This window comes from Anolis sagrei, chromosome 11 (genome assembly GCF_037176765.1).
Source record: "Anolis sagrei isolate rAnoSag1 chromosome 11, rAnoSag1.mat, whole genome shotgun sequence".
Lineage (NCBI taxonomy): Eukaryota > Metazoa > Chordata > Lepidosauria > Squamata > Dactyloidae > Anolis > Anolis sagrei.
The window spans coordinates 32,639,216-32,771,715 of record NC_090031.1 but is presented as its reverse complement, the minus strand read 5'-3'; the positions used below and the strand labels follow the sequence as shown (position 1 = coordinate 32,771,715).

General features: G+C 42.7%; 5 protein-coding genes across 10 annotated transcripts in view; 2 read left to right on the top strand and 3 right to left on the bottom strand.

Annotated features, from left to right (window-relative positions):
* The window catches only part of RFC2 (replication factor C subunit 2), a 16,321-nt gene extending 14,669 nt beyond the window's left edge, over positions 1-1,652 (top strand). Inside the window, exons 10-11 of the mRNA XM_067472160.1 lie at positions 987-1,100; positions 1,365-1,652. Coding sequence (XP_067328261.1) covers positions 987-1,100; positions 1,365-1,475 — 225 coding nt within the window. The 3' untranslated portion in view covers positions 1,476-1,652. The remainder of the gene's footprint in view (positions 1-986; positions 1,101-1,364) is intronic.
* A 2,306-nt stretch (positions 1,653-3,958) lies between these two features.
* On the bottom strand, positions 3,959-12,577 carry LAT2 (linker for activation of T cells family member 2). Its single transcript, XM_067472158.1, has 9 exons — positions 12,209-12,577; positions 12,027-12,066; positions 11,710-11,834; positions 9,721-9,751; positions 9,538-9,596; positions 8,141-8,197; positions 7,724-7,792; positions 6,080-6,135; positions 3,959-4,425 (listed from the first exon to the last, which is right to left on the bottom strand). The coding sequence occupies exons 1-9, from the start codon at positions 12,294-12,296 to the stop codon at positions 4,396-4,398; spliced, it is 555 nt and encodes a 184-aa protein (XP_067328259.1). The 5' UTR covers positions 12,297-12,577; the 3' UTR covers positions 3,959-4,395.
* An 11,146-nt stretch (positions 12,578-23,723) lies between these two features.
* On the bottom strand, positions 23,724-47,792 carry EIF4H (eukaryotic translation initiation factor 4H). 4 transcript variants are annotated; one of them, XM_067472157.1, is made up of 7 exons: positions 47,665-47,792; positions 37,575-37,759; positions 34,752-34,816; positions 34,557-34,656; positions 32,408-32,476; positions 29,291-29,440; positions 23,724-26,262 (listed from the first exon to the last, which is right to left on the bottom strand). In XM_067472157.1, exons 1-7 carry the CDS (start codon positions 47,721-47,723, stop codon positions 26,123-26,125), a joined length of 768 nt encoding a protein of 255 aa, XP_067328258.1. In that variant the 5' UTR covers positions 47,724-47,792; the 3' UTR covers positions 23,724-26,122. The 4 variants fall into 4 exon arrangements, with proteins under 4 accessions (XP_067328258.1, XP_060612729.1, XP_060612730.1 ...); XM_060756746.2 differs by having other exon boundaries at positions 29,291-29,443; positions 32,411-32,476; XM_060756747.2 differs by having other exon boundaries at positions 32,411-32,476.
* Positions 47,793-52,817: 5,025 nt separating this feature from the next.
* On the top strand, positions 52,818-102,106 carry MYBBP1A (MYB binding protein 1a). Of its 2 annotated transcripts, none has more exons than XM_060756750.2 (27): positions 52,818-53,021; positions 54,648-54,746; positions 57,811-57,894; positions 58,156-58,230; positions 62,138-62,245; positions 62,427-62,617; positions 64,158-64,325; positions 65,946-66,063; positions 68,638-68,927; positions 71,752-71,868; positions 73,885-74,010; positions 75,013-75,219; positions 75,643-75,751; positions 79,639-79,735; positions 81,736-81,893; positions 82,000-82,092; positions 83,593-83,742; positions 86,154-86,318; positions 90,155-90,312; positions 91,549-91,683; positions 92,654-92,762; positions 92,892-93,020; positions 94,358-94,426; positions 96,301-96,414; positions 99,220-99,321; positions 99,700-99,824; positions 101,542-102,106. In XM_060756750.2, the coding sequence occupies exons 1-27, from the start codon at positions 52,857-52,859 to the stop codon at positions 101,927-101,929; spliced, it is 3,849 nt and encodes a 1,282-aa protein (XP_060612733.2). In that variant the 5' UTR covers positions 52,818-52,856; the 3' UTR covers positions 101,930-102,106. The 2 variants fall into 2 exon arrangements, with proteins under 2 accessions (XP_060612733.2, XP_060612732.2); XM_060756749.2 differs by having other exon boundaries at positions 83,590-83,742.
* A 6,679-nt stretch (positions 102,107-108,785) lies between these two features.
* SPNS2 (SPNS lysolipid transporter 2, sphingosine-1-phosphate) overlaps positions 108,786-132,500 on the bottom strand; it is a 73,350-nt gene continuing 49,635 nt past the window's right edge. Inside the window, exons 7-14 of one of the 2 annotated variants that reach the window (XR_009630249.2) lie at positions 130,610-130,762; positions 130,295-130,484; positions 128,291-128,356; positions 124,335-124,433; positions 124,039-124,202; positions 121,789-121,870; positions 110,741-110,789; positions 108,786-108,998 (exon numbers count right to left, since the gene is read on the bottom strand). Coding sequence is in view for 1 of the 2 variants with exons in the window: in XM_060756752.2 (XP_060612735.2) it covers positions 110,747-110,789; positions 124,039-124,202; positions 124,335-124,433; positions 128,291-128,356; positions 130,295-130,484; positions 130,610-130,762 (715 nt within the window). In the remaining variant the exon portion in view is untranslated. The remainder of the gene's footprint in view (positions 108,999-110,740; positions 110,790-121,788; positions 121,871-124,038; positions 124,203-124,334; positions 124,434-128,290; positions 128,357-130,294; positions 130,485-130,609; positions 130,763-132,500) is intronic. The other variant, XM_060756752.2, reaches the window with a different exon arrangement.

The following is a 132,500-nucleotide window of genomic DNA, read 5'->3' as shown; positions in this document are numbered from 1 at the left end:
GGACCCCAAAGGCCATCTAGTCCAACCTCATTTCCGTGAAGCAGGAATACCCAAAGCCCTCCCGACAGATAGTCGTCCAGCCTCTGAATCCTAGAGTTGGAAGAGACCCCAAAGGCCATCCAGTCCAACCCCATTTCTGCGAGGCAGGAATACCCAAAGTCCTCCCGACAGATACTCATCCAGTCACTGAATCCTAGAGTTAGAAGAGACTCCAAAGGCCATCCCGTCCAACCCCATTTATGCAAGGCAGGAATATTTATTTATTTACAGCATTTATATGCCGCCCTTCTCACCCCAAAGGGGACTCAGAGCGGCTCACGATATACATATACATATACATATACATACATACATATATATATATATATATATGCATACATATATATATACATATATATATACACACTCACACAAAATATATTATATTAGCATAGTACAATATCAGTATTAAATATTACTATATTGTACCCATATCAGGAAGTCATGGGAGGAGGCATGATTTCATGTCTATATTAGAAGGCCAAGGGGATTTTCCAACAATTCTGGTCAACGTCAGTAATTGAGGCAAGTCCTAGGTAAGCTTTCTGAAGGAATTCCAGTTCCATGTCTTTGGTTCATGGCCTCACCATTACTACACCGTTACAACGAGAGTGACTGGTCTTGCAAAACCTTCCTATAGTGCTGAGGCTTATTAAATATGTTGTTTTGTGGGTGAGCAGATGGCCACTACTGGGCGGCATATGTTCTGTAGCAGAAACTAGAGCTGATGGGGTCTGTCCAATGCCACTTTCTGAATCAGCACCCCAGATCACCAAACCAAATCTAAAGGTGACCAAAAATTGATTCGTAACCCTTTTGGTACTAATGTTGGAGAATGGTCCCTGGTCAAAAAAAAGGTTGGGAACCACTGGTCTAATGGGACCACTGATAATCATAACATCCCAAACTACAGCTGAACGATGGGTTTGTATCCTTACGTTATCCAGATCCTGGCCCATTTATGGAAGCTGGGCTACTCCCCCGAAGACATCATCGGCAACATTTTCAGGGTGTGCAAAACCTTCCAAATGGCTGAGTATCTGAAGCTGGAATTCATTAAGGTGGGTGTTCATAAGGGGAAAGGGGGTCAGAAATAACATTGGGTTTGGCCCCGTAAATGAGAGAATTTACTTGATGCACAGAAGTCTTTATTTATTATACTTAAGATCAGCGTGAACCTCTTTTTTGCAACAAAAACACACAAGGAAACCAGATCTGGAGGATTTTGTGGCATGTCAGGATGGACGCGGCCGACAGGTCTTGACACCCGAGTCCCGCAGTTCCGCATCTCCTGATGTCTTCTTTCTCTTCTTCTGTTTGGCTAGGAGATTGGCTACACGCACATGAAGATCGCGGAAGGGGTGAATTCGCTCTTGCAAATGGCGGGACTCCTGGCCCGGCTCTGTCAAAAGACCGCTGCCCCGAGCGCAAGCTGAGAGGCCAAAGCCCGTCCCAAATGTGGGAGGGAAGGGATCCTACAGGGATCTGACTCCTGGGACATGTTTTGGGTGGGCGAGACAGCTGCCAGAACCTGTCTCATATTCTCCCGCATTGATAGATTCCATAAAATGCCCCTCCCCCCCAAAAAAATAAAGTGCGATACAAATACAGTAGAGTCTCGCTTATCCGACCTTTGCTTATCCGACCTTTGCTTATCCGACTTTCCGTCTTATCCGTCGCTCCCCCTTTTCTCCAGCATTTCCCCTTTAATTAAAGGAGCACTCCCCTATTCTCTCTCCATTCCCAATGAGTGAAGAAGGCAAGACAATAGGAGCCTAGTGTCTAGATCTAGGGAAGTCATGCTCCCCATGCTCTATTCCGCTTTGGTTAGACCACTTTACCTGGAATATTGTGTCCAATTCTGGGCACCACAATTCAAGAGAGATATTGACAAGCTGGAATGTGTCCAGAGACTAAAATGATCAAGGGTCTGGAGAACAAGCCCTATGAGGAGCGGCTTAAGGAGCTGGGCATGTTTAGCCTGAAGAAGAGACGGATGAGAGGAGATATGATAGCCATGTAGAAATATGTGAGAGGAAGCCACAGGGAGGAGGAGGGAGCAAGCTCGTTTTCTGCTTCCTTGGAGACTAGGACGCGGAACAATGGCTTCAAACTACAAGAGAGGAGATTCCATCTGAACATTAGGAAGAACTTCCTGACTGTGAGAGCCGTTCAGCAGTGGAACTCTCTGCCCCGGAGTGTGGTGGAGGCTCCTTCTTTGGAAGCTTTTAAACAGATGCTAGATGGCCATCTGTCAGGGGTGATTTGAATGCAATATTCCTGCTTCTTGGCAGAATGGGGTTGGACTGGATGACCCACGAGGTGTCTTCCAACTCTTTGATTCTATGATTCTACAAGGAGGAGGAGGAGGAAAGAAAGGAGGAAAAGAGGCAGGACCGGAAGCGGAAGCATCCTTCCTCCTTTCCTCTGTGATTTCCACGCTCCTCTTCCACATCTGGGCACTTCCTGCTGGGCCCATCAGGTCCTGGGGCATTGCCTTGCCTTAACTCTTTAACACTTTGAATCTAGGTGTCGGACGAGACTCCGTATTATCCGACATTTTTGTTTATCTTCTTTCTGTCCACATCATAAAAGTGAAAATATGTATGTGTGTGTGTGGCTGGGGTGTCCACTTACACAGACAAGCTTCCTCCACAAACAGCTACTCTGGAGATTCCAAAGTCCCTCCCTCCAATGACTTTGCTGGTGATAATGAGCCGTGCCAATGTCCTCCACCAACACCATCTTGCCCACCACCCAAGTGAAGGCTTTCATCCTAGATTTTATGTGTTTCCTCCACCACAGGCACCCCAGTGCTTCTTACGCTCTCCATTGGTGGATTTTGCATTACCCTGCCCATAACCCTGGCAGTGCTGGGGCCTCAACCCAGCAGCTTTTAAACTGCCTTGCCTTCAGGGAAGGAAGGGAGGAGAATCGGCTCCAAAACAGCTCTGCGACTATTATGTGAGGAACACAAATAATACCAGTTTTGCCACCCAAGAAATGAGGCGTGTGACTATTTTGCAGTAGCGAATGAAATATGGGATATATAGAACTGCTTAAGAGACGCATAATTTATCAGCTTCCTGCGGCTCTGCGACTATTACGCAGGGAACACAAATAATACCAATTTTGCCACCCAAGAAATGAGGGGCATGACTATTTTGCAGCAGTGGGTGAAATACGGGATATATAACATTGCTTAAGATACATGTCGTGATGTATCAGCTTGCTGTGGATCTGCAACTATTACGTGAGGAACACAAATAATACCAATTTTCCCACCCAATAAATGAGGCGTGTGACTATTTCGCAGCAGCGGATGAAATACGGGATACATAGAATTGCTTAAATTACACGTTGTGATGTATCAGCTTGCTGCGGCTCTGTGACTATTACACGAGGAACACAAATAATACCAATTTTGCCACCCAAGAAATGATTTTCTTGGGTGGCAAAATTGGTATTATTTGTGTTCCTCGCGTAATAGTCGCAGAGCCGCAGCAAGGAGCGTGACTATTTTGCAGCAGCAGATGAAATATGGGCTATATAGAATTGCTTAAGATACACGTCGTGATGTATCAGCTTGCTGCGGCTCTGCGACTATTACGCGAGGAACACAAATAATACCAATTTTCCTATCCAAGAAATGAGGGGCATGACTATTTTGCAGCAGCGGATGAAATACAGGATACATAGAATTGTTTAAGATACACTTTGTGATGTATCAGCTCGCTGCGGCTCTGCAACTATTATGCGAGGAACACAAATAATACCAATTTTGCCACCCAATAAATGAGGGGCATGACTATTTTGCAGCAGCGGATGAAATACGGGATACATAGAATTGCTTAAATTACACGTCGTGATGTATCAGCTTGCTGCGGCTCTGCGACTATTACACGAGGAACACAATACCAATTTTCCCACCCAAGAAGTGAGGGGCATGACTATTTTGCAGCAGTGGATGAAATACTGGATATATAGAACTGCTTAAATTACACGTGATGTATCAGCTTGCTGCGGCTCTGCGACTATTACGCGAGGAACACAAATAATACCAATTTTCCCACCCAAGAAATTAGGGGCATGACTATTTTGCAGCAGCGGTTGAAAGAAGGGATATATAGAACTGCTTAAGATACACGTCGTGATTTATCAGCTTTGCTGTGATGCGTAGCCTGACCCAAAAAGAAATAAGCTTAACATGCTGAGGTGCGGAATTTGGAGAGAGAGAAATGCAGGGCCTAAAACATTTCCTGCTCATGCTTTGGCAGGTATTTTACTCCGTTTTGTTGCTGGTTGTGATTGTCTTTTTGCTTGGAGCCTGACGTCAGTCATAGAAGGTCTGGGATCCTATGAAGGAGGGTCCTTCAGGCAGGAAACCTAAAGGGGAAGATTGGAGAGAGGAGAGTGTCACACACCGACGAGAGACTCTAACAGAGTCTGCCTCACTACTTTACGGTGTTCCCTCACTACTTCGCGGTTCGCTTTTCACGAACTCGCTGTTTCGCGGGGTTTTTTTTAACCTAGTATGATGGGAGTTGTAGTTCACCCACAATATTATGCACTTAGTACCATTAAAAATTGACTTTTTCAAATAACTCAGGCAACACTTGGTGCCCACGCTAATACAGTGTTCCCTCACTTATCGCGGGTGTTACGTTTCAGGACCACTCACAAAAAGTGAAAATCCGCGAATCTGCAAAAAGCGAATCGCGAAGTAGCGAGGGAACACTGCAATACGTAATATAATAATAATATTGTTGTTGTTGTTCATTCGTTCAGTCGTCTCCGACTCTTCGTGACCTCATGGACCAGCCCACGCCAGAGCTCCCTGTCGGCCGTCACCACCCCCAGCTCCTTCAAGGTCATTATTATTATTATTATTATTATTATTATTATCTATATAAATAAAAATGTAATGTTTGTTTGTGGGATTAACATAACTCAAAAACCACTGGGGGAATTGACACGAAATTTGGACGCAAGACACCTAACAGTCCAACGAGTGTCCATCACCCTAAACACACACACACATACACAAAACCCCAGTGGAACAGACTTAAAACCCCCCAAAAATACACCATATATACATATACACATACACTCATATACATATACACATGCACACATTCATATATGTATATTCACAAACACACACAAATATACACACATATATACACATGAACACACAAATATACATATATACGCACATATACATATACACATATGCATGCACACATGCATATGTGTATTGATGTGTATATACATATACACATCAATACACATATACGCACAAATATACATATAAAGCACACAGATATACACAATTGCACGTACACATACAAATATATGCACACATATATACACCCATATATATGTGCGTATATATGTATGTGTGTGTGTGTATGTGTATATATATATATATATATATACACATACATACATACATACATACATACATACACACAGTGTATGTGTGTAGTGTATGTGTGTGTGTATATATATATGTATATGTGTTTGCATATATATATATATATACACACACACACACACCCCGTGTGTGTGTGTGTATATATATATATACAGTATATGCGCAAACACATATACACACACACACAAACTACATACACAGACTGGGCCACAGCAACGCGTGGTAAGGGACAGCTAGTAGTAGTAGTAGTAGTAATAATAATAATAATAATAATAATAATAATAATAGTCCTAGACGCTTGGGAAATGTTCGACTTGTGATTTTATGATACGGAATCCAGCATATAGATCTCGTTGGCTGTGACATACTGTGCTTTTGTGTCAATAATAATAATAATAATAGAAGGTCTGTAGCCTTTCCTGCCAAAGTGTGCTGGGTCCTCATCAAACCGCAAATCCCAAAACTCCACAATATGGAGCCATGGTGTCACACTGCATTAGTTCTACACTGTCGATGCGCCATTAGCCTCGAGGGGAAAGCCATCCGAATCCAAACGAACACTACCCCAATGGGAAGAAGAGGAAGAGGCATCTGGGTACAAACCTTGGGTTTTGGGGCCGCATTTATGTAATCTGGCTCATCGTCAGAGGAACAGCTTTCTGGGCAGAGGGAGAAGAAAAAAAACATTCACAAACATAGGAAATCAAGGATTCATCCTCTATTGTATGGCTAGCTGTGCCTGCCACGCGTTGCTGTGGCCAACCTTCCCTCCCTCTTTCTCTCCTTTCCCTCCTTCCTTCGCTCCCTCTTTTCTTCCTCCCTCCCTTTTTTTGTTCTTTCCTTCTCCCTTTTTCTTTTCCTTCCCTTTCTCTCCTTTCTTCCTTCTCTACCTCTTTCCTTCCTTCGCTTTTTGCTTCCATCCATTCTTGTCTTTCCTTCTTTCTTTCCCTCCCTCTCTCTCCTTTCTTCCTTCTCTACCTCTTTCCTTCCTTTCTTTTTTTCTTACCTTCTCTTCCTTCTCTACCTCTCTTTCTTTCCCCCTTTTCCTTCCCTTTCTCTCCTTTCTTCCTTCTCTATCTCTTTCCCTCCTTTGCTTTTTGCTTCCATCCATACTTCTGTCTTTCCTTCTTTCCTTCTCTCCCACTTCCTCTCCTTTCTTTCTTCTCTACCACTTTCCTTCCTTTCTTTTCTTACCTTCTCTTCCTTCCTTCTCTACCTCTTTCTTTCCTTCCCCCTTTTCTTTTCATCCCTCTATTTCTCCTTTCTTCCTTCTCTAGCTCTTCCCTTCCTTCCTTTGCTCTTTGCTTCCATGCTTCCTCCCCTTTTTTTTCTTTCCTTCTCGCCTTCCTTCCTTCTCTACCTTTTTCCTTCCCCCTTTTTCTTTTCCTCCCCTTTCTTCCTTCATTCGCTTTTTGCTTCCATCCATACTTCCATCTTTCCTTCCTTCCCACTTTCTCTCCTTTCTTTCTTCTCTACCTCTTTCCTTCCTTTCCTTTTTTCGTACCTCCTCTTCCTTCTCTACCTCTTTCTTTCCTTCCCCCTTTTCTTTTCATCCCTCTTTCTCCTTTCTTCCTTCTTTACCTCTTTCCTTCCCCCTTTTTCTTCCTTCTCTACCTCTTTCCTTCCTTCGCTTTTTGCTTCCATCCATAATTCTGTCTTTCCTTCCTTCCCTCTTTCTCCCTTCTCTACCTCTTTCCTTTTTTCTTACGTTCTCTTCGTTCCTTCTCTACTTCTTTCTTTCCTTCCCCCCTTTTTCTTTTCATCCCTTTTTTCTCCCTTCTTCCTTCTCTACCTCTTTCCTTCCTTCCTTTGCTTTTTGCTTCCATCCATACTTCTGTCTTTCCTTCTTTCCTTCCCTCCCTCTTTCTTTCCTTCCCTCCCTTCTCTACCTCTTTCTTTCCTTCTCCCCTTTTTCTTTTCATTCCTCTTTTTCTTCCTTCTCTACCTCTTTCCTTCCTTTGCTCTTTGCTTCCATGCTTCCTTCTCTCTTTCCTTCTTTCTTTTACTCCCTCTTTCTGTCCTTCCTTCCTCTCGTTGGTTTTTGAGTTCTGTAAATCCCACAAACGAACATTACATTTTTATTTATATAGATTCTGTGAAATCTTCCCAGCGTGACCGTAACAGAATCCCACACCACGGAGCATTGGTGGCGACAGTGGTGTCAAACTGCATTACTTCCACAGTGTAGATGCACGCTTAAAGCCTCACAACGGTGTTTTGCACCAGACTTTGCAAAGTGACACTTACCCGCGGCCTGAGCGTATTTCCATAACTGGACGACAGTGCTGTTCTCGTAGACGTCTGCGTTGACCAAGACTGCAGAGAAGAAAAACAAATCCCTTTGTGTGTGTGTTGGATAGTATCACAAAGGACGACCACCTCACCCGCTTCATAGGAAATCTGCTACCAAACAGGAGCTTTTTTGTTGAGTTTCAGGGCCAGAAAAACATGTCGAAAACAAGAATGGTCTACCTCAGGGGAGCTTGCTCTCTCCATCAATATTTAACATTTACACAAATGACTAGCCACTGCCAGAAGGGACAGAGAGTTTCATCTATGCTGATGATTGTGCCATCACTGCTCAAGCAGGGAATTTTGAGATGTTTGAACAGAAGCTCCCCGAAGCTTTAGGTGCTCTACTGCATTCCCCTATAGAGGACTCACCGGATGCGTTGCTTCCGAACGGCCCGACCACGTTTTGATAGGAGTGGTTATCATCGTCTGAGAGGGGAGAGGAGAGCCTGAGATTTCAACATAACAGACCACAAAGGCAGGAGTCTTCCCTGTTTGGGTATCTGCGTTTCGTTGCATAACACTTCCTGCCTTGCAATAATAGCACCTCCATTACTTTGGGTGGCAAAATTGATATTTTTGTGTTCTTCACATAATAGTCGCAGAGCTATTTGAAGCTGATTTCCCCCCTCCCTTCCTTCCTTCTCTGAAGGCAAGGCAGTGTAGAAAAACAATAATGATATGGAGATCTCTGGAGCTTTGCTCTTCCTTCTGTCCCTCCTTTCCTTCTATCTCTCTCCCTTCTATCGTTTGTTCTTTCTCCTTTCTTCCTTCTCTCCTTCCTCCTTTCTTTCTCTTCTTCCTTCTTTATCTCTCTCCTTCCTTCTTTCTCCTTCCTTCCTTTATTGTCTTCCTTTCTTCTTTCTCTCCTTCCTTCCTTCTTTATCTCTCTCTTTCCTTTGTCTCCTTCTTTCTTTTTTCTCTCCTCTTTATCCCTCTCTTCCATTCTCTCCTTCCTTCCTTATCTCTCTCCTCCCTTCTTTCTCCTTCCTCCCTTCTTTCTCTTTCCTTCCTTTCTTCCTTGTCTCCTTCCTTTCTTCTTTCTCTCCTTCCTTCTCTCCTTCCGTCCTTCTCTCCATTATTTCTCCCTTCCTTCTTCCTTCCTTCCTTCCTTCCTTCCTTCCTTCCTTCCTTCTCTCCTTCCTTTTCTCCTTCCTTCCTTCCTTCTTTGTCTCCTTCTTTTCTTCTTTCTCTCCTTCCTTCCTTTTCTCTCCTTCCTTTTTTCTTCTTCCTTCCTTCTTTGTCTCCTTCCTTTCTTCTTTCTCTCCTTCCTTCCTTCCTTCCTTCTCTCCTTCATTATTTCTCCCTTCCTTCCTTCCTTTTCTCTCGTTCCTTCTTTCTCTCTCTCCTTCCTTCCTTCTTTCTCCTTTCTTCTTTCTCTCCTTCCTTCTCTCCTTCCTTATTTCTCCCTCCCTCCCTTCTTTCTTTCCCTCTTTCTCTCCTTCCTTCCTTCCTTTTCCCCTTCCTTGCCATTGCCGTTCCATGAGACCGAGAGAATGTGACCTGCCTTATTATGGCTGAATGCCCAGTCGTATGTATATTTGCATTGTGGGATAAGACCACTTGGGCAGAGAGAGGCCAAAGACCTTGTGAAAGCTTTGCTCCCAGGATTCCATTGTGGTTAAAGGGGCATCAAACTGCATTAATTCTACAATGTAGATGCACTGGGAATCTCTCTTCCTGCCAATCAAAGCCTGATCTCCTCTGTCCAATCTATCCTCAGTTCCGGATTGAATATTCAAAACAGAGCATATTTCTGGTCATCTTACCACTTGAAGCACTTAAAAATTTTCTGCAGTTGTAATAATGAGCGGCAGGAAGTGGCTCGCTAGAAGAAGGAAATGGGAAAGACAAGGAAAGTGTCACGGCGAGGGGGTTAGTCGGGACAACAACTCCCAGAATCCCCTACCGAGGAAGGGAAGGACCAAACACTACAACTCCCCAGGACTTACATGTAAGCAGGGTCCTGCTCCATTTGCATCCCTGAAAGAGAAACGAAGTTATTAGATTATAGATCATGCATTTGATTTGCTTAGAAAGGATCAGCTCCAGGTCTCTAGGGACGGATACGGGCAATGTATAGATAGAAATGTATAGATAGAAAGGATTAGCTCCAGGCCTCTATGTACACAGCACTCAGATGCAGCCACAAGAGGGCAGTATAAAGATAGAAAGGATTAGCTCCCTGTACCCAGTGCTCAGATGCAGCCACAAGATGGCAGTGTAAAGATAGACAGGATTAGTTCCAGGACTCAATGTATGCAGTGCTCAGATGCAGCCACAAGAGGGCAGTGTATTGATAGAAAGGATTAGCTCCAGGTCTCTATGTATGCAGTGCTCAGATGCAGCCACAAGAAGGCAGTGTATAGATAGAAAGGATTAGTTCCAGGACTCAATGTACGCAGTGCTCAAATGCAGCCGCAAGAGGGCAGTGTATAAATAGAAGGGATTAGCTCCGGGCATCTATGTATGCAGTGCTCAGATGCAGCCGCAAGAGGGCAGTGTATAAATAGAAGGGATTAGCTCCAGGCCTCTATGTATGCAGTGCTCAGATGCAGCCGCAAGAGGGCAGTGTATAAATAGAAGGGATTAGCTCCGGGCATCTATGTATGCAGTGCTCAGATGCAGCCGCAAGAGGGCAGTGTATAAATAGAAGGGATTAGCTCCAGGCCTCTATGTATGCAGTGCTCAGATGCAGCCGCAAGAGGGCAGTGTATAAATAGAAGGGATTAGCTCCGGGCATCTATGTATGCAGTGCTCAGATGCAGCCGCAAGAGGGCAGTGTATAAATAGAAGGGATTAGCTCCAGGCCTCTATGTATGCAGTGCTCAGATGCAGCCGCAAGAGGGCAGTGTATAAATAGAAGGGATTAGCTCCGGGCATCTATGTATGCAGTGCTCAGATGCAGCCGCAAGAGGGCAGTGTATAAATAGAAGGGATTAGCTCCGGGCATCTATGTATGCAGTGCTCAGATGCAGCCGCAAGAGGGCAGTGTAGAGATAGAAAGGATTAGCTCCAGGCCTCTATGTATGCAGTGCTCAAATGCAGCCGCAAGAGGGCAGTGTATAAATAGAAGGGATTAACTCCGGGCATCTATGTATGCAGTGCTCAGATGCAGCCGCAAGAGGGCAGTGTAGAGATAGAAAGAATTAGCTCCAGGCCTCTATGTATGCAGTGCTCAGATTCAGCCACAAGAAGGCAGTGTATAAATAGAGAGGATTAGCTCCAGGCCTCTATGTATGCAGTGCTCAGATGCAGCCGCAAGAGGGCAGTGTATAAATAGAAGGGATTAGCTCCAGACATCTATGTATGCAATGCTCAGATGCAGCCACAAGAGGGCAGTGTATAGATAGAAAGGATTAGCTCCAGGCCTCTATGTACGCAGTGCTCAGATGCAGCCACAAGAGGGCAGTGTATAGATAGAAAGGATTAGCTCCAGGCCTCTATGTATGCAGTGCTCAGATGCAGCCACAAGAGGGCAGTGTATAGATAGAAAGGATTAGCTCCAGGCCTCTATGTATGCAGTGCTCAGATGCAGCCACAAGAGGGCAGTGTATAGATAGAAAGGATTAGCTCCAGGCCTCTATGTATGCAGTGCTCAGATGCAGCCACAAGAGGGCAGTGTATAGATAGAAAGGATTAGCTCCAGGCCTCTATGTATGCAGTGCTCAGATGCAGCCACAAGAGGGCAGTGGATAAATAGAAAGGATTAGCTCCAGGACTCTATGTATGCAGTGCTCAGATGCAGCCACAAGAGGACAGTGTATAGATAGAAAGGATTAGCTATAGGCCTCTATGTATGCAGTGCTCAAATGCATCTACAAGAGGGCAGTGGATAAATAGAAAGGATTAGCTACTGGATTCTAGGGATGTGTGCTGTGTTCGTGTGCAGCCACAAGAGGGCAATATATATATAGAGAGAGAGAAAAGAGTATACTTACTGGAGCAGCAGTGTTCCACCTCGAATCCTGACTGGTCTTTGGGTCTCAGAGAGCAAGATTGCCTCTGAGAATGTGAAGAGAGCCTCTCCCTCACATCTGGGGTTGTGTAGTCTGCTGCAGCACATCTGGGAGGAAATGGGGAGGGCTTCTTTAAGCGACAGGAGTGGGTTCGCCTACACACTGTCGAGTGGAGTTTTATGCTCCTCGAGCTGCTATGGCTCAAGGCTATGGGCTCTTGGGAGTTGTAGTTTGGCAGAGGAAGGCAAAAGCCTTGTAAAACTCCCATCGCACCCCAAATATTCAGGTCAACTACTTACGGATTCCTCTGAACATCCAAGCTTGCCTTCCGCTTGTTCTCTGATGGCAGAGATGAGAAAACCAAACTCAAGATGGTATATAGAAGATGTGGCAAAACAATAACAAAGCATGGAGTATTTCAGGTGTAGAAATACTAGTCAAGAAGATGATGGGAGACCGTGTCGAAGGTGCAAAGCCTTACCTGCCCGTTGGCACTTCATGCACATGCTCAGAAGGGCCCCCAAAAGCATCAAGGAGAAGGCGCCCCAAATCAGCTCCACTTGGCTCATTGCTGGGCCTTGCTTCTGTTAGGGAAAATTATCCTAAAGTATTGCAGAGCACCCAAAAACATAAACAGGATATTCAATGGTATATTCAATGGTGTGACCATTGTGTGATGAAATGCGGGACTTACATTTCAAAATAGTCTCAAGAAAAGCCCACATAGGACTTTTATTTCATTACTGATAGGAGAAAACAACTGACACGTGGTATCTGTTGTCAGAACAAAAACCATAGTGTTACATAGTGTAATAAGTGCAACCATTATGTGATGAAATGCAAGACTTACATTTCGAAATAGTCTCTAGAAAAGCCCTCATAGGACTTTTATTTGATTACAGACAGGAGAAAACAACTGACACATGGTATCTGTTGTCAGAACAAAAACCATAGTGTTACATAGTGTAATAAGTGCGACCATTATGTGATGAAATGCGGGACATTTCAAAATAGTCTCAAGAAAAGCCCACATAGGACTTTTATTTGATTACAGATAGGAGAAAACAACTGATACATGGCATCTGTTGTCAGAACAGAAATCATAGTGTTACATAGTGTAATAAGTGCGACCATTATGTGATGAAATGTGGGACTTACATTTCAAAACAGGCTCAAGAAAAACCCGCATATTACTTTTATTTGATTACAGATAGGAGAAAACAACTGACACATGGTATCTGTTGTCAGAACAAAAATAATAGTGTTACATAGTGTAATAAGTGCGACTGTTATGTGATGAAATGCAGGACTTACATTTCAAAATAGTCTCAAGAAAAACCCACATAGGACTTTTATTTGATTACAGATAGGAGAAAACAACTGATACGTGGTATCTGTTGTCAGAACAAAAACCATAGTGTTACATAGTGTAATAAGTGCGACCATTATGTGATGAAATGCGGGACTTACATTTCAAAATAGTCTCAAAAAAAGCCCACATAGGACTTTTATTTGATTACAGATAGGAGAAAACAACTGACACATGGTATCTGTTGTCAGAACAAAAACCATAGTGTTACATAGTGTACTAAGTGCGACCATTATGTGATGAAATGTGGGACTTACATTTCAAAATAGTCTCTAGAAAACCCGCATAGGACTTTTATTTGATTACAGATAGGAGAAAACAACTGACACATGGTATCTGTTGTCAGAACAAAAACCATAGTGTTACATAGTGTACTAAGTGCGACCATTATGTGATGAAATGCGGGACTTACATTTCAAAATAGTCTCTAGAAAAGCCCGCATAGGACTTTTATTTGATTACAGATAGGAGAAAACAACTGACACATGGTATCTGTTGTCAGAACAAAAACCATAGTGTTACATAGTGTACTAAGTGCGACCATTATGTGATGAAATGCGGGACTTACATTTCAAAATAGTCTCTAGAAAACCCGCATAGGACTTTTATTTGATTACAGATAGGAGAAAACAACTGACACATGGTATCTGTTGTCAGAACAAAAACCATAGTGTTACATAGTGTACTAAGTGCGACCATTATGTGATGAAATGCGGGACTTACATTTCAAAATAGTCTCTAGAAAAGCCCGCATAGGACTTTTATTTGATTACAGATAGGAGAAAACAACTGACACATGGTATCTGTTGTCAGAACAAAAACCATAGTGTTACATAGTGTACTAAGTGCGACCATTATGTGATGAAATGTGGGACTTACATTTCAAAATAGTCTCTAGAAAACCCGCATAGGACTTTTATTTGATTACAGATAGGAGAAAACAACTGATACATGGCATCTGTTGTCAGAACAGAAATCATAGTGTTACATAGTGTAATAAGTGCGACCATTATGTGATGAAATGTGGGACTTACATTTCAAAACAGGCTCAAGAAAAACCCGCATATTACTTTTATTTGATTACAGATAGGAGAAAACAACTGACACATGGTATCTGTTGTCAGAACAAAAATAATAGTGTTACATAGTGTAATAAGTGCGACTGTTATGTGATGAAATGCAGGACTTACATTTCAAAATAGTCTCAAGAAAAACCCACATAGGACTTTTATTTGATTACAGATAGGAGAAAACAACTGATACGTGGTATCTGTTGTCAGAACAAAAACCATAGTGTTACATAGTGTAATAAGTGCGACCATTATGTGATGAAATGCGGGACTTACATTTCAAAATAGTCTCAAAAAAAGCCCACATAGGACTTTTATTTGATTACAGATAGGAGAAAACAACTGACACATGGTATCTGTTGTCAGAACAAAAACCATAGTGTTACATGCGACCATTATGTGATGAAATGCGGGACTTACATTTCAAAATCGTCTCAAGAAAAGCCTCCACAGGACTCTTTGTTTACAAATAGGAGCAAACAACTGACACATGGTATCTGTTGTCAGAACAGAAATCATAGTGTTACATAGTGTAATAAGTGCGACCATTATGTGATGAAATGCGGGACATTTCAAAATAGTCTCAAGAAAAGCCGACATAGGACTTTTATTTGATTACAGATAGGAGAAAACAACTGACGCATGGTATCTGTTGTCAGAACAAAAATAATAGTGTTACATAGTGTAATAAGTGCGACCATTATGTGATGAAATGCAAAATTGTCTCAAGAAAAGCCCCCATAGCACACTAATTTTTTATAGATAGGAGAAAACAACTGACATATGGCATCCGTTGTCAGAACGGTGCACCGGTATTGTCAAAGGTCCTACATGCAAACTCTCATGAAGGAAAGGAGCTGTATGTGGGTTCCAAAAACCATTCCTCTAATGTCTATGTATTGTCAAAACGCTTCTTAGAATCTTGTGGACATGTTTTCTCTCACTTCCTGTGGCCTCAGCCCTGTTCTTAGCTCAGAGTCATTTGCACAAAAGACAGGCTCTCCCTGCCTTTAATTCTGCCTTCTTTTTCAGCTATCCTCAAGCTTCGTAAACTGTGCACTGTAATTGCAATGGGATCCTGGGAGTTGTAGTTTGCCCTTACTGACAGGGAAGGCCAAAGACTTTGTGAAATAACAACTCGGAGGATTTCATAGAGTGGGAGGCAAGGCCGTTCAAGTGGTGCCAAACTGCATTAAACCTGCAGTGGAGATGCGACCATTATGTGATGAAATGCAGAGCGTTGATCTCAAATGCAGCTCTTTGACCACATCTTTTCCATGTCTTTTGCTGTGGCAATTTGAAGGAAAAGGAGTCACGAGACAATGGTGCATCAAGCGAGGGATGGAAAGCATGGCTCAGAGACCAGTTCTCCTCCACTCTGGATAGTAGTCACCCTGGCGTCTTATGACCAGAGGAACACTCAGGAAAGGAAGGCCGAGGAGGGAGAGGAATCCAGCCCTTGGACGGAAGGGAAATCCACTCTTGGAAGAGTGATCACGGGGGAAAAGGGTCTCCACTGAAGATTCATCCCCAGAGGGGGGAGGGTCCTTGGGGTCTCTTCCAACCTCAGGATTCTATGATAGATAGATAGATAGATAGATAGATAGATAGATAGATAGATAGATAAGAGGGGTTGGACTAGATGGCCCTTGGGGTCCCTTCTCATGTCAGGATTATATGATTGGTTGATAAAGAGGAGCTGAACTAGATTGCTCTTGGAGTCCTTTCTAACGTCAGGATTATATGATAGATAGATAGATAGATAGATAGATAGATATAGGGGTTGGACTAGATGGCCCTTGGGGTCACTTACGTCAGGATTACACAATTGATTGATTGATTGATTGATTGATTAAGAGGGGCTAGACTAGATTGCCTTGGGGTCCTTTCTAACGTCAGGATTATATGATAGATAGATAGACAGATAAACAGATAGATAGATACAAAGAAGGAAAGACAGATAGATAAGGGGTTGGACTAGATGGCCCTTGGGGTCCCTTCTCACGTCAGGATTACATGATTGATTGAAAGAAAGAAAGAAAGATAAGGGATTGGAAGATAGACAGATAGATAAGGGATTGGACTAGATGGCCCTTGGGGTCCTTTCCCACATCAGGATTACATGATTGATTGATTGATTGATTGATTGATTGATTGATAAGAGGGGTTGGACTAGATTGCCCTTGGGGTCCCTTCTAACATCAGGATTATTAGATAGATAGATAGATAGATAGATAGATAGATAGGGATTGGACTAGATGGCCCTTGGGGTCCCTTCTCACGTCAGGATCACGATTGATTGATTGATTGATTGATTGATTGATTGATAAGAGGGGCTGGACTAGATTGCCCTTGGGGTCCTTTCTAACATCAGGATTATATGATTGATAGAAAGAAAGAAACAAAGAAGGAAAGACAGATAGATAAGGGGCTGGACTAGATTGCCCTTGGGGTCCCTTCTAACGCCAGGATTATATGATTGAAAGAAAGATAGACAGATAAGGGGTTAAACTAGATGGCCCTTGGGGTCCCTTCTCATGTCAGGATTATATGATTGATTGATTGATTGATTGATTGATTGATTGATAAGAGGGACTAGACTAGATTGTCCTTGGGGTCCTTTCTAATGTCAGGATTATATGACTGAAAGAAAGAAAGAAAGAAAGAAAGAAAGAAAGAAAAGGCCCTTGGAGTCCCTTCTCATGTCAGGATTACATGATTGATTGATTGATTGATTGGTTGATAAGAGGGGCTGGACTAGATTGCCCTTGGGGTCCTTCCTAACATCAGGATTAAGAAAGAAAGAGAGAGAAACGAGGGGCTGGACTAGATGGCCTTTGGGGTCCCTTCTAACATCAGGATTATTTGATTGATTGATTGATTGATAAGAGGGGCTGGACTAGATTGCCCTTGGGGTCCCTTTAAACTTCAGGATTATATGATTGATTGATTGGATTGATAAGAGGGGTTGGACTAGATGGCCCATGGGGTCCCTTCTAACTTCAAGATTATATGATTGATTGATATACATAGATAGATAGATAGATAGATAGATAGATAGATAGACAGACAGATAGAGGCTGCCACAGAGAGATAGACAAATAGAGAAATAGATAAGATAAGAGGGGTTGGACTAGATGGCTGTTGGGATCCCTTCTAACTTCAGGATTATTTGATTGATTGATTGATTGACAGGCTGACAGAGAGATAGAGAAATAGAGAAGATAGACAGGAGGGGTTGGACTAGATGGCTGTTGGGGTCCCTTCTTAACTTCAGGACTGCTTGATTGATTGATAGACAGGCTGACAGAGAGATAGAGAAATAGAGAAGATAGATAGGAAGGGTTGGACTAGATGGCTGTTGGGGTCCCTTGTAACTTCAGGATTATTTGATTGATTGGTTGATTGATTGATTGATTGATTGATAAGAGGGGTTGGACTAGATGGCCCTTGTGATCCCTTCTAACATCAGGATTATATGATAGAAAGATAGATAGATAGATAGATGGATAGTGTGGATGGATGGATGGATGAATAGATGGATAGATAGATATACATAGATAGGGATAGATATTTGGATGGATGGATGGATGGATGGAGACTGTAGATGGATGAATGGATGGACAAACAGACAGGATGGATGGACAGCTAGGCAGATAAGATGGATAGACGGACAGATGGAGTTACACTCGATGTCCCTGTTCTGACATCCAAACCAATTAACTCAGTGCTTCTCAACCTGGGGTCCCCAAATGTTTTGGGACTACAACTCCCAGAAATCCCAGCCAGTTTACCAGCTGTTAGGATTTCTGGGAGTTGAAGGCCAAAAACATCTGGGGACCCCAAGTGAGAACCACTGAATTAACTGAAGAGTCAACCGACAGTCTCTCTCTGGTCCTGCTTTGGGTGCAAATGAGAGGGCTGGAGAAGGTGAATTGGGGCAAGGTCTCCATACCTTTGGGTTCAGGTGTGCCTCTGGGCCCCACGCCGCCTGCAGCTCTGGGTCTGGCTCTGCCTCCAAGCGCCGTCCATTCGCTCTCGTTGCGCAGAGGCAGCCAGACCACAAGTGCGGCCGCTTGCGCAGAGACGGAGAGCAGGTCCCCGCTGGTTTCCTGTCTCCCAATGAGTCACGGAACCTGACATCCGCTCCTCAGGCCAAGAGTCACAGAGCTGCAAAAGAGCCCCCCAAGGGCCACCCAGTCAAATCCTTCCCGACAGATGGCCAGCCAGCTTCTAACATCTAGAGAAGTCGTTCTCAACCACTTGTTGGTACTGGGATGTATAGTTCACCTGCAATCGAAGAGCACTCTGAACTCCACCAATGATGGAACTAACTTGGGACACAACAAAGAATACTGGACGTCTTAGGAGGGATGTATAGAAATTGTAGTTCACCTACACCCAGAGCACACTATAAAGCCAAATAATAATAGATCTGGGTCAAACTTGGCATGCATACCCAATCTGCCCAATTTTGAATACTGGTGGGTTTGGAGTGGAATTGGCCTATACATTTTGGAGTTGTGGGTACTGGGATTTGTAGTTCACCTGCAATCAATAAGCACTCAGAACTCCACCAAAGATGGAATTGGGCCAAACTTGGCATACAGAACCCCCACAACCAACCAAAAATACTCTGGGGGGAAATTCACCTTGATTTGGGGAGAGTTGTAGTTCACCTGCATCCAGAGAGCACTGTAAACCCAAACACCAATGAATCTGGACCAAACTTGGCACACAGACCTGATATGATGAAATTTGATTGCTGGAGGGGTTTGTAGGGAACAGACCTTCCTTCCTGGGAGTTGTAGTTCTCCCACAACCAGAGAAACGGTGACATCCACTGATGATGGACCTGGACCAAACTTGGCACACAGAAGCCCCATGACTAACTCAACCTACTGGAGGAGTTTGAGGGGACTGACTCAATATAGTGGGAGTTGTAGTTTACCTGCTGCCAGACAGCACACTGAACCTCACCAATGACGCATCTACAGCAAACTTGCCCAACATAACAAACTTTGAGTAGTGATGAGAGTTTCAAGAGGAGTTGTAGTTCACCCAACCTACTAGAGGGAGTTGTAGTTCACTCAACCTACTAGAGGGGTTTGAGGAGACTGACTCACCATAGTGGGAGTTGTAGTTCACCCAACAGCCAAAGAGCACACTGAACCCCACTAAGGATGCATCTAGAGCAAATTTGCCTAACATCACAAATAATAAGTACTGATGGAGATTTTCAGGATTAACCTGACATGATGGGAGTTGTAGTTCACCCACAACCTTATGCATTTTGTACAATTAAACAATTTACTTTTTCAAATAAGCCGGGCAACACCGGGCACCCAAGATAGTAGCTTTTAAACTGCCTTGCCTTCAGGGAAAGAAGGAAGGAGAATCAGCCACAAAAAGGCTCTGCGACTATTATGTGAGGAACACAAAAAATACCAATTTTGCCACTCAAGAAATGTGGGGCATGACTATTTCGCAGCAGCGGACGAAATACAACATATATAGAACTCCTTAATACACCCAAGCTAGTTAATAATAATTGTAGTAGTAGTAGTAGCAGCAATAATTTGGACCGTCAACCGATTGCATCATGGAAGGCTTTCATGGCCGGAATCATTGGATTGCTGTAAGTCTTTCGGGCTATATGGCCATGTTCCAGAGGCATACTCTCCTGACGTTTCACCTGCATCTTCTCTGTGGGAGGTAGCATTTGATAGTCGAGCAGTTTTCAAGGTGTTGCTTATTTCCTGGGGGCATCCCTTGTTGAGAGGTGATTAGCTGTCTCTGATTGTTTATTGTCCCGGAGTTCCCCAGCAAGCTGATACCCCCCAACAAAGGATCTCCTCAGGTAGCAACCAGCCAGGCTCTGAAGCTGCAAGGGCACTCAATGCTAATCAAGGTGGTCAATTGAAACATTCATACTTGCCTCCAACAGACAAGAGTTCTTTCTCCCACCCTGGACATCATTCCAGATATATAAACCTCCCTTATTTAGTCTGAGTAGATGTGAATGTTTCAGTTGGCCACCCAAGCAGTAAGAAGCCAGACCTTGAAACTGCTAGGCCATTAAATGCTAATCAAGGTGGCCAATGGTAACATTCACACCTCCCTCCAACAGACATAGTTCTTTCTCCCACCCTGTACAGTCTACAGATACATAAATGCCAAACAAGAAACAATCAGGGGCAGGTAATCACCCCTCAACAAAGGACACCCCCAGGCAGTAAAAAGCCAGACCTTGAAACTGCAAGGCCATTAAATGCTAATCAAGGTGGCCAATGGTAACATTCACACCTCCCTCCAACAGACAAGAGTTCTTTCTCCCACCCTGGACATCATTCCAGATATATAAACCTCCCTTACTTAGTTTGAATAGATGTTAATGTTTCAGTTGGTCACCCAAGCAGTAAGAAGCCAGACTTTGAAACTGCCAGGCAATTAAATGCTAATCAAGGTGTTCAACTGAAATATTCACACTTGCCTCCAACAGACAAGAGTTCTTTCTCCCAACCTGGGCATTCCTCAAATATATAAATTCCAGACAAGAAACAATCTGGGACAGCTAATCACCTCTCAAGAAAGGATTCCCCCAGGCAGTAGGAAGCCACACCTTGAAACTGCTAGGCTATTAAATGCTAATCAAGGTGGCCAATGGCAACATTCACACTTGTCTCCAACAGACAAGAGTTCTTTCTCCCACCCTGGATATTCCTCAGATGTACAAACCCCATTTTCCTAGTTTCCAACAGATCTCACAACTTCTGAGGATGCCTGCCATAGATGTGGGTGAAACGTCAGGAGAGAATGCTTCTGAAAACACACAAAAACCCATAATAATAATAATAATAATAATAATAATAATTAGATTCACACCTAGCCCAACTTACAAAAGCCCTTTGTCTCACCCTGGTCATTCCACAGATATATAAACCCCTTTTTTCCCAGTTCCAGCAGACCTCACCTCTGAGGATGCTTGCCATAGATGCAGCTGAAACGTCAGGAGAAATGCCTCTAGAACATGGCCATATAGCCCGAAAAAACCCACAAGAACTGAATAATAATAATTTGGACCATCAACAAATTCCTAAACAACCTCACAGTAGCATTATTAATGGCCTAGCAGTTTTCAAGGTCTGGCTTCTTACTGCCTGGGGGAATCCTTTTTTGGCTCCTTACTGCATGGGGGAGTCCTTTGTTGAGAGGTGATTAGCTGTCCCTGATTGTCTGTTGGAGGTAGGTGTGAATGTTTCCATTGGCCACCTTGATTAGCATTGAATGGCCTAGCAGTTTCAAGGTGTGGCTTCTTACTGCCTGGGGGTATCCTTTTTGGCTCCTTACAGCATGGGGGGAGTCCTTTGTTGAGAGGTGATTAGCTGTCCCTGATTGTCTGCTGGAGGTAGGTGTGAATGTTTCCATTGGCCACCTTGATTAGCATTGAATGGCCTAGCAGTTTCAAGGTGTGGCTTCTTACTGCCTGGGGGTATCCTTTTTGGCTCCTTACAGCATGGGGGGAGTCCTTTGTTGAGAGGTGATTAGCTGTCCCTGATTGTCTGCTGGAGGTAGGTGTGAATGTTTCCATTGGCCACCTTGATTAGCATTGAATGGCCTAGCAGTTTCAAGGTGTGGCTTCTTACTGCCTGGGGGAATCCTTTTTTGGCTCCTTACTGCATGGGGGAGTCCTTTGTTGAGAGGTGATTAGCTGTCCCTGATTGTCTGTTGGAGGTAGGTGCGAATGTTTCCATTGGCCACCTTGATTAGCATTGAATGGCCTAGCATTTTCAAGGTGTGGCTTCTTACTGCCTGGGGGAATCCTTTTTTGGCTCCTTACAGCATGGGGGGAGTCCTTTGTTGAGAGGTGATTAGCTGTCCCTGATTGTCTGTTGGAGGTGGGTGTGAATGTTTCCATTGGCCACCTTGATTAGCATTGAATGGCCTAGCAGTTTCAAAGTGTGACTTCTTACTGCCTGGGGGAATCCTTTGTTGGCTCCTTACAGCATGGGGGGAGTCCTTTGTTGAGAGGTGATTAGCTGTCCCTGATTGTTGGAGGTAGGTGTGAATGTTTCCCTTGGCCACCTTGATTAGCATTGAATGGCCTAGCAGTTTCAAGGTGTGGCTTCTTACTGCCTGGGGGAATCCTTTGTTGAGAGGTGATTAGCTGTCCCTGATTGTCTGTTGGAGATAGGTGTGAATGTTTCCATTGGCCACCTTGATTAGCATTGAATGGCCTAGCAGTTTCAAGGTGTGGCTTCTTACTGCCTGGGGGAGTCCTTTTTTGGCTCCTTACAGCATGGGGGAGTCCTTTGTTGAGAGGTGATTAGCTGTCCCTGATTGTTGGAGGTAGGTGTGAATGTTTCCCTTGGCCACCTTGATTAGCATTGAATGGCCTAGCATTTTCAAGGTGTGGCTTCTTACTGCCTGGGGGAATCCTTTTTTGGCTCCTTACAGCATGGGGGGAGTCCTTTGTTGAGAGGTGATTAGCTGTCCCAGATTGTCTGTTGGAGGTAGGTGTGAATGTTTCCATTGGCCACCTTGATTAGCATTGAATGGCCTAGCAGTTTCAAAGTGTGACTTCTTACTGCCTGGGGGAATCCTTTTTTGGCTCCTTACAGCATGGGGGGAGTCCTTTGTTGAGAGGTAATTAGCTGTCCCTGATTGTCTGTTGGAGGTAGGTGTGAATGTTTCCATTGGCCACCTGGATTAGCATTGAATGGCCTAGCAGTTTCAAGGTGTGGCTTCTTACTGCCTGGGGGAATCCTTTTTTGGCTCCTTACTGCATGGGGGAGTCCTTTCTTGAGAGGTGATTAGCTGTCCCTGATTGTCTGTTGGAGGTAGGTGTGAATGTTTCCCTTGGCCACCTTGATTAGCATTGAATGGCCTAGCAGTTTCAAGGTGTGGCTTCTTACTGCCTGGGGGAATCCTTTTTTGGCTCCTTACAGCATGGGGGAGTCCTTTGTTGAGAGGTGATTAGCTGTCCCTGATTGTCTGTTGGAGGTAGGCGTGAATATTTCCATTGGCCACCTTGATTAGCATTGAATGGCCTAGCAGTTTCAAGGTGTGGCTTCTTACTGCCCGGGGGAATCCTTTTTTGGCTCCTTACAGCATGGGGGAGTCCTTTGTTGAGAGGTGATTAGCTGTCCCTGATTGTTGGAGGTAGGTGTGAATGTTTCCCTTGGCCACCTTGATTAGCATTGAATGGCCTAGCAGTTTCAAGGTGTGGCTTCTTACTGCCTGGGGGAATCCTTTTTTGGCTCCTTACTGCATGGGGGAGTCCTTTGTTGAGAGGTGATTAGCTGTCCCTGATTGTCTGTTGGAGGTAGGCGTGACTGTTTCCATTGGCCACCTTGATTAGCATTGAATGGCCTAGCAGTTTCAAGGTGTGGCTTCTTACTGCCTGGGAGAATCCTTTGTTGGGAGGTGACTAGCTAGCCCTGATTGTTTCTGGTTTGAAACAACGCTAGAAATACTCCGAGCGAGATCTCCGTCTCAACGTTTCGCAAGGGGCGGGCAACCTACAAAGAGATTCCAACCAAGGACCAGCCTTCGGCCTTACTTAATGTTTTCTTTATTTAAAAGATCATTCACAAAATACCATATCCATAAATTTTTTTTGTTGTTGACTTTTTTTGTCATGAAAGCAGAATGGTGTGTTCAGTGTTTGGAAGTCTTACACATTGAGGAGAGGGAAAAAAAGAGAACCTAACCAACCAAAGGACCCTTAAGTGAGTCTCGCACGGGGAAAAGCCTGGCTTTTGTCGTTTGCGCTTCTTAAAATTCTCGACTCTCCTTATATATCTATATTTTAAAACAGAAGAGAGGGTCTCGGGTGGGACTGCGTGTCGGGACACAACCACACAGACACACAAGGCATGTCTCAGAACGGAAAGCAGCGTCAGACAAATGGCTCTTGGACAGAATAAAAGACAAAGGGAAGAAGGAGGAGAAGCGGAGAGACACTTCAGGGGGGGTCAAACTCTTCTGTCCGTCAGCCTATCAGCTTTGGACTTGGAACCAATTCAATTTGGGAGAGAGAGAAAAGGAAGATTTGCCTGCTATTTTACAAGGGGGGGAAACACTCCAAGAGTTGATCACACTTCACAGTGAAAAGAGTTACGATCCCATTTTAAATCCCAATGCCTGCTTCCAGTACAATCCTGGGATGTGTAGTTTAGAGAGCGGCCTTTAAGCAACAGCTAATGCAACGCCCAGGTTCCTTCAGGAGGCGGCCAGAGGAATTCCGGCGGGATCACCAACTCTTTCGACAACGAAAGGTGATAATCTCTTAAGTTGCCAAATGTCCAACTCCGCTGATTGTTTTTTTTTTCCTTTGTGGAATTGTTCGGGATTTTTTCCCTTTCTAGACCAGGAAAAAAAGAGAGGAAAGAACCTATTTCCATCCTGAAATGGTCTTAATGGGAACTGGACATCTCGGCGTCACCTCCTTCCAAAGAGAGGCCCAACTGACAGATAGAAAATGGAACGGAAGATGTGTCACTTGAAAGAAAGAGAGAAGAAGGGAAGGAAGGAAAGAAGGAGGGAGGAAAGAAAAAAAGAAAAGCAAAGAGTAAAGGGAGGGAGGAAAGGAAGAAAAAAGAAAGAAGAGGGGGAGGATAGAAAGAAGGGGAAGAGAAAGAAAGGGAGGGAGGGAGGAAAGAAAGAAAGAAAAAGAAAGGAGGGAGGGAAGAAAGAAAGAAGGAAAGGAGAAAGGGAAGAGAAAGAAAGGAGGGAAGAAAGAAAGAAAGAAGGAAAGGAGAAAGGGAAGAGAAAGAAAGAAACGAGGGAGGAAAGGAAGGAAGACAAAAAAGGAGGGAGAGAGGAAAGAAAGAAAGGAAGGAAGGAGGAAAAAAGGGAAGAGAAAAAAAGGAGGGAGGGAAGGAAGAAAGGAAAGAGGGAGGAAAGAAAGACAAAAAAGGGAGGGAAGATAAAAAAGAAAGGAAGGAGGGAAGAAAGAAAGAAGGAAAGGAGAAAGGGAAGAGAAAGAAAGAAAGAAAAGAGGGAGGGAGAGAGGGAAGGAAGGAAGGGAGGGAGGGAAGAAATACAAAAAAGAGGGAGTGAAGAAAAAGAAAAGAGGGAGGGAGGAAAGAAAGAGGAAAGAAAGAAAGGAGAGAAGAAAGAAATGAGGGAGGAAATAAACGAGGAAGGTAGGAAAGGAAGGAAGGAAGGAAGGAAGGAGGGAAGGAAGAAAAGAAAGGGAAAGAGGAGAAAGTAAGGAAGAAGGAAAGAAGGAAGAAAAGAAAGGCAAGCAAAGGCGACAGGTGTGGGGCAACGTGAGGCACAGAAGTGGCCTGGGAGGGCCAAGGGTCCATTCTGTGGGTCTCCAAAGACTTTTTGAAACCCCTTCAAAGGGAGTGGGCGAAAGAGGGAGTGATTCTAGATCTCCCATGACATGGAGATGTCCTCGTCTGGGGCCCTGTGCCACGTAGGCTATTTCTACTGGGGGCCTGTTCCACTCGGCTGGGGTTTCGGATCTTGGCGGCCATGCAGAGGGAGGGCAGGGAAAGAAGGGAGGAAACAGTGGAGAAAGAGAAGGCGGAAGAAGAAGCTGCTCCTCGGAGGGAGAGAAGCCCACAGAGGGAGGACGGACGAGGGAAGACAAGGCAGGCACTAGATACAGCAAAGCCAAGGACGTACTAAAAAAAAGAAACCACTTGTTAACAGCTGACATGCATTCACAAGCTCTGGTTTGTTTGTTTGCTTGACATTTTCTTTCTTTTTTTTTGTTTTGTTTTGTGTTACCCATTTTCTGTTTCGAGGAGGACAATGGTGTCGGATGGTAGGAATGGTGGTGGCCGCAGGGTGAAATGTTCCGAGGACAGCCGAGGACGCGCGCCCGCTTGCCTGGCGCTTCCTCCCGCCCCCCCCCCCTCGAGGCCCCTCCCCGCAACCCCAGCGCCCCCCTTTCCCCGGCACGCTCCTCCTTCGCTCGCTCGCCCAAAACCCCTCCGGCTCATTCCTGCTCTCCTTTGACGACCTCCTCCCGGGGCTTGGCGCCGCCAAAGATGGCGGAGTTGGGGTTGGCGACTTGGTTGAGGGGCGTCGCGACCGTTCGGGGCTTGAGCTGCAGTCGGGGCCGCTGGGCGCGCTCCTCTGTAAGAGAAGAGCAGAGACACTTCCACTCGAGACACGGTCCAGAGACACAAGCACAAGGGGCACCATGCCATTCACAGCCCCATCCCAACCATCCCTGGTAGTCTTGTGACGTAAATATCAACACAGGGGCGCTCGGCCTTCCCTATGCTACCCAAACCTCAACTATATATATATATATATATATATATATATGCAAGAGAAGAGCAGAGACACTTCCACTCGAGACACGGTCCAGAGACACAAGCACAAGGGGCACCATGCCAGTCACAGCCCCATCCCAACCATCCCTGGTAGTCTTGTGACGTAAATATCAACACAAGGGTGCTCGGCCTTCCCTATGCTACCCAAACCTCAACAATATATATATATATATATATATATATATATATATATATATATGCAAGAGAAGAGCAGAGACACTTCCACTTGAGACACGGTCCAGAGACACAAGCACAGGGGCACCATGCCATTCACAGCCCCATCCCAACCATCCCTGGTAGTCTTGTGATGTAAACATCAACACAGGGGTGCTCGGCCTTCCCTATGCTACCCAAACCTCAACAATATATATATATATATATATATATATATATATATATATATATATATATAAAATATATATATATATATATATATATATGCAAGAGAAGAGCAGAGACACTTCCACTTGAGACATGGTCCAGAGACACAAGCACAAGGGGCACCATGCCATTCACAGCCCCATCCCAACCATCCCTGGTAGTCTTATGACATAAATATCAACACAGGGGCACTCGGCCTTCCCTATGCTACCCAAACCTCAACTATATATATATCTGGTTGGAGTTACACTTTCAAAATGTCCGTTCTGACTGACATACAAATTCAATATTATAATAATAATAATAATAATAATAATAATAATAATATGGTGGTCCCAGTGGTGATTGGCACACTGGGTGCAGTGCCTAAAGACCTTGGCCTGCACTTAAGCACAATTGGCACTGACAAAATTACCATCTGCCAGCTGCAAAAGGCCACCTTACTGGGATCTGCACGCATAATTTGCTGATACATCACACAGTCCAAGACACGTGGGAAGTGTCCGACGTGTGATCCAATACAACAGCCAGCAGAGTGTCTGCTGTGGACTCATCTTGTTGTGTTTCAAATAATAATAACAATACTTTATTTATTTATTTACGACATTTCTATGCCACCCTGCTCACTCCGAAGGGGACTCAAAGCGGCTTACAAGGTATATATACATACAATATATTATCATCATTCTCTAAGCCACGTTTCCTTCTACTACTAGTAGTAGGTGCATGAGACAGACGCTGAGTCTCAACACTACAATATCAGTATTAAACATTACTACATTGTACTATACCATTATATTGTTATATTACATGTAATATAAAATATATAATTATAATATCATATTAGTATTGTATTACATTATAATATTATCAATATGAGATGTATATACAATATATTGTCATATATTATATTACATTATATCAATTTAAAAAGGGGATCAAAAGTGCGACAATTATGCAATGAAATACGGGCAAGTTATAACGTAGTGCTTAGTACAATATCAGTATTAAATATTACTATATTGTACTATACCATTATATTGTAATATTATTAGTAATATTACATGTAATATAAAATATATAATTATAGTATCATATTATTAGTAGTATTGTATTACATTATAATATTATAAATATTAGATGTATATACACTATATTGTCCTATATTATATTACATTATATTAATTTTAAAAGGGGATCAAAAGTGCGACTATTATGCGATGAAATACGGGTAAGTTATAACGTACTGCTTTGTACAATATCAGTATTAAATATTACTATATTGTACTATACCATTATATTGTAATATTATTAGTAATATTACATGTAATATAAAATATATAATTATAATATCATATTATTAGTAGTATTGTATTACATTATAATATTATAAATATTAGATGCATATACAATATATTGTCATATATTATATTACATTATATTAATTTAAAAGGGAGATCAAAAGTGCGACTATTATGCTATGAAATACGGGTAAGTTATAACGTAGTGCTTAGTACAATATCAGTATTAAATATTACTATATTGTACTATACCATTATATTGAAATATTATTAGTAATATTACATGTAATATAAAATATATAATTATAATATATTATTAGTAGTATTGTATTACATTATATTAATTTAAAAGGGGGATCAAAACTGCAACTATTATGCGATGAAATTAGTATTGTATTACATTATGGTATTATAAATATTAGATATATATACAATATATTGCTATATTGTTATGAGTCGCCAATTGGCTGAGAAAGGCGGCATACAAATACAGTAAATAAATATTATATTAATTTTAAAAGAGGATCAAAATGCGACTATTATGCGATGAAATACGGGTAAGTTATAACGTAGTGCTTAGTACAATATCAGTATTAAATATTACTATATTGTACAATACTATTATATTGAAATATTATTAGTAATATTACATGGAATATAAATATATAATTATAATATCATATTATTATAAATATAATATTATAAATATAATATATTATTATTATTATTATTATAAAATTGCCTCCAGAACATGGCCATATAGCCCGGAAAAACCTACAACAACCCATATTATTATTATTAGTATTATATTGCATTATATTATATATTATAAATATTATATGTATATATTTATATTTCGCTCTATCTCCTCCAAAGCAACTCAGGGCAGATTCCAAACATAAAAGGCAACCATTCAATGTCCGAATACGACAACAATACATCCATACTAGCAAAATTTAATAATAATAATTAATTATGGACTTAAGAACAAACCCACAGAACCAACCTCGTCTGTAACTTGGGTACTGCCTGTAAATAATAGATACCGTGGCCACTTGAGGATGGATCCTGTCCTAGTTTTCCACAACTACAAATGCTCAAAGTCTCACAACATAAAGAGGGGAAAGAGGGCATCAAACGCACCTTCTGTGGGCTCTCTGAAGTCCATACCCGACCCACGCATGGGAGGTCCCTCTCGGAAGCGTCCGGTGCCTCCCATGGGTGGGGCACCTCCTCGCCGGTCCCCGGGACGCGTCCGTCCTCGGCCTCCCAGGAAGTCGTCATCCCTGAAGCCTGCTTGAGAAGAAGACAGCGGGCAACGTGAGTCAGTGGGGCACCTCTGGAACCCTGGACCGCATTTGCTCTTGGAGGGCCAAACCAAGCCCTGAGGATCCCAAGACACCAAAGGGTTAAGAGCAACAGGCTAGCAAAGAGGCAAGTAGAATTTATTTCATAAGAGAAAGAATTAAACAAGAATGAAAACAACACTATGTGGAAACAAAACAAAGACCTAATAGCACAACATGTAGGATTCCACAGCAAGTTGGTTTCAGGAAAGGCAAAAGCTGCACATCGCAAGTGCTGAACCTAACTCAGCACATAGAAAGGAAGCAGATTACCGGAGCTGCCTCACAGACCTGTCAGCAGCATATGATACTATAAATCGCCTTCTCCTGAGAAAAATGTATAGTATCACAAAGGATGACCACCTCACCCGCTCCATAGGAAATCGGCTACAAAACAGGAGCTTTTTTGTTGAGTTCCAGGGCCAGAGAAGCAGAAGAACGGCATGCCTCAGGGGAACATGCTTGCTCCATCCATGTTTAACGTTTACACAAATGACTCGCCACTGCCAGAAGGGACAGAGAGTTTCATCTACGATGACGACCGTGCCATCACCGCCCAAGCAAGGGACTTTGAAATGGTTGAACAGAAGCTCTCCAAAGCTTTAGGTGCTCATACTGACATGTGCTTTTCATCTTCAGAACAGACAAGCATCTTGACTTCTGAGGAAATGATCTGTGCTGACGATCGTGCCATCACCGCCCAAGCATTTGAGTTTTCAAACTTTGTGGGTTTTACAGGAGTTCCAGGGCCAGAGAAGCAGAAGAACAGCCTGCCTCAGGGGAACACGCTTGCTCCATCCATGTTTAACGTTTACACAAATGGCCCGCCACTGCCAGAAGGGACAGAGAGTTTTATCTACGATGACGATCGTGCCATCACCGCCCAAGCAGGGGACTTTGAAATGGTTGAACAGAAGCTCTCTGAAGCTTAAGGTACTCTTACTGCCTATGACAGGGGAAACCAGCTGATTCCTAAACCATCTAAAATCCAGACGTGTGCTTTTCACCTTCAGAACAGACAAGCATCTCGACTTCTGAGGAAATGATCTATGCTGACGATCGTGCCATCACCGCCCAAGCATTTGAGTTTTCAAACTTTGTGAGTTTTAGGGGAGTTCCAGGGCCAGAGAAGCAGAAGAACGGCCTGCCTCAGGGGAGCATGCTTGCTCCATCCATGTTCAACATTTACACAAATGACCAGCCACTGCTAGAAGGGACAGAGAGATTCATCTACGCTGATGATCGTGCCATCACCGCCCATGCAAAGAGCTTTGAAATGGCTGAACAGGAGCTCTCCGAAGCTTTACTTACTGCCTATTACAGGGAAAACCACCTGTTCCAATCCATCTAAGTTTCATCTATGCTGACGATCGTGCCATCACCGCCCAAGCACGGGACTTTGAAATGGCTGGACAGAAGCTCTCCAAAGCTTTAGGTGCTCTTACTGCCTATTACAGGGGAAACCAGCTGATTTCTAATCCATCTAAGTTTCATCTATGCTGACAATCATGCCATCACTGCTCAAGCAAGGAGCTTTGAAATGGTTGACCAGAAGTTCTCCAAGCTTTAGGTGCTCTTACTGCCTATTACAGGGAAAACCAGCTGATTCCTAATCCATCTAAAACACAGACGTGCGCTTTTCACCCTCAGAACAGACAATAATAATAAATAATAATAAACTTTATTTATACCCCGCCACCATCTCCCCAATGGGGACTCGGGCCGGCTTACATGGGGCCAAGCCCGGACAACATATTACAACAAAATAAAACCAGAGCATAAACAATAAACAACAACATCAAATTACATCTCGAGCTCTGAGGATTACACCTGGGAAGGAATCCCACTGGAGCATTGCCACACACCCAAATACCTGGGAGTCAGTCTGACCTGTGCTCTGACTTAGAGGAAGCACTGCTTGAATATCAAGCATAAAAGTGGGTGCTAGAAGTAATATCGTACAAAAGCTTACTGGCACAACCTGGGGCTCACAACCAGACACAGTGAAGACACAGTGACACATCTGCCCTTGCACTTTGCTACCTTGCTGCTGAATAAGCATGCCCAGCATGGAACACATCTCACCATGTTAAAACAGTGGATGTGGCTCTTAATGAGACATTATCATAGGATGTCTATGACCCCACCAGTGGAGAAATCACACTGTTTTGCTGGTACTGCACCACCTGACATCCGTCGGGAAGTAGCAGCCTGTAATGAAAAGACCAAGGCAGTGACATCTCCGACCCATCCTCTGTTCGGATATCAGCCAGTGTGCCAATGCCTTAAAGCAAGAAACAGCTTCCTAAGATCTACAGAGATACTTTTAGGAACACCTCAGCAAGCCAAAGTCCAAAAGTGGCAGGATAAAACGCAGAACCTAAATCAGTGGCTGAGAACAAATGAGAGACTCCAACCTGGGCACACAGAAGACTGGGCGACTTGGAAGGTGCTGAACAGACTGTGCTCTGGCACCACGTGATGCAGAGCCAACCTCAAGAAATGGGGCCACAAAGTGGAGTCCACGACATGCGAGTGCGGAGAAGAGCAAACCACAGACTATCTACTACAATGCAACCTAAGCGCTGCCACATACACAATGGAGGAACTTGTCACAGCGACCCGAGAGGCACTCCAAATGGCCAACTTCTGGTCAAAGGACATTTAGCAACACAGTCAAAGAAGCACAAGATGGCTAGAAGTCCTAGCATGATGTCTTGAGCCAATGCTGACAGAACAAAAACATGATGGTGAAAAGGTAAAAAAGAGCCAAAACAAAAGTTTAGGAACGCCACTTTGGGGGGGGGGGGGGGGGGAGAACCCCCCCCCCACGCATGAGAGACACATCTGAAGGAGGGAAAAGAAGAGACTGAGAGGAAACACTTGAGTAATACAAAAAAGGAGAAAATACTGCTACCAGAATTGAAGTCATCTCTGGAATCCCATCCGCCTCCTCGCGATTCCCGCGGACCGCCGCCCATGCCTAGAACGAAAGCAAGCATTGCAAGCATGGGTCAATTGGGGAGGGTGGGAAGGGCCAGAAGGTCCCACAGTGATGACACAAGGCTGTGATATTATGGAGGAAAGGGGAACCCACCTTTAAATACGGGAGCCACACAGCCATGTATTTTAATGACTGTTTCGAAGCCAAATCTTGCGAGCGGAATCAGACACACAAGTAGTAAGCAATCCCAAAATGGGGGCGTGAGTTGCAAACACTGTCAGACAACTGGGCCAGGCTGTAGCACAACTGGTTAATCGCCAATCAGAAAGTGGCAAGTTCGAAACCCAAATCGGATTGAGCACCCGACTGTTAGCCTAAGCTCGCTGTTGACCTAAGCAATTCTAAAACAGCTGAGCAGCGAGTAGAGAAATTAGGCACCATAAAATGCCGGCGATCAACCAAGGAGGGAAATACTACGCTTGTTGTCACAGCAGACAGAGTGACAGCACACCCCTATGGCCGGAATCGAGCTTAACCTCCAGGCGCTGAAGTTGGAAAATGCCGAAATACCTCTGTCTGTCTTGTATGTCCAAAAATTGCATGTTCACTATGTGTGTGTGTGTTCTCACCTTCAGGATGAGAAGAGCGGAATATAAATACTGTAAATATACTATGAACCCGGACTGTGGCGCAGCTGGCTGAGTGTCAGCTGCATTAGGCCTTTGATCTCTGATATTGTTGTTTTTAAATTGTTTTTAAATTGTGTTAAGATTTTAGCCTGTTCTTGTAAGCCGCTCCAAGCCCCAGGGGAGTGGCGGCATAGAAGTTTGAATTATAAATAAATAAATAAATAAATAAATAAATTGACATAACTTCTGACCAAAAGATCGTAAGTTCGAAGCCAGCCCAGGTCAGAGTGAGCTTCCGACCAATTGTGTAGCATGCTGTCGACCTTTGCAACCCGAAAGACAGTTGCATCTGTCAAGTAGGAAAATTAGGTACTACCTATGTGTGGGGAGGCTAATTTAACTAATTTACGAGGCCATAAAAAAAGACCCCAGCAAAAGCATGCGGGGAATGTGGAAGTACTCCATCAGTGTCGCAGATGGACGATGAAAGTGACAGCTCTCCTGGCGGCCGGAAAAGTTCAATAGCCTCTGACTGTCTGTCTATATCTGTTGTGTGTCTTTGGCATTGAATGTTTGCCATATATGTGTACATTGTAATCCGCCCTGGGTCCCCTGCGGGGTGAGAAGGGCGGAATATAAATACTGTAAATAAGTAAATAAATAAACCACTGTATTAAGCTGAATTCTTCACAGCCATACCTAATAGATGAAACGGCACCCTATATTTTGGTAATTCGTTCATCTTCCACAAATGAGCAGTGGGAGAGGGGATTTGAACTTAATTCACTGCCTTTGTGTACAAGGGAGAAGACTCATAACCAAACTTAGGAGCAGATCTAAGAGTAGATCTCTAGCTGGTTTACTAATGCCCTTTTTTCCCAGCTTGAGTATTGCTCAGCTACAAAACAAGCATGGATTGCTTCTGATCAGCAGCCTAGTCAGCTCTGCTAGCCAGCTTCAGAGTACGGACAGAGAGCCACCTACAGACAGAGGTAGATTTCTCCCTGTATAATAAGACTTTAGACTGCTTTGCAAGCCACCATTGTATGTCTGGATGAATTGGTAGACCTCGAAGTTCTAAGTAGGCCTCGAAGATCACAAATCTCACTTGCTCAGTGTCACTCCACCTCCATTCTAATAATAATAACAATAATAATAATAATATTTATATACCGCTCCATCTCCCCGAGGGGACTCAGAGCGGTTCCCAGGTAACATCACAAAACATACAAAGTAAAAAACAACATAACCATAAGATTAACAAAATATAAGCATAAAAATTGTCGCTTTATTTATATCCCTCCACCGACTCGAGGCAGCTTACAAAGCACTCCAGGGTGCACATGTAACACACAACCAGTAAAAATGGTACAAAAGTATAAAACAAGTCACATAAAATTATAACGACAATAATACATTATTATTATTATTTATATTATTATTTACAGTGACTCCGAGAAATCAGAAGAAGCAACCAAGCCAACCCTCACCTCTGTCTTCTGGGCCGCCCCCTTTCCTGAAGCCAAAGCCGCCTTTATCTTGCTTCCTGCCCTCGGCGATGTCCACTCGGAGGGACCGGTCGCCCATAAGCTGTAGGGTAAGAAGGAAAGGGATCTGACTGCTGGCCAGAGAGAACTGCAGGCGTACTGGGCGCCCGAAAATGTCCCAAATGAGAGGGTACTTACTGCTCCATCGTAGGTCAGAGCTTCTTTAAGTGATTCGACCTCGTCAAACTCTACATAACAAAATCCTAGAAGATGAGAAACGAAAAGGAAGATTGATTGATTGAAAACAGGAAGTCAAAACCTTGGCTCTTGATCAAGACTTAAACCAGCGTTTCTCAACCTGGGAGGTCGCAAGGGTATTTCGGGGGGGGGGGGGGGTCACCAAACACCATAAGAAAACCCCTTTGGCAGAGAAGGCTGAGGATCTCTTCACCTGTCCTTCTCTTCCTTTTTTGTAAACAGATGGTGAATCCTCCCACCAAAAGCCCTCCTCCGCTGTGATTGGTCGGCCCCTCAGTCAAGGGGAGGGCTGTTTCTGAGACTCCAAGCGGGGAGTCTCTATTATTATTATTATTATTATTATTATTATTATTATTATTTTACTCTATTCATTATTATTACATTTACATTATTTTACTCTTAATATTTGTAATACTTTTATCATTTTACTCTATTATTATTATTACATGTATTACTTCACTCTATTATTACTGTTATTACATTTCCATAATTTCGCTTTATTATTATTTTTATTACTTTTATTATTTTACGCTATTTATTATTACATGTATTTTATTCTATTTATAATTATTCCATCGATTATTTTACTCTATTTATAATTATTCCATTGATTATTTTACTCTATTACAATTATTACGTTGATTATTTTACTCTATTACAATTATTACGTTGATTATTTTACTCTATTACAATTATTACGTTGATTATTTTACTCTATTACAATTATTACATTTATTATTTTACTCTATTACAATTATTAAAAAAGGTAAAGGTTGTCCCCTGACATTAAGTCCAGTCATGTCTGACTCTGGGTTGTGGTGCTCACCTCCATTTCTAAGCCAAAGAGCCAGCGCTGTCCGTAGACACCTCCAAGGTCATGTGGACGGCATGACTGCATGGAGCGCCGTTACCTTCCCGCCAGAGCGGTACCTATTGATCTACTCACATTTGCATGTTTTCAAATTGCTAGGTTGGCAGAAGCTAGGGCTGACAGCGGAAGCTCACGCCGCTCCCCGGAATCGAACCTGCGACCTTTCAATCAACAAGCTCAGCAGCTCAGTGCTTTAACCCACTGCGCCACCGGGGGCTCCTATATTACAATTATTACGTTGATTATTTTACTCTATTACAATTATTACGTTGATTATTTTACTCTATTACAATTATTACATGGATTATTTTACTCTATTACAATTATTACATTTATTATTTTCCTCTATTATAATTATTACATTATTTTACTCTATTGTAATTATTACATTTATTATTTTACTCTTATTATATTATAACTGTTCTTATTACATTTCCATTGTTTCACTCTCTTTTTATTTTTATTGCTTTTATTTTTACTCTATTATTGGAAGGATATGTAAGCACGTTTACATTGAAGGTTAGAATAATAGTGTAATCAGTGTTGGGCAGTATTATCTTAAATTACATTTTATGTAAACATTCAAAAACATTGAACCTATGGATGGCTCAATTCATGGAATTTTATTGATATCAATTTTTATTTTGCAATTGATCAGTAGCTGCGGTATTTCCCACCTTCAAACAACAACAACAAAACTTTATTTATATACCGCTCTAACTCCCCAAAGGGACTGAGAACTGTTTCCAAGTAACATAATCAATACATACAAAGAAAACAGCATAAACATAAAATTAACAAAACAATATAAGCATTAAAAACCACAATAGCACATATATTTAAAATAATCCTGCCTGTAAAAGGCCAGGCTGGTGCGATTTTAGCAGGCCTGGGAAATTAGGTAGAGTCTATGGCTGTCCATTTCCAGGATCTCATAGAAGAAAAGTGACTTGGGTAATTGGTAGAAGAAGATATGGCCAATTTCAACAGTATCTGGGGCAGAGCTAGAACTAGTCAGGTCTTCAGGCTCTTACGAAAGGAGGGGAGGGATGGGGCCTGTCTTCTTTCTCCAGGAAGGGCGTTCCAGAGGCGGGGGGTCACCACCAAGAAGGCCCTTTCTCTCATCCCCACCAACCGTGCTTGTGACGGTGGTGGGAGTGAATGGAGGGCCTCCTCGGAAGATATTAATGTTCATAGAGGGAAATGCGATTGCGAAGATAGGCGGGGCCCGAACCTTCGGCTTAGACTTGACTCAATATGGTTTCCCAGATTGGCTACGAACCCACACAACCTCTTTGATCTTCTGGAGAGGCTGAGCCCTGCCACATGCACAAGGGAGGACCTCCTTGCGGCAACACCAGAGGCACTCCAAGTGGCCAGATACTGCTCAAAGGACATTTAATCAACTACCAAGCTTGAAAACTTTGTGTTTTGTCTGTTTGTTTTGTTAAAAATGTCATACTAATGTCTGGTTGCTCCTGACATGACAGATAGATAGATAGATAGATAAATAGATAAGATAGATAGATACAGATAGATAGATAGATAGATAGATAGACAGACAGATAGATATAATAAAGGGGGGAAAGGAATAAGCATATTAAGTAAGGCTAGATTGCGGTGGTTCTCAACCCGTGGTTCCCCAAGTGTTTTGGCCTACAACTCCCAGAAATCCCAGCCAGTTTACTAGATTTTAGGATTTCTGGGAGGCCAAAACATCTGGGGACCCACATGTTGAGAACCACTGGGCTAGGCAGGCCATAATGTATTTTATGGGGTCTGGAAGTTTGGGAGACATAAAAGGGATCAGAGCTACAACCAACACTTTCTTCCCTCAGCCCGATACGAAGACTGCAAAACCTCGCACAAAGAGAAAATAGAGAGAGACCCACCTTTAAATTTATCTGTCTCTTTGTCTCTGACTAACCGGACGCTCCTTACGCTGAGATCCTTAAAGATGGTATCAATGTCTCCCTGGACTGTGTTGAAGGGAAGGTTGCCAACATATGCAGTGAAGGGGGGCTCTGTTGGAAGCTCTTTCTGTTTACGGGGGCCAAGGCCAGAACCGCCGCGAGACCTGTGGACAAGAGAGGGATGACACAGTTGAGACAAAGTGAGGAAAAGCAGGCTGTACATATCAGGTGCATATGGAACAAAATGCATTTCACGTTTAGACTCTGGTCCTGTTCCAAACGATCGCATTATGTTAGTTATTATAGCCCTAAACGGTTTGGGACCCGCCTACCTGCATGACCACATCTCTGTGTATAAACCCACACGATCTCTTCATTCATCTGGAGAAGCCCTGCTCACGATCCCACCTGCATCGCAAGCGCGATTGGTGGGGACGAGGGATAGGGCCTTCTTGGTGGTGGCCCCTCGACTCTGGAACTCGCTCCCCAAGGATATTAGACATGCCCCAACTCTGGCAGAGGAGCCTGAAAACGCGGTTGTTCCAGTGTGCCTTCCCAGAATAAGGAACTCTAAGCAACATTATTATTATTATTATTATTATTATTATTTATTTACTTACTTACTTACTTTTATTTATTTACTTTGCTTCTATACCGCTGTTCTCAGCCCGGAGGTGACTCACAGCGGTTCACAACACACAGGAAAATTATTACTAACTTTATTTGTACCCTGCTAACATCTCCCGCAGGACTCGATGCGGCTTACAAAGGCCAAGGCCTCAATAAAAACAACAGCATAACAATACACATAACATTTCATGCAAATCAAAACGTTAAGCAATAACAGTAAACAATAAGACAATACACCATAACATGATAAAACATGTCCCTAATCGCACTTTACTAATTATCTAGGATAGTCTGCTCGCCTCATTTCTCTCCAAATATCCATCCTAGTTATACGTCACCTTGTCATGTCCAGTATTTTAAAATTTTAATTATTACATTTGGCCTTGCCATAGGTTTTTAATGCATCGTGGTGTTATTGTTATTGTTTATTGCTTTGTTTATTAGTTTTTTATTGTCTGTATTGCTGTGTTGTTTTATTGATGTAATCGGGCTCGGCCTCTTGTAAGCCACACTGAGTCCTCCGGGAGATGGCAGCGGGGTATTAATAAAGGTTGTTTATTATTATCATTATTATTATTAGAAAAGCCAGCTATTCCAACATGGAACATAAAACAACAACAATAAAAATCCCAATTCAATCCAAGTTCTTCGGAGAAGTGATACGCTTCCTGTCCCATTTAACTACTCCTCCGCTTTACAAAAACTCTACTTACGGAAGGATAACATACATATACGCTGACTATGGTTGTCCACACTTTAGTCACATCCCTCTGGACAACTGCAACACTCTCTACATGGGACGGCCTTCGAAGATAGTTCCAAAGCTAGAACTACCTCAGAAATCAACAGCCAGGTTACAAACTGGAGTATACAACTCCTGTTATGGCAACTCCACTGGCTGCTGTTCTGCTTCCAGGCTAAATACAAAGTGATAGTCATCTATATAAATAAAAATGTAATGTTCGTTTGTGGGATTCCCGTAACTCAAAAACCACTGGACGAATTGACACCAAATTTGGACACAAGACACCTAACAATCCAATGTATGTCCTTCACTTGAAAAAAAAATTGCTTTTGTCATTTGGGAGTTATAGTTGCTGGGATTTATAGTTCACCTACAATCAAAGAGCATTCTGAACCCCACCAATGATGGAATTGAACCAAACGTGGCACACAGGACTCCCATGAGCAACAGAAAACACTAGAAGGGTTTGGTGGGCATTGGCCTTGAGTTTTGGAGTTGTAGTTCACCTACATCCAGAAAGCATTGTGGACTCAAACAACGATGGATCTGGACCAAACTTGGCACGAACACTCACTATGCCCAAAAAAGGCACACAGATGAAGTTTGGGGAAATAGAGTTTGACATCTGGAAGTTGTATTTACTGGGATTTATAGCTCACCTACAATCAAAGAGCATTCTGAGTCGCCTACTGGCTGAGAGAGTGCGGTATACAAGTAAATAAATAAATAAATAAATAAATAAATAAATAAATTCTGAACCCCACCAAAGACAGAATTGGGGCAAACTTCCCACACAGAACCCCCATGACTAACAGAAGATACTTAAGGCCACCCAGTCCAACTCCTTTCATCAGGACAAGAAAACGTAATCAAAATCCTCCTAACAAATTGCCATCCAGCCATAGATTTCTATCTATATAAATAAAAATGTAATATTCGTTTGTGGGATTAACGTAACTCAAAAACCACAGGACAAAATGCCACAAGATTTGGCCAGAAGACACCTAACGGACCAACGAGTGACCTTCACTCATAAAAACACTGAAAAACACAGTGGAAGGGACATAAAATACCCAAAAAACTAAATAATGATACAGTGCATGTGTGGAAGGGTTTTTAAGTCCCTTCCACTGTGTTTTTCAATGTTTTTATGAGTGAAGGTCACTTGTTGGTCCGTTAAGTGTCTTCTGGCCAAATTTGGGGTTGGCTAACATGAGTCGAAGCCCAAAATGACAGTACAGCAAAGTAAAATAGAAAGCAGAAGAAAATACTATCACAATAAATACATGAAATAACAAAATAAAATAAACAGTTACAAAATAACATGATAGGGAAATAGAACACGGTAGGTGGGCCAAATTTTGTTTTATTTTGTCCTGTGGTTTTTGAGTTATGTTCATCCCACAAACGAACACTGCATTTTTATTTATATAGATATCTATGGCTGGATGGCAATTTGTCAGGAGGACTTTGATTACGTTTTCTTGCCCTGGTGAAGGGAGTTGGACTGGATGGCTTTAAGTATTTTCTGTTGGTCATGGGGTTCTGTGTGGTAAGTTTAGCCCAATTCTGTCGTTGGTGGGGTTCTTTGATTGTAAGTAAACTATACATCCCATTATCTACAACTCTCAAATGTCAAAGTCTATTTCCCCAAACTTCACCTGTGTTCATATTTGGGCATAATGAGTATTCGTGCCAAGTGTGGTCCAGATCCATCATTGTTTGATTCCACCGTGCTCTCTGGATGTAGGTGAACTACAACTCCCAAACTCAAGGCCAATGCCCACCAAACCCTTCTAGTGCAGTGGTTCTCAACCTGGGGTCCCCAGATGTCTTTGGTCTACAACTCCCAGAAATCCCAGCTAGTTTACCAGCTGTTAGGATTTCTTGGAGTTGAAGGCCAAAAACAGCTGGGGACCCCAGGATTAGAATAACTGTTCTAGTGTTTTCTGTTGGTCATGGGAGTCCTGTGTACCACGTTTGGTTCAATTCCATCATTGGTGGAGTTCAGAATGCTCTTCGATTGTGGGTTAACTATAAATCCCAGCAACTACAATTCCCAAATGACAAAATCAATTTTTTTGAGTGAATAACATACATTGGGTTGTTAGGTGTCTTGTGTCCAAATTTGGTGTCAATTCGTCCAGTGGTTTTTGAGATATGTCAATCCCACAAACGAACATTACATTTTTATTTATATAGACTAGCCGTCCCCTGCCACGCATTGCTGTGGGTCAGTCTGTGTATATGCAGACGACACCAAATTGGGAGGGATAGCCAATACTCCAGAGGACAGGAGCAGAATTCAAAACGATCTTGACAGATTAGAGAGATGATGGGACAAAACTAACAAAAGGAAGTTCAACAGGGACAGGAAAACGAAATGCAAAGAGACAGAATGGGGGACAATGCCCGGGTCGAGAGCAGTATGTGTGAAAAAGATCTTGGAGTCCCCGTGGACAACAAGTTAAACATGAGCCAGGAATGTGATGTGGCGGCAAAAAAAGCCAATGGGATTTTGGCTTGCATCAAGAGGAGCCTAGTGTCTAGATCTAGGGAAGTCATGCTCCCCATGCTCTATTCTGCTCTGGTTAGACCACAACTGGAATATTGTGTCCAATTCTGGGCACCACAATTCAAGAGAGATATTGACAAGCTGGAATGTGTCCAGAGGAGGGCGACTAAAATGATCAAGGGTCTGGAGAACAAGCCCAATGAGGAGCGGCTTAAGGAGCTGGGCATGTTTAGCCTGAAGAAGAGAAGGCTGAGAGGAGATATGATAGCCATGTATAAATATGTGAGAGGAAGCCATAGGGAGGAGGGAGCAAGCTTGTTTTCTGCTGCCCTGGAGACTGGGACGCAATGGAGCAATGGCTTCAAACTACAGGAAAGGAGATTCCATCTGAACATGAGGAAGAACTTCCTGACTGTGAGAGATGTTCAGCAGTGGAACTCTCTGCCCTGGAGTGTGGTAGAGGCTCCTTCTTTGGAAGCTTTGAAACAGAGGCTGGATGGCCATCTGTCAGGGGTGATTTGAATGCAATATTCCTGCTTCTTGGCAGAATGGGGTTGGACTGGATGGCCCAGAAGGTCTCTTCCAACTCTTTGATCCTACGATTCTATGTGTTTTGTGTGTATGTGTGTGTATATATATATGGGTGTATATGAGTGAAGGTTGGCCTGTTAGGTGTCTTGTGTCCAAATTTGGTGTCAATTCGCCTAGTGGTTTTTGAGTTCTGTTAATCCCACAAACGAACGTGACATTTTTATTTCTATAGACTAGCTGTACCAGCCACGCATTGCTGTGGCCAACCTTCCCTCCCTCTTTCTTTCTCTCCTTCCTTCCCTCTTTTTCTTTCTCTTCTTCTTTCTTCCTTCTCTACCTGTTTCTTTTCCCGCTTCCTTTGCTGTTTGGTTTCATCCTTCCTCCTCTCTTTCCTTCCTTCCTTCCTTCCCCCTTTCTCTCTTTTGTTCCTTCTCTCCTTCCTTCCTTCCTTCTTTCTTTTTATTTCCTTCTCCCCTTCCTTCCTTCTCTACCTTTCTTTCTTTCCTTCTCTCCTTCCCCTCCTCTCTTTCCTTCCTTCTCTATCTTCCTTTCTTTCCTTCTTTATCTCCTTTCCTCCTCTCCCCTGCTTTCTTTCCTTCCCTCCCTCTTTCCTTTCTTCTCTCATTCTTTCTTTCCTTCTTTTTCTCCTTCCTTCCTCTCCCCTTCCTTCCTTCTCTACCCTTCTTTCTCTTTCCCTCCTTCTTTCCCTCCTCTACCCTTCCTTCCTTCTCTACCCTGCTTTCCTTCCTTCCCTCCCTCTTTCTCTCCTTCCTTTTTCCTCTATCATTCTTTCTCTCCTTCCCTCCTCTCCCCTTCCTTCCTTCTCTCCCCTTCTTTCTTTTCTTCCCTCCTTCTTTTCCTCTTTCTCTCCTTCCTTCCTTTCTTCTCTTTCTTTCCCTCTTTCTCTTTCCCTCCTTCTTTCCCTCCTCTCCACTTCCTTCCTCCTCTCCTTCTTTCTTTTCTTCCCTCCTTCTTTTCCTCTTTCCCCTCCTTCCTTTCTTCTCTACCTTTCTTTCCTTCTTTCTCTCCTTCCCTCCTTCTTTCTCTCCCTCCTCTCCCCTTCCTTCCTTCTCTACCCTTCTTTCTTTCCTTCCTTCTCTCCTTCTTTCCCTCCTTCCTTCCTTCCCCCTTTCTGTGTATGTTTTGTGTGTGTATATGCATATGTGTGTGTATATGTGTGTTTGTGTGTGTGTGTGTGCATATATATATATACGGTTTTACACATGCGTTGTAATTTTTGGGTGTTTTGTTTTGGCTTTTTAAGTCCCTTCTACTATGTTTTTCCATGTTTTTATGAGTGATGGTCACTTGTTGGCTTGAGAGGTGTCTTGTGTCCAAATTTGGTGTCAATTCCCCCAGTGGTTTTTGAGTTTGTTAATCCCACAAACGAACATTACATTTTTATTATTTACTACCCGTCCCCTGCCACGTGTTGCTGTGGCCCACATGGGGGTTCTGTGTGGGAGGTTCAGCCCAATTCTATCATTGGTGGAGTTCAGAATGCTCTGTGATAGTAGGTGAACTATAAATACCAGCAACTACAACTGGTATTTATTTTCCCCAAAGTCTACCAGTGTTCACATTTGGGCATATTGAGTATTCGTGTAGATTTTGGTCCAGATCCATCATTGTTTGAGTCCACAGTGATCTCTGGATGTAGATGAACTACAACTCCAAAACCAAAGGACCCTGCCAGTATTTTCTGTTGCTCATGGGAGATCTGTGTGCCAAGATTGGTTCAATTCCATTGTTGGTGGGGGTTCAGAATGCTCTTTGATTGTAGGTGAACGATAAATCCCAGCAACTACAACTCCCAAATAACAAAATCATTTTTTTTTAGTGAAGGACATATATTGGGTTGTTAGGTAACTTGTGTCCAAATTTGGTGTCGATTCGCCTAGAGGTTTTTGAGTTGTGTTAATCCCACAAACGAACATTACATTTTTATTTCTATAGACTAACTGTACCTGCCACGTGTTGCTGTGGCCTACCTTCCCTCCCTTTCTCCTCCTTCTTTCTTTCTCTTCTTCCTTCCTTCTCTACCCGTTTCTTTTCTTGCTTCCTTTGCTGTTTGGTTTCATCCTTCCTTGTCTCTTTCCTTCCTTCCTTCTTTCGTTCCTTCTCTCACTTTTTTATTTCCTTCTCTCTTTCCTTCCTTCTCTATCTTCCTTTCTTTCCTTCTCTCTTTCCTTCCTTCTCTATCTTCCTTTCTTTCCTTCTCTTTCCTTCCTTCTCTATCTTCCTTTCTTTCCTTCTTTCTCTCCCTCCTCTCTCCTTTCTTCCTTCTCTACCCTTCTTTCTTTCCTTCTCTCCTTCCTTCTCTACCTTCCTTTCTTTCCCTCCCTTCCTCTCCCCTTCCTTCCTTCTCTACCCTTTCTTTCCTTCCCTCCTTCTTTCCCTATTTCTCTCCCTCCTTCCTTCTCAATCTTCCTTTCTTTCCTTCTTTCCCTCTTTCTCTCCCTTTTTCTCTCCTTCCTTCTTTCTCTACCTTTCTTTCTTTCCCTCCTTCCTTCCCCCTTTCTGTGTATGTGTTTTGTGTGTGCATATGGAAATATGTGTGTGTGTATGTGTATATATATATGAGGTTTTTCACATGCATTGTAATTTTTGGGTGTTTTGTTTTGGCTTTTTTCTCCCACCATGGAATGATGTCCATGGTGGGAGAAAGAACTCTTGTCTGTTGAAGGCAAGTGTGACTGTTGCCATTGGCCTTGCAGCTTCAAAGCTTGGCTTCTTCCTTCCTGGGGGAATCCTTTTTTGGGAGGTGTTAGTATAGCACACTATTAGTATTATATATTACTATATTGTCCTTCTGCTGTGTTTTTCAGTGTTTTTTTGAGTGAAGGACATACATTGGGTTGTTAGGTGTCTTGTGTCCAAATTTGGTGTCAATTCGCCCAGTGGTTTTTGAGTTCTGTTAATCCCATAAAAGAACGTGACATTTTTATTTCTATAGACTAGCTGTACCCACCACGCGTTGCTGTGGCAAACCTTCCCTCCCTCTTTCTCCTCATTCTTTCTTTCTCTCCTTCCTTCCCTCTTTTTCTTCTTTTTTCTTCCTTCTCTACCTGTTTCTTTCCTCGCTTCCTTTGCTGTTTGGTTTCATCCTTCCTCCTCTCTTTCTTTCCTTCCCTCCTTCTCTCTTTTGTTCCTTCTCTCCTTCCACTTTTTTATTTCCTTCTGTCCTTCCGCTCCTCCTCTCTTTCCTTCCTTCTCTATCTTCCTTTCTTTCCTTCTTCTCTCCTTCCCTCCTTCTTTTCCTTTCTTCTTTCTCTACCCTTCTTTCTTTCCTTCCTTTCCCCCTTTCTGTGTATGTTTTGTGTGTGTATATGCATATATGTGTGTTTGTGTGTGTATGTATATATATGGTTTTGCACATGCGTTGTAATTTTGGGGTGTTTTATTTTGGCTTTTTAAGTCTTTTCTGCTATGTTTTCTAGTGTTTTTATGAGTGAAGGGCATCCATTGGGTTGTTAGGTGCCTTGTGCCCAAATGTGGTGTCAATTCACCCAGTGGTTTTTGAGTTCTGTTAATCCCACAAACGAATGTGACATTTTTATTTCTATAGACTAGCTGTACCTGCCATGCGTTGCTGTGGCAAACCTTCCCTCCCTCCTCCACTATCTTCCTTTCTTTCCTTCTTTCCCTATTTATTTCCCTCTTTCTCTCCCTCCTTCCTTCCTTTCTCTCCTTCCCTCCTTCTTTCCCTCCTCCTCTCTTTCCTTCCTTCTCTATCTTCCTTTCTTTCTCTCCTTCTTTCCCTCTTTCTCTCCCTCCTCTCCCCTTCCTTCCTTCTCTACCCTTCTTTCTTTCCCTCTTTCTCTCTTTCCTTACTTCTCTATCTTCCTTTCTTTCCTTCTTTCCCTCTTTCTCTCCTTTCTTCTTTCTCTAGCCTTTCTTTCCTTCCTTCTCTCCTTCTTTCCCTCCTTCCTTCCCCCTTTCTGTGTATGTGTTTTGTGTGTGTATATGCATATATGTGTGTATATATATGTGTGTTTGTGTGTATATATATATATATATATATATATATGTGGTTTTACACATGCGTTATAATTTTGGGGTGTAATTTCTGTGTCTTTTTGAGTGAAGGACATACATTGGACTGTTGGGTGCCTTGTGTCCAAATGTGGTGTCAATCCCCCCAGTGGTTGAGTTGTGTTCATCCCACAAACGAACAAGACATTTGTATTTCCCTCTTTCTCTCCCTCCTTCTTTCTTTCCTTCCTTCCCTCCCCCTTTCTGTGTATGTATTTTGTGTGTATATGCATATATGTGTGTTTGTGTGTGTGTGTATATATATGGTTTTGCACATGCATTGTGTTTGTGTATCTATATGTGGTTTTGCACATGCGTTGTGATTTTGGGGTGTTTTGTTTTGGCTTTCTAAGTCCCTTCTGATATGTTTTTCTGTGTCTTTTTGAGTGAAGGACCTGCATTGGACTGTTAGGTGTCTTGTGTCCAAATGTGGTGTCAATTCCCCCAGTGGTTTGTGAGTTGTGTTCACCCCACAATGGAAGGTGACATTTGTGTGTCTCTAGATGGTGCTCTGTCTGTGTGGGAGGGCCCAGGGAGCCACCCCAAGAACGGGAAGGCGTGCCCAAAGGCGTCATACATGGGGTTGTGAGGTGTCTTGTGTCCAAATGTGGTGTCAATTCCCCCAATGGTTTTTGAGTTGTGTGTTTGTGTATATATATATGTGGTTTTGCACATGCAGTGTAATTTTTGGGGTGTTTTGTTTTGGCTTTTTAAGTCCCTTCTGCTATGTTTTTCTGTGTGTGTGTGTTTTTTTTTTAGTGAAGGACATACATTGGGTTGTTAGGTGCCTTGTGTCCAAATGTGGTGTCAATTCCCCCAGTGGTTTTTGAGTTGTGTTAATCCCACAAATGAATGGGACATTTTTATTTCTATAGACTAGCTGTACCTGCCATGCGTTGCTGTGGCAAACCTTCCCTCCCTTCTTCACTATCTTCCTTCTTTTTCTTCTTTCCCTATTTATTTCCCTCTTTCTCTCCTTCCTTCCTTCTCTATTTTCCTTTCTTTCTCTCCTTCCCTCCTTCTTTCCCTCTTTCTCTCCTTCCCTCCTTCTTTATTTCCCTCTTTATTTCCCTCCTTCTCTCCTTTCTTCTTTCTCTACCCTTCCTTCTCTCCTTCTTTCCCTCCTTCCTTCCCCCTTTCTGTGTATGTGTTTGCATATGTGTGTGTTTGTGTATATATATGTGTGGTTTTGCACACGCATTGTAAATTTGGGGTGTTTTATTTTGGCTTTTTAAGTCCATTCTGTTATGTTTTTCTGTGTCTTTTGGAGGGAAGGAGATGCATGGGGTTGTGAGGTACCTTGTGTCCAAATGTGGTGTCAATTCCCCCAGTGGTTTGTGAGTTGTGTTCCTCCCATAAAGGAAGGTGACATTTGTGTGTCTCTAGCTTGTGCTCTGTCTGTGTGGGAGGGCCCAGGGAGCCACCCCAAGAACGGGGAGGCGTGCCCAAAGGCGTCCATTCCCACGGCAAAGGCTGGCCTTGAGGCGAGCAGGCCCGAAGGCCTTGTGTGTGGGTGAGGCCTCCAGCATCACAATCCCGGCTCTCGCGTGGAGGCCTGCCCGCCCGAGGCGCCTCCCCCTCTGCCTCGGAAGAGAGAGTCCGCCCTGGCTCACCCGCGCCCGCCTCCGAAGCTGCTGTAGGCCCGGTCGTCGTAGGAGTCGAAATCCGCCATGGCTGCTGCTGCTGCTCCTCCTCCTTCCGTCGCCTCAGCCTCCCCGAGCGCGAGCGAGCGCCGCAGGACCCCGCGCACGCTTATATAGCGGGCCACGAGCCCAGGGCTGCCCGCCGCGCTGCCTGAAGCGAAGCTACCCCTCGCGCCTGCGCAGTCGGACCCAACTTGGGGCTGCCCGCGGCGTGCCTGTCTCCAAAAAAAAAAGCAGTGTGTTTTCCCATTCTGTATGCAGAAGCATTCTCTCCTGACGTCTCACCCACATCTAAGGCAGGCATCCTCAGAGGTTGAGGGATCTGTTGGAAACTAGGCAAGTGAGGTGCAGGCACCCTCAGAGGTTGTGAGGTCTGTTGGATTTCAAATCTTCAAAGAAAGGAGCCTCCCTCACACTCCCAGGGCAGAGAGTTCCACTGCTGAACAGCTCTCACTGTTAGGAAGTTCTTCCTAATGTGTGCAGGTGGAATCTCCAGATATGTAAAGCCCACTTGGCTAATGTAATACATTATACTACTACTACTACTAAAGTTATATTATAATTTAATGTCTTATATTAAGGCAAGTGAGGAGTATATCCCCGTGGAATGATGTCCAGGGTGGGAGAAAGAACTCTTGTCTGTCGGAGGCAAGTGTGACTGTTGCCATTGGCCAGCCTGATCACCACTGCAAAGCCTTGCAGCTTCAAAGCCTGGCTTCTTCCTTCCTGGGGGAATCCTTTGTTGGGAGGTGTTAGTATAGCACACTATTAGTATTATATATTACTATATTACTATAGATGGATGGCCATCTGTCAGGGGTGCTTTGAATTCAAGGTTGTGAGTTTTCTGGGCTGTCTGCCCATGTTCCAGAAGCATTCTCTCCTGACGTTTCGCCCACATCTAAGGCAGGCATCCTCAGAGGTTGTGAGTCTGTTCGAAACTAGTCAAATGGAGTTGATATCTCTGTGAACATCCAGATATATAAACAAGTGTGAATGTTGCCATTGGCCAGCTTGATCACCACTGCAAAGCCTTGCAGCTTCAAAGCCTGGCTTCTTCCTTCCTGGGGGAATCCTTTGTTGGGAGGTGTTAGTATAGCACACTATTAGTATTATATATTACTATATTACTATAGATGGATGGCCCTCTGTCAGGGGTGCTTTGAATGCAAGGTTGTTGTGAGTTTTCTGGGCTGTCTGATCATGTTCCAGAAGCATTATCTTCTGACCTTTCGCCCACATCTAAGGCAGGCATCCTCAGAGGTTGAGGGGTCTGTTGGAAACTACGCGAGTGAGTATATTCCTGTGGAATGATGTCCAGGGTGGGAGAAAGAACTCTTGTCCGTTGGAGGCAAGTATGACTGTTACCATTGGCTAGCTTGATTACCATTGCAAAGCCTTGCAGCTTCAAAGCCTGGCTTCTTCCTGCCTGGGGGAATCCTTTGTTGGGAGGTGTTAGTATAGCACACTATTATTTATTTATTTATTTATTTATGGCATTTATATGCCGCCCTTCTCACCCCGAAGGGGACTCAGAGCGGCTTACAATATATATTTTCATACAATATATTATATTATTAGCATAGTAGAGTATCAGTATATACTACTATATTGCACTATACCATTATATTGTAATATTATTACTAATATTACATGTAATGTAAGTATATAATTATAATTATAATATTGAATTATTATTACTAGTATTATGTTGTATTACATTATAATTAGTATTATATTACTAATATTAGCAATATTAGTAATATATTAGTATTATATATTAGTATATTGTCCTATAGTGCAATCTTATTGGTAATATTACATGTATTTTACAGTTATGATATTATTATATTGCTTTATATTGTATTATATAATAACATTATGATCAATATAATATGTGTATACAATATATTATATTATTAGCTTGGCACACTGTTAGTATTAATTATGATCAGGGGAATCCTTTGTCGGAAGTGTTAGCTGGCCCATATAAATGTCGTAAATAAATAAATAAATTTGAGGATTTGAAACAGAGGCTGGATGGCCATCTGTTGGGGATGCTTTGAAGATTTGAAACAGGCTGCATGGCCATCTGTCAGGGGTGCTTTGAATGCAAGGTTGTTGTGGGTTTACCAGGCTGGTGAATGCCCTTGCAGTTTCAAGGCCTGGTTTCTTACTGCCTGGAGGAATCCTTTGTTGGGAGGTTTTCCTGCTTTTGGTGGTGAATGGCCTTGCGGTTTCAAGGCCTAGCTTCTTACTGCCTGGGGGAATCCTTTATTGGGAGGTTTTCCTGCTTCTAGGTGGTTAATGGCCTTGCAGTTTCCAGGCTTGGCTTCTTACTGCCTGGGGGAATCCTTTGTTGGGAGGTTTTCCTGCTTCTTGGTGGTGAATGCCCTTGCGGTTTCAAGGCCTGGCTTCTTACTGCCTGGAGGAATCCTTTGTTGGGAGGTTTTCCTGCTTCTTGGTGGTGAGTGGCCTTGCAGTTTCAAGGCCTGGCTTCTTACTGCCTGGGGGAATCCTTTGTTGGGAGGTTTTCCTGCTTCTTGGTGGTGAGTGGCCCTGCAGTTTCAAGGCTTGGTGGAATCCTTTGTTGGGAGGTTTTCCTGCTTCTTGGTGGTGAATACCCTTGCAGTTTCAAGGCCTGGCTTCTTACTGCCTGGGGGATTCCTTTGTTGGGGCTTTTCCTGCTGCTTGGTGGTGAATGGCCTTGCGGTTTCAAGGCCTGGCTTCTTACTGCCTGGGGGAATCCTTTGTTGGGAGGTGTTCCTGCTTCTTGGTGGTGAATAGCCATACAGTTTCAATTCCTGGCTTCTTACTGCTTTGGGGAATCCTTTGTTGGGAGGTGTTCCTGCTTCTTGGTGGTGAATAGCCATACAGTTTCAATTCCTGGCTTCTTACTGCTTTGGGGAATCCTTTGTTGGGAGGTTTTCCTGCTTCTTGGTGGTGAATACCCTTGCAGTTTCAAGGCCTGGCTTCTTACTGCCTGGAGGAATCCTTTGTTGGAAGGTTTTAATGCTTCTTGGTGGTGAGTGGCCCTGCAGTTTCAAGGCTTGGCGGAATCCTTTGTTGGGAGGTTTTAATGCTTCTTGGTGGTGAATGCCCTTGTGGGTTCAAGGCCTGACTTCTTACTGCCCGGGGGAATCCTTCGTAGGGAGGTTTTCCTGCTTCTTGGTGGTGAATGGCCTTGCAGTTTCAGGACTTGGCGGAATCCTTTGTTGGGAGGTTTTAATGCTTCTTGGTGGTGAATACCCTTGCAGTTTCAAGGCCTGGCTTCTTACTGCCTGGGGAATCCTTTGTTGGGAGGTTTTCCTGATTCTTGGTGGTGAATGCCTGGGGGAATCCTTTGTTGGGAGGTTTTTTGCTTCTTGGTGGTGAATGCCCTTGCGGTTTCCAGGCCTGGCTTCTTACTGCCTGGAGGAATCCTTTGTTGGGAATTTTTCCTGCTTCTTGGTGATGAATACCCTTGCAGTTTCAGGGCCTGGCTTCTTACTGCCTGGGGGAATCCTTTGTTGGGGCTTTTCTTGCTTCTTGATTAATGGCTTTGCAGTTTCCTGCCCTGGCTTCTTACTGCCTGGGGGAATCCTTTGTTGGGGCTTTTCTTGCTTCTTGATGAATGGCTTTGCAGTTTCCTGCCCTGGCTTCTTACTGCCTGGGGGAATTCTTTGTTGGGGCTTTTCCAGCTTCTTGGTGGTGAATACCCTTGCAGTTTCAGGGCCTGGCTTCTTACTGCCTGGGGGAATACTTTGTTGGGAGGTTTTCCTGCTTCTTGGTGTTGAATGACCTTGCAGTTTGAAGTCCTGGCTTCTTTCTGCCTGGGGGAATCCTTTGTTGGGGCTTTTCTTGCTTCTTGATGAATGGCTTTGCAGTTTCCTGCCCTGGCTTCTTACTGCCTGGGGGAATACTTTGTTGGGAGGTTTTCCTGCTTCTTGGTGGTGAATGGTCCTGCAGTTTCAAGGCCTGGCTTCTTACTGCCTGGGGGAATCCTTTATTGGGAGATTTTCCTGCTTCTTGGTGGTGAATGCCCTTTCAGTTACAAGGCCTGGCTTCTTACTGCCCGGAGGAATCCTTTGTTGGGAGGTTTTAATGCTTCTTGATGGTGAATTCCTGGGTTTTCCTACTTCTTGGTGGTGAATGCTTGGGGGAATCCTTTGTTGGGAGGTTTTCCTGCTTCTTGGTGGTGAATGCCTGGGGGAATCCTTTGTTGGGAGGTTTTCCTCCTTCTTGGTGGTGAATGCCTGGGGGAATCCTTTGTTGGGAGGTTTTCTTCCTCCTTGGTGGTGAATGCCTGGGGGAATCCTTAGTTGGGAGGTTTTCCTCCTTCTTGGTGGTGAATGCCTGGGGGAATCCTTTGTTGGGAGGTTTTCCTGCTTCTTGGTGGTGAATGCCCGGGGGAATCCTTTGTTGGGAGGTTTTCCTCCTTCTTGGTGGTGAATGCCTGGGGGCATCCTTTGTTGGGAGGTTTTCCTGCTTCTTGGTGGTGAATGTCTGGGGGAATCCTTTGTTGGGAGGTTTTCCTCCTTTTTGGTGGTGAATGCCTGGGGTAATCCTTTCTTGGGAGGTTTTCCTCCTTCTTGGTGGTGAATGCCTAGGGGAATCCCTTGTTGGGAGGTTTTCCTGCTTCTTGGTGGTGAATGCCTGGGGGAATCCTTTGTTGGGAGGTTTTCCTCCTTCTTGGTGGTGAATGCTTGGGGGAATCCTTTGTTGGGAGGTTTTCCTCCTTCTTGGTGGTGAATGCCTGGGGGAATCCTTTGTTGGGAGGTTTTCCTGCTTCTTTATGGTGAATTCCTGGGGGAATCCTTTGTTGGGAGGTTTTCCTCCTTCTTGGTGGTGAATGCCTGGGGGAATCCTTAGTTGGGAGGTCTTGGTGGAATGTGGTTAGACTGGATGGCGTAGGAGGTCTCTTCCAACTCTAATATTCTATGGGGAAAGAAAGGATTGGGTAGAGGAGAACTCCAGCTTGGAGGAACTTCAACTCCCAGGATTCCCTACCTAGGCTGTCCATAGGAAAGAATTCTGGGAATCGTAGTACAAAATGACCTCCCCGCATGCAATACCAAGCGATTCCGAGCGGTGGCAGCCGAGAGCCGGATGTTGCCCTGGAAGTGGGTGCGGATACGCATGCGCGTGAGGCGGGAATTGACATCCGGTTCCTTTTCCCAAGCATGGAGAGCAATGGCGGCGCGGAGGCTTCTTCTTCGGCGGGCGAGAGGCTCTTGGGCCAAAGCCGGGAGTTCCTGGACTTCTTCTGGGAGATCGCCAGGCCCGAGCAGGAGAGGCGCGTGGGAGGCACCCAGGGACTCCTGGCACACCTCAAGGAGAGGAGGAAGGTCAGTCTTTGGGCTTGGAAGGGAACCCCAAAGGGCATCTAGTCCAACCCCCACACGTGGACACCAGACAGAGGGACACCCAGGCTCCACTTAATAATAGTAATCATAATAATAGTATCCTAGAGTTGGAAGACACCATCTGATCACTCCCGACAGAGGGTCACCCACCTTCTACTTAATAATAATCATAACAATAGTATCCTAGAGTTGGGAGACACCATCTGATCCCTCCCGACAGAGGGCCATCCACCCTCCACTTAATAATAATCATAATAATAGTATCCTAGAGTTGGAAGACACCATCTGATCCCTCCTGACAGAGGGCCACCCACCCTCCACTTAATAATAATCATAATAATAGTATCCTGGAGTTGGAAGACACCATCTGATCCCTCCTGACAGAGGGCCATCCAGACTCCACTTAATCATAATCATAATAATAGCATCCTAGAGTTGGGAGACACCATCTGATCCCTCCCAACAGAGGGCCATCTAGACTATACTCAATAATAATGAGAATAATAGTATCCTAGAGTTGGAAGACACCATCTGATCCCTCCCGACAGAGGGTCACCCAGCCTATACTCAATAATCATGATAATAATAGCATCCTGGGGTTGGAAGACACTATCTGAACTCAACCACCCAACCTCTACTTAAAATTCACAATAATAACAGCATCCTAGAGTTGGAAGACACCATCCAATCTCTCCCGACAGAGGGTCACCCATTATTATTATTATTATTATTATTATCACTCAGGATAATAATAATAATAATAATAATAGTATCCTGGGGTTGGAAGACACCATTTGATCCCTCCTGACAGAGGGCCACCCAGGCTCCACTTAATAATCATCATAATAATAGTATTCTAAAGTTGGAAAACACCATCTGATCCCTCCCGACAGAGGGCCACCCAGACTCCACTTAATAATAATCATAATAATAGTATCCTAGAGTTGGAAGACACCATCTGATCCCTCCTGACAGAGGGCCACCCAGACTCCACTTAATCATAATAATAATAATAGCATCCTAGAGTTGGGAGACACCATCCAATCTCTCCTGACAGAGGGCCACCAAGCCTATACTTAATCATAATGATAATAATATTATCCTAGAGTTGGAAGACACCATCTGATCCCTCCTGACAGAGGGCCACCCAGACTCTACTTAATAATAATCATAATAATAGTATCCTAGAGTTGGAAGACACCATCTGATCCCTCCTGACGGAGGGTCACCCAGCCTCTACTTAATAATAATCATAATAATAGTATCCTAGAGTTGGGAGACACTATCTGATCCCTCCCAAAAGAGGGCCACCCACCCTCTACTTAATGGTAATAATAGTATCCTAGAATTGGAAGACACCATCTGATCCCTCCCAATAGAGGGCCACCTATTAATAATAATAATAATAGTAATAATAATAATAATAATATCCTAGAGTTGGAAGAGAGGCTCAAGTGCCATCTAGTCCAAACCCATTCAGTCCTAAAGAAAGACACCATCTGATCCCTACCGGCAGATGGCCATGCACACTCTATTAAAAAAAGCAGCAAGGTTGAGAGAGAGAGAACTTTGCCTTGCTTCAGTGTCTCCATGCATTGTTTCTTTTAGGATGGCGACCTGTTGAAATACACATTAAAGCGCCTGGTTGTGGGATTGGGAGCCACGCGAGAGGCGTCCCGTCCGGGATTCAGCCTGGCCTTGGCACAGGTGCGGAGCTGTTTGTTTATGTATTAATTAATGTATTTATTTACTTGTTGCATTTTTTTTATTACTCACGTGATGGCTCGAGGCGGAGTACAACCAAGTAAAAAACAAGTGAACATAAACATACAATAAATTACTAAAGTACGCAGACAAGAACACACACGTATCGATCTATCTTTTATCTATACACCTAATATAATAATTAATAATCATTATTATTAATAATACATGTGTGTTCATTTGCAAAGTCAACCTCCCATCTCCACAAACAGCTTTAAATCCCACCACTCGGGTGACATCAGTGGCCCTCCCTCCAACGACATTAGTGAGCACTACATCCTGTTATAGAGGAGGAATTTTGGGGTCTTTGCCAGGAGGCAGAGACCAATTAGACTCATCAAAGAGTTCTTTTCCCTGACAAGACAGAGAGAAGCACCCAATCCCTGATTTTTCCCAATAAAAGGTCTCACCAAGTTGAAGGAAGTGCCACCGAGATGTTTTATTTGCGATTAAACTGAAAAGGATGCAGAGCAGCAATCATTCGCCAAGCAGAGCATGTGGTTACAGAAGTAAAGGCCATTTTTATAGAAAATACAGAGTTGTGAGTTTCAAAATTCCCGCTCCCCCCTCCCACCCAGCTTGAAGGGGATTGGCTGATGCGCAAACAGCTGGGAGGAGGCTTGGCCATCCCCATGCATCAGGGCCAATCACAGGGCTTTCGCGATGCAACAGAGCCTATCAGGAGGCTCCTGCTGCCTTGACGCTCCAGCGAATCGGAAGGGAGGGAGGCGGGATGAAGGGATACAATGCATTCTGGATTATGACAAAATTGTTCCTGAGGCTTAGCGAGATCCGGGTGGGGGGTCTGCCAGCCAAGCCATTCTATTGTGTTCGTGAGTGAAGGCAATAAACATATGTTAAAGAAATCCAGGTTTTCCTGTCGGCATCAGATATGACACAAAGGGGAAGACTTGGATGGAAGTTCTTTGTGGAGAAATTTGAAAGAAAAATGGCTTGGAGGCAAAAAGAAGATTTTTCTAAGGTCATATTCCCCCCATTGTTATATGATTAAAAAGTCTGCCAAACAGAAATCCTAATGGTGGTCAAAAGGATTTCCTTTACTATTGTCCATGCAAAGAATGTCCAAAGAGAAGGGTCTTTTTCCTGATCGCTGATGGCTTTTCCAGAGGCAGGGCAGCTTCCTTGTAGATTTCCCCCAAGGAGAGGGGAAGGGGGCAAAAGGGTCAGGGCAAGGTCAAATACATGAAGGGAAATATAGAAATACAGGAGAAAATATGAAAATATAGAAATCATAATACAGAGAGTAAACCCAACTACCTTCCCCCAGTATCCATAGTTCATTTTATTCATAGTGCGGATAGTCCATAAAGGGAAATATATCCATGAGGGGGAAAGAGATTCCCTTGTTTGTGAGATGGGGGACCATCAGTAGCCCAGGTGTGCCTCAGGTGGAAAAAGTCAAATATTTTCGTGGCATAATTTTCAGTAATAAATTGGTTACCTTCTGCTGTAAACATATGAAAATAGGGCACAAATCCTTGATTAAATGATACACACCAAATTGACCAAGGCTTAACCCTTATTATCCAGCCTGGTGTCCTTGCCCTTAGCAAACTATAAGTTTCTATCTCTAATTTGGGGGGGGGGGGTCATGTTCGACTTCATTCCCATTGTTCCATTCTCTCTCCATTGGTGTGGAATTTCAATCACCCTGCCTACTGCCTCTCCCTTAACCCTTTTCTATGGTGCACAGCAAAGAGAGTGAAATTGAGCCGCAACTAAGCATACTGCAGGGGGTTGTTATAGTGAGTGCCACATCCCAGTGTTCCTTTCTCTCTCCATTGGTAGTTTTTGTTTTAAATCCTGTTTTAAACTCCTGGGTTGTGATTGTAATGCAGTTCATTCACTTATTAATCAGTCACTGGATTGGAAATTTCCCTGTGCAGTTGCTTCCTTCCAAATCCCACAATTATACTGTGACGATTGCAGCTTCCCAGAAAGCTCTGACGAGGAAGTGTGTGTGTTTCCTTCCTTCCTCCTTCCCTTCCCTCTGCCTAGTGTACAGGAGTTGATTATAAATTGTATGATTTTAACTGTATTTGTGTTTAGATTGGCTGCAGTAAGGCTGGAGCGGCCTAAGTCAGAGGAGTCCTCCATGTGCATTGCCACGGAGACCGATGCAGGAGAGAGGGAAGTGGGAGGAGCTTAGAGGGGAGAGTTTGAAAAAACGACAGTTAAAAATCAGTTAGGGTTTAGGTTTAGAGGAGTGAGCAGTCAGGAGTTAGGTTCAGAGGAGTGAGGAGTTGGGAGAGAAGGAAAGGAAAGGTGGCGGAGTGACTTGTGAAGCAAAACTTTGAGGCTTTGAAAAGCTGGGTTTGACTACTGGAAGTTTCTCAGGCTAGTGCAGCCGAATGGTGAAACAGAGCTGGTATTCTTTTAGTCTAAGGAGAGGCTAAAGAATAGTTTACTTAGTATTTGATCTAGGGAGGATCAACTAAGGGAAACATCCCTGTATGGAAACTTTGTCTGAAACAAGTGCTCTACGTCAGAAAGATACTGTGTTACTTGAAAGAATGAACTGTTAAAGTTACAAGTATTATTCCAAGTGCAACAAGGAAAAGTTACGTCATGCAACCACACGCTGTGTACTTAATAAAATTGTTAACTTTTATTTGAAGATTGCCTCAGCTCCGTCTATTCTGGGTACAAAGTGCCATTTCTCACAATATTACAACTTACCTCACGTGGTGGCAGAAACGTAGGGGAAAGTAACCAAATAAATCTACATTCATCTCTCCAGTCACGCTACAATATATACAGTGTAATCACTACTAAGTTATTACTTTCTTAATAAAGGAGGAGGTGCAATTGAACAGCCTCCCTTCCAACTTGATGGTAAATTTGGTTCCTAATCGGCAACCTCCATTGCAAATCGGCCAGTTCTTTTTAAAATTGGGAACTGGGGTAAAATCTTCTGAATACTAGTTCCTTTCAAATTGGTGGCAACAATAATTCATCCCTCCGCTCCCTTGCTTCTTTTCACTAGGTTTTGCAAGGTTTCGAGGAGATCTCCCTCCTCTCGGCTCTGGACGAAATCAAAGAGAAATACGGCCTTGGCAAAGTGAAGAAGGTAAGACGAGAGGCAGCTTCGGTCCCTGGTTAACTCAGTACTTAAAGTGGGAGTTGTAGTTTACTAAACCCCTCCAATGATGCATCGAGAGCAAACTTGGCCAACATAACAAACTTTAAGTACTGATGGAGTTTTTCGGGGTTCACCTGGCATTGTGGGAGTTGTAGTTCATCCACAGTCCTGGAAACCTTTTGGGTGTAAGACTGCCGTTGCCACCCCCAGTTTCCAACTGATATATATTTTTTTAAATTGTCATTTCAGAAGCTCTTTCGAAACGCTCTGTTTGGAAACTTCTTTGGAGTGTTGGCTCTGTTCCAGTCTGGACGTCTTGCAAAGGTAAAGCCGATGGGAGTCTCTTTGTAGGAGAGCGGGAAAAAGCAGAGTATGAATCAACACCATAAATAAAAGCACGCTATCAGCAGAATCCAAGCTTATCTACACACTGGGTTGTTGTAGGTTTTTCCGGGCTATATGGCCATGTTCTAGAGCAGGGGTTCTCAAACTTTTTAAACCGGGGGCCAGTTCACTGTCCCTCAGACCGTTGGAGGGCCGGACTATAGTTTTTTTTAAAAAAAATCAATTAAAAAATCCCTATGCACATTGCACATATCTTATTTGGCTGTGTGGAAGGGCCCTTAAAGGGAGGGGGTTCTTTCTAGCCCTCTTTAGGCAGTACTTCCAAGAGCAGAGAATGGGAAATCTCCCTCTTTCTAGTCTGAACAAAATCTGGCTACCAGTATTAAAAAAAACTCTAAAATTATAACTGTAAAAAAATAACAATACTCAAACACAGGGGAACTCCAGACAAGAAGCAATCAGGGCTAGTTAATCACCTCACCCTAAAAACTGTCAGGCTATGAAATGGTAATCAAGGTGGCCAATTGAAACATTCATACCTACCTCCAACAGACAAGAGTTCTTTCTCCCACCCTGGATCTTCCACAATTATCCTAGTTAAAGGTTTTCCTCTGACATGAAGTCCAGTCGTGTCCGACTCTGAGGTGGTGCTCATCTGCATTTCTAAGTCGAAGAGCCGGCGTTGTCCGTAGACACCTCCAAGATCATGTGGCCAGCATGACTGCATGGAGCGCCGGGGCAGCCTCACTTGGCTGGCTCAAGCTGCCCATCGGGCATGAGAGAGAGAGTGAGCCAGCCAAGGGAGGAGCAGCACCGCATGACCTACCCTCACGTAAAGCACCTCGCAAGGTGCTTTACGCGAGAGTAGACCGCACGGAGCAACTGTCCTTGGCTGGCTCACGCTGCTCATCGGCCCGATGGGCAGCGTGAACCTGCCAAGGGAGGAGCAGCACCGTGGGGTCTACTCTTGCCTAAAGCACCTCACGAGGTGCTTTACGCAAGAGTAGACCACGCAGAGCAGCTGCCCTTGGCTGGCTCACGCTGCTCATCGGGCTGACGGGCAGTGTGAGCCAGCCAGGGAAGGGGCACTGTGGGGGGGGGGGGCGCTCCCCCTCCGCGGGCCGGATAAGTGCCCTTGGCGGGCCAGAAGTGGCCCGCAGGCCTTAGTTTGGGGACCCCTGTTCTAGAGGCATTTTCTCCTGACGTTTCGCCTGCATCTATGGCAAGCATCCTCAGAGGTAGTGAGGTCTGTTGGAAGTAGGAAAATGGGTTTGTATATCTGTGGAATGACCGGGGTGGGACAAAGGACTTTTTCTGCTGCAGCTAGGTGTGAATGTTTCAACTGACCAACTTGATTAGCATTTAATGGCTTGGAAGTGCCTGGGGGGAATCTTTTGTTGAGAGTGATTTGATGTGCCTGATAGTTTACTCTCTGTTGTTTTGCTGTTGTAATTTTTGAGTTTTTTAATACTGGTAGCCAGATTTTGTTTATTTTCATGGTTTCTTCCTTTTTGTTGAAATTGTCCACGTGCTTTTGGATTTCAACAGACGTCAGGAGAAAATGCCTCTAGAACATGGCCTTATAGCCCGGAAAAACCTACAACAACCCAGTGATTCTGGCCATGAAAGCCTTCGATAATACATTTATCTACACACTGTTTAGTAAACTCACAGAGTCAGGTTTTCACCCAACATATCTGGAGACTTTAATCTTCACCATTGCAATATGTACAAATGTACAATCAGGATACGCAGATCCACTTTCAAGCTTGTCCTTATAAAATGGTCGGATCCTCAGGGAGTCGCATACAGACGCGACAGATACTCGCAGTGAGTCACACAGGAGAGAGAAAGATGGAACTTTTTGTCTCCCTTTTATTGCCATCTGCTGGCAGGTCATCAGTAAGGGACAATGACTGATGCAACCCCTTTGCAATACACCTCGCATGGATATGATTCAGTCATTTCCACAACCCTGTAGGCATAAAATAATAATAATAATAATAATAATAATAATAATAATAATAATAATAACTTTATTTATACTCCGCCACCATCTCCCCAAGGTACTCAGAGTGGCTTACATGAGGCCAAGCCCAACAACACATCAAAACAAGCAATAATAAAACAACAAGCAATAAACAAAAATAAACAATACAGTTAATATACTGTATATACTTGAGTATAAGCCTAGTTTTTCAGCCCTTTTTTTAGGCTGAAAAAGTTCCCCTCGGCTTATACTCGAGTCAATGTTATTTATTATTTTACTCTGTTATTAGTGTTATTTTATTACATTTATTATTTTACTCTATTACCGGTACTTATTATTAGAAGGATACATTATCACATTGACATTGAAGAAGGTTAGAATAATGGTTTAATCAGAATTGGACTGTCTTATCTTAAATTACAGTTTTATGTCAACACTAGCTGTCCCCTGTCACATGTTGCTGTGGCCCAGTCTGTGTATATGTGTTTTGTGTGTGTATATATGTGTGTATATATTTGTGTATATGTGTGTTTGCGTATATATGTGGTTTTGTGCATGCATTGTAATGTATTTTTGGGGGGTCTTTTTGCTTATAAAGTCTCTTTTGCTGTTTTTTTCCAGTGTTTTTATGAGTGTTTTTATTATAATAATAATAATAGTAATAATAATAATAATAATAATAAGGCTTGATGGCAAAATGCAAGTGTCTTTATAATAATAATAATAATGCAAGTGTCTTTATAATAATAATAATAATAATAATAATAATAATAAGGCTTGATGGCAAAATGCAAACGTCTTAATAATAATAATAATAATAATAATAATAAGGCTTGATGGCAAAATGCAAGTGTCTTTATAATAATAATAATAATAATAATAATAATAATAATAAGGCTTGATGCCAAATGCAAATTTCTTTATAATAATAATGTTTGTTGGCAAAATGCAAGTGTCTTTATAATAATAATAATAATAATAATAAGGCTTGATCTTAAATTACAGTTTTATGTCAACACTAGCTGTCCCCTGTCACATGTTGCTGTGGCCCAGTCTGTGTATATGTGTTTTGTGTGTGTATATATGTGCGTATATATTTGTGTATATGTGTGTTTGCGTATATATGTGGTTTTGTGCATGCATTGTAATGTATTTTTGGGGGTTTTTTTTGCTTATAAAGTCTCTTTTGCTGTTTTTTTCCAGTGTTTTTATGAGTGATGGTGACTCATTGGCTTGATATTTCTATTGCATCCAAATTTGGAGTCAATTCGTCCAGTGAATGCGTCCACCTGAGGGTGGGTGACCGGGACAGATTAGGGATTCTGTTAGTGTACCGTCCACCTCGCTGCACTACAGTCTCCCTGCCTGAGCTAGCGGGTTGTTCCGAGTTGTCAGAGGCCTGTTAAAACCCACCACTCAGGATGGGTGCCCTGATGACTCAGCAGCTCGCTGTGAAGCCTTTGAGTTATGTTAATCCTATAAATGAACATTACATTTTTATTTATATAGATTCAAAAACATTGAACCTACGGCTGCCTCAGTTAATGTAATTTTATTGGTATCTATTTTTATTTTGAAACTGACCCATAGCTGCTGCATTTCCCACGCTCGGCTTATACTCGAGTCAATACCTTTTCCCGGTTTTTGTGGTAAAATTAGGTGCCTCGGCTTATATTCGGGTCGGCTTATACTCGAGTATATACGGTAACTCATAGGTAGACAATAACACACAAGAATTTAAAAACCTATGGCTGGGCCATAGTCGTTATCCAAGGACTTTTAATATTCCACATGTTCGTCAAACAGTATGTTGCAGGATCTTGGACCACGTGTATCAATGCATGTCTACCCTCTCTTGTGTCCATCTCTGTATCTCTATGTGTTTCTCTCGTTTAGGAGCCGAAGGCCCTCTCCGAGTGCGTCCAGCTCCTCCAAAGCCTTTCTGAGCATCATGCCCACCTGAAGGATCTCCCTCGGAAGACGCTGGCGGACATTGTCGCCGAGGTAATGGCAACATTGCAGGCCTCTTAAAGCCATTGCGTTGCTTTGTAAGTCCATCCTGTTCTGTGTTGACGCTGCCCTTCCTCAGTCCCAGAGGACTTCGGCTCTTTTGGAGAGGCACCCTGCCTTTTTCCCCAGCCTGGGAATTCAAGGAAGTGGCTCACTTCTGCCTCGTTGCTCTTAGATCCCGGAAACCGTGTTCGAAGAGGTGCTCTTTGGTATCTTGGAAGATGAGCTCAGTGCCGCTTTCAGTACCCCAGGGCAACTGTACCTCTTGCTGGTGGGCATCCAGAAGTTCCCGAGGGTCCTGGGTCCGGAAAAGCTGAAGGCGCTCCTTGGCACGTCGGCTGTCGTCACCGAGGAGAATATTCCCCGGTAAGTCGGAAAGAGAAGACTTAAAAAACATCAACAAGCATGAAGCACTGAAGCTTCCAAAGGCTTGATTCAAATGTCTTAATAATAATATGCAAATGTCTTAATAATAATAATAATAATAAGGCTTGATGGCAAAATGCAAGTGTCATAATAATAATAATAATAATAATAATAATAATAGTAATAATAGTAAGACTTGATGGCAAAATGCAAGTGTCTTAACAATAATAATAATAATAATAATAAGACTTGATGGCAAAATGCAAGTGTCTTAATAATAATAATAATAATAATAATAATAAGGCTTGATGCCAAATGCAAATGTCTTTATAATAATAATAAGGTTTGTTGGCAAAATGCAAGTGTCTTTATAATAATAATAATAATAATAATAATAATAATAATAAGGCTTGATGGCAAAATGCAAGTGTCTTTATAATAATAATAATAATAATAAGGCTTGATGGCAAAATGCAAGTGTCTTTATAATAATAATAATAATAATAAGGCTTGATGGCAAAATGCAAGTGTCTTTATAATAATAATAATAAGGTTTGATGGCAAAATGCAAGTGTCTTTATAATAATAATAATAATAATAATAATAATAAGGCTTGATAGCAAAATACAAGTGTCTTTATAATAATAATAATAATAATTAGGCTTGATGGCAAAATGCAAGTGTCTTTATAATAATAATAATAAGGTTTGATGGCAAAATGCAAGTGTCTTTATAATAATAATAATAATAATAATAATAAGGCTTGATAGCAAAATACAAGTGTCTTTATAATAATAATAATAATAATTAGGCTTGATGGCAAAATGCAAGGATCTATAATAATAATAATAATAATAATAATAATAAGTATTGATGGCAAAATGCAAGTGTCTTTATAATAATAATAATAATAATAATAATAATAATAATAACTAATACTACTACTAGCTTGGGTGCCCTACAACAACAACTACTACTACTAGCTTGGGTACCTGGTGTTGTCCAGAGTAAGTTAATACAGGCAGGGTTTGGGAGTGATTGACCTTGGCATATGGGAGTTGTAGTTCACCCGCATCCAAAGTACTCTGAACCCAGTTGACGACAGATCTGAACCAAATTTGGTACACAGACCCAACATGGCCAACGGTGAATACTGGTAGGAATTTGGGGAGGATTGATCCACCATTTTGGGAGGTGTAGTTCACCCACATCCTTATGAATTGCGCCAAGCGCCAAGCATGCCTGCTCTCCCCTTCTCACTTGGAGTCTCAGAAATAACCCTCCCCTTGGCTGAGAGGCCAGGCAATCACAGCGCAGGAGGAGGACTTTTGGAGGGCAGATTTGCCATCTGGCGGAGAGATCTTCAGCCTTCTCTGCCAAAGGGGTTCCTAACCCAACCTGTATTCAAACTTGGCCATATTTAGTATGTGTGCCAATTTTGGTCCAGATCTGTCGTCTGCTAGTTGCACAGCTGTGAGCTTTATTTCTCCATCTAAGCAAAGAGGCTTAGACTTACCCTTTCTTTGGTTCTTCCCTCGAGATTGGTGGAGGTGTTGAAGATGGCGGCCAAGACCGAACGCAAGGACCGGGGCCTTCCGACCGTCGGCTTGGACTTGATGAAGGTGGCCCTTCAGGAAGGCCGCTTCGAGCTCTTCTGGACGGACGTCGTCGAGAACGGGCTGCTCGCCGACCACGCCGGACCCTGCAGGTGTCGTGAATTATCCTTTTTGGACCTTAGCAATGTTCTGTGATCTGTTTTGAGAGAAAGAGATAAACACGCAGGCTCTTGTACTGCTGATATTATTATTATTATCGTCATTATCCTCTACTACTACTAATCAGTTTTTAATTAGTTTTTCTTTTAGTCTTGACATGCAGCCTGCCCATTGTCACCGTGATTACGTTTACTGTAATGTTTATATTGTTATGCATTCATATGTTTTATGTAATTATGTTGTTGTTGTTTATTGCTTGTGTTTCGGTTTTATTTTACTGTAAACACAAGCAATAAACACCCACCTCATAGGAAACCTGCTACAAAACAGGAGCTTTTTTGTTGAGTTCCAGGACCAGAGAAGCAGATGGCGGAAACAGAAGAACGGCCTGCCTCAGGAGCGTGCTTGCCGCATCCATGTCCAACATCTACACAAATGACCAGCCACTGCCAGAAGGGACAGAGAGTTTCATCTATGCTGACGATCGTGCCATCACCACTCAAGGAAATCAGCTACAGAACAGGAGTTTTTTTGTTGACTTCCAGGGCCAGAGAAGCAGATGGCGGAAACAGAAAAACGGCCTGCCTCAGGGGAGTGTGCTTGCTCCATCCATGTTCCACATTGACACAAATGACCAGCCACTGCCAGAAGGGACAGAGAGTTTCATCTATGCTGACGATCGTGCCATCACCACTCAAGGAAATCAGCTACAGAACAGGAGCTTTTTTGTTGAGTTCCAGGGCCAGAGAAGCAGATGGCGGAAACAGAAGAACGGCCTGCCTCAGGGGAGCGTGCTTGCTCCATCCTTGTTCAACATCTACACAAATGACCAGCCACTGCCAGAAGGAACAGAGAGCTTCATCTATGCTGACAATCGTGCCATCACCACTCAAGCAGGGAGCTTTGAGATGGTTGAACAGAAACTCTCTGAAGCTCTAGGTGCCCTTACTGCCTATTACAGGGAAAACCAGCTGACTCATCATCCATCTAAAACACAGACATGTGCTTTTCACCTTAAGAACAGACAAGCATCCCGAGCTCTGAGGATTATTACCTGGGAAGGAATCCCACTGAAGCATTGCAGCGCACCCAAATACCTGGGAGTCACTCTGGACCATGCTCTGACCTACAAGAAGCACTGCCTGAACATCAAGCAAAAAGTGGGCGCTAGAAATAATATCATACGAAGGCACAACCTGGGGATCACAACCAGATACAGTGAAGACATCTGCCCTTGCGCTGTGCTACTCTGCTGCTGAGTAAGCATGTCCAGTGTGGAACACATCTCACCACACTAAAACAGTGGATGTGGCTCTTCATGAGATATGGGGTGTCTGCGCCCTACACCACTGGAGAAATTACACCGCTTAGCCAGTATTGCACCACCTGACATCCGCCGGGAAGTAGCAGCCAATAGCGAAAGGACCAAGGCAGAGACATCTCCAGCTCATCCCTTGTTTGGGTATCAGCCAGCATGCCAACGACTTAAATCAAGACATAGTTTTCTAAGATCTACAGAGACCTTTCATAGACCCTTAGCCAGGCCCAAATGTGGAGATGCTCTGTTAGCCATCATCTTTGTTAAAACTCCTTTTTGTTTTGTTCTGTCCTAGTTACATGTGCTACCGGTTGCTGGGCAGCGCTCTCCCGCTCTTATCCCTCAAGCAGCTCAAGATGATTCTTCAAGGGGAAGTCATGCGCCACTATGGGGTCCATGTTGTGTCAACAAAGGTGAGTGACCACAAAATCTTATCTGTGAGGGATGAAGCATGGTTCGCTAAATGGACACACCTAGCTCCAGCAGACAAGAGCCCTTTGTCCCACCCTGGTCATTCCACAGATATATAAACCCTTTTGCCTACTTCCAAGACCTCACTACCTCTGAGGATGCTTGCCATAGATGCAGGCGAAACGTCAGGAGATAATGCTTCTAGACCATGGCCATATAGCCCAATAATACTTATTGCAGAATTATTATTATTAGCATCAGCAGCAGCATTATACAATTTATTACATTATATTATATCTTCTATCTATCTTTTCTATATACCGTATATACTTGAGTATAAGTTGACCCGAATATAAACCAAGACTCCTAATTTTACCACCAAAAAATGGGAAAACGTATTGACTCGATAAGTCGAGGGCAGGAAATGCAGCAGCTACAGGTAATACAAAATAAATATAGATACCAATAAAATTACATTAATTGAAGAAACAGTAGGTTAAATGTTGTTCAATGTTTACATAAAATGGTATTTAAAGTAAGACTAACCAGCTTTGATTAAACCATTATTCTAACCTTTTTCAGTGTCAATGTGCTTACGTATCCCTCCAATAATAATAAAGTAAATAATAAATGTAATAACAATAATAATAAAGTAAAATAATAAATGTAATAATAATAATAATAAAGTAAAATAATAAACGTAATAACAATAATAATAACGTAAAATAAGAAATGTAATAATAATAATAAAGTAAAATAATAAATGTAATAACAACAATATTAAAGTAAAATAATAAATGTAATAACAATAATAATAAAGTAAAATAATGTAAATGTAATAACAATAATAATAATAACGTAAAATAATAAATGTAATAATAATAATAAAGTAAAATAATAAATGTAATAATAATAAATAGAGTAAAATAATGTAAATGTAATAATATTTACTATTATTAATAATAATTACTATTATTTTTATTACATTTATTCTTTTACTGTTATTAAGAATAAATGTAATAAAAATAATAGTAATAACAGAGTAAAAGAATAAATGTAATAACAATAATAATAATAAAGTAAAAGAATAAATGTAATAATAATAATAAATAGAGTAAAATAATGTAAACGTAATAATACCAATAATAGAGTAAAAGAATAAATGTAATAAAAATAATAGTAATAACAGAGTAAAATAATAAATGTAATAACAGTAATAATAAAGTAAAATAATAAATGTAATAATAATAAATAGAGTAAAATAATGTAAATGTAATACTACCAATAATAGAGTAAAAGAATAAATGTAATAACAATAATAATAAATAGAATAAAATAAATGTAATAAAATAATAATAAGAGTAAAATAATGTAAATGTAATAATACCAATCATAGAGTAAAATAATAAATGTAATAACAAGAATAATAAAGTAAAATAATAAATGTAATAATAATAAAAATAATAAAGTAAAATAATAAATGTAATAATAATAATAATAAAGTGAAATAATAAATGTAATAATAATAATAAAGTGAAATAATAAATGTAATAATAATAATAAAGTGAAATAATAAATGTAATCATAATAATAATAAATAGAATAAAATAAATGTAATAAAATAATAATAAGAGTAAAATAATGTAAATGTAATAATACCAATCATAGAGTAAAATAATACATGTAATAAAAATAATAGTAATAACAGAGTAAAATAATAAATAACTTTGACTTGAGTATAAGCCGAGGGGAGCTTTTTCAGCCTAAAAAAAGGGGCTGAGAAACTAGGCTTATACTCGAGTATATACAGTTTCTATATCTTCTATACACATAATAAAAATGAAAATCTGAATGTGGCTGGGGTGTCCACTTTCACAGACAAGCTCCGGCCCCCACAAACAGTTGTAGCTCCCACCACTCAAGAGACACCAATGGCCCCCCTTCTTTGGAAGGATTTAGAGGAGTTGTAGTTCACCTACATCCAGAGCGCACTATGAACCCAAACAACAATGGATCTGGACCAAACTTGGCATGCATACCCGATGTGCCCACATTTGAATACTGGTGGGTTTTGAGGAAAATTGGTATGGACATTTTGGAGTTGTGGGTACTGGGATGTATAGTTTACCTGCAATCTAAGAGCACTCCGAACTCCACCAAAAATGGACCTGGAACTAACTTGGCACACAGGGCCCCCATGATGGGCAAAATGCACTGGAGGTCTTTGGGGAATATTCACTTTGATTTGGGGGAGTTGTAGTTCACCTACATCCAGAGAGCACTGTGAAACCAAACACCGATGGCTCTGGACCAAACTTGGCACACAGACTTGATATGCTGAAATGTGATTACTGGAAGGGTTTGAGGGAACTGACCTTCCTTTCTGGGAGTTGTAGTTCACCCACAACCAGAGAAGCGGGGTTGGCCCACAGAACCTCTATGACTCACTCAACCTACTGGAAGGGTTTGAGGGGACTGGCTCACCAGAGTGGGAGTTGTAGTTTACCCTACAGCCAGAGAGCAGACTGAACCCCACTGATGGGGCATCTAGAGCAAACTTGTGGATGTCTTTTCAGCTCCCCAACAGGTTTAAGTTTGCCCCCGAAATGGAAGTCTTGGTGGGCTCGTTCCTCGAAGGCTGCGGCGACCCCAAGAAGCAGGTGGCCGTCATGGTGGGCTTCTCCACCCTCACCAACCACGGCTATCCTGTCGTGCCCAGCTTCTGGAGGGTGGCCAGGCATCTGCTTCCCGACGCCCTGCTCAACTACATCCAGTGGATCAAGGGCATGTTTCTGGCGCCGGACCTCGACTCCTGCGTGGAGTTTGCCACCAAGCGGCAGGAGCAGAACGAGAAGAAGACGGACATGTAAGTCGTCACTCTCAGAATGAGGAGTTTGAATGCGACCAGATAATAATAATAATAATAATAATAATAATAATACAATACAACAGCCAGCAGAATGTCTGCTGTGGACTCAACTTGTTATGTTTCTAATAATAATAATAATAATAATACAATACAACAGCCAGCAGAATGTCTGCTGTGGACTCAACTTGTTATGTTTCTAATAATAATAATAATAATAATAATAATAATAATATAATACAATACAACAACCAGCAGAATGTCTGCTGTGGACTCAACTTGTTATGTTTCTAATAATAATAATAATAATAATAATAATAATACAATACAACAGCCAGCAGAATGTCTGCTGTGGACTCAACTTGTTATGTTTCTAATAATAATAATAATAATAATAATAATAATATAATACAATACAACAACCAGCAGAATGTCTGCTGTGGACTCAACTTGTTATGTTTCTAATAATAATAATAATAATAATAATAATAATAATAATAATACAATACAACAGCCAGCAGAATGTCTGTTGTGGACTCAACTTGTTATGTTTCTAATAATAATAATAATAATAATATTAATAATAATAATAATAATAATACAATACAACAGCCAGCAGAATGTCTGCTGTGGACTCAACTTGTTATGTTTCTAATAATAATAATAATAATAATAATAATAATAATAATAATACAATACAACAGCCAGCAGAATGTCTGCTGTGGACTCAACTTGTTATGTTTCTAATAATAATAATAATAATAATAATAATAATAATAATACAATACAACAGCCAGCAGAATGTCTGCTGTGGACTCAACTTGTTATGTTTCTAATAATAATAATAATAATAATAATAATACAATACAACAGCCAGCAGAGTGTCTGCTGTGGACTCAACTTGTTATGTTTCTAATAATAATAATAATAATAATAATAATACAATACAACAGCCAGCAGAGTGTCTGCTGTGGACTCAACTTGTTATGTTTCTAATAATAATAATAATAATAATAATAATAATAATAATACAATACAACAGCCAGCAGAATGTCTGCTGTGGACTCAACTTGTTATGTTTCTAATAATAATAATAATAATAATAATAATAATACAATACAACAGCCAGCAGAATGTCTGCTGTGGACTCAACTTGTTGTGTTTCTAATAATAATAATAATAATAATAATAATAATAATAATAATACAATACAACAGCCAGCAGAATGTCTGCTGTGGACTCAACTTGTTATGTTTCTAATAATAATAATAATAATAATAATAATAATAATAATACAATACAACAGCCAGCAGAATGTCTGTTGTGGACTCAACTTGTTATGTTTCTAATAATAATAATAATAATATTAATAATAATAATAATAATAATACAATACAACAGCCAGCAGAATGTCTGCTGTGGACTCAACTTGTTATGTTTCTAATAATAATAATAATAATAATAATAATAATAATAATAATACAATACAACAGCCAGCAGAATGTCTGCTGTGGACTCAACTTGTTATGTTTCTAATAATAATAATAATAATAATAATAATAATAATACAATACAACAGCCAGCAGAATGTCTGCTGTGGACTCAACTTGTTATGTTTCTAATAATAATAATAATAATAATAATAATACAATACAACAGCCAGCAGAGTGTCTGCTGTGGACTCAACTTGTTATGTTTCTAATAATAATAATAATAATAATAATAATAATAATAATAATACAATACAACAGCCAGCAGAATGTCTGCTGTGGACTCAACTTGTTGTGTTTCTAATAATAATAATAATAATAATAATAATAATACAATACAACAGCCAGCAGAGTGTCTGCTGTGGACTCAACTTGTTGTGTTTCTAATAATAATAATAATAATAATAATAATAATAATAATAATACAATACAACAGCCAGCAGAATGTCTGCTGTGGACTCAACTTGTTATGTTTCTAATAATAATAATAATAATAATAATAATAATAATAATAATACAATACAACAGCCAGCAGAATGTCTGCTGTGGACTCAACTTGTTATGTTTCTAATAATAATAATAATAATAATAATAATAATAATAATAATACAATACAACAGCCAGCAGAGTGTCTGCTGTGGACTCAACTTGTTATGTTTCTAATAATAATAATAATAATAATAATAATACAATACAACAGCCAGCAGAGTGTCTGCTGTGGACTCAACTTGTTATGTTTCTAATAATAATAATAATAATACAATACAACAGCCAGCAGAATGTCTGCTGTGGACTCAACTTGTTATGTTTCTAATAATAATAATAATAATAATAATAATACAATACAACAGCCAGCAGAGTGTCTGCTGTGGACTCAACTTGTTATGTTTCTAATAATAATAATAATAATAATAATAATAATAATAATACAATACAACAGCCAGCAGAATGTCTGCTGTGGACTCAACTTGTTATGTTTCTAATAATAATAATAATAATAATAATAATAATAATAATAATAATAATAATATAATACAACAGCCAGCAGAATGTCTGCTGTGGACTCAACTTGTTATGTTTCTAATAATAATAATAATAATAATAATAATAATAATACAATGCAACAGCCAGCAGAGTGTCTCATGTGGACTCAACTTGTTATGTTCTAATAATAATAATAATAATAATAATAATAGGCTTTGTTTATATTCCGTCCTGTCACCCCGAGGGGACTCAGGGCTATCATCAAAGCGGGTAGGGTCATACAGTATAGTCTCCAAGGGACAAGACAAGGGTCTCAGCCTTGGGGATTCATTTTCTTTCTGTTGATGCAGGGAATTGACGGAGCACACCGTGACGCGGCTGAGGAAGTGGCTCATCGCCCGTCTCGTTGGCATCGCCGAGAATCCACAGATAAAGAGGGAAGAAGAGTTTGTGATTGACATTGCCAGGTAAGAGATCAGTTCAGTAGGTTTGTTCTTAAGTTGAATCTGTTTGTAAGTCAAAACAAGTGCATTTTACAAGTGTAACAACATATATATATAGATATATGTCAGGTTTTACAATATATTGTAATGTAATATAGCTGAGCCCACTGCTAATGGGCTTCTGTTGAGAATGCTGAGCCATGCATTAACTGTATATAGGGAATCATTTGGGGAATGTGTTCTGGCCTAGTCCAGGTGATTGTGAATGATGTAATCCTGGGTCTGAGTTAAGTTAATGAGTTGGGAACCAATCAGAGATTGCTATGTGTAATTGTATAGAATTGTATATAAGGAAGTCATGTACAGTGTATTCTCTCTCCTTGTGCTGTGATGTTGTTCGTCGAAGGCTATATGTAATTAAAAGAACCTGTCTGCTAAGACAAGATATAACTGTATGCTGTGGTAAGTCTGTAATATCTAGACTGGGGGAAAGACAATGGTAAAACTGACAATGTCCGGGCATGTGCTCAAATGTCTGTAAAAGGTTCCAGAGTGACTGCAGGCTGTGGGAGCAGTTGACTGAAAATACTGTGCAGGAAGAAGCTACTGGAAAGCGCTGAAGTTGTGCAACTGATCTGCTCCTGAATTTTGAAGTTAATCTGAATATATAGAGATATATATATATACACACACACACTAGGCATGGTTAGGTGCCATCGGAATCTTCGTAATTTGGAATAAAGTTGGAAAAATTACCTTTTCGAAGAGATTTTGGAGTTTTTAAGAAGACCGGAAATCTCTTTGCCCTTCCGAAGCTTTTTCCGCCATTTTTGTTACGACTCATGAAGTGAGTCGGAAATTATTCAGCTTTTCTCCGCTTCTGCTCCCTCAGATCAAGCCAGAGAATCCAGTTTTAAACAAGAGAAGGAAGGAATTTCCTCCGCTTGCTTTTCCCCGCTTCTGGTCCCTGCCCAGAGAAACCAGTTTTAAACCAGAGAAGGAAGGCATTTCCTGGCCTCGGCTCAAGCCGGAGAAGCCAGTTTTAAACCAGAGAAGGAAGGAATTTCCTGGTCTCAGCTCAAGCCGGAGAAGCCAGTTTTAAAGCCGGAGAAGGAAGGAATTTCCTGGCCTCGGCTCAAGCCAGAGAAGCCAGTTTTAAAGCAGAGAAGGGAGGAATTTCCTGGCCTCAGCTCAAGCCGGAGAAGCCCGTTTTAAAACCGGAGAAGGAAGGAATTTCCTGGCCTCGGCTCAAGCCAGAGAAGCCAGTTTTAAACCAGAGAAGGAAGGAATTTCCTGGCCTCAGCTCAAGCCGGAGAAGCCCGTTTTAAAGCCGGAGAAGGAAGGAATTTCCTGGCCTCAGCTCAAGCCGGAGAAGCCAGTTTTAAAGCCAGAGAAGGAAGGAATTTCCTGCCCTCGGCTCCAGCCAGAGAAGCCAGTTTTAAACCAGAGAACGGAGGAATTTCCTGGCCTCAACTCAAGCCAGAGAAGCCAGTTTTAAAGCCAGAGAAGCCAGCTTTAAACCAGAGAAGGAAGGAATTTACTCCGCTGGCTTTTCCTCGCTTCTGGAGTAAAACAACTACTTTCAAAGTAAAGACCACCCAATTAAACAGGAAATAACACTTTCAAACCATTAACGAACGGATTCAGAAGTTTCGGAAAGTTTTGAACCTTTTTTTCTGTGAAAATCGGAATTGATTTAAGAATTGAACCACCAGCGCCCCCTACATCCGAAACAAGTTTTGAACCATTTTTTTGGATCAACCAAGCCTAATATATACATATACGTGTATATATATATATATATATATATATATATATATACACACACACACACACACATATATGTACATGCACACAAACACTAGCTTGTGCCCCTGTCATTGGCCAGGTTATTTAAAAAAGTAATTTTTTTAATGGTACCAAATGCCTAAGGTTGTGGGTTCCCACGCAGGTCTAGAAAGCCTCTGTACAGCTAGAGTTGCCAGTCCGCTTCCTTTTGCAGCCCCTGTTGAGACATCTATCTCTGCCTTGCTCTTCCAGGTTCTGCTTTTTCCATGCATTTTTCAAGACCAGGAAACCAATCTCCAAAATACCAGAGACTGAAACCGTCCCCTCGGTGCCTCTGAATGAGTCGACTCGTGCAGCGACTGCAGACTTGTTTTTCAGGTATTGGCTTTGCGACTATTACGTGGTGAAAAAAAAACCTGCCTTTGATTCCCAAGTTTCTTTTTCCTTCTCTTAGCTTGTCTCTTTATTCCTTTGATCAAAAAAGGTGGGTGCGACTATTACGTGGTGAAAAAAATTGCCTTTGATATTTCAGTTCTTTTTTCCCTTCTCTTACCTTGCCTATTTCTTTGGGGGGAAAGGGGATGTGTGACTATTACGTGGTGGAAAAATGCCTTTGATTCTCCAGTTTCTTTTTCCTTCTCTTACCTTGTCTATTTATTCCTTTGATCAGAAAGGGGAGTACAGCTATTACATGGTGAAAAAAGCCTTTGATTCTCCAGTTTCTTTTTTTCTTCTCTTACCTTTTCTATTTATTCCTTTGATTGAAAAAGGGGGGTGCGACTATTACATGGTGAAAAAAGCCTTTGATTCTCCAGTTTCTTTTTTTCTTCTCTTACCTTTTCTATTTATTCCTTTGATTGAAAAAGGGGGGTGCGACTATTACATGGTGAAAAAAAAGCCTTTGATTCTCCAGTTTCTTTTTTCCTTCTCTTACCTTGTCTATTCCCTTGATCAAAAAGGGAAGTACGACTATTACATGGTGGAAAAAAAGCCTTTGATTCTCCAGTTTCCTTTTTCCTTCTCTTACCTTGTCTATTTATTCCTTTGATCAGAAAGGTGGTGTGACTATTACGTGGTGATAAAAACTACCTTTGATTTTCCGGTTTCTTTTTTCCTTCTCTAACCTTGTCTATTTATTCCTTTGATCAGAAAGGAGGAGTGCGACTATTATGTGGTGAAAAAAAATCTGTCTTTACACCCCAAAAGATATGGGTGCCGTTATTCCACAGTAGTGACTATTTGATGAAATGCAGTTAATCACAAATAGGAAAGTTCTCTTTGTGGGGGATGCTGGGCAGAATCCGATTGGAGGGAAGAGAAGGGAAAGGGAGATCTGTATGAATGTCGTCCTTCTCTTTCCGACCACGTCTTCTTCCTCAGTTTGCTTCAGCACCTGAACACAATGCCTGCCCTGGGAGAGTCCGCCGAGGCCGAAGAGCTGCGGAAGAAGCACCTCCACGGCTTGGCTGCCAGCGGGGAGCCGTGGATCTACGTGGCCGTCCAGTACGCCAACACTCTCCTCTCTGACAAGAAGCACGTCGAGGCCGTGACACCGTTCAGCGAAGAAGCCCAGTTCGCTTGGGACCGGTAAGAGCCACTGATGGGGTCTCAGCCGTGGAAAACATGTACAGACGGTCCCCGTGGCAAATCTGCACCAAACTTGCCACGGACGATGGGATTTGCAGTACCTTCACCCGATTCGCCTTCCACAGACCACTGCAACCCCCACAAATGATGGACCTGAACCACACTTGGTGCACAGACCCAACGTGGCTGTGTATACAAGCGGGTTTGGGGTGTGATTGCCCTCTGCTCTGGGAGTAGTAGTTCACCCCTATCTAGAGAGAATTGATGTCGGATCTGGACCAAACTTGGCACACAGACCCAACATAGCCAACTTTGAATTCTGCTGGGGTTTGGGGTGATTGGCCCACGATATTGGCAATTGCAGTCCACCCACATTCTTATGCAATGGTCCTCCCAATGTCTGACCATTCTCCTTCCCCGCAGGATGCTACAGACGGTGGAAGCCCTCCGGAGGAGAGAGCAGAAGACCCTCACCTTGAAGACCACCGCCTTCCAGCACCTCTTGCTTCTGGTGGGCATCCACCTCTTCAAGGTAACACCAGCCTTGATAGACATGTGTGGCTTTGAAATTTAACTCTTGCATTTCATCACATAATAGTCGCACTTTTTATTACTCCACCCCCTTTTTGTTGGGGGAAAAATGGGGTGCGACTATTATGTGGTGAAAAAAATAGGTCGTTTCTTTTTTGCTGGGTTTCATTCAATGGAGTATTTTAATATTTTGATAAATGTTTTCTAATGTTTATGTATTGTATGTGAATTTGTGTATATTGATAATAGTATTACCGTGTAATACAATATAATACTAATAATACAATATAATAATTAGATATGACATAATAATAATAATAATAATGCAGTATACTGATATAGTACAATATAGTGACGTATATTACTAATATTCTGCTAAGCTAATAATGTAATATATTGTATGTACACATAATATTGAGATATGATATGATATATATGATATGATATGATATGAGATATATGATATGATATATATGATATGATATGATATGAGATATGATATGACAATATCATACGAAAGCTGACTGGCACAACCTGGGGATCACAACCAGATACAGTGAAGACATCTGCCCTTGCGCTGTGCTACTCTACTGCTGAGTATGCATGCCCAGTGTGGAACACATCTCACCACACTAAAGCAGTGGATGTGGCTCTTAATGAGACATGCGGCATTATCACAGGGTGCCTGCGCCCTACACCACTGGAAAAATTACAGTCTAGCCGGTATTGCACCACCTGACATCCGCCGGGAAGTAGCAGCCAATAGTGAAAGGACCAAGGCAGAGACATCTCCAGTTCATCCCCTGTTTGGGTATCAGCCAGCACGTCAACAACTTAAATCTAGAAATAGTTTTCTAAGATCTACAGAGACACTCACTGGAACACCTCAGCAAGCGAGAGTCCAAAAGTGGCAGGCCCAAACCCAGAACCTCAACCAATGGCTGATACCCAATGAGAGACTCCTCTCTGGGCACACAGAAGACTAGGCCACCTGGAAGGCACTGAACAGACTGCGCTCTGGCACCACGAGATGCAGAGCCAACCTTCAGAAATGGGGCTACAAAGTGGAATCCTCGACATGCGAGTGTGGAGAGGAGCAAACCACTGACCACCTGCTGCAATGCACCCTGAGCCCTGCCACATGCACCATGGAGGACCTTCATGCAGCAACACCAGAGGCACTCCAAGTGACCAGATACTGATCAAAGGACATTTCATCAACTCTCATACTCACAAATTCTGTAATCTGCTTGTTTGCTTTGTTCTGTTAGAAATGTAATATAATTTGACTGGTTGTTCTGACACGACAAATAAATAAATAAATAATATTGAGATAATGAAATACAATATAATACTAATAATAATACAATACAATCTATTACCATATATACTCGAGTATAAGCCGACCCGAATATAAGCCGAAGCACCTAATTTTATCACAAAAAACTGGGAAAAACGTATAAGCTGAGGGTGGGAAATGCATCCACTGTGGGTCAATTTCAAAATAAAAAATAGATAGCAATAAAATTACATTAATTGAGGTATCGATAGGCTAAATGTTTCTCAATATTTACATAAAACTGTAATATAAGACTGTCCAACTCTTATTAAACCATTATTCTAACCTCCTTCGATGTAAATGTACTCTCTGGGATGGGCCTTGGGGGCACGGTTCTGTCGTGGCTCCGGTCCTTTTTGAAGGGTCGATCCCAGATGGTGAAGCTGGGAGACGCCTGCTCTGACCCCTGGCCTTTGACCTGTGGGGTCCCGCAAGGCTCTATTCTGTCTCCCATGCTCTTTAACATCTACATGAAACCGCTGAGAGAGGTCATCTGGAGTTTTGGAGTTGGGTGCCACCACTACGCAGATGACACACAACTCTACTACTCCTTTCCACCTAACTCCAAGGAGGCCTCTCAGGTGCTGGACGAGTTCCTGGCCGCTGTGTCTATCTGGATGAGGAGGAACAAGCTGGAGATTAATCCCGACAAGACAGAGGTCCTCCTGGTCGATCGTAAGCCAGATCGGGGTATAGGGTGGCAACCTGTGCTGGACGGGGTTACACTCGCCCTGAAGCCACAGGTCTGCAGTCTGGGAGTCCTCCTGGACTCATCACTTACGCTTGAGGCTCAGGCGTCAGCGGTGTCTGGGAGGGCTTTTGCACAATTGAGATTCATGCGCCAACTGCGACCGTACCTCGCGAAGGCGGATCTGGCCATGCCTTGGTCACCTCTAGATTGGACTACTGCAATGCGCTCTACGTGGGGCTGCCCTTGAAAACGGCTCGGAAATTTCAACTGGTCCAATGGGCAGCGGCCAGGATGTTAACTGGCGGTCCTTACAGAGAGAGGCCAACCCTCCTGTTCAAGGAGCTCCACTGGCTGCCGTTTATTTTCCAAGCCCAATTTAAGGTGCAGATGCTTACCTACAAAGCCCTGAACAGTTTGGGACCAGCCTACCTGCGTGACCGCATCTCCGTTTACGAACCCACGCGTTCACTTCGTTCATCTGGAGATGCCCTGCTTGTGATCCCGCCTGCGTCGCAAGCGCGGTTGGTGGGGACACGAGACAGGGCCTTTTCTGTGGTGGCCCCCGACTCTGGAACATCCTCCCCAAAGATCTTAGACAGGCCCCTACATTGGCAGTCTTCAGAAAGAACTTGAAGACCTGGCTGTTCTGATGTGCCTTTCCCGATTAGGAAATCTCCAATACCAAGTCCCAGAAGCACTTTAGTAGAACTAAGATTGCCGCACACTGCACACTGCACTTGCCCTATAATCCTTATATATCACATGTCACATCAGCACTTTTAATTCCTGTACCCATTACTGTAGCCCGGCCCAGTTTCATTGTGTCTTGGTGTATTGTTTATTGTTTGTTGTTTAATATTGCTTTAATTGTTTTTAATTTGCTTTAGGTTGTGTATTGTTATGTTGTGTATTGAGGCCTTGGCCTTTGTAAGCCGCATCGAGTCCTTCGGGAGATGCTAGCGGGGTACAAATAAAGTTAATAATAATAATAATAATAGTAATAATAAATAATAATAATTAAAATAATTAAAAAAATAATAGAGTAAAATAATGAAAATGCAATAAAAACAGTAATAATGGAGTAAAATAATAAATGTAGTAATAATTGGGTAACATGCTGTAAATGTAATAATAATAATAATAATATAAATAGATTAAAATAATAATTGCAATAATAATAATAGTAGGGTAAAATACTGTAAATGTAATAATAATAATAATAATAATAGATTAAAATAATAAATGCAATAATAATAGAGCAAAATAATAAATAGAATAATAGAGCAAAATAATGTAAATATAATAATAATAGAGTAAAATAATACATGTAATAAAATAATACTAATAACAGAGTAAAAGAATAAATAATCTTGACTCGAGCATAAGCCGAGAGGAGCTTTTTTAGCCTAAAAAAGGGGGCTGAAAAACTAGGCTTATATTCGAGTATATACACTAATTAGATATTACATAATAATAATAATAATAATATTGCAGTATAGCAGTATAGTACAATATACTAACATATAATACTAATATTATGCTATGATAATATTTTGTATTTATATATAGTATTGATAATAATATTACAATGTAATACAATATAATTCTACTAATAATACAGTATAATGCTATAATAATTATGTATTACAGATTACGCGTAATAGTACTAATAATATTGCAGTATAGTACAATATAGCAATATATAATACTAAGATAGTGCTATGCTAATAATGTGTATACATATAACTTGTATATAACTGTCTTTGGGAGGGAAGAAGAGGAAGAAATGTGTGTAATCATCCATATTTGTCTTTTGGTCTCTTCTTGCCTTCTCCGCTCTGGATTTGCCCCCGATTAGTCTCCTGCTGAGTGCGTGAGCCTCCTGAACGACCTCCAGAACTGCACCAAGAGGGCCTTTGGAGAGAAACCGAAAAAGAAGACTTCTGTTTCTGCCGGTGAGTTCCATTCCGAGAAGATTGTCTTGTTCAGAACAGTCTCTTCTAATTACTATATCATTACAATGATATCATTGCAATTCTTCGTCTTGGCTTCCCTTCCCCAGTCTGAGAATGGAATTTTTAGCAATCGGTATCTGTAGATCCCAACTCCTTATCTAATGTTGCTGTTTCTGGCTCCTCTGACTATTTTCTGCCCTAATCTGTAAACAAAGACTTTTGTTGATCTCCATAGCTCCAGGTGTTTTCCCGTTGGAGCGTTCCGCATCACTTATCTCTTTGCCCACCTCCTTATCTAATGTTGCTCTTTCTGGCTCCTCTGACTATTTTCTGCTCTAATCTGTAAACAAAGACTTTTTTGATCTCCATAGCTCCAGGTGTTTTCCCTTGGGAGCCTTCCATATCACATCTCTTTGCCCACCTCCTTATCTAATGTTGCTGTTTCTGGCTCCTCTGACTGTTTTCTGCCCTAATCTGTAAACAAAGACTTTTGTTGATCTCCATAGCTCCAGGTGTTTTCCCTTGGGAGCCTTCCATATCACATCTCTTTGCCCACCTCCTTATCTAATGTTGCTGTTTCTGGCTCCTCTGACCATTTTCTGCCCTAATCTGTAAACAGACTTTTGTTGATCTCCGTAGCTCCAGGTGTTTTTCCCTGGGAACCTCCCATATCACTTATCTCTTTGCCTGACTCCTTATCTGATGTTGCAGTTTCTGGCTCCTCTGACTGACCTTGAAGCCCTGCACCTTTTGAGTCAGGTTTCTTCCAGAGAGAACTATAATTTCCCTGACTTGAATCTTCATCCCTTTGTGCCCCAGGAAATCCCACAATTCTCTCTAAACCATCAGTGAACCCATCAGTCTCAGACTGTACTACAAAAAAAAAGTGCTATAGCAGGATGTCCCTCCCGCAAAAGCAAAGTTTGTGCAGTTGAATAAAAATTTCCTATGTTTTTAGAATAGAACCAATTAGGAAATGACATTTATAACCCAGGAACAAAGATCGTTACATAGTGTTATTGTATTATCGTTATAACTAATGTATTGTTATTGTTATTGTTGTTGGTATTATTATTATTATATTTATTTTGGAGGGGAAAGAGGAGTGTGACCATTATGCGGTGAAAATAATAATAATAATAATAATAATAATAATAATAGTGTTACATAGTGCTATTTTATTATCGTTATAACTAATGTATTATTATTGTTATTGTTGGTATTATTATTATATTTATTTTGGAGGGGGAAAGGGAGTGCGACCGTCATGCGGTGAAAATAATAATAATAATAATAATAATAATAGTGTTACATAGTTCTATTGTATTATCGTTATAACTAATGTATTATTATTGTTATTGTTGGTATTATTATTATATTTATTTTGGAGGGGGAAAGGGAGTGCGACCATTATGTGGTGAAAATAATAATAATAATAATAATAATAATAATAATAATAGTGTTACATAGTGCTATTGTAGTATCGTTATAACTAATGTATTGTTATTGTTGGTATTATTATTATATTTATTTTGGTGAGGAAAAGGGAGTGCAACCATTATGTGGTGAAAATAATAATAATAATAATAATAGTTACATAATGCTATTGTATTATCGTTATAACTAATGTATTATTATTGTTATGGTTGGTATTATTATTATATTTATTTTGGTGGGGAAAAGGGAGTGCGACCATTATGCGGTGAAAATAATAATAATAATAATAATAATAATAATAATAATAGTGTTATGTAGTGCTATTGTATTATCGTTATAACTAATGTATTATTATTGTTATGGTTGGTATTATTATTATATTTATTTTGGTGGGGAAAAGGGAGTGCGACCATTATGCGGTGAAAATAATAATAATAATAATAATAATAATAATAATAGTGTTACGTAGTGCTATAGGATGCTGGGTGTTTGGTTTCTGACCCTTCTGGTCAGAGAGGAGTTCTTTCCCCGGGAATCTCAGTCCCTTGCTTTACCTTATTCAGATGGCGAAGAAGAGGAGCCCGAATGGGTGGAGGTGATTGTGGAGGTCCTCCTCTCCCTTCTGGCACAGTCCAGCGCATTGATTCGGCGGGTCTGCAGAAGCGTGTTTGCGCTCGTGTGTCAGCACATGACGGAGGCTGCCCTGCGGCTCATTCTGGACGTGAGTGTTTGGGGACTGTCTTTGGATGGCCAACCCTCGGCGTCTGTGGTTCTACGATCCGGATCTTTCACAAAATTACACAGCCACGTCTTTGTTTCTCATCAAGGTTCTCGACCCACAGCAAGACCAGGATGAAGAAAGCACAGTCGTGGTTGTCGAAGAAGCCCAGAAGACGAAGAAGAAGTCTTTGCCAGATGAGGTGAGAAATCTAGTTTTGTTGAAGAGTTTTCTTAGGATAAACATTACAATTCGTCATTATTAGTTTGGGGATTTTATGCATGGTCCGGTGAAAAATTCATTGAAGGTTCAGGGAGAGGAGGACATCCACAATCACCTCCACCCATTTGGGCTCCTCTTCTTTGCCACCTGAATTAGGTAAGCAAGGGACTGAGATTTCCGAGGAAAGAACTCCTCTCCAACCAGAAGGGTCAGAAACCAAACTCCCAGCATCCTATAGCACTATGTAACACTATTATTCAACACATAACTCCTCTTTTCTCAGCTGTGTTTCTCAACCTGGGGGTCGAGACCCTTGGAGGGGTTGCGAGGGGGATGTCAGAGGGGTCACCAAAGACCACCAGAAAACACAGTATATTCTGTTCGTCATGGAGGTTCTGTGTGGGAAGTTTGGCCCAATTCAGTCATTGGTAGGGTTCAGAATGCTCTTTGATTGTAGGTGAACTATAAATCCCAGCAATTGCACCTCCCAAATGTCAAGGTCTATTTCCCCCAAACTCCACCAGTGTTTACATTTGGGCATATTGAGATTCGTGCCAAGTTTGGTCCAGATCCATCATTGTTTGAGTCCACAGTGCTCTCTTGATGTAGGTGAACTACAACTCCCAAACTCAAGGTCAATGCCCACCAAACCCTTCCAGTATTTTCTGTTGGTCATGGGAGTTCTGTGTGCCAAGTTTGATTCAATTCCATCATTGGTGGAGTTCAGAATGCTATCTGATTGTAGGTGAACTATAAATCCCAGCAACTACAACTCCCAAATGACCAAATCAATCCCTCCCCAACCCCACCAGTATCGGGTATTTGTGCCAAATTTGGTCCAGTGTATGAAAATACATCCTGCATCTCAGATATTTACATTACTATTCATAACAGCAGCAAAATGACAGTTATGAAGTAGCAATGAAGCTAATTTTATGGTTGGGGGTCACCATAACATGAGGAAGCGGATTAAGGGGTCGTGGCATTAGGAAGGTTGAGAACCACTGGTCTCGGGGGTAAGACAGGACTTTAAAAAAAAACATTTTTTTCACCGCATAATGGTCGCACTCCCCTTTCCCCTCCAAAAATAAATATAATTATAATGATAATACCAGCAACAATAATAATACATTAGTAGGTAGGATGCATGGCTCTTTGGATGTGGGTGGACTACAACTCCCATCCTCCTCGGTCAATGACCCCGATACCCCACCAAGATTTTAAGTTGGGTGTATGTTTGTAGACTTGAGTCTCCTTTGTGGAGAGAAGAAGCATATCAATGGCCTGAAACATTCACAGTTAAACCCCACATAAACGGATTGAAAACATACACAATGCTCCAGTCGCATCACCCCTTGACTTGACCTTTAAAACCTTCCTCTTTTAAAGCCTATTCTGGATAGAAAGGTTTTTGCTTCCCGATGGAAGGACGTGCTCTTTTTGAAAATTCCTTACCTTTTCTTTCTCTCTTTTGGAGGAGAGCGACGATGGGATGAGCGGAGAGAGTTCCGCCGAGGAAGACAGCTCTGAGGAGGACAACGCTCCGGAGACGGAGAGCGAAGACGAGGGCGAGGCGGACGAGGCCTTCCGCTCCATGCTGACCAACGTTTTGCAGGCTGGCAATGCACTGGTCAGTGGGCAAAGAAGGGGAGGGCAGCACAGGGGTCCCGGGGGTCATTGACCTGCGCCATGATAACCCAAATCCTTCTCAAGGAAACATCATCTTTGCTTTGCTGAGGAATTACAGGCCGTCCCCGAGTTACATACATCCGACTCCTAGTTAAGAACGTGGCAGATACAACAGGAATTGAGAGGAATCTTCCCCTCAGAAGGAAGGGAAATCCACTTCTGAACTGAGTCAAGGAGCATTATTTATTATTATTATTATTATTAGTGATTTTTCCTGTGCAAATTCTGCTTTTCCTGTTGTCTCAGCCCCATTAGGAGTCGTTTGTAAGTCAGATATTTGTAACATGGGGACAGCCTGTAATCTAAAACCACCCCTTGAAATCCCAAAACAAATCCATCTGGAAACAAATCCAGGAGGGAGCATGTAAGCAGGAGCTCCCAAACGGCTGCCGGTTTCATGTAAACCACCCCATCAGGGCCCTGCCCTTTTCTGAGCTTCAACTCTTTAACTCCCTAGGAGTCGTTTGTAAGTCGGATGTTTGTAACACGGGGATGGCTTGTAATCTAAAACCACCCCTTGAAATCCCAAAACAAATCCATCTGGACACAAACCCTGAAGGGAGCACGTAAGCAGGAGCTCCAGTCGTAAGGCCGAACAGGGCATAGGGTTACAGCCTGTGTTAGATGGGGTTCCACTCCCCCTGAAGACGCAGGTTCGCAGCTTGGGACTGATCCTGGATTCATTGCTGAGCCTGGAACCCCAGGTTTCAGCAGTGGCCGGGAGAGCTTTTGCACAATTAAAGCTTGTGTGCCAGCTGCACTCGTACCTTGGGAAGCCTGATCTGGCCACAGTGGTCCACGCTCTTGTTGCATCCCGAATAGACTACTGCAACGCACTCTACGTGGGGTTGCCCTTGAAGACTGTTCAGAAACTTCAAATGGTCCAGCGAGCGGCAGCCAGATTACTCACCGGAGTGTCATACAGGGAGCACACCACCCCCCTGCTGTGTCAGCTCCACTGGCTGCCGGTTCAGTTCCAAGCACAATTCAAGCTGGTTTTGACCTACAAAACCCTGTACGGTTCCGGTCCAGTGTATCTGTCCGAACATATCTCCCTCTACGTCCCACCCCGGAGTCTGAGATCATCTGGGGAGGCCCTGCTCTCGACCCCACCGCTATCACAAGTGAGGTTGGTGGGGACGAGGAGCAGGGCCTTCTCGGTGGTGGCCCCTCACCTGTGGAACTCACTCCCGGGAGAAATTAGGGCATCAACATCCCTCCTCTCCTTCAGGAGGAAAGTAAAGACGTGGTTGTGGGACCAGGCCTTTGGGCCATGTGACAACTAGGTAAGGACAATCAAACGACTAGGACTGACAGGATTGACAATGTGGAATTGGAATTTGGACTATGAGATAGCGAACGCTCACCGTCTATGAGGAGTAATTAGGTTTGTAGTGTTTTATTGGTTTTATTGGTTTTATTGGTTTTAGGGTTGTAATGCAGGAAGTATTGTTTAACTGTTCAACTGTTTAACTGATGTTATTTTGTTTTACTGCTGTTATGTGATGTTGGCATCGAATTGTGCCTTTGTAAGCCGCCCTGAGTCTCCTCCAGGGTGAGAAGGGTGAGGTAGAAGAAACCAAAATAAATAAATAAATAAATAAAACGGCTGCCGGTTTCATCTAAACCACCCCATCAGGGCCCTGTCCTTTCCTGGGCTTCAATGCTTTAACTCCCTAGGAGTCGTTTGTAAGTCAGATGTTTGTAACACGGGGATGACCTGTAATCTAAAACCACCCCTTGAAATCCTAAAACAAATCCATTTGGAAACTAACCCTGGAGGGAGCACGTATGCAGGAGCTCCAAAATGGCTGCCAGTTTCATCCAGACCATCCCATCAGGGCCCTGTCCTTTTCTGGGCTTCAATGCTTTAACTCCCTAGGAGTCATTTGTAAATTGGATGTTTGTAACACGGGGACGGCCTGTAATCTAAAACACCCCCTTGAAATCCTAAAACTAATCTATCTGGACACAAACCCAGGAGGGAGCACGTAAGCAGGAGCTCCCAAACGGCTGCCGGTTTCATCCAGACCATCCCATCAGGGCCCTGTCCTTTTCTAAGCTTCAACGCTTTAACTCCCTAGGAGTCGTTCGTAAGTCGGATGTTTGTAACACGGGGATGGCCTGTAATCTACGACCCCTTGAAATCTCAAAACAAATCCATCTGGACACAAACCCTGAAGGGAGCACGTAAGCAGGAGCTCCCAAATGGCTGCCGGTTTCATCTAAACCACCCCATCAGGGCCCTGTCCTTTTCTGGGCTTCAACGCTTTAACTCCCTCGATATCACTTTCCGTGCTGCCAAGCCTCTTCCTGGACCGCTTTTCACTTTGTCCGTTTGTCGAATCCAAGGGCGGGGATGACAGCGACGATGACTTGGACGACGAGACCATGATGTCCCTCGATGGGAACCTCTCGGCCCTCTTTGCCGAGCAGCGGAAGCGGGTCCAGGCCAAAAAGGACGAGAAGGAAAAAATGCGGAAGGAGAAGATCCTGCGGCGGGAGTTCAAAATCAAGGTAGGAGGCAAGGCCTTTTGCCTGAGGAGGAGTCCCTCCAATCTCCTGAGAGTGTGCTAAATATTAACTACATTTTTTTCCTCATCATGGGGCGCTCTGTGTGCCAGGTTTGGTCCAATTCCATCTTTTGTGGAGGTCTTTTGTGGAGGTCACGCGGTTTCAAACTCCCAACCTTCCAGTCAGCAAGTTTTTCTGCAGCAAGCGGTTTAACTTGCTGTGCTACCTCGGCCCCTATCTATGATTCCGTAATATTGTTGTTGTTCATTCGTTCAGTCGTCTCCGACTCTTCGTGACCTCATGGACCAGCTTACGCCAGAGCTCCCTGTCGGCCGTTGCCACCCCCAGCTCCCTCAAGGTCAGTCCAGTCACTTCAAGGATGCCATCCATCCATCTTGCCCTTGGTCGGCCCCTCTTCCTTTTGCCTTCCACTTTCCCCAGCATCATTCCCTTCACTAGGCTTTGCTGTCTCCTCATGATGTGGCCAAAGGACTTCAGCTTTCCCCCTCTCGTCTCCTTCCCTCCAGTGAGCAGCCGGGCTTTCTTTCCTGGAGGATGGACTGGTTGGATCTTCTCGCAGTCCAAGGCACTCTCAGAACTTTCCTCCAGCACCACAGCTCAAAAGCATCTCTCTTCCTTCGCTCAGCCTTCCCGAAGGTCCAGCTCTCACATCCGTAGGTGACTACAGGGAAGACCATGGCTTGGACTAGGCAATGGATCTTGGTTGCCAGTCTGATGTCTCTACTCTTCACTATTTTATCGAGACTGGACATTGCTCTCCTCCCAAGAAGGAAGCGTCTTCTGATTTCCTGGCCACAGTCTGCATCTGCACTCATCTTTGCACCTAGAAATACAAAGTCTGCCACGGCCTCCACGTTTTCTCCCTCTGTTTCCCAGTTGTCAATCATTCTTGTTGCCATAATCTTGGTTTTTTTGACGTTTAGCTGCAACCCGGCTTTTGCGCTTTCTTCTTTCGCCTTGATTAGAAGGTTCCTCAGCTCCTCCTCGCTTTCGGCCATCAGAGTGGTGTCATCTGCATATCTGAGGTTGTTAATGTTTCTTCCAGCAATTTTCACCCCAGCTTTGCATTCATCCAGCCCCGCACATCGCATGATGTGTTCTGCATATGAGTTAAAGAGGTTGGGTGAGAGTATACAGCCTTGCCGTATGCCTTTCCCAATCTTGAACCAGTCTGTTGTTCTGTGGTCAGTTCTGACTGTTGCTCCTTGGTCCTTGTACAGATTCCTCAGGAGAGGATTATTAGGCATGGGCAATCTATGCTTCTAAATGGTACTTAAGTAGTTACAACACTAGAGGGCGCTGGTGCTTTGCTTCTAAAGCAGCGGTTCTCAACCTGGGGGTCGCGACCCCCAGGGGGGTCGTTGGGCCATTTTCGGGGGGGGGGTCGTGAAGTGTTCAAATTTGGACATATTGAGTATTTGTGCCAAGTTGGGTCCAAATGTACAGTTGTTTGGGTTCACAGCGCTCTCCATATGAAGGTGAACTACATCTTTCGTAAATCATTCTCAATTCCTCCAGTATTTTCTGTTGGTCATTGGGGGTTCTTTGTGCTAAGTTTGTTCCAGGTCAATAATTTGTAGGGGTCTCAGTGGTCTGTGGAACTTGGAGGTGAATCGGTTGAAGGTACTGCAAATCCCATCATCCATTGTCCATACTGTTTTGTGATCAGTCACTATGCTTTAACTATGTTCAATTTAGAACAATGAAAATACATCCTGCAGATCAGATATTTCCATTATGCTTCATAAGAGTAGCAAAGTTACCGTTATGAGGTAGCAACAAAAATATGGTTGTGGGTCACCACAACATGAGGAACTTTATTTAGGGGTCACGGCATTAGAAAGGTTGGGAATCACTGTTCTAAAGTGTGGCTAAAGTTCTGGTGGTGAAAATTTCAGAACTCTAACAAAACTTACAAAATTTTGTTATAATAATAATAACAACAACAATTTTATTTTTATACCCTGCCTCCATAATAATTATACATAATAATATAATATATAATAATATATAATATAATAATATAATAATAATATAATATTATTATAATAATAATATAATAATATAATATATATATATAATTATATAATAATAATATATATAATAATAATAATAATAATTTATTTATTTTTATTTATTTACATCATTTCTACCCCGCCCTTCTCACCCCCGAGGGGGGACTCAGGGCGGCTAACACAGGCAACAAATCAATGCCAACAGTATCAATAACAACAATATAAACCAACAATATGAAATCCCATTACATAACAATTAAACAGTTATATTAATCAAAATTACATAATCACATAGAACAAATCGCACAATCACAAGTCATATAGCCGTTTCCAATTTTCATAACAATCCTATATTATAATAATAATAATAATTTTATTTTTATACCCTGCCTCCATCTCCCCAAAGGAACTCGGGCGGCTTACAGAAGGACAAGCCGAAGGATTACAAATAAAACAGTAAAAACAACCAATAACAATAAATAATAAATAATTAAAATCAATTAAACATCATAAAAACAATGCCCTGCTTGGCCAATTTAAAACTGGGTTCAGGCTCAGAGTAAGTGCAATGATTCCTTGGAAGGGCCAAGGGAAAGTGCGATAGTCAGAGGGCTGGGTTGGCGGGGTGACGCCCTTGGCCATTAAAGTGTTGTAAGTACAGGAAAAGGGCCAACTAAAGTCTCGGAGCTTAGATAATTCTCAAGTGAACCAGCTAGAAAATGGCAGTTTCTAATTGGTTCTGTCATAAAAATCCCCAATAATGAAATAATAATGAAATTTTGAAAGTTTTGTTAGGGTTCTGAAATTTTCGCCACCAGAACTTTAGCAACACTTTAGAAGCAAAGCACCAGCACCCCCAAATGAACCAGCTAGTAAATGGCAGTTTCTAATTGGTTCTGTCATAAAAATCTCCAATAACGAAATTTCGAAAGTTTTGTTAGGGTTCTGAAATTTTCGCCACCAGAATTTTAGCAACACTTTAGAAGCAAAGCACCAGCACCCCCAAATGAACCAGCTAGTAAATGGCAGTGTCTAATTGGTTCTGTCATAAAAACCTCCAATAATGAAATTTTGAAAGTTTTGTTAGAGTTCTAAAATTTTCGCCACCAGAACTTTAGCAACACTTTAGAAGCAAAGCACCAGCACCCCCAAATGAACCAGCTAGTAAATGGCAGTTTCCAATTGGTTCTGTCATAAAAATCCCCAATAACGAAATAATGAAATTTTGAAAGTATTGTTAGAGTTCTAAAATTTTCACCACCAGAACTTTAGCAACACTTTAGAAGCAAAGCACCAGCACCCCCAAATGAACCAGCTAGTAAATGGCAGTTTCTAATTGATTCTGTCATAAACATCTCCAATAATGAAATTTTGAAAGTTTTGTTAGAGTTCTGAAATTTTCGCCATAAGAACTTTAGCAACACTTTAGAAGCAAAGCACCAGCGCCCCCAAATGAACCAGCTAGTAAATGGCAGTTTCTAATTGATTCTGTCATAAACATCTCCAATGAAATTTTGAAAGTTTTGTTAGAGTTCTGGAATTTTCACCACAAGAACTTTAGCAACACTTTAGAAGCAAAGCATCAGCACCCCCAAATGAACCAGCTAGTAAATGGCAGTTTCTAATTGATTCTGTCATAAACATCTCCAATAATGAAATTTTGAAAGTTTTGTTAGGGTTCTGAAATTTTCACCACCAGAACTTTAGCAACACTTTAGAAGCAAAACACCAGCGACCCCTAGTTTTGTAAGTACTGTCCACCTCTGTGTGCCTCCTTGTCCATTTCTGTGCTTCTCCTTCCAGGTCCTGGACTTGGTGGAGGTGTTTCTGGCGAAGCAGCCGGAGAACCCCCTGGTCTTTCGCGTCATCGAGCCGCTCCTCTCCGTCATTGAGCAGAGCATGAGCTCCGACTCCGACAAGCAAGAGCAGGACTACCTCCGGAAGACGGCCGACATCTTCACGTGAGTCGAAGGAGGCAACGCACGGGTGCAAAACTTAATGTGTGAAGCTGCAGTTCCATTTTGGTGGGAAGCCTTAGCATTCAACGGTTGTGTTGTTAAAGTGAAAAGTGTTGCCTCCACCTTCGTAACTCCTCAACAGATGGCAGTACTGGTATGCGGCAGGTGCTGGCTTGTTCAGTAGACTCTCCTCTACAGTTCCATTTTGGTGGGAAGCCTTAGCATTGTATGGTTGTGTTGTTAAAGTGAAAAGTGTTGCCTCCACCTCAGTGACTCCTCAACAGAAGGCCGTACTGGTATGCGGCAGGTACTGGCTTGTTCAGTAGACTCTCCTCTACAGTTCCTATTTTGATGGGAAGCCTTAGCATGGAATGGTTGTGTTGTTAAAGTGAAAAGTGTTGCCTCCACCTTCGTAACTCCTCAACAGATGGCAGTACTGGTATGCGGCAGGTGCTGGCTTGTTCAGTAGACTCTCCTCTACAGTTTCATTTTGGTGCAAAGCCTTAGCATCGAACAGTTGTGTTGTTAAAGTGAAAAGTGTTGCCTCCACCTCAGTAACTCCTCAACAGAAGGCAGTACTGGTATGCGGCAGGTACTGGCTTGTTCAGTAGACTCTCCTCTACAGTTCCTATTTTGATGGGAAGCCTTAGCATTGAATGGTTGTGTTGTTAAAGTGCAAAGTAATGCTTCCACGTTTGTAACTCCTCAACAGATGGCAGTACTGGTATGTGGCAGGTACTGGCTTGTTCAGTAGACTCTCCTCTACAGTTCCATTTTGGTACGAAGCCTTAACATCCAATGGTTGTGTTGTTAAAGTGAAAAGTAATGCTTCCACCTTCGTAACTCCTCGGAAGATGGCAGTACTGGTATGCGGCAGGTACTGGCTTGTTCAGTAGACTCTCCTCTACAGTTCCATTTCATGGGAAGCCTTAGCATTGAACGGTTGTGTTGTTAAAGTGCAAAGTATGGAACAGCAGACAGTCGGTCAATAAGGAATCCCAACAAAGGATTCTCCCTGGCAGGAAACAGCCAGGCTTTGATGCTGCTAGGCCATTCCATGATAATTAAGTTGGCTAGTTGCAACATTTGCACTTGCCTCCAACAGACAAGAGTTCTTTCTCCTATCCTGGACATCATTCCACAGATATATAAACCTCACTTGCCTAGTTTCCAACCAGTTCGTGTTGCCTTCCTGATGTTGTGGGTTGTGCATCGTGTGGCTTTGCTTTGGCTTTACAGGAATAGCTTGTGCAGATCGAAGCAGTACTGCAGAAATGTCGGACCCATCCGGGAAGAACTGCACGACCAACTGGAAAGCCTGGTGAAAAGAGCCTGCAAGCAGCGCGACTCCACCGTCGCCCTGTACTGTTTCAGGTGAGATTGGGGCGTCCCATACCTTCAGTCCTGGCCCAAACTTTCCACATCAAGGGACATGCTTTTTAAATACATTCATCCTTTCGTGACAAAGTCATTTGATTTTACTGGCAAACCAGAGGTTAAGTCAAGCCCTTATAATAGTTCTATACAACACTAATATAATATAACATTACATCACATATTTTATGTTTTATGTTTTATATTTTTATTTTATATATATATATATATATATATATATATATATATATATATAAGCTTGAAGAGCTGACTGGCTGATGGTGGTTGGACTAGATGCCCTCTGGGGATCTCTTCCAACTGTTGTGAAGTATAGGCTTCCTAGGAGTCCAGTGGAGTTGGCCATCTTTCGGGAGGGCTTTGAGTGTGTCTTCCTGACTGGCTGACGAAGGTTGGACTAGATGCCTTCTGGGGGTCTCTTCTAACTTCCTAGAGTCCAGTGGAGTTTTCTTCTCTGGCTGGATGGCCATCTTTTGGAAAGGCTTTGACTGTGTCTTCCTGCCTGGCTGACGGGGGTTGGATTAAGTGCCCTCTGAGGGTCTCTTCCAACATCCTAGACTCCAATGGAGTTTCCCATCTCTGTCTGGATGGCCATCTTTTGGGAGGGCTTTGAGTGTGTCTCCATACCTAGCTGACGGGGGTTGGACTAGATGCCCTCTGAGAGTCTCTTCCAACTTCCTAGAGTCCAGTGAAGCTTCCTTTTCTGGCTGGATGGCCATCTTTCAGGAGGGCTTTGAGTGTGTCTTCCTGCCTGGCTGACGGGGGTTGGACTAGATGCCCTCTGGGGGTCTCTTCCAACTGTTGTGAAGGTTAGGCTTCCTAGGAGGCTAGTGGAGTGTCCTTCTCTGGCTGGATGGCCATCTTTCGGGAGGGCTTTGAGGGTGTCTTCCTGCCTGGCTGATGCTATGCTGACACCTTTTTGCTTTCCTCCCTTTGTTCCTTCTCCATTTAGTGCCTCCTTGTACCTCTGCCGAGTGCTGAAGGGGAACGTGGCAGCTCCCGAAGCGACACCAAAAAAGAAGCCAAACAGCAGCGGAGGAAGTGATGTGCCGGTTGCCCAGGTAAGGCCCATCATCATTGGTTGTTCCCCAGAGCGGTTCCAGGGCCGTGAGGATGGAACCGGTTCCAGAGCGGTTCCAGGGCCGTGAGGGTGGATGCACTCAACCTCCTGCCTCTTCCTTTCCCCGCAGCCTCCTGCCGGCAGCCTGGATCTGGAGCGAGCGGCCACCGCGTACAAGGAGGCCTTGAGCCTCTTCTTCAACAAGCGCAAAAGCCCGCTGACGGGATCCATGTTCCTTGATCTTTTCGAGCGCCACCCGGTAAGGAAGCAGAAGAGCCTCTTGGGTTCATGCGTGTGCATCAAAATCCATTCTTGTCTCAGCACTGGCAGCATCCTAGTGTCACTTGGAACCATTGCTGGCCCTTCTCCAGCTCTGATGAGGCCTCCTTTCTCCTCCAGCTCTGAGAGGACCTCCTTTCTTTCTTCTCCAGCTCTGATGAGGTCTCCTTTGTCCTTTCTCCAGCTCTGAGGAGGCCTCCTTTCTCCTCCAGCTCTGAGAGGACCTCCTTTCTTCCTTCTCCAGCTCTGATGAAGCCTCCTTTGTGCTTTTTCCAGCTCTGAGAAGGCCTCCTTTCCCCCTTCTCCTGCTTTGAGGAGGCCTGCCTTCTCCAGCTCTGAGAGGACCTCCTCTCCTCCTTCTCCAACTCTGGGGAGGCCTCCTTTGTTCTATTTCCAGCTCTGAGGAGGCCTCCTTTGTTCTATTTCCAGCTCTGAGGAGGCCTCCTTTCTCCTTCAGCTCTGAGAGGACCTCCTTTCCTCCTTCTCCAGCTCTGGGGAGGTCTCCTTTGTTCTCTCTCCAGCTCTGAGGAGGCCTCCTTTCTCCTCCAGCTCTGAGAGGACCTCCGTTGTCCTTTCTCAGGTTCCGATGAGGTCTCCTTTGTTCTTTCTCAAGTTCTGAGAGGACCTCCTTTCTCCCTTCTCCAGATTTGAGGAGGCTTCCTTTCTCCTCCACCTCTGAGGGGACATCCTTTCTTCCTTCTCCAGCTCTGATGAGACCTTCATTGTTCATTTTCCAGCTCTGAGAGGACCTCCTTTCTCCCTTCTCCAGCTCTGAGGAGGCCTCGTTTGTCCTTTCTCCAGCTCTGAGGAGGCCTCCTTTCTTCCTTCTCCAGCTCTGATGAGGTCTCCTTTGTTTTTTCTCCAGCTCTGAGGAGGCCTCGTTTGTCCTTTCTCCAGCTCTGAGGAGGCCTCCTTTCTCCTCCAGCTCTTTGGAACTCTCCTTTTCTCCTCCTGCAGCTTTGATGAGGCCTTCTTTGTTCTCTCTCCAGCTCTGAGGAGGCCTCCTTTCTCCTCCAGATCTGAGAGGACCTCAGTTGTCCTTTCTCAAGTTTCAATGAGGTCTCCTTTGTTCTTTCTCCAGCTCTGAGAGGACGTCCTTTCTCCCTTTTCTAGCTCTGAGGAGGCCTCCTTTCTCCTCCAGCTCTGAGGGGACCTCTTTTCTTCCTTCTCCAGCTCTGATGAGGACTTCTTTGTTCATTTTCCAGCTCCGAGAAGACCTCCTTTCTCCCTTCTCCAGCTCTGAGGAGGCCTTCCTTACAATGTCTCCATGTCCACACTCGGTCTGACCGCTAATGACTTCTTCTTTTTTTCCTGAAGGTCATTTGCAAGCAGCTGATCCCCACTGTGGTCAAGTCAATCACGGAGGGAGCCCGGCAGCCGCAACAGGTGAGTAAACGCTGGTGGAGACAACCTGGAACCAGAAAGGGGAATGCACATTTTCAGGTTTGATTAAAACATTATCGTTAGTGTGTTGTTGAAGGCTTTCATGGCCAGAATCACAGGGTTTGTGGTGAGTTTCCCGGGCTACCTGGCCATGTTCCAGAAGCATTCCCTCCTGACATTTCACCCACATCCAAGGCAAGCATCCTCAGAGGTTGTGAGGTCTGTTGGAAACTTGGAAAATTGGTTTTATCTATCTATGGAATGATATCCAGGGTGGGAAAAAGAACTGCTTGAGGTAGGTGTGAATGTTGCAGTTGGCCACCTTGCTTAGCATTGAATGGCCTTGCATTTTCAAGGCCTGGCTTCTTACTGCCTGAGGGAATCCTTTATTGGGAGGTTTTCCTGCTTCATGGTGGTGAATGGCCTTGCGGTTTCAAGGCCTGGCTTCTTACTGCCTGGGGGAATCCTTTGTTGGGAGGTTTTCCTGCATCTTGGTGGTGAATGGCCTTGCGGTTTCAAGGCCTGGCTTCTTACTGCCTGGGGGAATCCTTTGTTGGGAGGTTTTCCTGCATCTTGGTGGTGAATGGCCTTGCGGTTTCAAGGCCTGGCTTCTTACTGCCTGGGGGAATCCTTTGTTGGGAGGTTTTCCTGATTCTTGGTGGTGAATTCCCTTGCGATTTCAAGGCCTGGCTTCTTACTGTCTGGGGGAATCCTTTGTTGGGAGGTTTCCCTGCTTCGTGGTGGTGAATGGCCTTGCGGTTTCAAGGCCTGGCTTCTTACTGCCTGGGGGAATCCTTTGTTGGGAGGTTTTCCTGCTTCTTGGTGGTGAATGGCCTTGCGGTTTCAAGGCCTGGCTTCTTACTGCCTGGGGGAATCCTTTGTTGGGAGGTTTTCCAGCTTCTTGGTGGTGAATGCCCTTGCAGTTTCAAGGCCTGGCTTCTTACTGCCTGGGGGAATCCTTTGTTGGGAGGTTTTCCTGCTTCTTGGTGGTGAATGGCCTTACAGTTTCACGGCCTGGCTTCTTACTACCTGGGGGAATCCTTTGTTGGGAGGTTTTCTGGCTTCTTGGTGGTGAATGGCCTTGCGGTTTCAAGGCCTGGCTTCTTACTACCTGGGGGAATCCTTTGTTGGGAGGTTTACCTGATTCTTGGTGGAATGTGGTTAGACTGGATGGCCCACGAGGTCTCTTCCAACTCTAGGATTCTATGGGGAAAGAAAGGAGTGTGCTTGCTCCATCCATGTTTAACATTGACACAAATAAGCAGCCACTACCAGGAAGAACAGAGAGTTTCATATATGCTGACGACTGCGCCATCACCACCCAAGAATTTAAGTTTTCAAACTTTGTGGGTTTTTAAATACATTACAACTCTACCCTTGGTTTGCTCCAGATACGATAAATAAATAGCTCCTCTACTTTTGCAAGTCGATCTTCTAAGCCATTCCGGTAAATAAATTCCGGGTTCCTTATCTCCCTTTGCCACGAAACGGGATAATGAGAGCTCGCCTTGCTCGCCAGAGCGTAGCCAACCTGTCTCTCAACCCCTTTGCGTCTCTCAGCGAAAAATATATACGTCCGCAAGGACTGCAAGGTTGAGTAAGTACTCTCCTGCGCCTGAATTATATTTACCACTTGATGCGTGGAGAGAGCTCGGGCTTTTAAAGGGAGAGGAGCTCCACGGATTCACACACTGGCACATTTTCACAGAGTCCATCAAGCGTGCCCGAGGGGAGTCTTATTTGCTCTGTTACAAGGTCGTACATAGATAGTAGATATTTCAAAGTGCTGTTAAAGGTCCCAGAAATCTCACAGTATTCCCTGTTGTGGGGTGTTATATGGTGTCTGGGTTTTCACCCCCATTTTTTTTTTATTCCAGGCCCAGGCTTGCTTGCTTCTTCAGAAAGCTCTCCAGATGCGGGATTTCAAGCTCTCGCTGTCTGAAAAAGAGTGGGAAGAGCTGATGAGAGACGGCACCCGGCAAGTCACCAAGGTGAGGATCTTCTGAGATTTTACGCTTTCCATCAGCATTGCCTCCAGTGAAATTATCAGTGAATTATGCATCACTGCTGGTCACATCTGATTTCCAGTTAGAGCGCTCTCTTTCTCAGTGTCTCTGCCGCAGTTCTTAAGGTTGGCTTTATGCCCATCTTTCAGTATCTTTTCCTGCCCACCAATGTTACATTTCCCATTCTTGAGTTCTGTTCATGCCTTTTTGAATTCTGCATCACTGCTGGTCACAGCTGACTCCCAGCTAGAGCACTGAAGGGACACGGCTTCCCAGTTCTTAGCCACAGTTGGCTTTAAGCCCATATTTCAGTCTCTTTTCCTGCCCACCAATGTTACGTTTCCCGTTCTTGAGTTCCGTTAGTGCCTTTCTGAATTCTGCATCACAGCTGGTCACAGCTGACTTCCAGTTAGAGTGCTCAAGGACCAGAGCTTCCCAGTTCTTGGTGTCTGCACCACAGTTGGTTTTAAGCCCATCTTTCAGTCTCTTTTCCAGCCCCCCAATGTTATGTTTCCCGTTCTTGAGTTCCGTTCATGCCTCTTTGAGTTCTGCATCACTGCTGGTCACAGCTGACTCCCAGCTAGAGCACTCAAGGGAGACAGCTTCCCAGTTCTTAGTGTCTGTGCCACAGTTGGCTTTTTCAGTCTCTTTTCCTGCCCACCAATGTTATGTTTCCCATTCTTGAGTTCCATTTGTCCCTCTTTGAATTCTGCATCACTGCTGGTCACAGATGACTTCCAGTTAGAGCACTCCCTCTCGGTGTCTGTGCCCCAGTTCTTAAGGTTGGCTTTAAGCCCATCTTTCAGTCCCTTTTCCTGCCCACCAGTGTTACGTTTCCCATTCTTGAGTTCTGTTCTTGCCTCTTTGAATTCTGCATCACTGCTGGTCACAGCTGACTCCCAGCTAGAGCGCTCAAGGGCCAGGGCTTTCCAGTTCTTGGTGTCTGCGCCATCTTTAAGCCCATCTTTCAGTCTCTTTTCCTGTCCTCCAACATTACGTTTCCCATTGTTTTGAGTTGGGAGTAGAGTAATGGCATTGGGAGACGGTGATCATTGGCATTCGGACAACGTGGCATTCAGTCCAGCAGAGTTGATGGTGGAGTAGCATCGCTTCAGTACTGGTGGTCTTTGCGTCTTCTTCCAGCATGCTGACATTTGTCAGGCTGTCTTCCGAAGAGATTTGCAGGATTTTTTGGAGGCAACATTAATGGAATCGTTCCAGGAGTTGAGTGTGACATCTATAGACAGTCCACGTTTCACAGGTGTATAGCAGGATTGGGAGGACAATGGCTTTATAAACAAGCCCCTTGGTCTCCCTACGGATGTCCCGGTCCTCAAACACTCTCTGCTTCATTTGGAAGAATGCTGCACTCGCAGAGCTCAGACGGTGTTGTATTTCGGTCAATGTTGACTTTTGTGGAGAGGTGGCTGCCAGGGTTGGGAAGACAGTCACTTTATAAACAAGCCCCTTGGTCTCCCTACGGATGTCCTGGTCCTCAAACACTCTCTGCTTCATTCTGAAGAATGCTGCACTTGCAGAGCTCAGGCGGTGTTGTATTTCGGTGTCAATGATAAAATGATAAAAGGTCTGGAGAACAAGCCCTATGAGGAGCGGCTTAAGGAGCTGGGCATGTTTAGCCTGAAGAAGAGAAGGCTGAGAGGGGATATGATAGCCATGTATAAATATGATGATACATATGTGAGAGGAAGCCACAGGGAGGAGGGAGCAAATCAGGGATCTGGAGAACAAGCCCTATGAGGAGCGGCTTAAGGAGCTGGGCATGTTTAGCCTGAAGAAGAGAAGGCTGAGAGGAGATATGATAGCCATGTATAAACATGTGAAAGGAAGCCACAGGGAGGAGGAGGGAGCAAGCTTCCTTTCTGCTTCCTTGGAGATTAGGATGCAAGGGAACAATGGCTTCAAACTACAAGAGAGGAGATTCCATCTGAACATGAGGAAGAACTTCCTGACTGTGAGAGCCGTTCAGCAGTGGAACTCTCTGCCCCGGAGTATGGTGGAGGCTCCTTCTTTGGAAGCTTTGAAACAGAGGCTGGATGGCCATCTGTCAGGGGTGCTTTGAATGCAATATTCCTGCTTCTTGGCAGAATGGGGTTGGACTGGATGGCCCAGGAGGTCTCTTCCAACTCTTGGATTCTATGATTCTATGATTCAATGTTGACTTTTGTGGAGAGGTGGCTGCCAGAGTTGGGAGGACAATTGCTTTATTAACAAGCCCCTTGGTTTCCCTACGGATGTCCCGGTCCTCAAACACTCTCTGCTTCATTCGGAAGAATGCTGCACTCGCAGAGCTCAGGCGGTGTTGTATTTCAGTGTCACTGTTGTGGAGAGGTGGCTGTATTTCTGGCATTGCAGATGGATTGGCTGGTGTCTTATGCTGGAAGAACACTTTGGTTTACTCAATGTTCAATGAGAGACCGAGCTTCCTTCTGCTATGAAGGAAGACACCATTCGATCCCTCTCAACAGATGGCCACCCAGCCTCTGTTAAAAATCCCTATCATGGAATCCTAGTGGTGGGACTGACCTCAAGGGCCATCCAGTCCAATCTTATTCTGCCAAGAAGGAAGACACCATTCGATCCCTCTCAACAGATGGCCACCCAGTCTCTGTTAGACATAGTAATCTCTGAATCCTAGATTCCGGAGACTTGCAGGCCTAACTTAGGCTTGAAGAAGTATGGTAGTCATTTCCATGAGGGTGATATTGATAAGGATCAGTGTAATTAATGATAAGGAATCGATGGTCAGTTCTCTCTTTCCATTTGTCTTAGACTTTGAAGGCCGTGGGTGAGTTCAAGATCAAGGTGGACCAAGAAAAAGTCATCCGGTGCCTGGAGCTATTGAGTTGCCTCATCAAAATGGCCACTAAACAGGTAATTTGTCTCATAATAATAATAATAATAATAATAATAATAATAATAAGACAAGACACTGGCACAAGCCAGTCAAGGTGGTCCCAGTGGTGATGGGCACACTGGGCGCAGTGCCTCAAGACCTTGGCCTGCACTTAAAAACAATCGGCGCTGACAAAATTATCACCTGTCAGCTGCAAAAGGCCACCCTACTCGGATCTGTATGCATTATGCGCCGATACAGCACACAGTCCTAGACACTTGGGAAGGGTCTGACGTTGGGCAAGTCACACTCTCTCGGCCCCAAAGAATGGCCAACTCCTTTTGAATAAACCTCGCTCAGAGTGGACTTGTAGGGTGTCTAACAGACCCTTTCCTTTTTGGGGTTTCCTTTCTCAGGGCCCCGCTGTGGACCTGACCGAGCTGCCGGCCGTTTTGCGTGTCCTGGGGGAGCAGCCCGGCTTTGGGAAGTCCGCCCGGCTCACCGACCTCTACTGGCACGTCATGAAGCTCCTGGGCTTTGCGTAAGTGTCCTCTTTCCAAGATCTCACACTTGGTAATCTAGCTGCAGCAAAAAGCTATATCGAATATTTTTATGAAAAGTTTCATCATAATTTTTGTGAGTATTTTTTGAATATTTTTGTGTATGTTTTTGTGAATATTTTTGTAAATATTTTCCTTATTTTTTGTGAATTTATTTCATTATCTTTGTAAATTGTTTCATGGTTATTTTGTGATTTTTTAATGATTATTTTTGTGTATATATTTTCATGATTATTTTTGTGAATGTTTTGCGAATATTTTTTTATATATATTTTATGGAAATAATTTTCTGAATATTTTCATGATTATTTTTGTGAATATATTTTATGCAAATATTTTTGTGAATACTTTCATGAATATTTTTGTGATTTTTTTATGATTATTTTTGTGAATATTTTCATGATTATTTTTGTGAATGTTTTGCTGATATTTTTGTGAATATTATTTGATTATTTTGTAAATATATTTTATGCAAATATTTTTGTGTATAGTTTCATGATGATTTTTGTGAATTAATTCCTTACTTTTTGTGAATAGTTTCATGATTATTTTTGTGAATAGTTTCATGATTATTTGTGTGAATATTTTTGTGAATATTTTCATGATTATTTTTTGAATAGGTTCATGATTATTTTTGTGAATATTTTTCTGAATATTTTTGTGAATTAATTTATTACTTTTGTGAATAGTTTCATGATTATTTGTGTGAATATTTTTGTGAATATTTTCGTGAATAGTTTCATGATCATTTGTGTGAATATATTTGTGAATATTTTCATGAATATTTTTTGATTATTTTTGTGAATTAATTCATTACTTTTGTGAATAGTTTAATGATTATTTGTGTGAATATTTGTGTGAATATTTTCATTAATATTTTGTGATTATTTTTGTGAATTAATTCATTACTTTTGTGAATAGTTTAATGATTATTTGTGTGAATATTTGTGTGAATATTTTCATTAATATTTTGTGATTATTTTTGTGAATTAATTCATTACTTTTGTGAATAGTTTAATGATTATTTGTGTGAATACTTTTCTGAATATTTTCATGACTATTTTTGTGAATAGGTTCATGATTTTGTGAATATGTTTCTGAATATTTTCATGAATATTTTGTGATAACTTTTTTGAATTGATTCATTACTTTTGTGAATAGTTTCATGATTATTTGTGTGAATATTTTTCTGAATATTTTCATAAGTATTTTTGTGAATAGGTTCATGATTTTGTGAATATTTTTTGAATATTTTCATGAATATTTTGTGATTGCTTTTTTGAATTAATTCATTACTTTTGCGAATATTTTCATGAATTGTGTGAATATTTTTGTGAATAGTTTCATGATTATTTTGTGAATATGTTTTGTGAATATTTTCGTGAATATTTTTGTGAAATTTCTTTGGTGAATAAATTCATGATTATTTTGTAAATATTTTTGTCCACAAAAATAATCATGGAACTATTGACAATGAAATAAATTTACAAAAATAATCATGGAAATATTCACAAGAATATTGGCATCGAGTTCCCCAGTTTTGGAGTGGTGTTCTGAGTGCAACAAAGTTTGGCCATGGAGACATTGCGAGGTAGGCCTCCTCAGAGCTGGAGAAGGGAGAAAGCAGGTGGACAGTGGCCATACGCCCACTTATAGTATAGGGATTTTCACCAGTGCCTTTCTGCTTTCCCTTTGCAGGCGTCCGGCAAAGGAGAAAGCCCCACCGAAGCCGGTGGCTGACCCTGATCCGGTCCCAAAGAAGCAGAAGAAGAAGGGCTTCCTTCCGGCCACAAAGCTCCGCAAGAACCGCAAGAAGGCTGCGCCGGTCCCATCCCGGGAGGAAGGCACCGAGAGCGGGAGCAAGGAGGCCGTGGCGGGGAAAAAGAAGAGGAAGAGGAAGAAGAACCGAGGAGGAGGAGGAGGAGAAGGCGATGGACCCGAGCGGGCTCCCCCGGCCAAGAAGTCTCCCTCCGAGTCCAAAGAGAACAAGGCCGGTCGGGGCAACATCCTGGAAAAGAAGAGGAGGCTCAAGAAGAAGAAAGGGAAGAAAGCAGGGACTCCGCCGGCAAGGAAGGGCCCGGTTTGAGCTTTGGGCGTGGATACAGAAACTTCACTAACGCAGCCCCCCCCCCCTTCTGTGTACATTTTACAGCAAGAGTGATCCACACGTCGTCGATTTTTCGCATTGTTTTCCATGTTTCTTTTATTTTTTGGATTTATTTTTCTTGTATGGTTTTAAAGATAAAATATGCTTTTAATATTGCGATATATTTCTGTGTGAATGTGTGTGTATACATACATGCATATATTTCCAAGGTGAAGTGACCCTCTGGTGTCACTGGGATGAATGTTGTTGGGTGAAGTGACCCTCTGATGTTACTGGTGTGGATGCTAGGTGAAGTGATCCTCTGATGTCACTGGGACGGATGTTGCTAGGTGAAGTGATCCTCTGACATCACTGGGTTGGGTGTTACTAGGTGAAGTGATCCTTTGATGTCGTTGGGATGGATGTCTCTAGGTGAAGTGATCCTCTTATGTCACTGAGTTGGGTGTTGCTCAGTGGAGTTGATCTTCTGATGTCACTGGGATGGACGTTGCTAGGTGAAGTGATCCTCTGATATCACTGGGACGGATGTTGCTTGGTGGAGTGACCCTCTGATGTCACTGGGATGGACGTTGCAAGGTGAAGTGACCCTCTGACATCACTGATGAATGCTGCTTGGTGGAGTGACCCTCTGATATCACTGGGGTGGACATTGCAAGGTGAAGTGACCCTCTGGTGTCACTGTGATGAATGTTGCTTGGTGGAGTGATCCTCTGACTTCATTGGATTGGGTGTTGCTAGGTGAAGTGATCCTTTGATGTCGCTGGGATGGATGTCTCTAGATGAAGTGATCCTCTGATGTCACTGAGTTGGGTGTTGCTCAGTGGAGTTGATCTTCTGACGTCACTAGGATGGATTTTGCTAGGTGAAGTGATCCTCTGATGCCACTGGGACGGATTTTGCTAGGTGAAGTGATCCTCTGGCATCACTGGGATGGATGTTACTAGGTGAAGTGATCCTCTGATGTCACTGGGATGGATGTTGCTAGGTGAAGTGATCCTACGATGTCACTGGGACGGATGTTGCTAGGTGAAGTGATCCTCTGATGTCACTGGGATGGATGTCTCTAGATGAAGTGTTCTTCTGATGTCACTTGGTTGGATGATGCTAGGTGAAGTGATCCCCTGATGTCGCTGGGACAGATGTTGCTAGGTGAACTGATCCTCTGATGTCGCTGGGATGGATGTCTCTAGGTGAAGTGATCCTCTGATGTCACTGAGTCGGGTGTCGCTCAGTGGAGTTGATCTTCTGATGTCACTGGGATGGACGTTGCAAGGTGAAGTGATCCTCTGACTTCACTGGATTGGGTGTTGCTAGGTGAAGTGACCCTCTGATGTCACTGGGATGGATGTCTCTAGGTGAAGTGATCCTCTGATGTCACAGAGTCGCGGGTCGCTCAGTGGAGTTGATCTTCTGATGTCACTAGGATGGACGTTGCAAGGTGAAGCGATCCTCTGATGTCACTGGGATGGATGTCTCTAGGTGAAGTGATCCTCTTATGTCACTGAGTTGAGTGTTGCTAGGTGAAGTGATCATTTGATGTCGCTGGGATGGATGTCTCTAGATGAAGTGATCCTCTGACGTCACTGAATTGGGTGTTGCTCAGTGGAGTTGATCTTCTGATGTCACTGGGATGGACGTTGCAAGGTGAAGTGATTCTCTGATGTCGCTGGGATGGATGGCTTTAGGTGAAGTGATCCTCTGATGTCACCGAGTTGGGTGCTGCGTATGATAGAACATCACTCTTTCGGCATGTTCCCCACAGAGTGCTCACTCCTAGAGAGGTCTTCTCAGAGGTAAGACTTTCCAGTTCAATTGACCCATTTTCTTGCTAAATTACAATTCCACATGCCCCTGGGGTGACGACTCGGATTCAAACCAGGCACGGCACAGAATCGTCGTGTTTGGAACGGCATCCTAACGATCTCCCGCAGGACGCTCCGCTGTTCTCGCTGCAGGAAATGCTGTCGGCACCACACGAGAGCCGCGCTTCAAAGCCTCCGCCACGCGACGCCAACACAGGTAGGAAAAGCGAGTACGGAAGAAGCCAAAACAGAACCAACGCGTTTAAATACTTCTCTTTATTTCTCATTTACTTAACCATGTATATATATATTTATATTTATAGATATTTGACTTTATTTTTTTCTTTTGAGGTCCATCGTCCTTACTCTTGAAAAATAAAATAAGTTGTCGGTAGTCTTTTTTTTTTTTTTAAGTTTTGTCGTTGCTTCTGAAAGAAAATCAGAAAAATCAGTCCTGCCTTGTATAACAAGAAAAAAGAACAAAAATGTACACCACACTTCCGCCCCCAACGCCGCCCTCCAAACGCAAGGCGGTGCGCATCACTCGGCCGGAAGTTCAGGCCACAACACACACAGAGAGGCTGCTGCGGAGGAGGGGGGGCGCATGGGGGTGGCCTCCTCCAGCCAGAGGGGTCAACGGGGTTGCGTTCGGATGCAGAGAGACCCTTCAATTCAGAAGGGGGGCAGCAGATAGATATACAGATAGATAGAGGGATGGATAGATGGATGGATAGATAGAGGGAGGGAGGGATGGATAGATAGATAGAAAGAGGGATGGATAGACGGGCGGATAGATAGATGGAGGGACGGACGGACGGACGGACGGACAGACAAAGAGATGGATGGATGGATGACGAGAGATAGAAAGATAGATGAAGAGACATATTGGTTGATAGATTGGTTGGTTGATCGATAGAAGAAGAGATAGATGGATAGACAGACATGGAGAGATGGATGGATGGATGGATGGATAGACAGAGATAGATATAAAGCTAGAAGAAGACATAGATAGATAGATAGATAGATAGATAGATAGAGGGATGGATACATAGATACATAGATAGATACATAGATAGAGGGATGGATAGACAGACAAAGAGATGGATGGATGAAGAGAGAGATAGATAGATGAAGAGACAGATTGATTGATAGACTGGTTGGTTGAATGATAGATAAAAGAAGAGATAGATGGATTATGGAGAGAGACAGAGATCGACAGATATAAAGCTAGAAGAAGAGATAGATAGATAGATAGATAGAAGAAGAGATAGAGAAGAAGAGATAGATATATAGACAGATGAAGAGATGGATGGATAGATTAAGAGATCGATTAAGAGATAGATACACACACATAGACACACAAATACATGGAGATAGACGAAGACAGACATGGAGATCGATGGATGAACAATGGATGGATAGATGAAGAGATCTATAGATACGCACACACAGAAACAAATACATATAGAAAGATGAAGAGAGAGAGATGGATATATTAAGAAGCAGACTGATAGATGAAGAGAGACAAAGACGAATAAAGATAGATGAAGAGGGGGAGAGAGATGAGATGGATAGATAAAGAGATAGACTAGATAGATGAAGAGATGAATGGATGAAGAATGGATGGATAGATGAGATAGATGAAGAGATATTTAGATACACATAAACACACATATAGACAGATGAAGAGAGAGGGAGATAGACAGATAGATAAATAGATGAAGAGAGATTGAAAGACAAAGAGATAGATGGATGAAGAGATAGATGGATGAAGAGATAGATGAATAGAGACAGATGATGAAGGAGAGAGACACAAAGAGGGATAGATGAAATGGATGAAGGGATAGATAGATGAAGAGATAGATACACATGGACACAAATACATGGAGATCAATAATAGACAAGATAGATCGATCAATTGATTGATAGTTAAAAGATACACAGAGATAGATACACAAAGACAGTGAGATACACATAGATAGATAGATAGATAGATAGATAGATAGATAGATAGATGAAGAGATAGATGAAGAAATAGGTAGGTAGATAAATCGACACAACCCTTGGTCATCCTAGTGTTTTCTCTCCTGGCGAAATTCGATCCCCCTCGTCTTGGACTCGTATTCGCTCTCTCTTTTGGATCCTCTCTCCTGGAGTTTGGTGCAGTCGAAATACGCTCCATTGCCGAAAGAAGGCAATGCATGGATTGAAAAATTTTGGAGGAAGAGGAAGGTGAAAGGGAAGGAATTGCGGACACTTCTTGGCCCCTCGGAGCCGGCTCCAGGCTTGCCATAGCTTTGGAAAAGGCACTTTGGAAAAGGCCCGGAGTCCAGGAAAGCGTTCGAGGGATTGTCCGGCTGCCCTCGGATGTTCTCACAAGCCTCCGAGACTCAGCGATATGCCTTCAAAAGCCTAAAGACGTCTCCACCGGAGTCCGCCTTCTTCTCCAGAGAGAGCCATGCCTTTCGTTTTGGTGCCGAGGTGGAGTGCGCTGCCCTTCAAGAGAGCTTGAAATGGCCTTCCCAATCGGAAAAGGGAAAGCATTCGGTTCAAACCCAGTGGCGAGTTTGAGGTAGTCCCAGCGGAGAACCGATAGTGCAAAAATAAAAGAAAAGAATAACCAAGCAGCCTTGGAACTGTGGGCGGATGAAGACGACGCAAGCGGGATACACCCCGTTTCGATGCAAACTCACTGGCGGGTTGCTGCAGAGGTTACAATACTGTTCCAACAATGGCAAAAAGCACCTCTAATAATAATAAGAACAATAATTTCTGAAATTTTCACAAACCCCGATGACATCTAGACATTTGATGATCCAACTGTGTGGCAGTGAATCAAATACTTTTTTGTACTCAATCCAAGGTTTACGGCTTTTGCAATTCTCCAGTATCATTGGACAAAATTACCACCTGTCTGCTGTAAAAGGCCACGCTACTGGGATCGACACGCATGATTCGCCGATACGTCACACAGTCCTAGGCACTTGGGAAGTGTCCGACGTGTGATCCAATACAACAGCAAGCAGAGTGATCTTGTTTGCTGTGGACTTGTTGTTGTTGTTGTTGTTGTGGACTCATCTTCTTGTTGTTGTTGTGGACTCATGTTGTTGTTGTTGTTGTTGTTGTTGTTGTTGTTGTTGTTATTCCAGTTTGTAAGCCATGGAGTCAATCACAATTATCTCATCATAAAGCAGGGGGAAACAGAGATGATGGCGATAATTATCTCACTATTTTTCAATATGTGGATGTCTCCTCGCCAATCTGCTTGTTCTCAAGACGACACAAAAAAATGGCCAGTTGGGCTCCCATACTTACAAAATAAGGTCTTAGGGTTAACATTAGGAGACATAGCTCATGGGAGAAGCAGAAGCCTCTCAATGCAAGATATGGACCATATAATATATATATATATATATATATCTCCTATATCTTGGGTGGTGGGGAGAAAGCGAGGGAAGTAGAGGGAGATACGTTTCAGAAGATATTGTTATCTCCACCCAGTTCTTATATGCCTCTCAAAACAAAATTTTGGATATATATAATGTTATAATGTATATTATGTTATATATATATATATATATATATATATAATGATATATAGGTATATATTATGTATGATATACATTATGTATATATATTATATATACTATATATTATATATGATATATAGGTTTATATTGCGTATAATATACATTATGTGCATATATATATATATATATATATATAATGTATAATATACATTATTTGTTTGTTTGTTTGTTTACTATATATATATATATACCGCCCCTCTCAGCCCGCAGGCAACTAGGGTGGTTAACAAAGGCAATAATTTATGCCAACAACAGCGTAAAACATTTAAAAAACATTAACATATAATATAACATCTTCACAAAATCCATTAAAAACATAAATCATAAGTATCTCTTAATTAAAAACGTTGTCCAAAATCATCAAACCATAATATAAACCTATATGATATACATATATTATGTATATATAATATATATCATATATTATATATATTTACAATATGATATATAGGTTTATATTATATATAACATACATTATGTATATATTATATATACCATATATATTATATATTATGTTTATATTACATATACATTAAGTATATATTATATATACCATATATATATTATATAACATACTATGTTTATATTACATATACATTATGTGTATATTATATATACAATATATTATTAAACATATATATAATATACATTATGTATACATTATATATTACATACAATATATATGTATGTATAGGTATGTCTGAATATATATATAGAGAAAGAGCCAGAATTTTGTTTCGAGAGGCATATAATATATATACACACACATACATATGTATATTTACATACATTCTCTCTCTTTCTCTCCCTAAATATATATAGAAAAACAGAATTTTGTTCCGAGGGGCATATAAAATATATATATTGCATACACATACGTACACATATACATACACATACAGTCTCTATGTATATACAGAGAGAACGAGCCAGAATTTTGTTTCAAGAGGCGTATATGTATGTATGCATGTATGTGTGTGTATATATATGTATATATGTATATATACATACATTCTCTCTGTCTAAATATATAGAGAGAGCCAGAGTTTTGTTTTGAGGGGCACATATAAATATATATATTACATAAACATAAACATACAGTCTCTCTCTCTCTCTCTCTCTCTCTCTATATATATATATATATACACACACACATACATATGCAAGAACTTGTATCTAGAGAGGCATATGCTTATCCCATCGCTATGTCTCCCCATACTAACCCCAAGATCTTTCTCCAAAATATACATGAGACATATCTCTGCCCAGTTTAGTCTTTTTGGACTTCTGCAAATGGAGGCAAAATAATAATAATAATATCGTTGTCATCTAGGATTTTGCAAGCGTTCCTTCTAAAGTTTTGGCTGGAGGTAAAGACCGTTGTCAAAAGGGTTCGAGATCCACCCCGTTGGCCCAAAGTCCCGTCGTGTGCCCTGCTGTCTCAAGTGTTTCTCTTTGGGGCGAAGGGGAGCACTGCTTTCGAGGCTGCCGTCACAGCACTCGGTGCCATGGAAGCCATAGAGGCTCGTTGTGTCTAGGAAGAGGTCTCCCGGCGGTCTTTCCCAGTGGCGAGGGAGAGCTCTCCTTGCTCCGGGTGCTCGTTTGGGGGTTTCTCGGCCGCTCACAAAAGGTTTCCTTCATCGCCGGAGATGTCAGCTGCGGGGAAAGGAAACAAAGGAGAGCTGTCAGGGTCTAAGCTTAGGGGAACATAGGCTTAACAGTCTGGCAACGGTGGCCCAAACCAAAGACTGCAAGCCAACTGTAGGGCTGGCACAACACAAGCCTCTGGTGTCGGCACAAAAAAATGTTGCTTTGTCCCTTCTGGGCACATGAATTGGGCCTTTGCAGAAGGAGCTTGGGCCTTTCTTACTGGAAAGGAGCGTGATGGCGTGACTGGTGCAATTATTTCTCAATGAATGTACACGCCATCCCTGAGTTGCAAACATCCGGCTTGCAAATGACTCCTAGTTAAGGGGGCTGAGACAACAAGAAGGGAGAGGAATCTTATATTATATATTATTAGGATTGGTGTTATAATATTATAGATTATATACATTATGTTATATATTATTTTACTATTGTATTACATATTATTAGTATTATTATATTACTATATTATATATTATTAGGATTAGTGTTATATAATATTATATTATGTAACACTAATCCTAATAATATATAATATAGTAATATAATAATTACGATTACTATTAGGATTAGTGTTATAATATTATAGATTATATACATTATATTACATATTATTAGTATTATTATATTATATATTATTCAGATTAGTGTTATAAAATATATATGCATTATTTTTATTATTATCTTATATATTATTATATATTATTCAGATTAGTGTTATAATATGATATATTATTTATATTATATATTATTAGTATTATTATATTATGATTTCATATAATGCATTTACATCCGTCCATCCATCCATCCACCTATCTCATCTATCCATCCATCCATCCATCCATTCATCTGCCTATCTCATCTATCCAGCTATCCAGTTATCTTCTCTATCATCTTCCATCCATCCACCTATCTCTATCTATCTCCTCTATCTATCTATCTATCTATCTTCCATCCATCCATCCATCCCTCTATCTATCTATCTATCTATCTATCTATCTATCTATCTATCTATATTCCATCCATCCATCCATCCATCCATCCATCCACCTATTTCATCTATCTATCTATCTATCTATCTATCTATCTATCTATCTATCCCTCCCTCCCTCCCTCCCTCCCTCCCTCCCTCCCTCCCTCCCTCCACCCACCCACCCACCTATCTCATCTATCTATCCATCCATCCATCCCTCTACCCATTCATCCATCCCTTTATCCCTCCATCCATCCATCCACCTATCTCATCTATCTCATCTATCTCATCCATCCATCCATCTCTCTCTCTCTCTCTCTCTCTCTCCCTCCCTCCCTCTATCTATCTATCCCTCTATCCATTCATCCATCCCTGTATCCCTCCATCCATCCCTCCATCCATCCCTCCCTCCATCCATCTACCTATCTCATCTATCTATCTATCTATCTATCTATCTATGTATCTATCCATCCATCCCTCTATCCATCCCTCCCTCCACCCACCCACCCACCTATCTCTATCTATCCACGCACCCATCCCTCTATCCCTTCCTCTATGTATGTATGTATGTATGTATCTATCTATCTATCTATCTACCATCCATCCATCCATCCATCCATCCCTCTATCCCTCCCTCTATCTATCTATCTATCTATCTATCTATCATCCATCCATCCATCCATCCATTCACTTATCTATCTATCTATCCATCCATCCCTCTCTCAATTGCAACCAAAGGGAATAGGATGTGGACCCCCACCCCCTTGGTGTTACTCACCCAGACTTAGACTTTCACAGAAGCTGGAGGCATCATCAGTTGGTTGGCCCTGCAGAGAAAACAAGAGAGGAGTCTCTCAAGGGTCGGGATCCTCCCTCGTTCACATACATATAGCCAGCACTGTTCTATCTTTGGAAACTAGGAAAATGGATTTATATATCTGTGGAATGATGTCCAGAGCGGGAGAAACTCCATTTTCCTAGTTTCCAACAGACCTCACAATCTCTGGGGATGCCTGCCCTAGATGCAGGCGAAACGTCAGGAGAGAATGCTTCTGGCAGCCCAGAAAACACACAGCAACCCAGTGATTCCGGCCATGAAAGCCTTCGACAACACATTCATTCATTCATTCAGACTCCCTCTCTATCTGTTTATTTATCTATTTCTCTATGCATCAATCTATCTATTTCTCCGTCTCTATAGAAAGATTGATAGAGAAATAGGTAATTTATCTATTTATCTATCTATACCTATATTTCTTCATCTATTTATCTATCTCTCTATAGAAATAGATTAATAGAGAAATTGATAATTTATCTCTCTGTTAGTCTATCTCTCTATCTATCTATCTATCTATCTATATGTATCTTTATCTGTTTCTCTTTTCCTCTATTGATTGATGAGAAATAGATAATTTATCTCTTTGTTAGTCTATTTATCTATATGAATCTTTATCCATTTCTCTATCTTTTTCTCTATTGGTTGATGAGAAATAGATAATTTGTCTATTTCTCCTAATCTCCCTCTGTCTATCCATTTACCTAGTATTTACACCTTTATTGATCTATCGTTTTCTCTATAAATTGATAAGATAAATAGACAGATAACTTATCTATTTCTCTATTTCTCTGTGTCTGCCTATCATCCATCTATCTCTCTATCTCTCTATCTATCATATCTATCTATCTACCAATTTATCTCTTTATCTATTTCTCTATTTCTCTACCTCTCTGTGTCTATCTACTATTTATTTCTCTATTTGTCTATTTATCTATTTATCCATCTATTTATCTATTTGTCTATCTCTGTGTCTCTCTCTCTATTTATCTACCTATTTATCTCTTTATCTATTTCTCTATTTGTCTATCTCTATCTATCTATCTATCTATCTATCAATCATCTATTTCTCTATTTCTCTGTGTCTGCCCTTCTCTCTCTCTCTCTCTCTCTCTCTATCTATCTATCTATCTATCTATTTATTATTTAGAAGTTTTATATACCGGCCTTCTCACCTCAAACAAGGGACTCAGGTCGGTTTACAACATATATGCAAATACAATAATATACAAAACAAAAAAGTGCAACATCATTACAGATTAAAATAGTACAGCAAGATCTATCTATCTATCTATCTCTTTATCTATTTCTCTATCTCTCTATGTCTGTCTGTCTGTCTGTCTGTCTATCTATCTATCTATCTATCTTTTATTTCTCTATTTATCTTTGTGTCTGCCTATCTATTTCTCTATATATCTCTCTGTCTATCTCTTTATCTATTTATCTATCTATTCCTCTATTTGTCTATCTCTCTGTGTCTATTTATCTATTTCTCTATTTGTCCAGCTCTCTGTGTCAGCCTATCTCTCTCTCTCTCTATTTATCTATCTATCTATTTATCTCTGTCTATTTCTCTATCTATTTCTCTATTTGCCTATCTCTCTGTGACTATCTATCTATTTCTCTATTTGTCTCTATCTATCTATCTATCTATCTATCTATCTATCTATCCCTCTATTTGTCTATCTCTATGTGTCTGCCTATCTATCTATCCATCTCTTTATCTATTCCTCTATTTGTCTATCTCTCTGTGTCTATCTATCTATTTCTCTATTTCTCTATTTGTCTAGCTCTCTGTGTCAGCCTGTCTATCTGTCTGTCTGTCTGTCTATCTATCTATCTATCTCTGTCTATTTCTCTATTTGCCTATCTCTCTGTGACTATCTATCTATCTATCTATCTATCTATCTATCTATCTATCTATTTCTCTATCTATTTGTCTCTATCTATCTATCTATCCCTCTATTTGTCTATCTCTATGTGTCTGCCTATCTATCTATCTATCTATCTATTTCTCTATTTGTCTCTATCTATCTCTCTATGTGTCTGCCTATCTATCTATCTCTTTATCTATTTCTCTATTTGTCTAGCTCTCTGTGTCAGCCTGTCTATCTGTCTGTCTGTCTATCTATCTATCTCTCTCTCTCTCTCTGTCTATTTCTCTATTTCTCTATTTGCCTATCTCTCTATGACTATCTATCTATCTATTTCTCTATCTATTTGTCTCTATCTATCTATCTATCTATCCCTCTGTTTCTCTATTTGTCTATCTCTATGTGTCTGCCTATCTATCTATCTATCTATCTATCTCTTTATTCCTCTATTTGTCTATCTCTCCGTGTCTATTTATCTATTTCTCTATTTGTCTATCTCTCTGTGTCTGCCTATCTATCTCTTTATATATTTCTCTATCTATTTCTTTATAGAGATAGACAGAGAAATACATAAATAGAACATTTCTCTATTTGTCTGTATATCTATCTATCTATCTATCTATCTATCTATCTCTCCATCTATCTCTCCATCTATCTCTCCATCTATTCTTCCAACTGTCTGTCTATCCATCTATCCCTCCACTCCTCCATTAATCTATCACTCTGTTGATCTATCCTTCCACCTGTCCATTTGTCCATCTATCAATCTATCTCTCTATCCAACCTTCCATCTATCTATCCCCCATTGATGTATTCCCTCCATCCAACCAACCAACCAACTCCCATCTATCTCTCTTTCCAATCATCTATCTATCTATATGCATCATCCGGGAAAGCATCAACATAGCTTGACGGAGCCAGAACAAGCCTGGTTTACCAACCCATCATGACCTTCTTAAAATATGGGTTGGGTTAGGAAAGGATGATGGGACTTGTAGTCTCCCCCTTTGACACTTCATGACCCAAGAGGTTGAAAAAGGATGATGGGACTTGTAGTCTCCCCCTTTGACACATCATGACCCAAGGGGTTGAAAAAGGATGATGGGACTTGTAGTCTCCCCCTTTGACACATCATGACCCAAGGGGTTGAAAAAGGATGATGGGACTTGTAGTCTCCCCCTTTGACACATCATGACCCAAGGGGTTGAAAAAGGATGATGGGACTTGTAGTCTCCCCCATCCTTTTTGACACATCATGACCCAACTTAAAATATGAGCACTGTTTGCAGGGTGTTGACAGAGGATGGTGGGAGTTGTAGTCCGCTCACATTGACCTTCCCTAGTGTGCCTGGAACCCGTGAGCTTCATCAAGAGACGTCTTTCCTCTCGAGAACAAGGAGACGGCCCCCAAAAAGCATGAGAGCGCCCCATTTCCCCCTCCGCTTGGCACCCATTCTCTCCCTTTCTTTCTCTCCGTTTACAAAAAACACGTTCCCTGACCTTTTGTTTCTGTAATTAAGGCGCTATTTATGCCAACCTGCGTGCTCCAAAATGAGTCATTGCATATTTTTATAGTCATACAACGGGGTGGAAGGGGTCGGGATCCAATTCGGGGACGTATCGGGTTTCCCGGAGCACATTTCGGGGCCGACGCACCTCTTCCGCAGGCAAATACTATAATTTCCTCTAATTTTGCCTTGCGTATTTCCCATTTTTCCAAACTTCACTCGCTCCTGAGAACCCAATGCCCTAAAATAGGTGAGTATATCTGTGTGTGCAAAGTACTTCTGTTGCCAGGTGAAGTGACTCTCTGTGATGTCACTAGGAAAGAGGGAGGGAAAGGAAGAGGAGAAAAAGGAGGGAAGGAAAGAAGAGAAAGGAAAGAGGACATGTGTAAGAGGAAGGGAAAGAGAAAGGAAGAGAAAGGAAAGGATGAGAAGGAAGAAGGGATGAAGGACGGGAGAAGAGAAAGGAAGGGGGAAGGAAGGAAGAAGAGGGAAGGTATGCAAGGGAAGAAGAGAAAAGAAGGAAGAAAGGGAAGGAAAGAGAAGAGGGGAAAGATATATATAAGGGAAAGCAAGGGAAGAAGAGGAAGGGAGAGAAAGAGAAGAGGGGAAAATATATATAAAGGAAAGCAAGGGTAGAAGAGAAAAGAAGGAATGGAGAGAAAGGAAAAGAAAGAAGAGTGAAAGATATATAAGAGGAAGCAAGGGAAGAAGGGGAAAGAAGGGAGAAAAGGGGAAGGAAGGAAAGAAAGAGGGGGAGGTATATAAGGGAAAGCAAGGGAAGAAGGAAGGAAGGAAGGAAGAAAAAAAGAAAGAAAGAAAGAAAGAGAAAAGGAGAGGGGAAGGTATATCAGGGAAAGGAAGGGAAGAAAAAGAATGAATGAATGAATGAAAGAAAGAAAGAAAAGGAGAGGGAAAGGTATATAAGGGGAAGAAAGGAAGGAAGGAAAAAGAAAGAAAGAAAGAAAGAAAGAAGAGGGGAGGTATATAAGGGGAAGAAAGGAATGAATGAAAGAAATAAAGAATGAAAGGAAGGGAGGGAGGGAGGAGAGGGGGAAGGTATATAAGGGGAAGGAAGGAAGGAAGGAAAGAAAATGAAAGAAAGAGAGGAAGGAAGGAAGGGAGGGAAGAGGGGAAAGGTATATAAGGGAAGGGAGGGAGGGAGGGAGGAAGGAAAGAAAAGAAAGGAAGGGAGGGAGGAAGGAAGGATGGGGAAGGTATATCAGGGAAAGGAAGAGAAGATGAAGAAGGAAGGAAGGAAGGAAAGAGGGGAATGTATATAAGGGAAAGCAAGGGAAGAAGAGGAAGGAAGGAAGGAAGGAAGGAAGGAAGGAAGGAAGGAAGGAAGGAAGGAAGGAAGAAAGGAGAAGGGGGAGGTATGGAAAGGAAAGGAAAGGAAAGGAAAGGAAAGGAAGAAAGAAAGAAAGAAAGAAAGAAAGAAAGGAGAAAGAAAGGAGAGGGGAAGGTATGGAAAGGAAGAGGAAGGAAGGAAGGAAGGAAGGAAGGAAGGAAGGAAGGAAGGAAGGAAGGAGAAAGAAAGGAGAGGGGGAGGTATGGAAAGGAAGTGAAAGGAAGGAAGGAAGGAAGGAAGGAAGGAAGGAAGGAAGGAACGAGAAAGAAAAGAGAGGGGGGAGGAAGGAAAGAGGGGAAGGTATATAAGGGAAAGCAAGGGAAGAAGAAAGGAAGGGACAGAAGGAGAAAAAAGGAAGGGAGAGAAAGGGAAGGAAAAGGAAGAAGAGGTGGTATGTATACAAGAGGAGAAGAAAGGGAAGGAAGGAAAGAAGCGAGATAAGGTATATAACGGAAAGCAAGGGAAGGGAAAGGAAGGGAAAGAAAGGGAAGGAAGGAAAGAAGAAGGGATGTATACAAGAGAAAGCAAGGGAAGAAAAGAAAGGAAGAAGGAAGAAGGAAGAAAGAAAGAGGTGGAATGCATACAAGGGAAGAAAAGGTAGGAAGGGAGAGAAAGGGAACGAAGAAAGGAGAGAGGGGAGGGATATAATGGAAAGCTAGGGAAGAAAGAAAGGAAGGGAGAGAAAGGAAAAGAAAGAAAGAAAGAAAGAAAGAAAGAAAGAGGGAGAAGGTAAATCAGGAAAAGCAAGAAAGGAAGAGAGGAAGGGAGGGAGGAGTGATGAGGGAAACTGAGGAAGGAAAGAAAGAAAGGAAGGGGGAGAGAAAGGGAAAGAAAGAAAGAAAGAAAGAAAGAAAGAAAGAGGGAGAAGGTAAATCAGGGAAAGGAAGAGAGAGGAAGGTAGGGAGGAGTGATGAGGGAAACTGAGGAAGGAAAGAAAGGAAGGAAGGGGGGAGAAAGGGAAAGAAAGAAAGAAAGAAAGAAAGAAAGAGGGAGAAGGTAAATCAGGGAAAGGAAGAGAGGAAGGGAAGGAGGGAGGAGTGAAGAGGGAAACTGAGGAAAGAAAGAAAGAAAAGAAGGGGGAGAGAAAGGGAAAGAAAGAAAGAAAGAAAGAAAGAGGGAGAAGGTAAGTCAGGAAAAGCAAGAAAGGAAGAGAGGAAGGGAGGGAGGAGTGATGAGGGAAACTGAGGAAGGAAAGAAAGGAAGGGGGGGGAGAGAAAGGGAAAGAAAGAAAGAAAGAAAGAAAGAAAGAAAGAAAGGGAGAAGGTAAATCAGGGAAAGGAAGAGAGGAAGAGAGAGGAAGGGAGGGAGGAGTGATGAGGGAAACTGAAGAAGGAAAGGAAGGAAGGAAGGGGGGAGAGAAAGGGAAAGAAAGAAAGAAAGAAAGAGGGAGAAGGTAAATCAGGAAAAGCAAGAAAGGAAGAGAGGAAGGGAGGGAGGAGTGATGAGGGAAACTGAGGAAGGAAAGAAAGAAAGGAAGGGGGGAGAGAAAGGGAAAGAAGGAAAGAAAGAAAGAAAGAAAGAAAGAAAGGTAGAAGGTAAATGAGGAAAAGAAAGGAAGAGAGAGGAAGGTAGGGAGGAGTGATGAGGGAAACTGAGGAAGGAAAGAAAGGAAGGCAGGGGGGAGAGAAAGGGAAAGAAAGAAAGAAAGAAAGAAAGAAAGACAGACAGAAAGACAGAAAGAGGTAGAAGGTAAATCAGGAAAAGAAAGGAAGAGAGAGGAAGGTAGGGAGGAGTGATGAGGGAAACTGAGGAAGGAAAGAAAGAAAGAAAGAAAGAAAGAAAGAAAGAAAGAAAGAAAGAAAGAGGGTGAAGGTAAATCAGGGAAAGGAAGTGAGGAAGAGAGGGAGGGAGGAGTGAAGAGGGAAACCGAGGAAGGAAGAGCCCCAAAGGGAGCTTGTCCAAAGAGAGTGGCCAGAGCATGGAGACAGTGTGAGGGAGGCTTCCTCTGAGCTGGAGAAGGGAGAAAGCAGGCAGGCATGGATCCCAACCACTAGTGTCACGAGTAGAAGGATGCTCAGAGGTGGCGTGGAAAGAGGAAGCAGGGGATAAAAATAGGCGAGTGACCCAGCCGCTGCCCAGACGGCTTGCCCGATTTCCCAGCCGGCCAGAAGGGCGAGGGGGGGCGGGGGGGCCGGCCGATCTGGGTCTCCGATCAATGGACATAATCCGGCCAATGGGAAGGCGGGAGGATGCGCTTGGTGTGTCCACTCATCCCCTTATCTCCTCATCCACTCTCTCAAGCTCATAAGCCTTCCTGCTCAATCAGCTTGGGCCACGGTAAGGGATTTCGAGGGAAAGCGCAGAATCCTAGAGTTCGGAAAGAATGGTAGGCACAATCCGATCCCTCCCAACAGATGACCACCCAGACTCTGCTGAAAACACATATCGCAGAATCCTTGATGGGCATTCATTCTCTGCATAATAATAATAATAATAATAATAATAATAATAAGTTCAAAGGGACCCTGAAGGTCATCCAGTCCAACCCCACTCATCCAGAAAGGAAGGCACAATCCAATCCCTCCCGACAGATGGCCATCCAGACTCTGCTGAAAAAACGTATCACAGAATCCTTGACGGGCATTCATTCTCTGCATCAGCATAATAATAATAATAATAATAATAATAATAATAATAATAATAATAGAGAGTTCAAAGGGACCCTGAAGGTCATCCAGTCCAACCCCATTCATCCAGAAAGGAAGGCACAATCCGATCCCTCCTGACAGATGGTCATTCAGACTCTGCTGAAAATACATATCGCAGAATCCTTGACGGGCATTCATTCTCTGCATAATAATAATAACAATAAGTTCAAAGGGACCCTGAAGGTCATCCAGTCCAACCCCATTCATCCAGAAAGGAAGGCACAATCCGATCCCTCCCAACAGATGACCACCCAGACTCTGCTGAAAACACATATCACAGAATCCTTGATGGGCATTCATTCTCTGCATAATAGTAATAATATAGAGTTCAAAGGGACCCTGAAGGTCATCCAGTCCAACCCCACTCATCCAGAAAGGAAGGCACAATCCAATCCCTCCCGACAGATGGCCATCCAGACTCTGCTGAAAACACGTATCACAGAATCCTTGATGGGCATTCATTCTCTGCATAATAATAATAATAATAATAATAATAATAATAACAATAATAATAAGTTCAAAGGGACCCTGAAGGTCATCCAGTCCAACCCCATTCATCCAGAAAGGAAGGCACAATCCAATCCCTCCTGACAGATGGCCATCCAGACTCTACTGAAAACACGTATCACAGAATCCTTGACGGGCATTCATTGTCTGCATAATAATAATAATAATAATAATAATAATAATAATAATAATATAGAGTTCAAAGGGACCCTGTCCAGCCCTCTTTTGCCAGAAAAGAAGGCACAGTCCAATCCCTCCCGACAGATGGCCATCCAGACTGTTGAAAATACATCTGATGGCCATTCATCCTCTGCTGAATAATAGTAATAATAATAACAATAATAATATAGAGTTCGAAGGGACCCCAAAGGTCATTCGGTCCCACCCCCACCTGCCAGAAAGTACAAGCAAACCTTTCCGACAGATGGCCATCCTGACTGTTAAAAATAGATATGACGGCCATTCATCCTCTGCTGAATAATAATAATAATAAAGATTTGAAGGGACCCTAAAGGTCATCCAGTCCAACCCCCTTCTGCCAGAAAGGAAGGCACAGTCCAATCCTTCCCGACTGATGGCCTTCCAAACTGTGTTAAAAATACATATGACAGTCTTTCACCCTCTGCTGAATACTAATACTAATATTAATAATATCCTGGAGTGCAAGGGGACCCCAAAGGTCATCCAGTCCAACCCCTTCTGCTAGAAAGGAAGGAACAATCCGATCCCTCCTGACAGATGGCCATTCAGACTATTAAAAATACATATGGCGGCCATCCATCCTCTGCGAAATAATAATAATAGAGTGCAAAGGGACCCCAAAGGTCATCCAGTCCAACCCCCTTCTGCCAGAAAGGAAGGCACAATCCAATCCCTCCTGACAGATGGCCATTCAGACTATTAAAAATACATATGACGGCCATCCATCCTCTGCTAAATAATAATAATAGAGTGCAAAGGGACCCCAAAGGTCATCCAGTCCAACCCCCTTCTGCCGGAAAGGAAGATGCAGTCCGATCCCTCCCGACAGATGGCCATCCAGACTGTTAAAAATACATGACGGCCATTCATCCTCTGCTGAATAACAATAGTAGTAGTAGTAGTAGTAGTAGTAATAATAATAATAATAATAATAATATCCTAGAGTGCGAGGGGACCCCAAAGGTCATCCAGTCCAACCCCTTCTGCTAGAAAGGAAGGAACAATCCGATCCCTCCTGACAGATGGCCATTCAGACTATTAAAAATACATATGGCGGCCATCCATCCTCTGCGAAATAATAACAATAGAGTGCAAAGGGACCCCAAAGGTCATCCAGTCCAACCCCCTTCTGCCAGAAAGGAAGGCACAATCCAATCCCTCCTGACAGATGGCCATTCAGACTATTAAAAATACATATGACAGCCATCCATCCTCTGCTAAATAATAATAATAGAGTGCAAAGGGACCCCAAAGGTCATCCAGTCCAACCCCCTTCTGCCGGAAAGGAAGATGCAGTCCGATCCCTCCCGACAGATGGCCATCCAGACTGTTAAAAATACATGACGGCCATTCATCCTCTGCTGAATAACAATAGTAGTAGTAGTAGTAGTAGTAGTAGTAATAATAATAATAATAATATCCTAGAGTGCGAGGGGACCCCAAAGGTCATCCAGTCCAACCCCTTCTGCTAGAAAGGAAGGAACAATCCGATCCCTCCTGACAGATGGCCATTCAGACTATTAAAAATACATATGGCGGCCATCCATCCTCTGCGAAATAATAATAATAGAGTGCAAAGGGACCCCAAAGGTCATCCAGTCCCACTCCCTTCTGCCAGAAAGGAAGGCACAATCCAATCCCTCCTGACAGATGGCCATTCAGACTATTAAAAATACATATGACGGCCATCCATCCTCTGCTAAATAATAATAATAGAGTGCAAAGGGACCCCAAAGGTCATCCAGTCCAACCCCCTTCTGCCGGAAAGGAAGATGCAGTCCGATCCCTCCCGACAGATGGCCATCCAGACTGTTAAAAATACATGACGGCCATTCATCCTCTGCTGAATAACAATAGTAGTAGTAGTAGTAGTAGTAATAATAATAATAATAATAATAATATCCTAGAGTGCGAGGGGACCCCAAAGGTCATCCAGTCCAACCCCTTCTGCTAGAAAGGAAGGAACAATCCGATCCCTCCTGACAGATGGCCATTCAGACTATTAAAAATACATATGGCGGCCATCCATCCTCTGCAAAATAATAACAATAGAGTGCAAAGGGACCCCAAAGGTCATCCAGTCCAACCCCCTTCTGCCAGAAAGGAAGGCACAATCTGATCCCTCCTGACAGATGGCCATTCAGACTATTAAAAATACATATGACGGCTATCCATCCTCTGTTAAATAATAATAATAGTGCAAAGGGACCCCAAAGGTCATCCAGTCCAACCCCTTCTGCCAGAAAGGAAGGCACAATCCGATCCCTCCTGACAGATGGCCATCCAGACTGTGAAAAATACATATTATGGCCATCCATCCTCTGTTAAATAATAATAATAGAGTACAAAGGGACCCCAAAGGTCATCCAGTCCAACCCCTTCTGCCAGAAAGGAAGGCACAATCTGATCCCTCCTGACAGATGGCCATCCAGACTGTGTTAAAAATACATCGAATCCTAGTGTGGGAGGAGATCTACCAAGGACCATCCAGTCCAACGCAGATGGAGACATGCAAACCACACACAGATATTATCTTCTGGTATAATTTTGGTTTGATATTCGAATGCCTTTTGAGTCAATGCCGGAAAAGCCACAGCCTACGCTGTCGGGAAATTCGGGGCTTTGTGTTTGTTTGGTTAGGAAATGGCCAAAAAAAGGGCCAACTCCTGGCTCTGGGGGCAACCAGAGACCGAACCGGACAACCACATTGGCACCATTGGGTTTGGGTTTCAAAATCAGAATGGAAAGATAGAGAAAAAGAAGGGAAAGGAAGTCAAAAAGGGCCGTGGAGGCATTGCAAGGCCTTCTCAGAGCTGGAGAAGGGAGAAATTCGAGTTGTTGTTGTTGTTGTTTGGAAACAGGAAAGAACAATGCAAAACAGTAATAAGAATATAGGCCAACTAACCCCCGAAATCCCTCGCGGTTATCATGGGGCCGCGTCTTCTGAGTTAATGGAGTTGCCCGGGGCCAGCGCATCCCAATCAGGACTGAAAGACAGGTGAGCGCAGTCGGTCGCTGCCACCTTCCGCTTTGGAAGACGACACACGGCAAAGGACCCCCGCCCGCCCTCCCTCCCTCCTCACAGGCGCAGGCGCATGCACGCTCGGCAAGGCAAGAGCCCCCCCTCCCAATCTGTATGGCATAAACATCAACATATGCAGGCATCTATGTCTATCTGTCTATGCATCTACTTATGAATGTATGTACATATCTATATCTATCTATCTATCTATCCCTCCATCTATCTATCTGTCCCTCCATCTATCCCTCTATCCATCTATCTATCTATCTATCCATCCATCTATCCGTCCATCTATCCCTCTATCTATCTATCTATCTATCTATCTATCTATCTATCTATCTATCCCTCTTTCCCTCTACCTATCTATCTATCTATCTATCTATCTATCTATCAATCTATCTATCTATCTATCTATCTCTCCATCTATCTATTGTCTGTTGATCTGTCCATCCATCTATGCCTCCCTCTATCTATCTATCTATCTATCCATCCATCTATCCATCCATCTATCCCTCTATCTATCTATCTATCTATCTATCTATCTATCTATCCCTCCATCGATCTGTCTATCTATCCCTCTCTCTCTCTCTCTATCTATCTATCTATTTATCTCTCCATCTATGTCTGTTGATCTGTCCATCCATCTATGCCTCTATCTATCTATCTATCTATCTATCTATCCATCCATCTATCCGTCCATCTATCCCTCTATCTATCTATATATCTATCCCTCCATCGATCTGTCTGTCTATCTCTCTCTCTCTCTCTCTCTCTCTCTATCTATCTCTCCATCTATCTATTGTCTGTTGATCTGTCCATCCATCTATGCCTCCCTCTATCTATCTATCTATCTATCTATCTATCCATCCATCCATCCATCTATCCGTCCATCTATCCCTCTATCTATCTATCTATCTATCTATCTATCTATCTATCCCTCCATCGATCTGTCTATCTATCCCTCTCTCTCTCTCTCTCTCTCTATCTATTTATCTCTCCATCTATGTCTGTTGATCTGTCCATCCATCTATGCCTCTATCTATCCCTCCATCTATCCCTCCATCGATCTGTCTATGTATCCCTCCATCCATCCATCTATCTATCTATCTATCTATCTATCTATCTATCCATCCATCCATCCATCCATCCATCCATCCCTCTTTTCATCCATCCATCTATCCCTCCACTTATCCTGCCATCTATCCCTCCATCTATCTACTATCTATCTTTCTGTCCTTCCATCTATCCCCTATCTATCTATCTATCTATCTATCTATCATCTATCCCTCTTTCCCTCCATCCATCCATCCATCTATCTATCCCTCTTTCCAACTATCTATCTATCTATCTATCTATCTATCTATCTATCCCTCTATCTATCTATCTTTATCTATCCATCCATCCATCTATCTATTTACGCAGCTATATATCTATGTTTGTATGGAGGGAGGGATGGATGGATGGAGCTGGAGCGATGGATGGATAGATGGATGGAGGGATGGGGAGATGGATGGATGGAGGGAAGAGTGGATGGATGGGTGGATGGATGGATCAAAAGAGTGAGGGAGGGAGGAATGGATGAATGAATGAATGGATGGAGGGAGGGAGGGATGGATAGAGAGAGGGAGGGAGGGATGGAGGGAGGAATGGAGGGAGGGAGGGATGGAGGGATGGGAAGATGGAGGGATATTTGGATTGGTAAAGGATGGATCGATAGTTAAGTGATGGATGAATAATAGACAAATGATGGAGGGATGGGAGGATGGAGGATGGATGGAGGGAGAATGATGGATGAGTAATAGATACATGATGGATGAATGAATGGAGAAGGAGGTATGTATGTGTAGTAGATAAATGATGGATGGATGGGGGAAGAAGGATGTATATATAGGTAATAGAGAAATGATGGATGGATAAATGACAGCAGGATGGATGGTTGACACTTGATAGACAAGTGATAGATAGATGTTTAACCTCTGCTCTGCTAGACAAGCTGAATGACTGTGTTGTGACACGATGCCTGTCTCAAAGGTGTGTCCCCAACACGCAATGCCTAGCAAGCCCGGAACACGCAACGCCTAGCACCCATTGGCCCATCTCCCAGCTCGGCGCCCCGTTGTGGGACATACTCACTGCTGCTCGGCTTTGGCTCGGTCTCCGAGGAAGAAGAGGGCGGTGGCCAGGAAGAACATCCCGCCCAGGACCACCACGAAGGGGCAGAGCATGAGCGCATAGCCCAGGCTGAGGAACTCCCACAGCGCGGTCCCCTTGGTGCTCTGACGGATCAGGTCCGAGATCTGGAGAGGGGAAAAGGGGCAAGTCAAGACATTTCCAGACGCAGACTCATCCAGTCTTATCATACCCATCTCAGAAGCCAAGGTTGGGTCCCAATCCCTCGCCCACTCAAATATGTGGAGAGGAACACTCACAAATCCAATCAGGTAGGGACTCCCAGCGTCTCCCAGAAGGTGCGATGTGAAGCTCTGCAAAGCCACTGCCGTTGCCCGACGGGTGGGAATGACCACATACTGTCAAGAGGGAGAAAAAGACACAGGGAAGGGACAGAAAGGGTTAACATTAGAGCTACGGTGAATAGCTTAGAGAGCAAAAGTGGAATGATGATGATTGTCATCATCATCATATCCCCCTTATTGTTGAGATAGAGGCCTGGAACTAATCCTTTCTATCTGTACACTGCCCTCTTGTGGTGGCATCTGTGCACTGCATATTCATTCCTAGATGCTAATAGCTAATCCTTTCTATCTATATGATGCCCTCTTGTGGCCACACCTGAGCACTGCATACACAAATACCTAGAGGCTAATAGCTAATCCTTTCTATCTATAGACTGCCCCCTTCTCGCTTCATCTAAGCACTGCATATTCATCCCTAGAGGCTAATAGCTAATCCTTTCTATCTATAGACTGCCCTCTTGTGGCTTCATCTGATCATTGCATTCATTCATCCCTTGAGGCTAATAGCTAATCCTTTCTATCTATACACTGCTCTCTTGTGGCTGCACCTGAGCACTGCATACATTCATCGTTAGAGGCAAATAGCAAATCCTTTCTATCTATAGACTGCCCTCTTGTGGCTGCACCTGAGCACTGCATACACTCATCCCTAGAGCCCTGGAGCTAATCCTTTCTATCTATATACTGCCTTCTTGTGGCTTCTGCATACACTCATCCCTAGAGCCCTGGAGCTAATCCTTTCTATCTATATACTGCCTTCTTGAGCACTGCATACATTCATCCCTAGAGGGTAATAGCTAATCCTTTCTATTTATAGACTGCACTCTTCTGGCTGCTCCTGAGCACTGCATATAGTCATCCCTAGAGGCCTGGAGCTAATCCTTTCTATTTGTACACTGTCCTCTTGTGACTGCATATGAGCAATACATACATTCATCCTTAGAGGCTAATAGCTAATCCTTTCTATCTATACACTGCAGCCCTCTTATGGCTGCATCTGAGCACTGGATGCATTCATGCCTAGAGCCCTGGAGCTAATCCTTTCTATCTATATACTGCCTTCTTGTGGCTTCATCTGAGCATTGCATACATTCATCCCCAAAGGCTAATAGCTAATCCTTTCTATCTATAGACTGCCCTCTTGTGGCCACACCTGAGCACTGCATATTCATCCCTAGAGACTAATAGCGAATCCTTTCTATCTGCCTTCTTGTGGCTTCATCTGAGCATTGCATACATTCATCCCCAAAGGCTAATAGCTAATCCTTTCTATCTATAGACTGCCCTCTTGTGGCCACACCTGAGCACTGCATACATTCATCCCTAGAGCCCTGGAGCTAATCCTTTCTATCTATATACTGCCTTCTTGTACCTTCATCTGAGCACTGCATACATTCATCCCTAGAGGGTAATAGCTAATCCTTTCTACTTATAGACTGCACTCTTCCGGCTGCTCCTGAGCACTGCATGTAGTCATCCCTAGAGGCCTGGAGCTAATCCTTTCTATCTGTACACTGTCCACTTGTGACTGCATATGAGCAATGCATACATTCATCCCTAGAGGCTAATAGCTAATCCTTTCTATCTATAGACTGACCTCTTGTTGCCACATCTGAGCACTGGATACATTCATCCCTAGAGGCCTGGAGCTAATCCTTTCTATCTGTACACTGTCCACTTGTGACTGCATATGAGCAATGCATACATTCATCCCTAGAGGCTAATAGCTAATCCTTTCTATCTATAGTCTGCCCTCTTGTGGTGGCACCTGAGCACTGCATATACTCATCCCTAGAAGCCTGGAGCTAATCCTTTCCTATCTATTGAGCCAAGTTTTTCTCTGCCACAAGAAGGCAGTCTATAGATAGAAAGGATTAGCTCCAGGCCTCTAAGGATGAATGTATGCAGTGCTGTGTGATATGTGTCTGCCTTCAACTCAGCTGTCAACAACACAACCAAGGCCAGATGTTGTGGGCAGTATCTATTCCAAGGGAAGGATCTGGCAAATGCCAGGAATCCTCAGTGGTGGCATTTCCTCTGACATTTGGGTTGACCCGTCTCCCATCCAAACACCAACCGAGGTCAGCCCTGCTTAGCATCCGAAGGCAGGGTATTTAGACCTATTGGAGAATGGCAAGTAGGTGAGGACTGTCAGGGTTTCATCCAAAGCCAAACCGGGAGCTCCTCAAGTCCAAGTTTGGGGACAAAGTCAATTACAGGCCTGAGTTGGCACGCCTTTGCCCCGAAACCCAAAGCATGGGAGAGGCGCCAACATCAACATCCGCGAGGCAAGATGGAAGGCTTGGAGCAGAAGGGCTGCTGACCAAGCGGAAGGAGGGGCGGAGGAGCCTCGCCCCGGTAAGTAGAGGCCCAGGGTCCACCACTCGTGGTCTCGACCCGCCACAAAACCCACGCAGGGCTATTTCCAGCAAAAAAGGCCCCCCGGCCCAGGACTTTTTGACAGAGTTCGGAAAAGTTGACAAGCTTGACGTTTCGAAACCCGGCCCCAAGCGGTGCTCTGGCCTTGCAGGAAGCCTCTAAAGGCATTGCGCACAAAACATGCATCATAGAAAACCCAAAGGCGAAACCAGTCCAATCTTCTTTGGCCAGGGATGGAACTGGGAAGCTCCCCAAAGTTGGATTCTTTGAGTGGCCATCTGTCGAGAGGGATCGGTTGGTGTCTTCCTTTATGGCAGAAGGGGGTTGGACTGGATGGCCTTTGGGGGTCTCCTCCACCTCTAGGATTCTATGATATGGATTTTTAGCAGAGTCTAGATGGCCATCTGTTGGGTGGGATCACATTGTGTCTTCCTTTATGGCGGAAGGGGGTTGGACTGGATGGCCTTCCACCTCTAGGACTGGATGGTCCCTTCCACCTCTAGGATTCTACGATATGGATTTTTAGTAGAGTCTAAATGGCCATCTGTCGGGAGGGATCAGATGGTGTCTTTCTGTATGGCAGAACGGAATAGGACTGGATGGACTTTGGGGGTCCCTCCCACCTCTAGGATTCTCTGATATGGAGTCTGGATGGCCATCTGTCAGGAGAGATCAGATGGTGTCTTTCTGTAGGGCAGAACACAATAGGACTGGATGGCCTTTGGGGGTCCCTCCCATCTCTAGGATTCTATGATATGGATTTTTAGCAGAGTCCGGATGACCATCTGTTGGGGTGGGATCACATTGTGTCTTCCTTTATGGCAGAAGGGAAAAGGACTGGATGGCCTTTGGGGGTCCCTTCCACCTCTAGGATTCTATGATATGGATTTTTAGCAGCATCTGGATGGCCATCTGTCGGGAGGGATCGGATGGTGTCTTCGGAATAGGACTGGGTGGTCTTTGGGGTTCCCTCCCACCTCAAGGATTCTATGATATGGAATCTGGATGGCCATCTGTCAGGAGAGATCAGACGGTGTCTTTCTGTATGGTAAAACATAATAGGACTGGATGGTCTTTGGGGGTCCCTCCCACCTCTTGGATTCTATGATATGGAGTCTGGACGGCCATCTGTCAGGAGAGATCAGATGGTGTCTTTCTGTATGGCAGAACGGAATAGGGCTGGATGGCCTTTGGGGGTCCCTTCCACCTCTAGGATTCTATGATTTGGATTTTTAGCAGAGTTTGGATGGCCATCTGTCAGTTGGGATCAGATGGTGTCTTCCTTTATGGCAGAAAGTTGGACTGGATGGCGTTTGGAGGTCCCTTCCACCGCTAGGATTGTAAGATATAGAGTCTGGATGGCCATCTATCAGGAGGGATTGAGTGGTGCCTCCCTTTATTGAAGCGGGTTGGACTGGATGGACTTTGGAGACCCCTTCCACTTCCAGGATTCTAAGAGGAGAGCTCCAAATGTAACCTGAACAAAAAAAATACTCACTGCAACACACCAAAAATTCCTCAAATGCGCTTACCATAAGGATGTCGGCAGTGATGGCCCAATTAGAAAACAAAAGCGTTTCGCCAACGAAAATGCAGACCTGCAGCAGAAACAAAGGGGTAAAAATGACAGTGCGAAACCTGGATCAGGGTGAGCTCCTATGTATCTATCTATATGCATATATGCATCTATATGTTTATCTGTCTCTGTATCTATATGCATCTCTCTATGTAGGGCCGGGCTTCAGCACAGCGGGTTAACCGCCATCTGCAGTAAATCTTTCCAACCGAAAGGTTGACAGTTCGAAGCTTGGATCAGGGTGAGCTCCTATGTATCTATCTAAATGCATCTCTCTATCTATACATCTATCTATTTATCTGTCTCTGTATCTATATGCATTTCTCTATGTAGGGCCGGGCTTCAGCACAGTGGGTTAACCACCATCTTGAGTAAATATTGCCAACTGAAAGGTTGACAGTTCGTAGTCCGGATTATTGTGAGCTCCTATGTATCTATCTATATGCATATACCTATCTATACATTTATCTATCTGTTTCTCTATTTATATGCATCTCTCTATGTAGGGCTGGGCTGTAGCACAGGGGGTTAACCGCCATCTGCAGTAAATCTTGCCAACCGAAAGGTTGACAGTTCTAAGCCCAGATCAGGGTGAGCTCCTATGTCTCTATCTATATGCATATAAGCATCTGTCTATCTATACATCTATCTATTTATCTGCCTCTGTATCTATATGGATCTCTCTATGTAGGGCCAAGCTTCAGCACAGCAGGTTAACCGCCATCTGCACTAAATCTTGCCAACCGAAAGGTTGACAGTTCGAAGCCCGGATCAGGGTGAGCTCCTATGTATCTATCTATATGCATATATGCATCTATCTATCTATACATCTATCTATTTATCTGCCTCTATAAATATATGCATATCTCTATGGATGGCCGGGCTGTAGCACAGCAGGTTAACCACCATCTGTAGTAAATCTTTCCAACCAAAAGATTGACAGTTCAAAGCCCAGATCAGGGTGGGCTCCTGTGTATATATCTATATGCATTTATCTGTCTATTTATCTGTCTCTGTATCTATATGCATCTCTCTATGTAGGGCTGGGCTGTAGCACAGCGGGTTAACCACCATCTCCAGTAAATCTTGCCAACTGAAAGGTTGACAGTTCAAAGCTTGGATCAGGGTGAGCTCCTATGTATCTATCTATACATTTATCTATCTGTTTCTGTATTTATATGCCTCTCTCTATGTAGGGCTGGGCTGTAGCACAGTGGGTTAACCGCCATCTTGCCAACCGAAATGTTGACAGTTCGAAGCCCGGATCAGGGTGAGCTCCTATGTATCTATCTAAGTGCATATATGCACCTGTCTATCTATACATCTATCTATTTATCTGCCTCTGTATCTATATGCATCTCTCTATGTAGGGCCGGGCTTCAGCACAGCGGGTTAACCGCCATCTGCAGTAAATCTTGCCAACTGAAAGGTTGACAGTTAGAAGTCCGGATTAGGGTGAGCTCCTATGTATCTATCTATACATTTATCTATCTGTTTCTGTATCTATATGCATCTCTCTATGTAGTGCTGGGCTGTAGCACAGCAGGTTAACCGCCATCTGTAGTAAATCTTGCCAACCGAAAGGTTGACAGTTCGAAGCCTGGATCAGGGTGAGCTCCTATGTATCTATCTATATGCATATAAGCATCTGTCTATCGATTTATCTGTCTCTGTGTCTATATGCATCTCTCTATGTAGAGCCGGGCTGTAACACAGTGGGTTAACCACCATCTCCAGTAAATCTTGCCAACCAAAAGATTGACAGTTCAAAGCTCCTGTGTATATATCTATATGCATCTATCTATCTAAATATCTATCTATTTATCTGTCTCTGTATCTATATGCATCTATTTATGTAGGGCCGGGCTTTAGCACAGCAGGCTATCCATCAGCTGCAGTATATCTTGCCAAACATTGAATGCAACACGAGACTAATGTTTGCAAGGGTTGAGATACGTACGTAGGCACCTACGATGCTGCTCTTGGCCGCCACGAAGATGAGGCAGGTGAAGATGGCGGAGCCCAGCATCCCCACGGCACAGACGAGGGGGTCGGCCCGCTGGGTCTTCCCCCGGCACCACTTGGTGGCCCCGGCCCCCGTGATCACGCCCAGGAAGCCCGTGAAGCAGGTGATGGCCCCGAAGATCAGGCTGAAACCACAGGACCAACCCAAAAGAATCAGATAATGTACATACGCAGGCCGTCCCTGAGTTAGAGACACCTGGGATTCTCAGGCAGGTAAGGGAAAGTGGGGCTGGGGGGGGGGTCTCCTCACCTGTCTCTGGTGCCGCAGGGCTGGGCGGAGCAGGTCTCGGCCGTCTTCTGGACCACTTGTGCCCGGTGGAGGTAGAGCGGGATCCACATGCCCAGGGCGCCCGTGGCAAAGGAGACGGCGGAGGTGGCCAAGGAGGAGAAGACGTAGCTGCGGCTGGAGAGAGAAGGAGGAGGAGGAGGGCACGGTCAGAAGAGGAAGAGAAGGAAGGAAGGACAATGAAAGAAAAATAATAGATAGATATTTTGATTGATGGATAGATGGTTGGAAAGAGAGATAGATGGGAGTTGGTTGGTTGGATGGATGGAGAGATGGGTTGATACATCAATGGGGGATAGATAGATGGAAGGTTGGATAGAGGGATAGATTGATAGACAAATGGACAGGTGGAAGGATAGATGGAAGGATAGATCAACAGAGTGATAGATTAATGGAGGAGTGGAGGGATAGATGGATAGACAGACAGTTGGAAGAATAGATGGAGCGATAGACAGACAGACAGACAGACAGATAGATAGAGGGATAGAGGGATCAATGGAAGAATAGATGGAGGGGTGGAGAGATAAATCGATCGATCGATCGATTGATCGATTGATCGATCGATAGATAGATAGACAGACAGACAGACAGACAGACAGACAGATAGATAGATGGAGGGATAGGGATAGATAGATGGAGGGGTAGAGAGATAAATGAATATATTAGATTAGATTAGATAGATAGATACATAGATAGAGAGAGAGAGAGAGATGGATAGAGGGATAGATGGAAGGATAAATAGATGGAGGAATGGAGAGATAAATGAATAGATAGATAAATAGATAGATAGAGGAAGGATAGATAGATGGAGGGGTGGAGAGATACATAAATAGAATAGAATAGAATAGAATAGAATAGAATAGAATAGAATAGAATAGATGGAAAGATAGATGGAAAGATAGATTGAAAGATAGATAGATGGCGGGATTAAAAGATAACTGAATAGATAGATCAATGGATCAATAGATAGACAGACAGACAGACAGACAGAGAGAGAGAAATGGAAGAATAGATAGATGGAGGGATGGAGAGATTAATCAACAGACAGATACACAGATACACAGATAGATAGAGGGATAGACAGAAGGATAAATAGATGGAGGGATGGAGAGACAAATCGATAGATAGATAGATAGATAGATAGATAGATAGAGGAAGGATAGATAGATGGAGGGGTGGAGAGATACATGAATAGAATAGAATAGAATATAATAGATAGATGGAAAGATAGATGGAAAGATAGATTGAAAGATAGATAGATGGCGGGATTAAAAGATAACTGAATAGATAGATCAATGGATCAATAGATAGACAGACAGACAGACAGATAGAGAGAGAGAAATGGAAGAATAGATAGATGGAGGGATGGAGAGATTAATCAACAGACAGATAGACAGATACACAGATAGATAGAGGGATAGACGGAAGGATAAATAGATGGAGGGATGGAGAGACAAATCGATAGATAGATAAATAGATAGATAGATAGATAGATAGAGGAAGGATAGATAGATGGAGGGGTGGAGAGATACATGAATAGAATAGAATAGAATAGAATAGAATAGAATAGATGGAAAGATAGATGGAAAGATAGATGGAAAGATAGATAGATGGCGGGATTAAAAGATAACTGAATAGATAGATCGATGGATCAATAGACAGACAGACAGACAGATAGACATAGAGAGACGGAAGAATACATAGATGGAGGGATGGAGAGATGAATCAATAGACAGACAGATAGACAGATAGATAGAGGGATAGATGGAAGGATAAATAGATGGAGGGATGGAGAGACAAATCAATAGATAGATAGATAGATAGATAGATAGATAGATAGAGATAGATAGATAGA

Bases quoted from the DNA above. Each gene is read 5' to 3' on its own strand.
- MYBBP1A (XM_060756749.2), top strand. From the start codon at position 52,857: ATGGAGAGCAATGGCGGCGCGGAGGCTTCTTCTTCGGCGGGCGAGAGG. The intron at 62,246-62,426 runs GTAATGGCAACA...CGTTGCTCTTAG, and splicing joins TGGCGGACATTGTCGCCGAG to ATCCCGGAAACCGTGTTCGA. The intron at 92,763-92,891 runs GTAAGGCCCATC...CTTTCCCCGCAG, and splicing joins GTGATGTGCCGGTTGCCCAG to CCTCCTGCCGGCAGCCTGGA.
- EIF4H (XM_067472157.1), bottom strand. From the start codon at position 47,723: ATGGCGGATTTCGACTCCTACGACGACCGGGCCTACAGCAGCTTCGGA. The intron at 37,760-47,664 runs GTGAGCCAGGGC...TCTTGTCCACAG, and splicing joins AGCTTCGGAGGCGGGCGCGG to GTCTCGCGGCGGTTCTGGCC. The intron at 29,441-32,407 runs GCAGTATTTTCT...CTTCTCAAGCAG, and splicing joins AGATGACTTCAATTCTGGTA to GCTTCAGGGATGACGACTTC.
- LAT2 (XM_067472158.1), bottom strand. From the start codon at position 12,296: ATGAGCCAAGTGGAGCTGATTTGGGGCGCCTTCTCCTTGATGCTTTTG. The intron at 8,198-9,537 runs GTAAGATGACCA...CTCCCCTCTCAG, and splicing joins ATTTTTAAGTGCTTCAAGTG to ACGATGATAACCACTCCTAT. The intron at 7,793-8,140 runs GTGAGTCCTCTA...TCTTCTCTGCAG, and splicing joins GTTCGGAAGCAACGCATCCG to TCTTGGTCAACGCAGACGTC.